Source organism: Anas platyrhynchos, chromosome 32 (assembly GCF_047663525.1).
Source record: "Anas platyrhynchos isolate ZD024472 breed Pekin duck chromosome 32, IASCAAS_PekinDuck_T2T, whole genome shotgun sequence".
Lineage (NCBI taxonomy): Eukaryota > Metazoa > Chordata > Aves > Anseriformes > Anatidae > Anas > Anas platyrhynchos.
This window is the reverse complement of record NC_092619.1, coordinates 4,475,107-4,597,002: the sequence shown is the minus strand read 5'-3', so window position 1 is coordinate 4,597,002 and position 121,896 is coordinate 4,475,107. Positions and strand designations below refer to the sequence as shown.

The window sequence follows — 121,896 nt, the reverse complement described above, 5'->3', positions numbered from 1 at the left end:
TGCACCCAGTGCTCCTGGGTGGGCTGAGAAGAGGCCTCCTGAGCACAACAGCTCCTTGTAACCCTGTGGATGCTGGCTGTGAGGTCACCTGTGTCCCAGCACCTGGCTGGCCAACAGCAGGGAGACAGAGTCTCTGAGGTCATAAAGGCCATTAGAAAGCTGCCCCCAACAGGGTGACACATTTGGGGAGATCAGGGGGAAAGTTGGGAGAATAAAGGTAGGAGATTGTGGAGAGAAGGTGGAAAGAAGATTGGCTTGGCTAAGAGAAAGGAAAGATTTTAAAGAAGTGACAATGGTTCAGGTAAGGCTGATGGTTCTGCAATATTCACTGGGAAAATAAAAAGTACCTGAAGCAGAACACCAAAGCTTACCTCTAAGCCTCTGCACAATCCCTAACTCTGGAAGGCAAGATCTAATCCCTATGACCGAAACTGAACACATAATACTCAAATCCCACATTCCTGCACTCTAGTCACCTAACTGAAGCAGTTTGGCTCCATGAGGCTGGGCAGGGTTTGGGAGATCCTTGAGCAGTCGCTTGGTCTTGGAAGAGGCAGGCGATATGACACGGATCTGGTCAGGCAGTAGGACTCAAGGATGAGATGGGTGGGGATTCTCTGCTGAGGTCATCTGTGCCTCAGGATCTCAGGAGACAGCAGGAGGTCCGTTGTTGCAGGAAGCACGGCCGAAAGCACAACAGACACCAGTAAAGTCAGATCATGCTCCCTTTTATTGCCCCAATAGCCTAACTTTTATAGTGAACTTAACAGGGGCGGACAGTGTTTCACACAAGATTATTAGTCAAAAGCACTCAGACAAACAACTGCAAGAAAACAACCCCTTGTGATTAGCAGTCACATAGACCTTGTCCTTGAAGCCAGCTACTGGTAACAATATTTTTCTGAATTCCTCAATTGGGCGATGTGGGAACACTGTCATGGGAACTTCTCATAGTTGCCCTGGTAGCTTGGTTTGCTCAGCTACAGCAAGCCACGGGATTTTTGCTGTTTCAAGAAATCCCTCAACAATTCCCCCCCTTTTTTTTTTCTTTTTCTTTTTTTTTTTTTTTTGAGTAAACCACGCCCAATATAACATTTTTGCAAGTAACCCTTTAACCACATTTATCACAATACCACATGCAATGATGAGTGACACCACAGCAAACAGAATCCTTAATCCCTCTTTGACTAATCCCAGTAACCATCTATGCATTGTTTCAAACAAATCAGTGAACCATTGATTGAAAGGATTGATACCATATTGAATCTTTCTCATGTGCTCTTTCAGGAAAGTAATGGATTTGTGAATTGACTCATTATGATCAAAAAGGTTTAAACAGTACATTCCCTTAAAGTCCTCACACCCATTCCTTTGAGCCAAAAGCAAGTAGTCAATAGCAGCTTGATCCTGTAAAGCACATGTCGCAGACTATTTTGATCTGGTAACATCTCCTCAAGTATCTCTGTCGTGGCATAGGCTTGCTTCTCGGCCCAGCATACCAATTTTTCTAAGTCGTTACGTGCGGCCGGAGGTGCCACTCCAGGCACTAAAATTGCCAATGCCGCTCTAGCTGCAACCCCACACAATTCAACATTATCATTGCAATCCGGTGCAAGCAATGCCCATTTATGTGTGGTGATCTCACACAACTGTAACAAGCTAGGAGCAAATACAATGAGTTTATCTAAGTAACATGGACATCTGATAGCATTTGCAGGGATACCTTGCCAGGCCCCATCCCCACAAATCAGAAAAACATCAGGAGGTAAGGCCAAAGCTGTACAATTGTTCCAAACACTGTAGTTGTTACCCCTTGTCTCCATGCCATAAGCTCCTAAACCCTGCTTAGCAGTGTCATTGTAATCACGGATGTTATTTGTACTTCTGTACCTGTATGGCCCTTTCCAGGTTCCTGTAGCAGGATTCATCTGATAGCCACGGCTATGTTCACATTTGTAGCCACCTTTCAGGTTGATACAGATTTGATTACAGATACCAGGGTTTTGGCATTCATCAGTACCTCCACAGATTCTCTTTTCTACAAAGTCAAACCCAGCTGGACAGTCACATTCATTTATGTTGCATTCCTTCAGGGGCTCATCACCCCAGTCCTTGCAGTCTCTCTGCTGGTTACACACTTTATTGATATCTATGCATTCTCCACTTCTGCACTTGAATTTGCCAGGTCCAGAGCACTGAATAACATTGTTACAGTTTGCTTCATCAGTGCCATCCAGACAGTCTCTCACACCACTGCACTGCCTACTCCCATGGACACAGTTCCCATCTTCACATCTGAACTGGTCTGGCCTGCAGGTCCGAGTAGGGCAGTTAATTTCATCACTTCCATCCTTGCAATAAGGATCTCTGTCACATCGCCACTTCTTGTAGATACATTCACCTGAGCCGCACTGCACCTCACTCACAGAACACTTCACCGGAGGTGCAGGCTGGCGGCCACACTGCTCCAAAGATTCATCCGAGTGGTTGGAGCAGTCACCTTGACCATTGCAGACAAAGCTTTTGGAAATACATTGCCCACTACTGCATGTGAACTCTGCTGCACTACAAGTCACATTGCCACAATTCTCTTCATCTTCTCCACTGTCACAGTCTTTTTCACCATCACATTTCCAGGACACTGGGATACACTGGGTTGACTGAAGACCACAGCTGATTTCATTTACCTGGCATGTTCTCATATGACACAGCTCAGCACTTTCGTCAGACCCATCTTCACAATCCGGATCCCCATCACACTGCCATCTGTTTGGCACACACTGACCACTGTTGCACACAAAGTCAGATTCAGCACGTCTTCTTCACACAAGCACTCTCATCACTGCCATCTGAGCAGTCTTCACATTTTGCTCTAGCACCGTTGGCAGCAGTGCACAGGCAGGCGAGGGCGAGCAGCAGGCAGAGCGCCCCGCAGCGCAGCAGCACCTGCCACCGCCCCACACCTGTGTCACTTATACTACTCCTATTACCCGTGCTGTTAGTGTCAGTGGCATCCTCCTGGTACCGTTTCTGTCTTTGTTGCCCCTTATTCTCCCTCTTTTCTTTTTGCCACTGACCATTCACCACAAATGGATGAGACACATGATTACTAATTAGGAAAGAGAGTGTAACGTCTGCTATACGGCTGCAGGCAGTGCCAGCTGCAACCTTAGGTTTGTGAACGAGCCTGCCGGTGGTCATTTGGCAGTGTAATCTGCGTCTCTGCACTCCTGCCCCGCAATAAAAGTAAATCATCAGTAGTAATCCATAGAATGTGGCAACCCCACGGAATCTTATCCAGAAACATAGTTATAACACCGATCTGGGGACGAATAGTCTTTTTTGCATTGCAAGATAAACCTTTTATAAAAAGAATGCTAGAGTGAAGCAGCACAGCCGCTGCTGCCGCTGCCTCCATGGTTCCGTCACACAGGCTGCAGGGTCCTGATGTCTGCCCCTCTGCTCTGTGCCGACTCGCCACACGGTGAGGGTCAGCTACCGGTGTCCACTGACGCCTCTGGTCTCCCGTAGCAACTCGATCTCGGATGTCCCGCGTCACACTGCAATTACTTCAATTTCCCGCGTCCCTCCGCGGCTCCTTTGTTCAGGTCGGTGTGTAGAGTGTTTCAACGTCTCTCAGGTGTTCTGGCGTCCGCCAGGTCTGTCCTTGTCTCTCGTAGTTGGCCGTAGACCTGCAGCGTCAGTCAGTGCTCTCTCCGTGCGGTGGTAGGCTTGCCGTGTGCCTCGGGTCTCCCGGCGCCGCTCCGATGTCCCGGCGCCACTCCGATCCCTCTGCCTGTGTGGGTCTCAGCCTGTTCGGGTCTCAGACTGTTCGGGCACCATATGTTGCAGGAAGCACGGCCGAAAGCACGACAGACACCAGTAGAGTCAGATCATGCTCCCTTTTATTGCCCCAATAGCCTAACTTTTATAGTGAACTTAACAGGGGTGATTGTGTCTCACACAAGATTATTGGTCAAAAGCACTCAGACAAACAACTACAAGAAAACAACCCCACTCGCAAGAAAACAACCCCTTTTGATTAGCAGTCACATAGACCTTGTCCTTGAAGCCAGCTACTGGTAACAATATTTTTCTGAATTCCTCAATTGGACGATGTGGGAATACTGTCATGGGAACTTCTCATAGTTGCCCTGGTAGCTTGGTTTGCTCAGCTACAGCAAGCCACGGGATTTTTGCTGTTTCAAGAAATCCCTCAACAGTCCGTCGCTGTGCAGGTGGGTGTCAGGGCCTGATAGGCTACCTTCAGGCACATGGCTGGTGCTTGTGTGTGTATTTCAGCTGTGCAGAAGAAACTAATAAACTACTGACATGCAGGTGGCTTGAAAATTAATTACAAGATGACTCCTGCCCTACTACCTAACAGAGCTGTACATAGCTATCTCCTGCCCATTGACAAGCTTAAGGGCCAGGAGCAGATGCATGGCCTTGGATGATGACTATGACCTTGCTTTCATGTGTTTTTTTTGTTAGTCCACAAAGAGGGTGCCAGGTGGGCATATTCTTATGAGATGCCAATGGTGCCTTAGAAACTCCAAATCCAGTAGTAAGTAAATGGCTTTGCTGAGGACTGTGATGTCACTTCTGGCTCTGGAGCTGAGAGGCCAGCAGCAGGAGCATGGCTAGGCAAAGGACTGGGAGGTCCCATCTTTGTGAAGTAACTGCCAGGTCAACCTTTGCCTCTTGGCTGGTAGATAGGCTTTTAGGTTCACATCTCCCGGTGTCTTTCACAGGCCTGCAGAAGACACCTGGCTGGCAAGGTGCTTTTGTGATGCCCTCTGCCCGAGTACCTGATAGGCTCATGCAGAAGCAGCCTTGGCTGTGGATTGTCAAGTCTCTTTTGCCTCTGTACAGGAGTGGAAAGCAGCAGGAATGTGGCTTGGTCATGTCTATCTGAGGACCTGAAAGGCCAGCAGGAAGGCCACATGGCTTGGAAGATCATGGTGAGGTTCCTTCTGTCTAGTCAGATGACAGGCAACAAAAGGCTGATGGGTTAAGATGCCTGTGTAATGGGTAGTTTCCAAGATGATGGAGCTTTTTTTAGTAGTTGGAAAAAGCATGCAAGAGAAAAACTGGAGAGGGTAGAGACATCAGTGGAGGCACAGAAATACCAAAGACAGAGCAAGGTGGAAAAGCAAAGATGGGTGTTTGCAGCCAAGGGGGAAATGGGGCCAGCTGTGAGACAGCACAGGTCAGCTGTTGGTGGAGGTGGACAAGGGCACTGGCAAGGCAAGACTTAGCCAAGAAAACAAAGGTCTTGTCCCCTTGGCTATGTCAGTTTTCTCTGCCACCAAGTCCTAGGAGGAGACATTGCTCTCTTAGCATTGGGACCTCATCTCCTCTTTGCACCCCCTGAGGGAGGCCAAGAAGTGTCACACCACTGTCTTTCACTTGGTACTGTATACCCCACTGCCCAAAGAAGAGCCTAGAACCCCACATGAGGACAGGAGCTCTCTGCTCAAGGCTGGCAGTAGGGCTGCTCAGGGCTGGCAGCAGTTTCATCAGCCTTTCTGCCTGATGAAACAAAGCCAGGATTTTCTCAGAGTCAGAGTCATTACAGGTAGGCCAAGGCACTGGGCAGGTGCCTTGGCCTACCTGTAATCATGGTCTCCAATTACCTGCTCTAAGGAGTCCATGGGGCCTTGTCAATATTCTGGGTCTGGCTGGGATGGAGTTAACTTTCACTGCAGCAATCCATACTATGCTGGGCTCTACACTTGTAGCTAAAACAGCACTGGTATCACACCAGCATTTTGTCTACATCTGTTCAATACTGGCACAACACCAGGACACCCTCTAAACCCACAGGAGCCAGCAGGCTGGGGATGGATAAGAAGTGGGGAGGGGACGTCACCAAGGCAGTATTTTATTTTATTTTATTTTATTTTATTTTATTTTATTTTATTTTATTTTATTTTATTTTATTTTATTTTATTTTATTTTATTTTATTTTATTTTATTTATTTTTTTCCCCAGCATACTTTCTTCTCCCCCTTTCCCTTTGAGGAGGAGTGAGAAAGCAGTTGTGATAGAACTTGGCTGCCCACCTGTGTAAAGCCAACACATCAAATCATCAGGAACTTCTCCTGACTGCCATGAGTTTTCAAATATTATGGAAAGTGGCATGGCAACTACATCAGCAATCAGATTGAGGCCCTGCTTCAGGAACGTGGTTAAGCATCACTCCTTGGTGGGAAGTAGAGAGTAATTTCATTCCTCTTTCTCTGTGCTTACACACAGACTTTGCTTGTGTGTTTTTGTTGTTGTTGTTGGTTTTTTTTTTTTTTTTTTTTTCTTCCCCCCTTCCTTTTCCCTTTAGTTAAATTATTTTATTTTCCCCTAATAATATTTTTCCCTTAATAATTATTTTTCCTTTAATTAAACTATCATTGCATCTATCCTAAGGGAGGTGATTGTCCCGCTCTACTCTGCGCTGCTGCGGCCTCATCTCTAGTACTGCGTGCAGTTCTGGGCACCACAGTATAAAAAGGACATGAAACTGTTGGAGAGTGTCCAGAGGAGGGCTACGAAGATGGTGAAAGGCCTGGAGGGGAAGACGTACGAGGAACGGCTGAGGGCACTGGGCCTGTTCAGCCTGGAGAAGAGGAGGCTGAGGGGAGACCTCATCACAGTCTACAACTTCCTCGTAAGGGGGTGTCGAGAGGCAGGAGACCTTTTCTCCATTAACACCAGTGACAGGACCCGCGGGAACGGGGTTAAGCTGAGGCAGGGGAAATTTAGGCTTGACATCAGGAGGGGGTTCTTCACAGAGAGGGTGGTTGCACACTGGAACAGGCTCCCCAGGGAAGTGGTCACTGCACCGAGCCTGTCTGAATTTAAGAAGAGATTGGACTGTGCACTTAGTCACATGGTCTGAACTTTTGGGTAGACCTGTGCGGTGTCAAGAGTTGGACTTGATGCTCCTTAAGGGTCCCTTCCAACTCAGGATATTCTATGATTCTATGATCCTTGTGGATGTGATGGAGTTCAGCTGCCTAGCAAGGAAAAACCGTTACAGTCAGTAATGGTTCTCAACTGGACCAATCATTGCTTTGAAGAACTTCAGGGTTTGACTTCTGACTTTGCTTTTCAGAGGGATATCATCTGTTTCCTCTCAGGAGCTGAAGTTTGTTGGACTTTGCAGAAAGTGCACCTTGGGGCTTATTAAGACACAGAAATCCTTGAGTGTCTTTTAAGGAGGTCTGGATAGGTAGGAGAAATCTGATCCTGTATAGACTACCTTGCTTCTCACCTCCCAGCCACACCATTTCTCTCATTGGCCCCTTTAGGACTTGAATCACTTCTGGCATCAGACCTCTCCACTGATATCTGCAGTTGCACCTCATAGCTCTTTTGCCCCAACTCCCTCCTACTTTCCTTAGAGAACAGGCTGCACACAGGTAGAGAAGGATGATTCTTAGTTGCAAGCAAACTAAAGTATGATGAAGCTTAATAATAACCAAACACACTGCTCAAGTGTATGCTAGGTCCAGGCTGTACCCCGTGAAGTTCATCTCCCTCAAGGGATAGTCTTATGAGCATTTGATTTCAGCCAGTAGACATAAAAGGTTACATAAATACACAATTTGGGAGTTGCCTAAAGGCACCATTAGAATACATAAAGCAAGGAGAAGTTTTGAACTCTGTGAAGTTTAAAGCAGCAAAATGATCATAGAATCATAGAGTCATAGACTTATTGAATCAAAGACTCTAAGATCATCTAGTCCAATCCCCCTGCCATGGGCAGGGGCATCTCTAACCACATCAGGTTGCTGAAAGCCCTTTCCAACCTGACTTTGAACACTTTCAATGGCAGGGCATCCATAACTTCTCTGGGAAACCTGTTACAGCGGTGCACTACTCTCATCCTGCAAACTTTCTTCCTTATATCCAATCTAAATCTCAGCACTTTCATTTCAAAAGCATGACCCCTTGTCCTGTCACTACAGACCCTGATATTTCATTTCTGTGCTTTAGTTTGATTAAGAGGTCCTGTCTCAGCAATGCTGGTCTCCTATCTCCCTTGCCTGGTTTCTCCAATGCCTCAGGAAACATGGGCAGTGCACTCAGGATACCCCTTTTGTTCCAGAGATGCTGGCGGGGAGGCCAGATCTTGTACAACATTCAAAGCATTTGTGAAAGGTTCAGACATGTTTAGCTAAAGCCTCAAGTGTAAATCTAAAGAATAACCTGTTGGTACCATTATCTACAGGAAAAGAGAAACTCTGGGAATTGTGCAGAGAAGCGGAAGCAGGTTCTTGTTGATGGTACAAGGTTCCCTGTAGTCAATTTCTCAGTGCCTCCTGGAACTCACAGCTTACTGAGTTCAGAAGTGCCAGCACCTGATGTGATGACAGAAAGCAGATGGAGAAGGCCTTCAGGGAGGCAAAAATGAGGTGCTGACAAACAGGCAGTCTATGGACAAGTGAGGGAGGAATAGGGAAAATATTTTGTGTTGACTACCAGCCTCTGCACTGAAGAAATCCTTTCTTAATGAAAAGAAGAAACAGGAGGCCACCTGCCATGCGATGATAGGCCCATTTACAGAAGGCCTCTGAGTCAGTCTGACTGCAGGGACAAGTCTATTCCCTGCAGAAATGGAATGAATGCAAGCACCTGTGTACAGCCATGATTATCAATGACAGAATGCCCCAAAGCACATTTGTCTGAGATCAATCAGAGATCACTTGTGGAGAGAGACAGGCACTTTATTTCATCTTAATTACCACCAGTAGGATCAGTTTCTTCAGTGCCCCTTTGAGCTCCTGGTTCCTCATACTGTAGATGACAGGGTTCACTGCTGGAGACACCACTGAGTACAGAACTGTCATCACCAGATCCAAGGATGGGAAGGAGATGGAGGGAGGCTTAAGATAAGAAAACATGACAGTGCTGAGAAACAGGGAGACCACGGCCAGGTGAGGGAGGCATGTGGAAAAGGCTTTGTGCCGTCCCTGATCTGAGGGGATCCTCAGCACAGCCCTGAAGATCTGTACATAGGACAGCAAAAGGAAAACAAAACATACAAAGAGTAAACATGCAGAAACTACAATAAGCACAACTTCTGTGAGATAGGCATCTGAACAGGAGAGCTTGAGAATCTGGGGAATTTCACAGAAGAACTGGTTCAGGGCATTGCCATGGCAGAGTGGGAGAGAAAATGTATTGGCAGTGTGCACCATGGCATTGAGAAAGCCACTGCCCCAGGCAGCTGCTGCCATTTTGACACAAGTCCTACCACCTATGAGGGTACCATAATGTAGGGGTTTGCAGATGGCAACGTAGCGATCATAGGCCATGACAGTGAGAAGAAAATACTCTCCTGAAATCAAAAAAACAAGCAGAAAGACCTGGGCTGCACAACCTGAGTAGGAGATAGTCCTGGTGTCCCACAAAGTATTGGCCATGGCTTTCGGGAGAGTGGTGGAGATGGAGCCCAAGTCAAAGAGGGAGAGGTTGAGGAGGAAGAAGTACATGGGAGTATGGAGGCGGTGGTCACAGGCTACGGCTGTAATAATGAGGCCATTGCCCAGGAGGGCAGTCAGGTAGATGACCAGGAAGAGTGCGAAGTGCAAGAGCTGCAGATCCTGCATGTCTGCAAATGCCAGGAGGAGGAACTCAGTGATGGAGCTGCTGTTGGACATTTTCTTCCTGTGGGCCCAGGCAACTGTCCCAAAACGAAAAGACAGGAAAGGGTTAGGACAGACTTCTCTGCAAAAAACAAAGCCATTTCTCATAGACTGTCTCCCCCAACACACTCATCCTTCGTCCTTTTTTGCAAGACCACTGTGCAGTTCCCTACTGGAACTCTACTTTTGGCTGACTGAGAGTGTCATGAAGAGCTCGGCCTCTGCCTGTAGACTCCCAAGGTGTTGGTTTTGTAATTCTGTAGTATCTGAAAACAAGGGGATGGAGGGGCCAGATCTGATATTCAGGATCTCCCAGGTGGAATCCCTCTGAACACAGAAGGGCTTGTCAGCATCTGCACCCCAAATTCTAAGACGCTTGCAGAAATAAGCTTCAGACCTTTGTTTGTTTGTATTTTGGACAGCCCTTTGAGCCCCACCTTGTCCCACCTCCATCACCTCCTCTGGGGAGTTTTCTTTGAAGGCAGAGCTCCTGAGCATCTGTGGGGCACTCAGGCACAACATCTGTGAGTCCTGACAGGCAAAAGATTTGCAATGGTTTTGTGCAGGGTGAGGCAAGCTGGTGTGTCCATTGGTGTTGTTCCCAGCTGCCCCATGCTTGCTCCTTGCTATGGAGAGGTATTACGGTCCTGTGTCCCCCTGAGAAGAAACCAAACACCTCTGAGAGCACAGGCATCAACTGCAGAGTGCCTCACCCTACCTCCAGGTACCTGAGCAAGTTGTCAGCACCCCACTGCTAGCCAAGGAGTTCCTTTCACCATCCCAACAGCCTTTTCCTGCCCATAACATTTCTGTACTTCTCCATCAGATAAAGCAGAGCTGCTATGGGAGGAATTGCAGCCTGGAAGGAGCTCACAGCTTGGAAGGACATCTCAAGGACTTCATCAAATGTCCTAATGAGGGCATATCTGGTGAAGGGAGGGTCAGATCTTTTCCCACCCCCACTAACTGCATTGCCAGAGTCCCACAGTGTAAAGGAAGCCTGGGACACCACTGCACGACATATCAAGAGGTGCCCTTGTTGCCCTGACACAGGATTTTGGTTAAATATTTTGTCTTAGTGCCTGCCCTTCTCTGCTGCCTCGAGCTCTCTCTGCTGGGAGCTGCTTCTCTGTCCCCATGTATGTGCCCTGCCATGGCTCACAGACCCCATGCCCTGTGTTGTGTGCTCAGCTCTGCCCTGCAGACACCTCCAGGGGCAGGGAACAGCCCAGGGGCATTGCCACCTGTTGTGGTTTAGCCCTTCAGGCAACTCAGCACCATACAGCCATTTGCTTACTTCCCCACAGTAAGACAGGAGACAAAATCAGAAAAATAAATCCTAAAACTTGTGGGTCAAGATCAGGGCAGTGTAAGAGGGGAATAAGAATATATATATATTCTTATATATATATATATATATATATATATATATATATATTCTTATATATAAAAGAATATATCTTTTTTATATATATAAAAAGGAAAAAGAACATGTAGAACAAGTGATACACAATGGCACATCACCAACTGATGCCCAGCCAGCTTTGCGTAAGCACTGCTCAGCACAATGTGTTATCAGCCTTCTTCTCATCCTAAATACAAAGCACAGCACCATAACAGCTACTAGGAAGGAAACTAACACTACCCTAGCCAAGACCTGGACGCTATGTTTGCATGCAGCTCACACAATCCCTGATGAAACAGGGAAGGTGACAGTCTTATCTGCAGGCTGTTGGTTGCTGACGTTCCTCACAAACCTCAGGGTGATGCCTTAAGAATCTGAGCCCTTCCTCTAAACCTGACATCTCTCATGTTCCTATCAGCATGAACAAGCAAAATGCTGAAAAGATAGCTGCTGAAAGGCACAGACTTGAGCAGGACATATCTGCCTTGATCATATTCATGAACAGTCCCTTCCAGAGATGTTTGGGCTGTGCTATGGAGCTGTGAGCAGCCTACCCCAGGCAGCAACCTCTGGGCACCAGCAGGACCCTGTCCTGCCTTGCACGGGGAACTCCTTCTACCCACAGCTTCTCCCCTCAGTGCCCTGGGCAGCTCCCTGGGCAGGCTAAGGGCTGAGCCTGACAGGCAGCAGAGGCCCTGTCCCGGGACACAGCCCCTGGGGCACAGCAGGGACCCTGCTCTGCACCACAGCCCTGGCCACCCTTGCCTGCACCCTGCCTGCACAGCCTTCCAGGAGGTACCCTCGTGTCCTGTCCTTTTGACAACTTTGGCAGGTAATCATTGATCCAGGGAACCATCCCTGTCCCCTGCATCAGAGAACTCAGGACAGACACTGTGGCATGTCCTATCAACCGTGGGAAGTGGCAGCTGTAGAAGAACCCTCTAGGATACTGCATCTGCCTTCCCCTCACACAGACACTTACCATGTTAAAGCTGTGAAGATTTCTCCTACAGTGAACTCTCTGCATGCCCACCCCCCCCGCCCTCCACACTGCCTTTAACATCTCCCTTCCTTCTCTCAGCCACCCTTGTCCCCTGCAGACAGTGCCCCCAGCCCTGCTGTGCTGTGCAGAGGAGCTGCTCCTGGGCAGAGCTGTCTCTCTGCAGCACTTGCCAGGAGCTCCCATTGGGCCCAAGATCCCAGCCCAGCTCATCAGCACAGCTCCAGCCCAAATGCTTGCTGTTTCTCCCCCCTCAGGCTCCCTTGAGATGTCCCTGGGCCTCCAGGGGAACTGACTTTGAAACTGAAGCGATTGCTGATGTTCCTTCCCTCCACTAGGGAAGGAAACTCTTTTCCAGCACTGTCATTCCTTGTATCCAAAAAAGTATGAAGTTCAAGAATCACCTTTCTGTGTCACAGTTTTAGGCTGGGACATGCATGCAAGGACAGGAAGGGATCTTGTCTTGCCCAGCTGACAGAAAGGTTTCAGCTGAATCAGCCAAGGCATCTCTTTCTTTGTTTGCAGTCCAGAGTCCAGAAGGGGGCTCAGCTCCCTCCCATGCCTCGCACAAGACATCTGCATGTCAGCTGCTTGTCTCAGCTTCCAGCACATTGAATGGAGATGGAGGCTGGGAGGGAGATGTTCAGATGCAGACATGGCTTTGAACACCTCTGAGGATGGCACTCCAGAAACCTCCTAGACTGCTTCCTCAGGGCTATATTGTATTTCCAGCATATGTGCAGGAAGTTAAAGTTCCCCATGAAAACAAGCGCTGGCGGTTGCATGACTTCTGCCAGATGCTATGGCACAAAGCTGCACCAGAGGAGTTTCAGACTGGACATTAGGAAAAATTCAAACACTGGAACAGGCTTCCTAGTGACCTGGATGATGCCCCAGGCCTGTCAGTGTCCAAGAAGCATTTGGACAATACCCTCATACATAGTCTCTAACTTTTGGTTAGCCCAAAAGAGGTCAGGCAGTTGAACTGGATGACCTCTGAAGGTCCCTTCCAACTGAACTATTCTGTTCTGTTCTGTTCTGTTCTATTCTATTCTATTCTATTCTATTCTATTCTATTCTATTCTATTCTATTCTATTCTACTCTACTCTACTCTACTCTACTCTACTCTACTCTACTCTGTTCTGCTCTGTTCTGCTCTGTTCTGCTCTGTTCTATCCTATCCTATCCTATCCTATCCTATCCTATCCTATCCTATCCTATCCTATCCTATCCTATCCCATCCCTTGCTGAGGGTGCACTCAATCTCATCATCTATGTCATTGAAGAAGACATTGAAAAGCACTGGTCCCAAGACAGTGGGACATAGAACTATATCTGGACATAGAACTATTGACCACCACTCTCTGGGTGTGGCCATCAAGCCAATTCCTTATCCACCAGATGGTCCACCCTTCAAATCCATATCTTTCCAATTACGAGATTAGGATGTCATGTGGGTCTATGTCAAAGGCCGTACAGAAGTCCAAGTAGATGACATTGGTCAGTCTTCTTTTGTCAGCTGATGCAGTTACTCCATCACAGAAGACCACCAGACCAGTCAGGTACTATTTGCCCTTGGTGAAGCCATACTATCTGTCCTGGATCACCTTCTTGTCCTGCATGTGCCTTAACATAGCCCCCAGGAGGATTTGTTTCACGATCTTGCCAGGCACAGAGGTGAAGCTCACTGCTCTGTAGTTCCCCGGGTCTTCCTTTCTACCCTTTTTAAAAATGGGAGTGATGTTGCCTTCAGGGGGCAGTGGCGACCTGGTTCAGGAACGGCACGGCGGCCAACCCCAGGCCGCTCGGTCCATCAGCTCACAGACACCAATGTGGTGGATGGCAAATGGCGTTTATTGTCGAGTCACATGGGCTTATATACCCGAGGCCCATAGCGTCACTTCCGCTTGCTTACATCACAGGCCACACGCTACTGTCCATCAAGGGAGGGGCTCCACCTTTCCGTACAGCACGACATCTTCCGGCTGCCAGACCCTAACTACCCACAGAGTGATGTTTCCCTTTTTCCAATGTACTGGGTCTGGCTGAGGTGGAGTTAACATTCCCTGCAGGAGCCCATACAGGGCTGTGCTCTGCACTTGTAGCTAAAACAGCACTGGTAGCACACCAGTGTTGTGTCTACTGCTGAGCAGTGTTGGCACAACACCAGGACTCCCTCCAACCCCCCCAAAAGCTAGCAGGCTGGGGGTGGGTAAGAGGTGGGGAGGGAACATCACCAGGGCAGCTGACCTAAACTGACCAAGGGGTATTCCATACCACATGATGTCACACTCAGAAATAAAAAGTGGAAAAGAGGATGGAGAGGGGAGGGGCGGGCTCTCATTATGAAAATGTCTTTCCTCCCAAGGGGAAGCTATGCATCTATGCATCAATGCATCACTTGTTGATAGGCAGTACAGAGTAATTTATTTTCTCTCTCAGTGGTTCCATGTGGCATTTTATTTTATTTTATTTTTATTTTTTCAGCCTATGTACTTTATTCCCTTTCTCTTTGAGAAGGAGGAGCGAAAGAGTGGTTGTGGTAGAGCTTGGCTGCTCACCTGAGTAAAACCAACACATCAAGTCACTGGGGACTTCGCTTGACTGCCATGAGTTTTCAAATATGATGGAGAGTGGCTTGGCAACTACATCAGCCAATTCCCTCAGGATGTCAGGATGCATAATATCAGTAAAAATTTATTTTTGCACAGAAGGAAAGTGTTGGTACATCTTGCTGGCACGTGTCTATGAACTATGAAAAAAAAAATCAGGAAAATTTGTAGGTCTTCAAAAATTCTGAAAATGAAAACTTCTTACACAACTATCACAACACTTTTTTTTTTTTTCCCATTCACTTCGACTTTTGCCTAGCGTCTTTATATATGGCTTGATTCAGTTGCTCACACAGAGTAGCCACTGCTTCCAAGATATGCTGTTACTAAACAGCCATCTTTTTGGCATATGTTTCAACCTTTGCTCAACATCTTCAGTCAGGGCTTTATTCAGTTACCCATCCAGAGTGACAGTGCTCTTTTGGGCAGCTAAAGCCCCCCCAGTGGGGTTGGGGAACTTGACCTGGCATGTACAGGCACCTTTCTGCTGGAGCAGGAGGTGGTGCAGAAGCAGGGTATGCCAAGACATCTCAGTTGAGACAACTGATTTCTCTCCTTTGACTAGAAAGAGAAGTCTGAACAACTGAATGAAAGGTGTGGTCTGTTAGAGGAGATCACGCTCATCCCTGCTGGTATTGGAGTCACGTATTAAGTGCCGTGCAGAAAATGAAAAATGAGTAGGTCTAGGTGCTTCAGTCTTCCTGAACACTTTCCTGTAACCCATGTATGCTGGGATTAGTGCAGACTTGGCTATACAAAATCAGGCATCTGATTTGACGCGCTGGGTGGACGAGGGAAAGGCTGTGGATGTGGTCTACCTTGACTTCAGCAAGGCTTTTGACACCGTCTCCCACAGCATTCTCCTCAAGAAACTGGCTGCTCTTGGCTTGGACTGGCGCACGCTTCGTTGGGTTAGAAACTGGCTGGATAGCCGGGCCCAAAGAGTTGTGGTGAATGGAGCCAAGTCCAGTTGGAGGCCAGTCACTAGTGCCGTTCCCCAGGGCTCGGTGCTGGGGCCGGTCCTCTTTAACATCTTCATCAATGATCTGGATGACGGCATTGAGTGCACCCTCAGTAAGTTTGCAGATGACACCAAGCTAGGTGCGTGTGTCGATCTGCTCGAGGGTAGGAAGGCTCTGCAGGAGGATCTGGATAGGCTGCACCGATGGGCTGAGGTCAACTGTATGAAGTTCAACAAGGCCAAGTGCCGGGTCCTGCACCTGGGGCGCAATAACCCCAAGCAGAACTACAGGCTGGGAGAGGAATGGTTGGAGAGCTGCCAGGCAGAGAAGGACCTGGGAGTGATGGTGGACAGTCGGCTGAATATGAGCCAGCAGTGTGCTCAGGTGGCCAAGAAGGCCAACGGCATCCTGGCTTGTATCAGAAACACTGTGACCAGCAGGGCTAGGGAGGTGATCGTCCCCCTGTACTCGGCTCTGGTGAGGCCGCACCTCGAGTACTGTGTTCAGTTTTGGGCCCCTCGCTACAAGAAGGACATCGAGGTGCTGGAGCGGGTCCAAAGAAGGGCGACGAAGCTGGTGAGGGGCCTGGAGAGCAAGTCCTATGAGGAGCGGCTGAAGGAGCTGGGCTTGTTCAGCCTAGAGAAGAGGAGGCTCAGGGGTGACCTTATTGCTCTGTATAAGTACATTAAAGGAGGCTGTAGCGAGGTGGGGGTTGGCCTGTTCTCCCATGTGCCTGGTGACAGGACGAGGGGGAATGGGCTAAAGTTACGCCAGGGGAGTTTTAGGTTAGATGTTAGGAAGAATTTCTTTACTGAAAGGGTTGTGAGGCATTGGAACGGGCTGCCCAGGGAGGTGGTGGAGTCACCATCCCTGGAAGTCTTCAAAAGACGTTTAGATGTAGAGCTTAGGGATATGGTTTAGTGGGGTCTGTTAGTGTTAGGTCAGAGGTTGGACTCGATGATCTTGAGGTCTCTTCCAACCTAGAAAATTCTGTAAATTCTGTGAAATTCAGTTTCTCTCTTTCCTTCCCTGAATCAAGGTAGCTCATGCCTTCAGCATGTGACTTGCTGCATGCCAAGAGTGAATATCCACATAGAGTCCAGGGCAGGGGGTGTTTTAGGTGTCTTGGGATCTGTGCTTGAAATAAACAGATGTTTTCCAATTGTCAGATGTTTTCTAATTTGGAAAGTGGAATTCAGAGGAGGTAGTTTGACTTTCATCTTCTGCAGAGGAATGACTTGTATGCTTTTATTGAACTAGGCCTTTGTTTTTGATTGTTGTTGTCTGGGTTTTGGCTGGGATAGAGTTAATTTACTTTACAGAGGTTCCTGTGATGCAGTGTTTTGGGCTTGTGATGGAAATAGTGGTGATAACATGTCAATGTTTTGTTTGTTGTTGAGCAGTGCTTATACTTAGTAAACGCCTTGATTACTGTGTGCAGTTTTTGGCCCCACAGTAAAAGACTTAAAGTTGTTAGAGAGTGTCCAAAGAAAGGCAACAAAAATGGTAAAGGGTCTAGAGAGGAAGATGTATAAGGAGTAGCTGAAATCACTTGGATTGTTCAGCCTGGAGGAGACTGAGGGGAGACCTCATTGCGGTATACAGCTTCCTCATGAGGAGGAGTGGAGAGGCAGGCACAGATCTTTACTCTCTGGTGACCAGCAATAGGACCTGAGGGAATGGATTGACGCTGTGACAGGGATGGTTCAGGCTGGATATCAGGAAAAGGTTCTTCATCGAGAAGGTGGTCAGCACTGGAAAAGGCTTGCCAGGGAAGTGGTCATCGAGCCTTCCAAAGTTCAAGAAGTGTTTGGACAGTGCTCTTAGACACATGGTCTGATTTTTTGGGTGGTTCTTCGGGGACCCAGGAGCTGGACTCGATGATCCTTAGGGGTCCCTCACGACTTGGATATTCTATGATTCTATGTTAAAAGAAAATCATGCATGGAGACGGCACGTTTTAGGGAGTTTTGCACGTTGAAGAAGCCCTCTGGTGTCAAGTTCCTGAACTGCAGCTACTGAAAGCCCAAACAAGCCTCTGAAGAAGTAAAAGACAGGAGCAAACCTCCAAATTGCTGAGGCAGATGGAAGGCCACACTGAGAACCATGACTGAAGAGACCATAAGAAGAATGACCAGACAAGGCGTTGGGGGCACTGCATATCTCAGCACTGAAATGCACATCCTCCTTCTGCTGCTGCCTCAACATCACACCTCCACCTACTTCACTTCAGCATGAACTCCTGCTCTCCCCAGTATCTCAGCTCTTCTTCCTGCTTTTAACACACTCACTACTATGCAATCACTCTGCTCTCCCTGCACTCCCCTGAGGCTCACAAACCCTGCCCTCTTCCCCTGCAGTAAGAGGTCAGAACTTCAGGAAGTTCATGCATCCTCCAGGCTCATAGACATTTCCTGGGGTCCATCCAAGGGTGAGGTGTTAATGGAGGGGAAGAGAGGAAGGTCAGCTCATGGGGCATGGCTGAGCACAACCAGGCACAGCAGTGGGCATTCCTCTTCTCCTAAGTTGAAGCACACACACAAGATGGAAACACCTCTGTCATCCCTGACTTGTGCTGGAGGGGTCTTCCTTCCTGTCACATTCCCAGGAAAAACATTACCCTCCATCCACAGACACCAACTGCTTTCCATGTCTGAGCTCACACATGCTTGTAAGGACTTCCCAAGCCATCAGCTATGACCTTGTTTCTCACTGCTGTTCCTGGTCCTGTGGCTTTAGAGCAAGGAGTCTCTCCTGAGAAGTGGATCCATCCCCTGCCATTCACTGCAGAGGGAAATCAACAGAGTCTGTGCCACCTGAAGAGATGAAGGGCGACCTCTGCAAAAGCACCCTTCATCAGAGCCTGGTAGATACGTACTTAGAGATAGGGCTTCATGTCTCACATTGCAACCACTCATTTAATTGGCATTGCTCTGAGTGGATACCACAGAGGTAGTCTGCTTCATTGCAGGTGTTTAAATGTAGGTAGATTCATGCTTTTATTCTGTAGGTATTGAGACTTTTAGGGAAATCAGAAAGACACATGAAGGATGATTGAAGGATTCTTGACAGAAGCCTCACCAGGTTTACATCTCAAGAAATGGGATGCCTGAGGGCAAGAGAAGGAAGCTTTGGGCACTGTCGTGGGATTTGGGAAGCTGAAGCATGTTCCCCTCTCCCCAGTACCCTTCCCTCCTCAGTGAGCTGTGTGAGAAACTCTGCCAACAAGTTCTGGACTCACAGGTGTGTCAGGGAGCTTGTGTCACACGGTGCTGTCCTGCCAGCTCAGGGTTGGAGACTCCACTCAAGTCCAAACCATTTCAATTCCCTCTACCCCCAGCTTCCCTCAGACACTGGCTAGTGTGTGACTCGACTGTCCTGGCTCTCCAGGCAGCATGGGCAACACTTTGATGCTTGCACTGGATCTGTTCTCCTTGTTGGGAATGAGAATGCAGCAAGCTCAAGCCAGGAGGTTCAAAAAAAAAACAGCTTCCCATGTGGCCACTTAACAAATACATCCCATAGGTTGTGGGACTTTCTCTTTACTAACAGAGAAGTTGTGAATCCAGATAGCAGAGCTTTCCTTATTTTTCTCCCTCTCTTTTTACCTAGATTCTCAGCATTTATGTACTTCATCTGCTTTGACACTTTGAAATTGTCTTTCAAAAACTGTGCCAGTATGTTTCTTTTTTCTTTCTTTTTTCTTTATTTTTTAACCAAATGATTATTCAGAATCAAAGTGTGTTGTAAATCTTTGGTGAACCTTGCATTTCTCAAACCTTTAACTAACTCACTATTTCTATTGTAAAATTATATTGAAATCATTCTGTTACATTGGCTGATGATTAAATGTTATTTCAGTGCAGTTAAAAATCCTACAGTCTAACCTTGTTATTTACTCTAAATGCATAAAATATGTCTTAAATGTCTGTTGCATTCAAGTTGTGTAAAACTGAATTCCGTGACACCTGCCTAGGAGCTAGACACCCCATTGGGCACAAGCCTGTGGTGCTCCTTTTCCCGACTTTCTCCATCTCTGGAGGTTGAGCAGAGGATGTCACCTAAGCAGTTGCCTTCGGAAGGCCTTGTGGTCCTCTCCTGCTCAGTTAACCCTTCCAATGGGTTAGCGGCTGGCCCCAAGACATCAGGAAACAGCCTTTCCTGCCTCGGTCCTTTACAAAGCGAGCTTCCCCAGCAATGGTGATGGCCTCTGCTCTCACAGGAGGGGCAGCTTGTGACTGTTGCACATGGAAGGCTGCTCCGTTTCAGTGCAACTTTCCACTCCAGAGACCTCAGAGCATCAGACTTTCCTGAAGCCTCATGCTGTGGACCCAGCTGAGCCATAGGTGCTTGGAAAAGACATCATGAGAAAAAACAGGCCAGCCCCTTTGCAGACTGCACCCCGGCACCCAGTGTCCAAGATGGCATCAGGCTCATCTTCTTGGCAGCTTCCCACTGTCACCATTGCACCAACACCCTCTGGATCACTCCAGAACCTGTGGGGAATGCATACTCTTTCCTGGTGGTGGCTGTGGCTCTTCTCAGCTCACCAAGAGCTTGTGTCCATTCCCCAGAGGCTGAAGCAGGCTTTCAGTCCTGGTGGGATCCCTGCTGGGAGCTGCAGCTGTAGCAGAAAACCTCCTGCAGGCTGCTCCAGGCTCCAGTCCTCCTTCCTTGGCCCCCCCCGTCCCTTCCCTGGGATCCTCAAAAACTTGATGTCAGATGTCCTTGTGGCTGTCCCCAAGCCAGCCTTGTCCCCAGGGCCACATCTGGCAGGCTGGCAGGGGACACTTCAGCCGGCCCCCTTCACCCTGCCCCAGGCCATTGGGACTGGGCCTTGCTGGTTGGCAGCACTATGACACACAGGTGCCATGGCCCTGCTGCAGCCCCATCTACCTCTTCTGGGCTCAACGTGGTCCTGAGGAGGAGGAAGGCCCTGGGGGTTGCTGGCCATGGAGAGCAGCTCCATGAAAAGGCATGTTGATCTTTTGGTCTGGCACAAGTTGAATCTGAGTCAAGCATGTGCCCTGAGAGCTGAAGGGGCCACATGTACCCTGGCTACGTTAAGCACAGCAGAGCTAGCTGGTCAAGGAGAGGGCTTGTCCCACTGTCCTGTCTGCTGGTGTGACCCTTACCTTGAGTCATGTGTGCAGCTTGGGGCACCACTAGAGAAGAAGGACATCAAACTTGTCTTGTGGCATTTTTTTTTTTTTTGATTTGGTTGAAACAGAAGTGCTGAGGTAATAACAGGCCAGCTCCTGTTCTGAACACTGTCATCAGAGTTGTTCCAAAAAAAGAAAAAGGAACAGGTTCAGAGGAGGGCCACGAAGATGATCAGAGGGCTGGAGCACCTCTCCTATGAAGAAAGGTTGAGGGAACTGGGCTTGTTTACCTTGGAGAAGAGAAGGCTTTGGGGAGACCTCATTGTGGCCTTTCAGTACTTGAATGGAGCGTATAAACAGGAGGGGGAATGCCTGTTTATCTGTGTTGGTAGTGATAGGACAAAGGGGAATGGTTTTAAACTAAGACGGGAGATTTAGGTTAGATATTAGGAGAAAGTTTTTCACTCAGAGGGTGGTGAGGCACTGTAACAGGTTGCCCAGAGAGGTTGTGGATGTCCCATCCCTGAAGGCATTCAAGGTCAGGCTGGATGTGGCTTTGGGCAGCCTGCTCTAGTGGCTGGCAACCCTGCCCAGAGGAGGAGTGTTGAAACTACATGGTCCTTTTCAACCCAGGTCATTCTATGATTCTATGATTCTACGATTCTATGATTCTATATTAATGACATTGAGAGGGTCTGTTCTCTGCCCTTGTTCTCTGGACACCCTTGGAGATGCTGCATGGAGCAATGGTCACAGAGCAGCCCCTTGCAACCACTGTTCCCAGCATTGGGTTCTCGCCCCAGCTGAAACAAGTGGTTTCTTCTTCTGCAGAGAATGCAGACTACATCCAAAGACTCTGTTTGCCATGTTCACATGAGATTGCACATAGTATCAGTGTCGTGAAATGAGCCCAAGTGCCATAAGCTATTCCCTAGGGGTATCATCAAGTCCTGTGGGACAGAGTGTCTCAAGGTCACTTCACTTTGAGGGTAATATCCACTGAGAAACAGCCTGAATGAATCACAGAAACACAGAATTGTCTAGGTTGGAAGAGACCTCAAGATCATCGAGTCCAACCTCTGACCTTACACTAACAGTCCCCACTAAACCATATCACTATGTTCAACATCTAAATGTCTTTTAAAGACCTCCAGAGATGATGACTCCACCACTTCCCTGGGCAGCCTGTTCCAGTGTCTAGCAACCCTTTCGGTAAAGAAGTTCTTCCTAACATCCACCCTAAAACTCCCCTGGCACAACTTAAGCCCATCAGGCACACGGGAGAATAGACCAACCCCCACCTCACTACAGCCTCCTTTAATATACTTACAAAGAGCGGTAAAATCGCCCCTGAGCCTCCTTTTCTCCAGGCTGAACAAACCTAGCTCCCTCAGCCGCTCCTCGTAGGACTTGTTCTCCAGACCCCTCACAGGCTTTGTCACCCTTCTCTGGACTCTTTCGAGCACCTCGATGTCCTTCTTGTAGTGAGGGGCCCAAAACTGAACACAGTACTCGAGGTGCGGCCTCACCAGAGCCAAGTACAGGGGGACAATCACTTCCCTAGACCTTCTGGCCTCACTGCTTCTTATACAAGCCAGGATGCCGTTGGCCTTCTTGGCCACCTGAGCACACTGCCGGCTCATATGAAACAACGCTAGACGTGATTTCAGCTACTACATAGGCCTTGTGCAAAACATTTGACATTGTCCCACATGACATCTTTGTCTTCAAATTGGAGAGACAGGGGTTTGATGGATAGGCTGCTTGGTGGATAAGAAATTGAATGGATGGTCACACTCAAAGAGTTGTGGTCAGCGGCTCAATTTCCAAGTGGAGAGTACTGATAAATGGTGTTCCTCAGGGTATTGGGACTGGTATTATTTAACATCTTTGTTGGTTAAATGGACAATGGGATTGCGTGTATCCTCAGCAAGTCTGTTGACATCAAGCTGTGTGGTGCTGTTGACTCACTAGAGGGAAGTAATGTCATCTAGAGTGACCTTGACAGGCTTGAGTGGTAGGCCCATACAAACCTCATGAAGTTCAACAAGGCAAAGTGCAAGGTCCGGCATCTGGCTCAGGGCAATCCCAAATATTAGTACTGAGTGGGCAATGAGAGGATTGAGAGCAAACCTCTGGAGGAGAGGATTTGAGGGTACTGCTGGATGAAAAGCTTGACATGAGCCATCAGTGCGCACTTTTATATTCTAGAAAGCAAACCACATCCTGGGCTGCAGAGATGTGCATTCTCTCACTGTTAGGAACACATTCATACAGCCTAAACACGAGACAGAGCAGGTTCGTTCATCTGTAGCAGAGGGTGGAGTCCTCATATTTATGTGTAGATGCAAGAAACACAAGCAGTCAAAATGACACTAAGAAAATATTAATATTAATAATAGCAAAAACAAAGGAAACCCAAGGCTGGAATGGGATGGACTGGGGTTCATTTGTAGACAGGGCAAGGAACTTTATGAGTACTGAAAAACATTGATACCATCAGTTTTCTAAGTGCATCCTTGAGCTCCTTGTTCCTCATACTGTAGATGAGGGGGTTCACTATAGGAGGTACCACTGAGTACAGAACTTCCAGCAAAAGGTTCAGAAATGAGGAAGAGATTGAGGAGGGCATCACGTAGGCAAACATGATGGTGCCACTGAACAGGGAGACAACGGCAAGGTGAGGGAGGCACGTGGAAAAGGCTTTGTGCCGTCCCTGCTCCGAGGGAATCCTCAGCACAACCCTGAAGATCTGCACATAGGACAGAACAATGAAAGCAATACATGCTGTACCTGAACAAAAGCAAAAGATGATGAACTGGACTTCTCTGAGGTAGGCATCTGAGCAGGAGAGCTTGAGGATTTGGGGAATTTCACAGAAGAACTGGTCCAGGGCATTGCCTTGGCAGAGGGGGAGGGAAAAGGTATTGGCAGTGTGCAGAACAGTACTGAGAACACCAGCACCCCAGGCAACTGCTGCCATGGTTACACAAGTTCTGCTAGCCATTACTGTCCCGTAGTGCAGGGGTCTGCAGATGGCAACATAGCGGTCATAGGCCATGAAGGTGAGAAGATAAAACTCTGCTGTGATAAAGGCAACAAACATAAAGACCTGAGTAGCACAACCTGCATAGGAAATGGTCCTGGTGTCCCACAGGGAATTGGCCATGGCTTTGGGGACAGTGGTGGAGATGGAGCCCAGGTCGAGGAAGGCGAGGTTGAGGAGGAAGAAGTACATGGGAGTGTGGAGGTGGTGGCTGCAGGCTATCGTTGTAATGATGAGGCCGTTGCCCAGGAGGGCAGCCAGGTAGATGCCCAGGAAGAGCCCAAAGTGCAGGAGCTGCAGCTCGCGTGTGTCTGCGAATGGCAGGAGGAGGAACTCATTGGGGAAGCTCCTGTTGGACATTTGCTGCATCTGGACATGGTTGGCTATCCATGTAAGAGAAGACAGTGACAAGTTAGGCAGATTTCCCTGAAGAAAACACTCCTCTCACAGAACTCACTGTTCCCTGAGCTGAATGAGTGATGAGTCAGCTCATTCTCTAACCCTCCCGACTGGATAAGAGTGTGCCTGACAGTTTAAAATGGAGCTTGGGCACCTTGTTTCCATGAAGACACCCTCAGGGCAGGGTACCAGCCATCCGTGTCAGAACAGAAGCTGCACCCACCTGAAGAACACCAACCTGCACCCCAGACAAAGAGAGTAGGAAAGCCACACACAGGTGGAGAAATAAGAATACCACAATGCTCCAAACAGCTGACACAGAGAAAGGCAGATGGACATGCAGGGAAGCCTTCACCTTACCAAACTTGCATGCCACCTTTGGAAGTGACACTGCAGGGCAGGTACTCTTAGCCTCATCATTTTGTCACCTTGCAGGACACAGGCTCCTCTCCTCTTCTGGAGGTCCCGCTGAGGAGGATGTGGCTCATACCCTAAAGCCCCTGAGGCAGAGGCTGTGCTGGGTAGCAGAGGAGAGCAGGGGGTTGCTGCAGAGAAAGTGCCTGCACTGCAGGCCTGGCAGGGAGTGCCTGAATACCCCCTCCCTTGGTGTTTCAGGCATCAGCTCCCTCTCCCTCCCTCCCCAGGTCTCTGCTGCCTGGAGCTGTCCCTGCTGGCAGCTGCTTCCCTTCAGGTAGCCTCTGCCTTGGTCTTCCCTGTCAAGGACCTACCCCAGAGATGTCCTGGGAGTGCTGTGGAGCTGTGAGCAGCCTGACCCAGGCATCAGCCTTTGGGAAACAGCAGGACCCTGCCCTGTCTTGCTGGGGGGTTTCCTTCCACCCACAGCTTCTCCCCACAGCACCCTGGGCAGCTCCCTGCTCAGGCTGAGTGCTGAGCCTGGCAGGCAACAGAGGCCCTGCCCCAGCACACAGCCCCTGGGGCACAGCAGGGACCCTGCTTTTCACCACAGCCCTGGACACCCCTGCCTGCATCTTGGCTGCACAGTCTGCATCTGGCCCCATGGGAAGGAACCCTCAAGTCCTGTCCTTTTGACAGCTTTGGCAGGTAATCATTTGTCTAAGGAATACCAACATACTCCACACTAGAGAAGCCAGGACAGACACTGTGACATGTCCAATCATTCGTGGGATATGGCAGGTTTAGAAGACTCCTGGGGGACACTCATCTACTGTACCTTTCTGCCAGATACTTACTCTGTGAAGTGTTGTGAAGAGTTCTCCTGCAGTGAGCTCTCAGCATCCCCCCTACACACTGCCTTTAACACCTCCCTCTCTTCTCTCAGCTGTCCTTGTCCCCTACAGGCAGTGCAGAGGAGCTGGTCCTGGGCAAAGCTGTTTCTCTGCAGTGCTGCCCGCTTGCCAGGAGCTCCCCTTGGGCCCAGGAGCCCAGACGAGCTCATCAGCACAGGGAACTCTTGACAAGTCCCTGGGTCTCCGGAGGAATCAACTTTGAAACACACTGAAGTAAACATTTATGTTGGTTCCCTCCACTGGACAGGGAGCACTGTCTTTCTTCATTTCAGAAGAGGTATGATGTCCAAGAATCACTTTTCCATATCCTGTTTTTAGGCAGGGCACCCAGGCAAGGGCAGGGAGGGATCTCCCTTCCCTCTGCTGAGGGAAGGGTTTCTGCTGAGTCAGCCAAGGCATCTCTTTCACTGTTAGCAATCCAGAGGCTATAAGGGGGCTCAGGTCCCTCCCACGCCCCACACAAACCCTCAGGAGTTGGGAGTACAGAATCACAGAGTCACAGAATTTTAGAGGTTGGAAGGCACCTCAAGAAATCATCAGGTACAGCCCCACTGACAAAGCAGGTTCCCTAGAGCAGGTTGTCCAGGTAGGTGTGTAGACGGGCCTTGAGTATGTCCAAAGAAGGAGACTGAACAACCTCCCTGGGCATTCTGTTCCAGTGCTCTGTCACCCTCACCATGAAGAGCTCTTTCACTTCTTGGTGCGGAACTTCCTATGATCAATTTTTTGACCATTGCACCTTGTCCTAACCCCACAAACCACTGAGAAGAGGTTGTCCAAATCCCACTGTCTCCCACGATTAAGGTATTTGTAAATATTGATAAGATCCCCTCCCAGTCTTCTCCTCTCAAGGCTGAACAGACCCAGGTCTCAATCTTTACTCACAAGGAAGATGCTCCAGGCCCCATATTGTCTTTGCTGCCCTCCACTGGACTCTTTCCAGAAGATTCCCATCTTGTACTGGGGAGCCCAGAACTGTACTCCAGGTGAGGCCTGACCAGGGCAGAATAAAGGGGGAGGATCACCTCCCTTGACCTACTGGTCACACTCGTTTTAATGTATGCCAGGATCCCATTAGCCCACTTGGCCACGAGGGCACAGTGCTGGCTCATGGTCAACCTGTCGTCCACCAGGACCTTCAGGTCCTTCTCCTCAGAGCTGCTCTCCAGCATGTCCCCCCCCAGCCTGCACTGAAACATGTGTTTGTCCCTTCCCAGGTGCAAGACTCAACACTTGCTCTTGTTAAACCTCATTTGGTTTCTTCCTGCCCATCTCTCCAGCCTGTCCAGGTCTTCCTGAATGGCAGCACAGCCTTCTGGCATGTTGGCCACTCCTCTCAGCTTTGTATCATCAGCATACTTGCTGAGGGTGGCACTATTCCCTCATCATGATCATTGATGCGTTCCTCTTGCCTTGGTTCAGGTGGGCACAAACCTGGAAGCAGGATGTCAGCTGCTTATGTCATCTCCCAGCACATTGAATGGAGACAAAAGCCAGGAGGGAGCTATTCAGAAACAGACTCATGGTGACATTGGAGATGCCAGACTGACATTTGATTGACAATCAAGGTGCCAAATTTTTCTGGGTCATAAACAGGTATGATCTCAGGAAACTGCTAAGCAACTGTAGTCATTGCTTAATAACAAAGAAAAAAAAAAAGCTGGATATATCTAACCTCTCAAGACTTTATTTCTCCCAGATCCATTTAGATATGGGATGCCATGTGAAAGAAAGGTGAGGAATCGCTTCCAGGTGCTCTTCTCTCTCTCTGCACTAATGGTACGGGAGTAAGTTAAATTGCTCAACCTGAAGGATATGACTTTCAGACAGCTGAAATATAAACCTGCATGGTAGTACTTTGATTTTTCTAAGCACTTCCTCTTTGTACAACAAGGACTGTCCTGAAGCTTTTGAAGATGACAAGATTTTTCCACGTCTCATAAAAGTAAGGCATTTAGATAAGGACATTTGATAGCAAGAGGAAAGAGCAACTGTTTGGAAACAACTGCATTTCAGTGTAGAATGAGGTCAGATGTGACTGTGTGACAGATCTGTTTCCAATGACCTCGTGGGACCATAATTAATTTTGCCCTTAATTTAGAGTACTAAAGAAGGCAAGCTACACTTGGGCCCCATTTTCCCTCTTTCCTAAAGATACAACGGAAGGTGATAAGGAAGAAACCAGGGCATTACAAAAGCAATACTTGACATTTGCCTGTTTGAAATCAGCTTTGGATTCCCCAGCTGTCGCTAGTCCAAAAAGGGAAGTACTGAAGAGGAGACAGTATAACTTTCAACGTACATATTTGAATCAATGGTTTATCTATGTAATAGAAATTATTTGTGCAGGAAATGAGATTTCCTTTTGAAACACTGGTATGGTGGATGCTTTCAGTTCTTCTGAGTGAATGTGGACTTTCTCAGGAATGGGGTGCAATCACTAACAACCCCTTGTTAGCCCTGTGCTCTTGAGAAAGAATCGTTTGTGGCCGATGGACAAAGTTGGAAAGAAGACAAGAGATTCTCTGAGGACCTTTCCTGATATGTGACATAGAAAAGTCATGGTGTGAGGAAGGTCCAAAGGAATCTCTCTCTCTCTCTCTCTGTTTTATAGGAAGCTTGCAAGCAAGGAAAGAGAGAAGGAAGGACATAGCCATCTGTCCAGACCATGAAATTATTCTACTTGTTTTTGTTGTGTTCATGCTTCAGCGGGATGAATGGGAACTGTGCATGGGAGCAGGCAATGGAACTGTCATTTCTGAATTCATTCTTGTGGGCTTTTCGGGGCTCGACCAAAGGCTACAGCTATTTCTCTTCTTGGTCCTTCTACTCATGTACCTGACTACAGTGATGGGGAATGCAGCCATCATTTTCCTGGTGTGTGTAGATAACCGCCTGCAAACCCCCATGTACTTTTTCATTGGCAATCTGGCATTCCTGGAAACCTGGTTTACGTCCTCCACAAGCACCAAACTATTGGTGATTCTGAGCTCTGGCAGGAGAACAATCTCAGTAGGTGGCTGCTTTGCCCATCCTTTTTTTCTATTTTGCCCTGGGTGCTGCAGAGTTTGTTCTCCTTGTTGTCATGTCCTTTGACCATTACGTTGCCATCTGCCAGCCTCTGTGCTATGCTGCCGTCATGAAGCACTGGATCTGCATCCACCTGGTTGCTGCTGTTTGGGTCATGGGCTTCACGCTCCCAAGTTACCACCTGGTGCTGCTCTCAAAGCTCACGTTCTCACTTTCTGTGGTTCAGAAAGATACAGGTATTTTATTTTTATTTTTTTAATTATTTTATTTTATTTTATTTTATTTTATTTTATTTTATTTTATTTTATTTTATTTTATTTTATTTTATTTTATTTTATTTTATTTTATTTTATTTTATTTTATTTTATTTTATTTTTATTTTTTTTGTGACAACTCTCCCTTATTCTGACTGTCCTGCCCTGATGCCAGCCTTTGGAAAATAGACCTGGTTTTCTTATTGTTTATCATGCTGTCTTCCTTGTCTTTAACTCTGGCATCTTACATGTGTGTCTTCTGTATTCTACAAATACCAGCAGCCTCTGAGAGGAAAAAGCTTTTTCTACATGTTCTTCCCATCTCACCACCTTGTCCACTGCCTATGGAAGCTGCATTGCTCTCTACATACCCTCCTCAGAACATGTTTCTTTGGAGACCAACAGAATTATAGCTTCACTGAACACTGTCCTGTACTCATTCTTAAACCCATTCATCTACAGTCTTAGAAAAAAGGCTGTGATGCTGTCCCTGAAGGAAGCCATGGCCTGTGCAACAGCATAGTTAATCATGATGCATTTCTCAAGAGCAATTTGAGTTCTCTGCTGTTGTATTTTATGTAATACCACCTCCATATTATATGACCTCCACATGCAGATGCCTCCAGAGATTTATGTTCTTGATGGATTGGGTTAGGCTGTGTAATAAGAAGTACATCTGAACACAAAATGAAGGCCCAGGCAAGTGATGGCAGGACAAGTGACTCAGTTCATGCCCTGCTTTGGTTGCTCCCAGGCCCATCACAGGGGAGCCCCCAGCTCATCAATGGCCCATCTCCACTAGCCCAGAAGAGCATAAAGCACAATTGCAGGTGGGAACCCAAATCACAGGCTCCTGCAGAAGCAAGATCTTGTTCTTGCTCCTTCCAGGACTGCTTTGCCCTGGACCATCACCCCAGCGTCCAGGCAGGAAACCCATCAAGATGAGTCAATGTGAGCAGCTCTCTGCATCATCATTTGGACTGAGGGGATTGCTGCCAAGGGCTGTAGGACACATGGTAGTTGTACATGGTGGTGAGTGCAGCAACTACACTAGAACCAGGGGGTCAGAGGGCCCATGTGTCATTGGTGTCAGCAACAGGAGAGAGACAGGAGTGTGTGAACTTAGTAGACTTAAGTGTGTGTGTGTGTGTGTGTGTGTGTGTGTATGTGTGTGTAAGAGTGCAGTGGTCTGTGCCAGCAGCTGGACTGGTGCTGCAGCCATGGTGGCTCATGTTTATGTGCCCTCAGGTGAGGAGAATGGGAGCCAGGGACTTGTCCTGGGCAGGCTGAGTGTATGAGCCCAGCTGCTGGAGGGATCCACCTGGCACACACACACAAAACCACTCCAAAAGTATAATAAGCTGGATCTCCTGTACAGGTCCTTTGACCTTTTTGTTTTGTTTTATTTTATTTTACTTTTTATTTTATTTTATTTTATTTTATTTTATTTTATTTTATTATTTTATTTTATTTTATTTTATTTTATTTTATTTTATTTTATTTTATTTTATTTTATTTTATTATTTTATTTTTTTTTTTAATAGCAAAACTGTTTTCAGAAGGGTTTGGATCATTTTTTTAAAATACTTCTGCTTTGACACCCCACAGAATAATGTCACCAGCGTATTGCAGGTGTTCAGGAGCTTCCCCCTTTTCAGTGCAGTCAGGATCAGTCTGTGACAAATGTTATGACTTTGTTTCCACACCTGGGCAGCTTGAATACTGACCAGCTGTCTTGGAAAGCCCTTCTGTCCAGGGCACTAACCTATGGAATTCTTCCAAGTAGATCCCTGAAGAGGCCAAAGTTTGCTCTCCTGATGTCCAGGGTCACAAACCCAGTTTTTGCCCTGCTTCTTCCTCACAAGATCCTGAGCTCTACCACATTATGGTCACTGCAGCCAGGGCTGCCCCCGACCCTCACATCTTCAACTAGTTCTTCCTCATTTGTTACTACAAGGTCCAGTAGCACACATCTTCTTGTTGGCTTCTCCACCACCTGTGTCATAAAGTTGTCATTAATGCACTGCAGGAACCTCCTGGACTGTTCGTGCCTAGCTGTGTGGTCTTCCCAGCAGATATCAGGGTGGTTGAAATCCCCCATGAGAACCAGGGCTTGTGACTCAGAGGCCACTTTCAGCTGTCTGAAGAAGGCTTCATTTACCTCCTCTTTCTGAATAGGTGGCCTATAACAAACACCCACACCACTGTCAGCCATGGTAGCCTACCCTTTAATCTTTACCCATAAGCTCTCAACTCACTCTTCATCCACCCCTGGGCAGAGCTCCATGCATTCCTGTTGCTCTCTCACATAAAGAGCTACTCTACCACTTCCTGGCTGGTCTTTTCTAAGAAGCACGTAGCCTTCCATGACAGCATTGCAGTCATGCGAGCTATCCCACCATGTCTCTGTGACTGCAATGAAATCATAGCCTTGCGACCACATGCAGATCTCCAGTTCTTCCTGTTTGCTTCCCATAGTATGCTCATTAGTATAAAAGCATTTCAGGGAGCTGAAATGTTTCTCTCTCATGTTGTGTGTGTATGTATGGAAACACTTGAGATATCTTTCATTCAGCTCAGCCCCTTGTGGGGCAGACTGAAGGGCCTCCACAGCATACAGTTTCTCAAAATTGGCATGCAGTCCTATATCTTATCTCTGGTATGCCTGTTTCTGTCCTTTTCTCCCTTCAAATCTAGCAGAAAATGCAAGCCCTGCTGACAGCTCTTGCCAGAGAGCTCGTGTCCCTAACAGGCAGTCCTGGGCTCTTCCTCAGGCAGTGGGATGTGGGGTATGCAGCGCCAAGTGAAAGACAGTGGTGTTACATCTCCTGGCCTTCCTCAGAAAGTGTAAAGAGGGTATAAAACCCCAGTGCTAAAAGGACAACATGTCTACTGATAGGGCTTGGTGGCAGAGAGACCTGCCATAGCCAAAGGGACAAGCCCTTGGTTATCTTGGCGAAATCTAGCCTTGCCAGTGCCCTTGTCCATCTCCAACACCAGCTGTCCTATGCTGTTCACAGACTGTTTCCCTGCAGCCTGCAAAGAGCCATCTTGTTTACCCACCCTACTCTCACCTTGTCATTTCCATACCTTCACTGATACCTGTACCCTTTCCAGCTCTGCCCTGAAACACAAGCTTATGGACTGATAATAGATTCTTTCCAGATGACATCTGACACTACAGCACTACACTATGGTTTAGTGAAGGACTGGTTAGTGTTAGGTCAGAGGTCTCTTCCAATGTAGATGATTCTGTGATTCTGTGATACACTTTCAGTGACATCCTACCACTTATGCCCTGTTTCCAGCACCCAAGCCCCAATTTGAAGCAGGTTTTCGCTTGCATTTTCTTTTCCATGTCAAAGAAAAGTTCCATCATCTCTGAAACCGCCTCTGACAAAAGCATCCACACACATTAGCCTTCCTGTGGTCTGTCAGTTGACCAGGCAGAAAGAATCTCACCACTATCTTACAAGCCATGTGGCCTTCCTGCTGGCCTTTCAGCTCTTCAGATAGACAAAACCAAGTCACATTCCTGCTGTTCTACAGTCATGTACTCAGGCACAACATCATTTCTTTGAAGTGGACTGGCCTAGAAGGGAATTATTTTCTTAACTGTGTGGTTGAGAATGGAACAATAAACCCTAGTAAAGGTAATGTTACCAAACCTCTCACCCCATAGAGCTACGAAATTCCATGTCCATAGGAAGAGCCCCAGTATGGAAAATGGGAATATATAGGTGAAGTAAAATGGTATATAGAAATGACTGGGCAAGAGGGAGAATCCAATGGCAACTACTGGACCAATAATATTATGAAGACTTGGATTCTCTCTCCACGTGGTTCACCTCGCTTTTGCAAGGCACAGTTATAATCTAATAATATAATAATTACAAACAGTGTAATTATTGTAGTTTGTTGCTTTTTAGGATGCCGTAAAAGTACAATTGTCAGTCTAATAATGCAAATATGGGTGAGTCTGCCTGACTAACAAATATCAAGGTTATGAAATGTTGCAAAGAAATTCAGCAAGGAAGAAGGTACGTGTACAATTATTAATAGTAGTTAATGTTCTTATATACATCAGGATTAATGAATTAAAGAAAATTGACACATAATGATTAACCAAATTATAGCATTGCATTTAGTAATCCAGTATGGTATCTCTTGGGGTTTCAAAGAAATGTGGAAAAAGTTAACTTCCCAGCTCCCAAACTTTGCTTGGCTAAGACAACTGTTTACAGCATTTATAACACTGGGACTGTTGATATTGCTTACTTGTTCATTGTTACAATGTAGTTTGTGGTGTAGTTTAGTGGATAACCCTGAACAAGGAAGAATGGAAAAGAAATAGGATTAGACATTAAGTAGAAACTGGCAGATATTTTACTAAATCTCTTGATAGAAATGGTATAATTTAAATGAGGATAGAGAACTTATAGAAAAGTTCTGATCTAGGTGCAAAAGAATTTGCACAGGGTATAGAAAAGGGGGGACTGAAACAAAAAGTATAATCCAAGAAATATGTAACATAGTAAACTGAAGGGTTTGCTGAAATTGCTGAATTGTTGTATCAGACCTTGCAGGGTAAGTCTTGGCTGTAGCCACAAAATTGAGGCTGAAGAAGGAACACAGTTCCCAAAGATGAGCTTAAACAATTAAATTAGCTGAGTTTGTAAAAAAGCAAAACTGCAGAAATGGTAAACAATGACAGAGAATGCACGAAAATGAAAAGGAGAAAAATCCAAGGTGAAGAATACTACAAGCCTTCATCAGAAAGACCCAAAAGTGCGACCACCAGAGGGTACTGTGCATGTGGGACAGTAGGAGGGACAGTATGATAATTATTTCTGAGAAACCATTAACATAAATCCTGACCTTTCTTGAAAATTGCATCAATATATATATCACCATACCACAAATATGCACTCATTGTCTTGCTTAGATGTACATGTTTGGTGGAATTATCCGCCACATACCTAGTACTGTTAATAAAGAATACCTGCTTTCTAATTCTCCAAAACAATTATTTTCACCCTTTCCCTTTGAGGTAGGGGAGTGAGACAGTGGTTGTGGCAGGGCTCAGCTGCCCACTTGAGTAAAATCATCACAGGGCACTGTGACAACCCTTCCAGAAAGGCACGGTACTGCTGCTACCGAGAGGCTGCTGCCTGGGCCAGGCTGCTCACAGCTCCACAGCTCCCCCAGGGCATCTCTGGATGAGATTCTTGAAAGGGAAGACCAAGGCAGTGGTTACATGAAGGGAAGGCACTCTCTATAGTCTTCACGTTCTCTTTCCTATCATGAAGGGCAGTTAGGGGGATGACAATGGAGTTGTCAGACTTGTAGAAGGGACTCACAGGCATTACACTGAAAGGTATCTGTAAGTCTGTGAGGAACCTCTTAATTTCCCTTCACAGCCCTCAGCCTAGAGACAGCACCAACACCACCTTCATTGTTTCTTGTGGGATTGTTGGGCATCCTGCTCAGAACCTGCAAACAGGGAGATGCCTCTGGCCACTGGGCTACTGAGATGCATTCCCAGTGCTCTTCACCAGATACTGTAAGGCAGTACTGACTCCTGCTGAGCTACAGAGGTTCTGCCTAGTTCCTGCATGTTGTTCTGACGCAAAACTGATAGCTCGAGGCAGGAGCATGTCTTATAGGAAGAGCTGTGATTCTTGTTGAGGAGGATTCAGTGAAACATGGTAGAGGTTTTGTTCAGAGAATTATCTCTAGCTTGTCTTTGTCTTTTCCTCCATGGACAGGTAAACACGCCCTGAGGCAGCAAATGTCTAACAGCAGCTTTCCCACAGAGTTCCTCCTGCTGCCATTTGCAGACACACGTGAGCTGCAGCTCCTGCACTTTGGGCTCTTCCTGGGCATCTACCTGGCTGCCCTCCTGGGCAACGGCCTCATCCTCACTGCTGTAGCCTGTGACCACTGTCTCCACACCCCCATGTACTTCTTCCTCCTCAACCTTGCCCTCCTTGACCTGGGCACTATTACCACCACTGTTCCCAAAGCCATGGCCAATTCCCTCTGGAACACCACGGCGATTTCCTACAAAGGTTGTGTTACCCAGTTTTTTTCTTTGCTGTCTTTGTCACAGCAGAGTTTTCTATTCTCACCATCATAGCTTATGACAGGTACATTGCCATCTGCAAACCCCTACACTAGGGGACAATAATGGCCAACAGAATTTGTTTCAACATGGTAGCAGCTGCCTGGGGCAGTGGCTTTCTCAGTGCCATGCTGCACACTGCCAATACCTTTTCCCTCCCCCCCTGCCAAGGCAATGCGCTGGACCAGTTCTTCTGTGAAGTTCCCCAGATCCTCAAGCTCTCCTGCTCAGATGCCTACCTGAGAGAAGTTGGGTTTATTGTGGTTACAGCATATTTACTTCTTGCATGTTTTGTTTTCCTTGTGCTGTCCTATGTGCAGATCTTCAGGGCCATGCTGAGGATCCCCTCCCATCAAGGGCAGCACAAAGTCTTTTCCACGTGCCTCCCTCACCTGGCTGTGGTATCCCTGTTCAGCAGCACTTCCTTTTTTGCCTATCTGAAGCCCCCTTTAATGTCCGTTTCATCCCTGAATCATTTGCTGGCAATGCTGTACTCAGTGGTGCCTCCAGCAGTGAACCCTTTCATCTACAGCATGAGGAACCAGGAACTGAAAGGTGCAGTGTGGAACCTCATGACTGAATGCATTTCAGAAGCAATAAACTGCCTCTCTTCTCCTGCATATCACTCATAATGTAACCATAATAGACCCAGATATTGATTTGTGTGGTTGTTAGTTTGTAAATATTTTTAGTGTTTCTTTGCGCTACTTGTGAAATTATTGTCCAAAAAGAAATACCATATTTTATCCTCCTCTATTTCAGTATCAACATCTTGCATGTGACTTGGTGTAAACAAGGACCCAGGCTCTCTCTGTATTTAAATAAAAAAGGACCCTGAAGGGACATTGTTGCCTGAGATCCTTCCTCGGAGACATGTGGTGGAGCTGCAGGAGCACTTGGCTGTGTGCAGAGGTGGAGAGGAGAAGAGTCCTGGCACAGCAGCACTGCCAGTGAGCCCCAGGGCTTGATCTTGCCAAAGCTGCTCTCCCTTTAACCTCCCACACTCTCCTTCAGAGCCCTTGTGTTGCTGTGAGGAGTGGATAGGCTGGATAGAGTGAATCACCACAGAATGTCCAACAACATTGGAAATGTCCCAAAGATCCTTGTGCATCATTTCCACTTAGGGCTATTCCATGAGTCTCTGACTCTGAAGAAGGCCAGCTATCTGTGTGCACCCTCCATGGCCAAAGAATCACTTGTGTGGGAGGCAGTCAGTGGCAGTGCCCCTCCCGAGCTGGGTCTGCCTTCCCAGCCTGACCAGCACGGCCCTGCAGTGCCCCCATGGCCCCATGCACCACAGCCCCTTCTCTCTGCAGACGGGGCTCTTGCTCCCTATGAGCAAGAAGGGGGCAGGAGACCTGCATGGATGAGCAGGGAGCCAAGGCCCATTTGGAATTATATCTGACAAGGAAAGTCAAGGTCAACAAGAAGGGCTTCTTCAAATACATTAGTAGAAAAGGGAAGACTGGAGAAAATGTTGGCTCACTGCTGAATAGGGCAGTTGTCCTGGTGACAAAGGATATGGAGAAGGCAGAGTTGCTGAGTGCCTTTTTTGCTTCAGTATTTACTGTTAAATAAGTCCTCAAGAATCTCAGACCCTGGAGACAACAGAGGAAGTCCAGAGAAAGGAGTACTTTCCCTTGGTCAAAGAGGATTGGGTTAGAGATTAACTAAGCAAACTTGACATCCTGTCATGAGTTTACATGGCAAGGTTTTAGTAGCAGGGGGCCATAGGGGTGGCTTCTGTGAGAAGAATCGAGAAGCTGCCCCATGTTAGGTAAGGGCCCTGCTATAGACTGACCACAACCTCCATTTTCTGTCCTAATAAACTGTCTTTATCTTAACCCACAGGATTCATTTCTTCTGATTCTCTCCCCCATCCCAAAGAAGGAGAGGGGAGGGTGAGCAAATGGCTGTGTGGTGTTTAGATGCCAGATGCCAACACCACCAATGCACACAACATGGGCAACAAACAGGAGGAGACAGAAGCCATTGTGTGGCAGGCAAACCATGACTATCATTGAAATGTGGTGTGACCACTCCCATGACTGGAGTGCTGCAACGGATGGCTACAAGCTCTTCAGAAGGAACAGACAACTAAGGAGGGAGGTAGCATAGCTCTTAGAGAGTGTTTCAGTGCTGTGGAACTCAGGGTTGGGAATGACAAGGTAGAATGGGAAAATCCCAACACAGGACAAAAAACTCAGCTTACTTGGACTGTGTTACCACAGGGATTCAAGAACAATCCAACCATATTCAGGAACCAGCTAGCCCATGATTTTGAAGCTTGGAAAACGTCTTCAGGAAAAGGTACACTGTTGCAATACATAGACAACTAGATAGCTATTGAAGAAGAAAAAAATGTGTAGAATGGACAACTAGTTTATCAAATTTTCTTGGATTAATTGGATATCAAGTTTCTCAACAGAAAGCCCAGCTGATACAGCAATGAGTCACCTATCTAGGCTACGAATTATCTGGTGGACAGTGAGAACTTGGACCTGAGCAGAAGGAGGCAATTTGCTGAACTCCATTACCCACAATGGTAAAAGAACTTGGGGGAATGACAGGTTGCTGTCAATTTTGGATTTATAACTATGATAGCTAAACCATAAGTAAGCCATTATACGAGTAGATAAAAGAAAGTTCTGTCCAGCTAGTTTGGGTCCCTGAAACCTGTAAGGCCTTTGAGGACCTGTCATGGTTCCGCTCGAGTGGGCAGCCGAGCTCCACCACAGCCGCTCTCTCACTCCCCCTCCTCAAAGAGGAATGGGAAGAAAATATGTGAAAAGGGCTCAAGGATTGAGATAAGGATGAGAAAATCACGCAATAATTATTGTAACGGGCAAAACAGACTCAGCATAAGAAGACAGATAGTAAGATTTATTGCTCATTACTAACAAGCTAGAGAAGTGAGAAACAAAGGAAAGAAACCAAAAGCACCTCCACCCCCATCCACCCTCTTCCACCTCCTCCCCCCAAGCAGCGCAGGGGAACGGGGAAATGGGGGTTATGGTCAGTCTACAGCACTTCTTCTCTGCCGCTCCTTCTCGGTCACTCTCGTCCCCTGTGCTGTGGGGTCCCACCCATGGGATACAGTCCTTGATGAACTGATCCGGCGTGGGCTTTCTACAGGCAGCAGCTCTTCCAGAACTGCTCCAGATATGGGTCCGTACCACGGGGTCTATCCCTCAGGAGAAAACTGCTCCAACCTGGCCCCCCCACAGGCAGCAGCTCCTGCCATGTCACCTACTCCTGCGTGGTCTCCTCTCCATGGGCTACAGGTCCGGCCCGGAATCTGCTCCGGCAGGGGTCTTCCACAGGTGGCAGCCTCCATCGGTGTAGGGCCACCTGCTCCACCGTGGTCTCCTCCACGGGCTGCAGCGTGGAACCCTGCTCCACCGTGGCACTCCATGGGCTGCAGGGGGACATCCTGCTTCACCATGGTCCTCACCACAGGCCGCAGGGGACTTCTGCTCCGGCGCCTGGAGCACCTCTCCCCCTCCTTCTACACTGACCATGGCACCTGCAAGGCTGTTCCTCACTCCCTTCACTCTCCCAGCTGCTGTGTGGCGCAGCGTTTTTTTCCCTGTCTTAAATATGCTCTCACAGAGGCGCAAAACAACATCGCTTATTGGCTCAGATCTGGAAAACAATGGGGCCCTTCCCAAACATGGGGCGGCTTCTAGATCTTTCTCACAGAAACCACCCCTATGGCTCCCTGCTACCAAAACCTTGCCACGTAAACCCACTACAGGACCAAAAAAAGGAACTGATTTGTGCACCAGCACTGGGGATGCTGGATGTGTCTAAACATTTTTGGTTGCTCTCACATGAAAACCAGGGAATGGCACTGAGGGTTCTTACCCAATGTTTATGTCCCTACAAAATAACAGTAATGTATTTCTCCAAACAGCTGAACGAGGTAAGCAAAGGGTTGCCAGGATGTTTGTAGGCAGTGGCCGCAGTTATCCTAAATATTCAAGAAGCCCAAAAGTTCACTTTGGGCAAGAAGATGACTGTTTTAGTATCACACACTGTGTCAACAGTACTAGAACAAAAGGGAAACCATTGGCTTTCCCCTTTGAGACTTATGAAATACCAGTCCATCCTAACATCCCGATGATGTAAAGATCGTATTCACTAATATTGTGAATCCAGCCTCTTTCCTCAGTAACAGAGTCTCCAAATCACCCATTCATGATTGCATCAAGACCGTGACTCCAGCTGACTAGACTTAAAGGATACACCCCTAGAAGATGTGCTGTAAAGGACATCAAACACAGGATACTAACATTGAAAGAGGAAGTAGATTGGCTGATGCAGAGGCCAAAGCGGCAGCAGATCTGAGAGTCAAATTTTGGCACTAGTACCGGGAACAAAACCTGGCATTAACAAAAACATTAGAGAATGAAATAGAACATTATAAGGCCAACAAGTAATTAATTGAAGATGTAAATGGAACAATATTACTTACAGGTTTAGCACAAATGAAGGCTGGGAGAACTGTGATATCCTCCAACCTATTATATTAGATGGTAATTGAAGAACATAACAAAACACATTGGGGAGCTGAAGCATTATATCGGTTTCTAAGTAGAAAATGGGTAGGAGGTAATTTGTATACCATTGTCTGACAGATATAAAAACAGTGTGTCACATGCCTTAAAAATAACCCACAGATGGGAATCAAACCCCAAGCGGGAACAATAGGGAAGATAAATGTTCTTGGGGAACAGTGGCAAATTTATTTTCTGAACTCCCAATAAAAGATGGATTTAGATACCTATTGGTCCTAACACTTTTTCCGGATGGCCAGGCGCATTTCCATGTAGAACTAGCAAAGCTAGAGAAATGTCCAAAGTATTGCTGAATAAAATTATACCAAAATTTTGTGTACCATCAGTAATGTCATCTGACAGGGGACCACACTTCACTGCAGAACTAACCCAACAAGTTGACAAAGTGCTGGGGATTGACTGGCAACTACACACTCTGCATAGGCCACAGGTGAGTGGCCAAGTGGAAAAAATGAACCATTTGATAAAATAATAGATTGGTAAAATCTGTCAAGAAACCAATTATGTATTGGTATCAGGAACTACCCTTGGAACTTAGAACTAGAATTAGGCCTAGGACCAAGGAAAAAATAAGCCCCTTTGAAATATTGTATGGTAGGCCTTACCAAATGCCATACAAAGGAGAAGGTCTAACACAAGTAGGAAACCAATATTTACGACAGCATATTATAGTTTCAAGCAAGCAACTGGAATAAATTAATAAGAACGTTTTAGGCACTAGAGCAAGGGGATTAGATCACCCCATTCACCCTTCTAAACCTGGAGACTAGATTTATGTAAAGAATTTTTCAGGTGAGCCACTTGAAGAAAAGTGGGATGGACCATTCCAGATACTCCTCACCACCTTCGTTGCAATCAAGATTGGAAAGCGACCTGCCTGGATTTATTACAGATGGGTGAAAAGGGCTCCTGATGGACAGTAGACCTCAGAAGAGACTTGACCTCTGAAACTACAATTACACAGATGCTGAAATGTTTCAAGTAATAACTATTAGTGTTATAAATATTGGAGCTACATGGAATCTTAATATATAGTATATGTTAACATGGAATATCTCCCTGATTTTAAACAAGACCAATTGTTGGATATGTACAAAAATACCTGAACATAGAGGGAAGGCAATTTATTTGATTGGAATACCAATACCTAAAGAGGAATTTACACCAGTTGTGAATGGGCCTGGCTAGGAGATACAGATAGGAATCAAAAACTGGAAATTACTAGTCCTGAAATTGGCACTCTCTATTGTACATGTGTTCAAAGATGTAATCCCCCAAAGGGTACAGGAAAGGTAGACTGTGATAGGAATACATATGTAGGGAGCCACACTACTTGTAATCAGACTTTAGGTATCGGAACCTCTTTAAACCCTAATGTTACTACTGCCTGGCTGGTACCAGAAGGGCATGGGTAGTACTGGTTGAGTAATGACATAACCTATGAAATGGTACCTGAAAACTGGAGAGGAACCTACACCTTAGGCACAGTAGTCCGCAATATGTCAATACATACCTCCCTCCACTCTCAAGGAAGATGGCTTAGATTGCCCCTCATACACATTCAAAGGATGAACCCTTTAATAGAGAGACAACATGCTTTTCATAGCTTTGTCAGGTGGTTTCTTCCTTGGTTAGGGGTGAGCAAATTAGAACAAATAATAGTAAACATTTTGGCTGTAATACAAGGCATTGAAAACAAAGCTTTAGATGCCATCCAGGCAATCCAAATAGAAGTGTCCAGTTTCTCAGAAGTAGTATTGCAAAACAGAATGGCACTAGACCTTTTATTAGTCTCCCAAGGAGGTGTATGTACAGTAATAAATACTAGCTGCTATGCATATCAAAGTGGAAGAGCTGCCACAGATTTACAGGAGATTTGGGAACAAGCCAAAATATTGCATAAAGTCACTAAAGATGATACCTCATGGGATTTCCAAGAATTATCAAGCAAACTGACCTCTTGGTTACTCAACTTCTTTTGGCTTAAGAAATTGTTTGTAGGAATACTGATCTTGCTTTTACTAGTATTCTTAACTAGTGTTTTAGCACACTCTGCCTTTTGGTGCTGTAAGAAAGGACTAGATTATTATAAAACCTGGAAGTGTAACTGAATCAAGCACCAAGTAGAAATGTGTAAGTATTTTATGAAAACTTTGAATCAACTAGGAATGTTATAAGCTAAAGAATTTGAAGCAGACTCAGCCAGGTCTGGATCACTGGGCTGGACCAGGCAGACGTACTTCACGAAGGGGGAAATGAATCACTCTCCAGCTTCCTTTCTGCATGCTGGGTGTCCACTCTCTTCTCTGAGACTACGGAGTCACAGCTTCCCTGTGAACACCTGGCTTTAGTTCTTTCCCTGTGGCTGAGCCCACAGTGGGAGATCTCTCACTTTTGGAGGGGCTCCAGTCAATGCCAATGCCAGGTTCTGCTGTCCTTGGAGGTACCCTGGTCTCTGCAGGCAGCTCCAGACTCCCCTCCTGAAGGATATCATGTATGGGTCAGATGTGGGAAGAGCCCTACCTATGTAATGCAGTGACCATTCTCTACCTCCACTGTCAGCAGACATCTATGGGTGAGTCTTAAATCTAGCCCTAGGTCTCTGACAGGTCACAATGCAACAATGAGCCATTCCCTTCTGAACCCAAGGAGAAACAGATCCTTCTGGGGAACAATTCTTTGGGCCTATTCTTGGCACTGGTTTGGGAAGGAAATCCCAGGCTTTGATGATGATCCCATTTTATCACAGAGATCTGCAATGACTCACTGTACAGCCTCCATATGAGACAGAGCAGTTTCATTCATTCATACCAGTGGAAGGAATACAAATTTTTATGTAAGAATGCAAGAAAAAAAGCAGTCAAAATAAAACCAAGAATTAAAAAATCAATAAAAACAATGGTAAGAAACAATCAAGAACCCAGAATGGGATGCACTGGCATTCATTTGTGGAGAGTGAAGGGTAACTTACGAGCAGTGAAAATCATCTCTAAAACCAGTTTCCTAACAACATCCTTGAGCTCCTTGTTCTTCATACTGTAGATGAGGGGGTTCACTGCTGGAGGCACTACTGAGTATAGAACTGCCAGCAAAAGGTCAATGGATGGAGAAGAGACAGAGGAGGGCTTCAGGTAAGTAAACATGACAGTACTAAGAAACAGGGAAACAACGGCCAAGTGAGGAAGGCATGTGGAAAAAGTTTTGTGCCGGCCCTGCTTTGAGGGGATCCTCAGCACAGCCCTGAAGATCTGCACATAGGACAGAACAATGAAAATAAAATACCCAATACCTGAACAAAAGCAAAATATGATGAACCCAAGTTCCCTGAGATAGGCATCTGAGCAGGAGAGCTTGAGGATCTGGGGAAGTTCACAGAAGAACTGGTCCAGTGCATTACCTTGGCAGAGGGGGAGGGAAAAGGTATTGGCAGTGTGCAGCACAGCACTGAGAACACCAGCACCCCAGGCAACTGCTGCCATGGTAATGCAAGTTCTGTTGGCCATTATGGTCCCGTAGTGCAGGGGTTTGCAGATGGCAACATAGCGGTCATAGGCCATGACAGTGAGAAGATAAAACTCTGCTGTTACAAAGGCAACAAACATAAAGACCTGAGTAGCACAACCTGCATAAGAAATGGCCCTGGTGTCGCAAAGGGAGTTGGCCATGGCTTTGGGAACAGTGGTGGTAATAGTGCCCAGGTCAAGGAGGGAGAGGTTGAGGAGGAAGAAGTACATGGGGGTGTGGAGACAGTGGTCACAGGCTACAGCAGTGAGGATGAGGCCGTTGCCCAGGAGGGCAGCCAGGTAGATGCCCAGGAAGAGCCCAAAGTGCAGGAGCTGCAGCTCACGTGTGTCTGCGAATGGCAGGAGGAGGAACTCAGTGGGGAAGCTGCTGTTGGACATTTGCTGCCTCAGGGCATGTAGATCTGCTCTAGGAGAAGAAAAAATGACAAGTTAGGCAGACTTCTCTGAGCAAAACCAACTCCTCCCTCACAGAAATTACAAATCCCTGTGCTGAATGAAGAATGAGTCATCTAATTCAACAACCCTCCCAACTGAATGACAGTGTGCACGACAGTTTAAAATGGCATTTGGGCATTTTTTCACCAGCAGTCCAGTTCAAAACAGAAACTTACACTGATCTGCACCCTAGACAAAGAGAGGAGAACCACACATGGGTGGAGAAATAAGAAAGAACACCACAATGTTCCAACCAATGCTTTCAGAGGGAAAGGCAGATGAGCATGCAGGGAAGCCTTTACTTTATGAAGCTTGCATGCCACCTACAGAAGTGACACCGCAGGGTGCTCTTAGCCTCTTTGTTGTGTATCCTATTTCAGGACACAGGCTCCTCTTCTATTCTGGAGGTTCCAGCTGAGGAGGAGGTGGCTTATGCCCTAAAGCCCCTGAGGTCAGAGGCTGCACAACAGCTGCACTGCCCTGCAGCCAAAGACTTACCCTGTTCCAGGCTGTGAATATTTCTCCCTCTGTGAGCTCTCAGCATCCCCCCCTTCACACTGCCTTTAACATCTCCCTCCCTTCTCTCAGCCACCCTTGTCCCCTGCAGGCAGTGCCCCCAGACCTGATGCGTTGTGCAGAGGAGCTGCTCCTGGGCAGAGCTGTCTCTCTGCAGTGCTGCCCGCTTGCCAGGAGCTCCTGTTGGGCCCAGGAGCCCAGCCCAGCTCAGCAGCACAGGGACCTCTTGACAAGTCCCTGGACCTCCAGGGGATTTGTCTTTGAAACAGACTGAAGCAGTCACTGATTTTTCTTTCCTCAACTAGGGAGACACCGCTCTGCCAGTGGTGTCTTTTTCCTTCATTCAAAAGAAGAGTTTGGCATGGCAATCATCTATTCTTGTCCCGTTATGAGACTGGACACCCACAAAGTGACAGGCAGGGTGCAACTCCTCTTTTCCAAGCACTTGTTTATATGCACGGGAAGGAAATGTTTTCACAGGAAATGAAACCCTCTGCCGACACCAGTGGCACAACCAGTTGGTGGCCTGCAGAATCTGTCCTCCTCTTTTCTCTCCTTCACCTTCCCCAGCAGGACCTAGGAAGACACCACCTGCTCCTCCACACTCTTGGTTTTGGTGCCCAGAGGCAGGTGGCCATGCTGGTTGATTTCTATGTTGCCTGGCAATATCCATGGCCCTTTTGAAGCAGGACACCCAGAGAGGAGCAGGCAGGGATCACACCTATGCGGGCTGAGGGAAGTGATTCTTCTGAGTCAATTGAGGCATCTGTTTCTGAGCTTGCAGGGCTGGGCTGATAGGGGGCCAATCTCCTTCCATGCCTGACACAAACTCATGGGAGTTGGCAGTCCTCTTGCCTCGGTGGAGATGATGCTACCCAGGGCATCTCAGACGGTTATGATGCCTTTGTGCCAGTGACTGAATCCCACCAGTGCGGTGACCTAAGGTCTAGCCTTTCTCTAGCCAGTAGATGAACAAATATCAAGTGCATCACACAGGGGTCTCCACTCATGTACCTTCTTTCTCCAGCCCTGCTACTTCTTTTCTCCCCCATTATACGTCCATCCATATCATCATGGATCTAGCCAATGATGTTCACAGCTTGCCAGTATCACAAGCAGCCTACAAGCAAGGACTTTTTCAACACTACCTCTTCCTTCCTCAGATTGGCTTCACCACCATGGGCTGTGAGTAGCTGCAGAGACACCAAACACGGCAAAGCCCCCTCCTGCTCAGACTGCGCAACCCAGTCCTGTTTCTCTGGCCTTAGGGAGAGCAGGACTTGCTCTTTTCATGGGCACCTCTTTACATTGCCAACTGCCATCCACTCCAGCATGTCTCTGCTCTGAAGCAGTCTTTGTACACCTGACCTCTTGGTCACTTGCTTACAGGTTTTCCTCCTGCAAGTCTGCTCTCAGCCTGGTGCCACAGCTGAGCTGCTGCAACCCCAATATGCACTGATGTCCTCAGTCTGGTGCAGAAAGCAGATGGAACCTCATGTGCCATCACTTCATGTAACTGAAGGGAACAGCACAGCTGAGGCATGTTGGACAGCTCATGTGGCTGGGATTCAGTGATGGGTGGATACCAGATCATCAACAGACACAGAGCAGAAAGGTCATGATGGGAATGTCCTTACTGATGGGGCCAGGGACCCAAACCTAGTGAGCTGTGTGGAGAGGCTGAGGAAACTGGGCCTCTTTAGTGTGCTGCAGGGAAGCCACTGGGCAGGATAAAAACAGGCTGCCCCCAAGTGGAAAGCTGGTGAGACCCAAATCTTCTTCAAGGGCAAATGGTCTGGCAGAGGCAACATCTGCAAACCATCTCCTGGGAACTTCACTCTGGTGTCCTGGCTTTGGCTGGGATAGAGTTAATTATTTTATTATTATTATTATTTTATTTTTTTGGTAGGAGGTCAAGTAATTCCTTGTCTTGGATTTTTGATGAAAATAGTGGTGATAATGCACAAGTGCTTTGGTTGAAGAAGAGCAGTGCTTACACAGAGTCAAAGACTTTTCTGCTTCTCTGGTTGCCCTGACAGCAAGGAGGTTGGGGATACACAAGATTTTGGGAGTGAGCAGAACAAGGACAGCTGACTCATGGACGGTCTGGAGATGAGACAGACATCAAAGCCACCATTACACAAGTGGAGACAAGGCATTTGATGACTTCCATGAACACAGCAGTCAGGATGCCATACCGCTTGAGATTGCAAGGAGGACCTAAACTTTATGTTCAGAGGAGTGTGATTCTTCTGTAGGTGTCCTTACCTTGTCTCCTGATCCATGTAGATCTTTGGGCTGTGAAGAGAATCTAAACACCCTTTGGGGCTTGGTTAGTCTCATGTTACATTTTGAAATGTAAGGCAGATGAAGGAGCTCTGAGCTTCAAGGCTCTCTGATGCAGTTAGGTGTTCAAGTATTGGGAACGTGGACATTGGTGTTGTGTCCCTGTACACCACATAAAAGTGTTGCCTTCCTTTGTGGTTTTGTGCAAATCTGGGATCTGTCCGGGTCCTTTGGCTAAATAATAAACAACCTTCCTGTTACACCTGCACCTCTTCCCCACAAAATGGAAAATAATATGTGGATCAGGAAGAATTTAGGAGTAACACTTTCTAGAAGTGTAACCTTTACAGGTCAACAAAGAATTGGCAGTAAGAGAAAAAGAGTCTAAATACAGCCAGTTGCTAAATAAGGAGAACCTATAGGTAGTTTATCAGTTAGGAATCACTGTTGGGAAGGAAATTAAAGAGCTTTACTTCACCATCATCAAGAAGAAGGAGTAATTCCTTTATAACCTAGTATATTTCCTGTTATTAGCAACTCTGCCTCTAATTCCAAAAACATTCTGGAGAACTTCCTTTTTTTGCCTTGACTCCAAAGCTTAACAAGCTCAAATCTTGAAAGGACGACCACAAACCTCTGCAAGTCAAATCTCTCCAAACTTCTCATTCGTGCTCTTTTAGCCCATGATAGCTTTTACTATCATTTCACCATGCTGCCCAATCTTGTGTACTTCACCTATAAAAAGTCAGCCTAATGACTTGAAAAGCCTTACCTACAGAAGTCTTCTCTATGTGCAGATTCCACTTGTATCACCTCATGTTATGTACAGCTCCATCCTCCTTCTGGAGAGATCAGTTTTCACGGGCAGTTTTCCTGGTTTTGTTTTCCTTTCCTGCCTATTCACCTTCAAAACCTTTTGGGATGTACCCATGACAAATATTGTCTGAAGCAACACTGTTATCTCCCATGATTTCAGCTGCTTCCAAATGCGGTTTTAGATATTTCCCTCTTAGAGAAGACATTGTACAAAACTGCTCCATATCACAGAATTTCTAGGTTGGAAGAGACCTCAAGATCATCGAGTCCAACCTCTAACCTAACACTAACAGTCCCCACTAAACCATATCCCTAAGCTCTACATCTAAACGTCTTTTGAAGACTTCCAGGGATGGTGACTCCACCACCTCCCTGGGCAGCCCGTTCCAATGCCTCACAACCCTTTCAGTAAAGAAGCTCTTCCTAACATCTAACCTAAAACTCCCCTGGCACAACTTTAGCCCATTCCCCCTCGTCCTGTCACCAGGCACGTGGGAGAACAGGCCAACCCCCACCTCTCTACAGCCTCCTTTAAGGTATCTGTAGAGAGCGATAAGGTCGCCCCTGAGCCTCCTCTTCTCCAGGCTGAACAAGCCCAGCTCCCTCAGCCGCTCCTCGTAGGACTTGTTCTCCAGGCCCCTCACCAGCTTCGTCGCCCTTCTTTGGACCCGCTCAAGCACCTCGATGTCCTTCTTGTAGCGAGGGGCCCAAAACTGAACACAGTACTCGAGGTGCGGCCTCACCAGAGCCGAGTACAGGGGGACGATCACCTCCCTAGCCCTGCTGGTCACAGTGTTTCTGATACAAGCCAGGATGCCGTTGGCCTTCTTGGCCACCTGAGCACACTGCTGGCTCATATTCAGCCGACTGTCCACCATCACTCCCAGGTCCTTCTCTGCCTGGCAGCTCTCCAACCACTCATCTCCCAGCCTGTAGCTCTGCTTGGGGTTATTGCGCCCCAGGTGCAGGACCCGGCACTTGGCCTTGTTAAACTTCATGCAGTTGACCTCAGCCCATCGGTGCAGCCTATCCAGATCCTCCTGCAGAGCCTTCCTACCCTTGAGCAGATCGACACACGCACCTAACTTGGTGTCATCTGCAAACTTACTGAGGGTGCACTCAATGCCCTCGTCCAGATCATTGATGAAGATGTTGAAGAGGACCGGCCCCAGCACCGAGCCCTGGGGGACGCCACTAGTGACTGGCCTCCAACTGGACTTGACTCCATTTACCACGACTCTTTGGGCCCGGCTATCCAGCCAGTTTCTAACCCAACGAAGCGTGCGCCAGTCCAAGCCAAGAGCAGCCAGTTTCTTGAGGAGAATGCTGTGGGAGACGGTGTCAAAAGCCTTGCTGAAGTCAAGGTAGACCACATCCACAGCCTTTCCCTCATCCACCCAGCGCGTCACTTTGTCATAGAAGAAGATCAGGTTCGTCAAGCAGGACCTGCCTTCCATAAACCCATGCTGACTGGGCCTGATCGCCTGCTTGCCCTTCAAGTGCTGCGTGATGACTCCCAAGAGGATCTGCTCCATGAGCTTCACTGGCACTGAGGTCAAACTGACAGGCCTGTAGTTCCCCGGGTCAGCCCTCCGGCCCTTCTTGTAGATGGGCGTCACATTCGCTAGCCGCCAGTCAGCTGGGACCTCCCCCGATAGCCAGGACTGCTGATAAATGATGGATAGTGGTTTGGCCAGCACCTCTGCCAGTTCTCTCAGTACCCTTGGGTGGATCCCATCTGGCCCCATCGACTTGTGCACATCCAAGTGCCATAGCAGGTCACCAACCAGTTCTTCATGGATGGTGAGGGCCACATCCTGCTCCCCATCCCCTTCCACCAGCTCAGGGTACTGGGTATCCAGAGAACAACCGGTATTGCCGCTAAAGACTGAGGCAAAGAAGGCATTGAGTACCTCCACCTTTTCCTCATCTCTTGTAACTAAGTTTCCCCCCGCATCCAGTAAAGGATGGAGATTCTCCTTAGTCCTCCTTTTTGTGTTGATGTATTTATAAAAGCGTTTTTTGTTATCTTTAACGGAAGTAGCCAGATTGAGCTCCAGATGAGCTTTGGCCTTCCTAATTTTGTCCCTGCACAGCCTCGCTACATCCTTATAGTCCTCCCTAGTGGCCTGTCCACTTTTCCAAAGATTATAAACCCTCTTTTTTCTCCTAAGCTCAAGCCACCGTTCTCTGTTGAGCCAGGCTGGTCTTCTTCCCCGCTGGCTCATCTTTGGGCACATGGGAACAGACCGCTCCTGCGCCATTAGGATTTCCCTCTTGAAGAGCGCCCAGCCTTCCTGGACCCCTCTGCCCTTCAGAACCGCCTCCCAAGGGATTCCACCAACTAGTGTCCTGAGCAGCCCAAAGTCAGCTCTCCGAAATTCCAATACAGTGGTTTTACTGGTTCCCTTCCTGGCCTCGCCAAGAATAGTGAACTCTACCATTTCGTGGTCACTCTGCCCAAGACAGCTCCCGACAATCACATCCTCCACCAGTCCTTCTCTGTTTGTGAAGAGAAGGTCTAGCGGGGCACCATATGTAGAAACACACTTCAATTCTGAATATTTTTGAGGTTAAGAAGGAAATCATAAACCCTCTGAGATAGTTTTCCAAATACCATTTAAAAACGTCAAAGCAGATTAAGTACATAAATACTGAGAGCCTAGGTATAAAAAGAGGGTGAACAACAGGTGAGGCTGTATTGTCTTGATTCACAACTGCTCTGTTAGTCAAAGAAAGTCCCACAGCCTCTGGGACATATTTGTTAAGTGGCCACATGCGAAGCTGGTTTTTCTGGACCTCCTGGTTTGAGCATGTTGCATTCACATTCCCTGCAAGGAGAAAAGTTCCAGTTCAAGCATCAAAGTGTTGCCCATGCTGCCTGGAGAGCCAGGACAGTCGAGTCACACACTAGCCAGTGTCTGAGGGAAGCTGGGGGTAGAGGGAATTGAAATGGTTTGGACTTGAGTGGAGGCTCCAACCCTGAGCTGGCAGGACAGCACCGTGTGACACAAGCTCCCTGACACACCTGTGAGTCCAGAACTTGTTGGCAGAGTTTCTCACACAGCTCACTGAGGAGGGAAGGGTACTGGGGAGAGGGGAACATGCTTCAGCTTCCCAAATCCCACGACAGTGCCCAAAGCTTCCTTCTCTTGCCCTCAGGCATCCCATTTCTTGAGATGTAAACCTGGTGAGGCTTCTGTCAAGAATCCTTCAATCATCCTTCATGTGTCTTTCTGATTTCCCTAAAAGTCTCAATACCTACAGAATAAAAGCATGAATCTACCTACATTTAAACACCTGCAATGAAGCAGACTACCTCTGTGGTATCCACTCAGAGCAATGCCAATTAAATGAGTGGTTGCAATGTGAGACATGAAGCCCTGTCTCTAAGTACGTATCTACCAGGCTCTGATGAAGGGTGCTTTTGCAGAGGTCGCCCTTCATCTCTTCAGGTGGCACAAACTCTGTTGATTTCCCTCTGCAGTGAATGGCAGGGGATGGATCCACTTCTCAGGAGAGACTCCTTGCTCTATAGCCACAGGCCTATGGTAAGGTCATAAAGGTCTTACTGGCACTTGTCTCAGCATCTGTTGTGATCTCTTGTGTGTTTTTCTGTTACCACCTTCTCTGTGATCAGATAAACCCACCAAAATGTCACAAAAACTTGTCAGAAAGGCCATGGTGTAGAAAAGCAATCTCACCAGGACCTCTCGTGGGAACCAGGAAGATTGTAATGAGCACCAGGAAGAGATGGGAAGCTAAAAGTCTCTTGTGCAGAGGTCCCTGAGAGGGTGTGATTTGCAGTGTGTAGAGCTGGGATACAGGGTCAGGGGATAGCAGTGAGAAACATGAAGATGCGTGACAGTCTGGGAAGTCCTTACAAGCATGTATGGGCTCTGGCATGGAAAGCAGTTGGTGTCTGTGGATGGAGGGTAATGTTTTTCCTGTGAATGTGGGAGAAAGGAAGACCCCTGCAACACAAGTTAAGGATTACAGAGATGTTTCTATCTTGTGTGTGTGCTTCAGCCTAGGAGAAGAGGAATGCCCATTGCTGTGTCTAGCTGTGCTCAGCCATGCCCCATGAGCTGGCCTGGCTCTCTTCCCCTCCATTAACACTCCACACTTGGATGGACCCTAGGAAATGTCCATGAGCCTGGAGGATGCATGAACTTCCTGAAATCCTGGCCTGTTACTGCAGGGGAAGAGGGCAGGGTTTGTGAGCCTCAGGGGAGTGCAGGGAGAGCAGAGTGATTGTGTAGCAGTGAGTGTTTTAAAAACAAGTAGAGCTGAGATACTGGGGAGAGCAGGGGTTCATGCTGAAGTGAAATAGGTGGAGGTGTGATGTTGAGGCAGCAGCAGAAGGAGGATGTGCATTTCAGTGCTGAGATGTGCAGTGACCCCAAGGAGAGGCACCTTGTCTAGTCATTCTTCTTATTCTTCAGTCATGGTTCTCAGTGTGGTCTACCAACAGCCTCAGAAACTTGAAGGTTTGCTCCTGTCTTTTACTTCTTTGGAGGCTTGTTTGGTCTTTCAGTAGCTACATTTCAGGAACTTGACACCAGAGGGCTTCTTCAACGTGCAAAACTCCCTAAAACGTGCCAAGTCTCCATGCATGATTCCCTTTATCTTCAATTATTTGATTAGAGAGATTTCAGGTATGTAGTCAAAGGGAGAAGATTTCAATAAGAATGAAAAATAAGAAGGGATTTCTTGTGTTCCAAATTTTATTTTATTTTCTGCTCACAGATTTAAGTGGTATCAACAATCTCCAATCCATGTTGACATGGGCATCTCTGAGTGGAGTCTGAATACATATGGATATCCAGACCCCTGAAGTCAAACACTCTGTGGGCAGTCTTCATCACTGTCCTCCATCTTGGGGTCCCTCAAGGCTCCATTTTAGGGCCGGTACTTTTCAATATTTTTATAAACGATCTGGATGCAGGAATAGAAGGCATTTTGAGCAAGTTTGCTGATGACACCAAACTTGGAGGAATTGTGGACTCTGTTGAGGGTGGAAAGGCCTTGCAGAGGGATCTGGATAGGTTGGAGAGCTGGGCGATCACCAACCACATGAAGTTCAATAAGAGCAAGTGCTGGGTCCTGCACCTGGGACGGGGAAACCCTGGCTGCACGTACAGACTGGGCGATGAGACGCTGGAGAGCAGCCTAGAAGAGAGGGATCTGGGGGTCGTGGTAGACAGCAAGTTGAATATGAGCCGGCAGTGTGCCCTGGCAGCCAGGAGGGCCAACCGTGTCCTGGGGTGCATCAAGCACGGCATCGCTAGTAGGTCAAGGGAGGTGATTGTCCCGCTCTACTCTGCGCTGGTGCGGCCCCACCTCGAGTACTGTGTGCAGTTCTGGGCACCACAGTATAAAAAGGACATGAAACTGTTGGAGAGTGTCCAGAGGAGGGCTACGAAGATGGTGAAAGGCCTGGAGGGGAAGACGTACGAGGAACGGCTGAGGGCACTGGGCCTGTTCAGCCTGGAGAAGAGGAGGCTGAGGGGAGACCTCATCGCAGTCTACAACTTCCTTGTAAGGGGGTGTCGAGAGGCAGGAGACCTTTTCTCCATTAACACCAGTGACAGGACCCGCGGGAACGAGGTTAAGCTGAGGCAGGGGAAATTTAGGCTTGACATCAGGAGGGGGTTCTTCACAGAGAGGGTGGTTGCACACTGGAACAGGCTCCCCAGGGAAGTGGTCACTGCACCGAGCCTGTCTGAATTTAAGAAGAGATTGGACTGTGCACTTAGTCACATGGTCTGAACTTTTGGGTAGACCTGTGCGGTGTCAAGAGTTGGACTTGATGATCCTTAATGGTCCCTTCCAACTCAGGATATTCTATGATTCTATGATTCTATGATCTCTCCCATTTCTCTCTTCACCTACCTATACTTTCAGCCACCAGGTAGAACTCAGAGTTTTCTCCACTGAATTCTGTAGCTGGACAGTTCAGCCCTGTTTGCCTCAGTTCACACTTGCTTTACATAGAGAACACGAAGGCAGTTTCTTAACTCGCAGCTCACTCTGGTGTCCTTGTTGGGGCTGGATAGTGCAAATTGTCTTCATAGAAGCTGGTATGGTGCTGTGTTTTGGATTTAGGATTAGATTAGATTAGATTTAGCATTATTGCTGATAACACACTGATGTCTTAGTTGTTGCTGATGGGTACTTCCACTGAGTCAAGGACTTTTCTGCTTTTTCTGCTGTTCTTTCCAGTGAGAAGGCTGTGGTTGGAGGCTGGGCAGCTGGAGAGGAGGACATTCTGCTAAGGTGTGATCTTTGCCAAGGATGACATTCCTCCTGCATTATTTTTAAGGTTACGCTACATACTCCAAACCTAGATGATTCATATTTCTGTGGATGTCATTGTTGCCTTGAGATACCACAACTGTGAGCTGCAACTGTCTTGGGCAGAAAGTGTCTTGTGCACAGAGAGATCATCACTTGTACAACTTGTACTGCCCAGGGTGTCATTGGTCTGCTTTGCTGATGGCTTCTGTTTTGTCCAATGTAAGCTAAAGACCACTTGGGATTTTTCTGCAGTTACAATCCTGCTGAAACAGTTTTAGTCATCATCTGTGTCGTGGTTTGACCCGGCCGGCAGCTAAACACCACGCAGCCGTTCGCTCACCCTCCCCCCTCCCTCTCTGGGACGGGGGAGAGAAATGGAAAGTGAAGCCCGTGAGTTGAGATAAAGACAGTTTAATAAGACAGGGAAATAATAATAACAAAATAATAATAACAATAATAACAATAATGATACAATGGTGATAATACGAAAGTAATAATAGTATGTGCAAACAAGTGATGCACAATGCAATTGCTCACCACCCGCTGACCGATGCCCAGCCTAACCCCGAGCAGTCCGGCCCCCTCCCCCCGGCTAGCCACCCCTATATATTGTTTAGCATGACGTCAGATGGTATGGAATACCCCTTTGGCTAGTTTGGGTCACCTGTCCTGGGTCTGTCCCCTCCCAGCTCTTACTGCACCCCCAGCCTGCCCGTTGGCAGGACAGAGCAAAAGGCTGAGATGTCCTTGGCTTAGTATAAGCACTGCTCTGCAACAATTAAAGCATCGGGGTGTTATCAGCACTCTTCTCATCCTAAGCCAAAACACAGCATTCCGCCAGCTACTAGGAAGAAAATTAATTCTGTGCTAACTGAAACCAGGACATCTATCCACCCCTTATTCCATACCATTTATGTCATGCTCAGGTTACACTCTTTTCCATACATTCTAATTAGTCACCTATAGTAATCATGGTAGTGATAACATACAGTATAATATACTATTTAACATGGTACAATTCAGTTCATGGGCTATTCTCACCCAGTATTAAATCTCCTTGAGGTACACACCGGACCTCTCCGTTCTTTTGCATCACCCACCAAGTGTATCCAGGTCCCTGAGCGAAAACAATTCCACGAATAGGTTTGCCTTTTCCTGAGGCAGGAGTAGCCCAGACTGTTTTACCCAGCATATTTTTTACATGCACTACAGGAACTTTATCCCCATCTACAGTACGTAACAGGTTTGATTGGGCAGGTCCAGCTCGGTTGGTAGATCCCCTAGTATTGACTAACCAGGTGGCCTTTGCCAAATGCATATCCCAGTTTTTGAACGTCCCAGCACCCATTGCTTTCAAGGTAGTCTTTAACAGGCCATTGTATCGTTCAACTTTCCCGGAGGCTGGTGCATGATAGGGGATGTGATACACCCATTCAATACCATGTTCTTTGGCCCAAGTGTCTATAAGGTTGTTTCGGAAGTGAGTCCCATTGTCTGATTCTATTCTTTCTGGGGTGCCATGTCGCCATAGGACTTGCTTTTCAAGGCCCAGGATGGTGTTCCGGGCGGTAGCATGAGGCACAGGATATGTTTCCAGCCATCCGGTAGTTGCTTCCACCATTGTAAGTACGTGGCGCTTGCCATTGCGAGTTTGAGGGAGTGTGATGTAATCAATCTGCCAGGCCTCTCCATATTTATATTTCAGCCATCGTCCTCCATACCAAAGAGGCTTTGACCGTTTGGCTTGCTTGATTGCAGCACATGTTTCACAGTCATGAATAACCTGTGCTATAGCGTCCATGGTCAAGTCCACCCCTCGATCACGAGCCCATCTGTATGTTGCGTCTCTACCTTGATGGCCTGAGGTGTCATGGGCCCATCGGGCTATAAATAATTCACCTTTATGCTGCCAATCCAGGTCCACCTGAGCTACTTCAATCTTAGCAGCCTGATCCACCTGCTGGTTGTTTTGATGTTCTTCAGTAGCCCGATTCTTGGGCACATGAGCATCTACGTGGCGTACTTTCACAGCCAGGTTCTCTACCCGAGCAGCAATATCTTGCCACAATGCAGCAGCCCAGATGGGTTTGCCCCTGCGCTGCCAGTTGTTTTGCTTCCATTGCTGTAACCATCCCCACAGGGCATTTGCTACCATCCATGAATCGGTGTAGAGATAGAGAACTGGCCATTTTTCTCGTTCAGCAATGTCTAAAGCCAGCTGAATGGCTTTCACTTCTGCAAACTGACTCGATTCACCTTCTCCCTCAGCAGCTTCTGCAACTCGTCGCGTAGGACTCCAGACAGCAGCCTTCCATCTCCGATGCTTCCCCACAATACGACAGGACCCATCAGTGAACAGGGCATATTTCTTTTCATTCTCTGGCAACTGGTTGTACAGTGGGGCTTCTTCAGCACGACCCACCTCCTCCTCTGATGATATCCCAAAGTATTTGCCTTCTGGCCAGTCCATGATCACTTCCAATATTCCTGGGTGACTGGGGTTTCCTATTCGAGCCCGCTGAGTAATCAGTGCAACCCACTTGCTCCATGTAGCATCAGTTGCATGATGCGTAGAGGGGACCCTTCCCTTGAACATCCAGCCTAGTACCGGCAATCAGGGTGCTAGGAGGAGCTGCGCTTCAGTACCGATCACCTCCGAAGCAGATCGAACTCCTTCATATGCTGCCAATATCTCCTTTTCAGTTGGAGTATAGCGGGCCTCAGATCCTCTGTATCCCCGACTCCAAAACCCCAGAGGCCGACCTCGAATTTCCCCAGGTTCTTTCTGCCAGAGACTCCAGGTGGGGCCGTTCTCCCCGGCTGCAGTGTAGAGCACATTCTTTACATCTGGTCCTGTTCGAACTGGACCAAGGGCTACTGCATGGACTATTTCCTGCTTGATTTGTTCAAAGGCTTGTCGTTGTTCAGGGCCCCATTCAAACTCATTCTTCTTAGGGGTTACTTGGTAGAGTGGGTTTACAATCAGACTGTAATTTGGGATGTGCATTCTCCAAAACCCCACAACACCTAGGAAAGTCTGTGTTTCTTTTTTGTTAGTTGGTGGAGACATAGCTGTTATTTTGTTGATCACATCCATTGGGATTTGACGACGTCCATCTTGCCATTTTATTCCTAAAAACTGGATCTCTCGTGCAGGTCCTTTGACTTTATTTTGTTTTATGGCAAAACCGGCTTTCAGAAGGATTTGGACTATTTTCTTCCCTTTCTCGAAAACTTCCTCTGCTGTGTCACCCCACACAATAATGTCATCGATGTACTGCAGGTGTTCGGGAGCTTCCCCCTGCTCTAGCGCAGACTGGATCAGCCCATGGCAAATGGTAGGGCTATGTTTCCACCCCTGGGGCAGCCTATTCCAAGTATATTGGACTCCCCTCCAAGTGAAGGCAAATTGTGGCCTGCACTCTGCTGCTAGAGGGATGGAGAAAAATGCATTAGCGATATCAATTGTGGCGTACCACTTGGCTGCCTTCGATTCAAGTTCATACTGAAGTTCCAGCATGTCCGGCACTGCAGCACTCAGTGGTGGCGTGACTTCGTTCAGGCCGCGATAGTCCACTGTTAGTCTCCACTCGCCATTAGACTTTCGCACTGGCCATATGGGACTATTGAAAGGTGAATGAGTCTTGCTGATCACTCCTTGGCTCTCCAATTGACGAATTAGCTTATGGATGGGAATCAGGGAGTCTCGGTTGGTGCGATATTGCCGCCGGTGCACAGTTGTGGTAGCGATTGGCACTTGCTGTTCTTCGACCCTCAGCAACCCCACAACAGAGGGGTCCTCTGAGAGACCAGGCAAGGCAGATAATTGTTTAATGCCCTCTGTCTCTAAGGCAGCTATACCAAAAGCCCACCGGAACCCTTTTGGGTCCTTGCAATATCCTCTTCTAAGATAGTCTATGCCAAGGATACATGGAGCATCCGGGCCAGTCACAATGCGGTGCTTTTCCCACTCATTCCCAGTCAGACTCACTTCAGCCTCCAATACAGTCAACTGCTGAGATCCCCCTGTCACTCCACAAATATAGATGGGCTCTGGTCCTTTATAGCTCGATGGCATTATAGTACATTGTGCACCGGTGTCTACTAAAGCCTTATACTTCTGTGCGCGTGATGTGCCAGGCCATCGAATCCACACAGTCCAATAAACTCGATTGTCCCTTTCCTCCCCCTGGCTGGAGGCAGGGCCCCCCTAATCCTGGTCAGAATCTTCCTCGTTTCTGTGTTTGAAGGACTGTCTGCTGGAAGTTGGAGCAGCAAACTTTTCGGAGAATCCCTTTTTCCTGATTGTTTTCTTTTGCAACTCACGTACCCGTGCCTCTAGGGTCGCGGTAGATTTTCCATCCCATTTTCTCATGTCCTCTCCATGGTCTCGTAAGTAAAACCACAGGGTGGCACGGGGTGAGTACCCACCATATCGTCTTCCTTGTGTTGGTGAACACCTACCCCTGACAGCTGAGACACTGCTTTGTACAGGTACAGAGGAGAATAATCTCTCTTCAAGTTGGTGAAACTTTTCAGAAAGTGTTTTCTCCCAGGTGTTCTCTTTCGGTCGTTGGACACTGGTTGGGTCAGGTGGGGAGGAAGATAGATTCTCTTTAAGTTGGTGGACCTCTTCAGAAAGTTTCTCCACAGCTGAGACGCAGGCCTGTAAGGAAGAGGAGAGACTTTCTTCGTACTGCCGGAGTTGTTTAGCCGCTTCATCCACTGTGGGTTCCTCATCCTCTTTCCAGGCCATTATTGCCAATGAGCTGGCATATGATGATGGTGCACTCCGTACAAACTTCCGCCACATGGGTCGTGTACACTTGACTTCATCTGGATCTTTGGATGTTTGTCTCTGGTCTGGATCCTCATAAATCACTTCCCGTATGGCTAATTCCCTCAGGTACTGGATTCCCTTCTCCATAGTGGTCCACTTGCCTGGTACACATAAAAGTTCTTCCTTGAAGGGATACCTTTCCCTCACAGCTGAGAGGAGACGCCTCCAGAGGCTGGTGGATTGTGCTCCATCTGCAATTGCTTTGTCAATGCCGGCGTCTCGAGCAAGGGATCCCAGCCGCTTGGCTTCCCTGCCGTCTAATTCCACACAATTGGCTCCAGAGTCCCAGCACCGGAGCAGCCAGGTGACAAGCTGCTCACCTATACAGCGACCAAAATCTTTTCGCACATCTCGTAGCTCACGTTCGTTTAGGCTTCGGGTAGTTACTGTTGCTTTTTCGGCATCCTCATCTTCCTCCTCCTGAATCCTTGATGGCCCAGCATCGTCGTCATCTTCGTCATCTCTATACCTAGTTTTGGCAGAAGCCTTGCCTGGATTGGCAGAAGACTCTCTGCGTTCTAAACGACCTGAATCTCTATACCATTTTTTCACCTTCTCTACAGGGGCAGCTTGCACTGCTACTGCTCGTTTCTCTGACTTTGTTACAGGGTCTGCCACAGGGGTTGGAATACCCTCTGCAGGGGCAGCTTGCACTGCTACAGCTCGTTTCTCTGACCCCATTACAGGGGTTGGAATACCCTCTGCAGGGGCAGCTTGCACTGCTACAGCTCGTTTCTCTGACCCCATTACAGGGGTTGGAATACCCTCTGCAAGGTCAACTTGCACTGCTACAGCTCGTTTCTCTGACCCCGTTACAGGGGTTGGAATACCCTCTGCAGGGTCAACTTGCACTGCTACAGATTGTTTCTCTGACACGGCCACAGGAGCTGGAGCGGCTGCAGAAGCTGGAGCGGTTGCAGGAACTGGAGCTGTAGCGGCTACAGGAGCTGGAGCTGGAGCTGGAGCAGTTGCAGGAGCTGGGACTGGAGCAGCAGTAGGAGCTGGAGCTGGAGCGGCTTCAGGAGCTGGAGCTGGAGTGGCTGCAGGAGCTGGAGCTGGGGTGGCTGCAGGAGCTGGGACTGGAGCGGCTGCAGGAGCTGGAGCTGGAGCGGCTGCAGGAGCTGGGACTGGAGCGGCTGCAGGAGCTGGAGCTGGAGCGGCTGCAGGAGCTGGGACTGGAGCGGCTGCAGGAGCTGGGACTGGAGCGGCTGCAGGAACCGGATCTGGAGTGGCTGCAGGAGCTGGGACTGGAGCAGCTGCAGGAACCGGATCTGGAGCGGCTGCAGAGTCCACCGTAGGGGTCACAGTGGCCGTTGGATCTGTCACAGGGCTTGGAGTGGCCGCAGGGTCTGTCACTAAGTTGATAGCAGTATCAATGGCAGCTCGATAGGCATGAGCCAGGCCCCAGCACGTTACAATGATTTGTGTTACTTTGGAACTGCCAGAATCATGACACCTTTTTTTCAAGCATTCTGCCAGTTTTTGAGGATTTTGCCATTGTTCAGGGGTGAATTTCCAACACACTGGGGGTGCCAACTGCTCTAGATGCCTGCCCATATCCACCCATACTCCCTGCCACTCACAACTATCCTGCCTCCGGGCAAATCTCCGGATGAGCTTCCCAAGTAGTTGTTTAACTATAAGCAGAATCTGAAGTGCATTCATGAGGCAGAACAACAAGACTATGGTATTCTGAGTATCCCAATAATATTCAATATCTTGGAGAGCTATTTTGACAAGCTCAGGGGATAAGAGGGTGGTGAAGGAAGAAGGCAGAGTGATCCAGGAGGATACAGGGGTGGTGAAGGAGAAAGGGAGAGTAATCAAGTAAGGAAAAATATCTTCCCCTTTCCCCTCCACAGATTGACTCTCTAACGGAGAAAAACAATAGGTATAATTGCTAATAGTTCCCAAGATACTGTTTCCAAAGTACAGAGTCCACGATGTTACTGAGTATAAATACCAAGTTAGAGTCATGACCAGATATCTTATCGTCTCATAAGCCATTGCTATAACACTCAGTACCATAATGATCTGAAACCAGGGCCCGGAGAGGATAAACAACACGACAGAGAGCAAATACGGAAAATAATGTACTATAATACTCAATTTGGAAAACAGGCGCAGCAGAGTTGAGATTAAAGCAATCAGCATCATGACAAGTGACTATTAAGCAGGTCTAATCCTTACACCAATTTTAGTTTAACACACTCTGATCAGATCTGTCGTTATCTCAACCTTTCGTGCCCCACGTTGGGCGCCAAAAAGGACTGTCGTGGTTTGACCCGGCCGGCAGCTAAACACCACGCAGCCGTTCGCTCACCCTCCCCCCTCCCTCTCTGGGACGGGGGAGAGAAATGGAAAGTGAAGCCCGTGAGTTGAGATAAAGACAGTTTAATAAGACAGGGAAATAATAATAACAAAATAATAATAACAATAATAACAATAATGATACAATGGTGATAATACGAAAGTAATAATAGTATGTGCAAACAAGTGATGCACAATGCAATTGCTCACCACTCGCTGACCGATGCCCAGCCTAACCCCGAGCAGTCCGGCCCCCTCCCCCCGGCTAGCCACCCCTATATATTGTTTAGCATGACGTCAGATGGTATGGAATACCCCTTTGGCTAGTTTGGGTCACCTGTCCTGGGTCTGTCCCCTCCCAGCTCTTACTGCACCCCCAGCCTGCCCGTTGGCAGGACAGAGCAAAAGGCTGAGATGTCCTTGGCTTAGTATAAGCACTGCTCTGCAACAATTAAAGCATCGGGGTGTTATCAGCACTCTTCTCATCCTAAGCCAAAACACAGCATTCCGCCAGCTACTAGGAAGAAAATTAATTCTGTGCTAACTGAAACCAGGACAATCTGGATGCAAGAGTGGAATGCATCCTTAGCAAGTTTGAAGATGGCACTGAACTGGGAGGTTCTGCTAACTTCCTGAAGGGATGAGAGGACTTGCAGATTGATCAAGATAGAGCGGAGCATTGGGTGATCGGCAATGGCATGAAGTTCAACCAAAGACAATGACAAAGACAACCAGAGAGACAATGTCAGATTCTGCACCTAGAATGAAGTAATGATGGACACAGGTCCAGCACAGTCTGGGAGACAGGTGACTAGAGAACAGCTCAGCAGAAAGGGATCTGGGGGCACTGGATGATAGCAGGCTCATTATCAGCCAGCAGGGTGCCTTGGTAGCAGAGAAGGCAAACCACATCTTGGGATGCATTAAACACAGCACAGTCAAATGGTCAAAAGAGGTGAATCTTCTTCTATATTTAGCATTGGTCTGGCCTCCCCTTGTTTACTGTATACAGTTCTGGGCTCCACAACAGAAAAATGATGTGGACTTGAAAGCACTGGTGTCCTACGGGAGTTCGCTCCACCTTCATGACCTTTCAAAGATAGTGAAGCTTATTGCCCTCTCCGAATGCTTGGATGCAGACCCTCCGGCAATGAGCTTTTCTGCCTTCCAGGGCTACTATGAGATCGCCTCTAACAGCCCCCTGAAAAGGCATGAATATGTCCCTCTGAGGTCTGCCATCTGCTGTCTTCTGTCTGTTTCCTTACTCCTTTTGGTACCTACAAATCCAGCCTTTCAGGATCGTGACTGCCAAGGCTGAAACTGATCTTCACCTCCCTTCCCTTTGAGGGTAATATCCCCTAGGAAATGAACTGCATAAAACAATGCCATGTCATGACACCACAGAGAGATCTTCTATTTAGAATTCTCAAAATTCTTCTAAAATATACATTAAGGTCTTGTTAATGACCACATAGAGGTGGCCATTTCCTACAGGATTCTCTGGAGGAGGTCAAGATTCCACAGGGAAATGTGAGTCCAGACATGTGGGAGGCCTTCTAAAGCTTGAGCTAGTTAGGGAGAGTACGTGAGGGATGGTGCAGGGCATCCCCTGCACCCAGTGCTCCTGAGGATACTGAGAAGAGGCCTCCAGAGGCCTCCACCTGGCTGGCATGGTACTTGTGTGATGCCCTCTTCTCAAGTACCTGATAGGCCCATAGAGAGGTGGGCTTGGCTTCCCATAGAAAGGCGGCAGGGAGATCTCTGATGGCATTGCATGGGTGTCCTCCCTGAAATGAGGACACAGAAGGTGATTCTTGGACCTCATACTTTTTCTGATATGAGGAACAACTGTGCTAGAAATGAGTTTTCTTACTGAGTAGAGGGTGGGAGCAAGAGTGGCTGATTCAGCCTGTTTCAAAGTTGATTCCTCTGGATGCCCAGGGGAAGATCTCCCTGTGCTGATGAGTTGGGCCGGGCTCCTGGGCCCAATGGGAGCTCCTGGCAAGCGGGCAGCACTGCAGAGAGACAGCTCTGCCCAGGAGCAGCTCCTCTGCACAACGCATCAGGTCTGGGGGCACTGCCTGCAGGGGACAAGGGTGGCTGAGAGAAGGGAGGGAGATGTTAAAGGCAGCATGGAGGGGGGATGCTGAGAGCTCATAGTGGGAGAAATCTTCAGAGCCCTGAACAGGGTAAGTCTGTGGCTGCAGGGCAACACAGCTGTTGTTCCTGTTGCCATCTCCAGATTTGCTGGCAAATCCCACAGCCTATGGGATCTTTCAGGAAGACTCTCAGAGTTTCTTTGGATAAGAGGAGAATGACAAACTCCAGGGCAGGGATTACCTGCCAAAGCTGTCAGAGGGAAAGGAGATGAAGGTTCCTTCTCACAGGGCTGGCTGCAGGCTTTGCAGGCAGGGTGCAGGCAGGGGTGGCCAGGGCTGTGGTGCAGAGCAGGGTCCCTGCTGTGCCCCAGGGGCTGTGTGCTGGGACAGGGCCTCTGCTACCTGCCAGGCTCAGCACTCAGCCTGCACAGGGAGCTGCCCAGGGTGCTGCGGGGAGAAGCTGCAGGTTGAGAGAACCCCCCCAGCAGAGCAGGGCAGAGCAGGGCAGGGCAGGGTCCTGCTGCCCAGAGGCTGCTGCCTGGGACAGGGTGCTCAGAGCTTCACAGCGCACCAAAGAAAAGTCAGCAGGAAGTTTTCATGAGTAAGGTGAGAGTAAAAGATCCTTGAAGAGAATTGTTCATTGTTTTGAGTTTTCTTATGCAAATATGCCTGAAAACTGCCCTGGGACAGGAGGTGTATGCAGGGCAAAGATGAGCACAGAGCAAGTGGGATGTGGTCTGTGAGCAATGGCAGGAAGGAGTTGTGGTGACAGGGAAGCAGCTGCCAGCAGGGATGGCTCCACGCAGCAGAGACCTTGGCAGGGAGGCAGAGACTCCTTTGCCTGAAACGCCAATGGAGGGGGATTCAGGCACTCCCTGCCAGGCCTGCAGTGCAGGCACCTTCTCTGCAGCAACCTCCTGCTCTCCTCTGCCACCCACCACAGACTCTGTCCTAAGGGGCTTTAGGGCATGAGGCACCTCTTCCTCAGCTGGTTCTCCAGAATTGGAGAGGAGCCTGTGTCCTACAAGTTGACAGAAACGTGAGGCTAAAAGTACCTGCCCTGCAATGACACTTCCATAGGTGGCATGTAAGCTCGATAAGGTAAAGGCTTCCCTGCATGCCCATCTGCCTTTCTCTCTGTCAGCTAGTTAGAGCATTGTGGTATTCTTTCTTATTTCTCCACCTGTGTGTGGTTTTCCTACTTTCTTTGTCTGGGGTGCAGGTGCGCGTAAGCTTCTGTTCTCACGCAGACTGCTGGTGCCCTGCCCTGAGGGTGTCTTCTTGGGAACAAGGTGCCCAAGCTCCATTTGAAAAAGTCAGACACTGTCATTTGGTTGGGACGGTTGGAGAATGAGCTCATTACTCCTTCATGTCAGGGAATGGTGAGTTCTGTGAGAGAAAGAGTTCATTTTTCTCAGGGAAATCTGCCTAACTTGTCATTGTCTTTTCCTCCATGGAGAGCCAAGCATGCCCTGAGGCAGCAAATGTACAACAGGAGCTTCCCGACAGAGTTCCTCCTCCTGCCATTCGCAGACACACGCGAGCTGCAGCTCCTGCACTTCGGGCTCTTCCTGGGCATCTACCTGGCTGCCCTCCTGGGCAACGGCCTCATCCTCACAGCCGTAGCCTGCAACCACCACCTCCACACCCCCATGTACTTCTTCCTCCTCAACCTTGCCCTCCTTGACCTGGGCACTATTACCACCACTGTTCCCAAAGCCATGGCCAATTCCCTGTGGGACACCAGGGCCATTTCTTACTTGGAATGTACTGCTCAGGTCTTTTTCTTTTTCTTTTTCATCTCAGCAGAGTTTTATCTTCTCACCATCATGGCTTATGACCGCTACATTGCCATCTGCAAACCCTTGCACTACAGGACAATAATGACCAACAGAACTTGTGTAAACATGGCAGTGGTTACATGGGGCAGCACTTTTCTCTATGCAGTACTGCACACTGCCAATACCTTTTCCCTTCCCCTCTGCCAAGGCAATGCCCTGGACCAGTTCTTCTGTGAAATTCCCCAGATCCTCAAGCTCTCCTGCTCAGATGTCTACCTCAGAGAAGTTGGGCTTCTTGTATTTAGTATCTGTTTAGCATTTGGGTGTTTTGTTTTCCTTGTGCTGTCCTATGTGCAGATCTTCAGAGTTGTGTTGAGGATACCTTCTGAGCAGGGCCGGCACAAAGCCTTTTCCATGTGCCTCCCTCACCTGTCTGTTGTTTCCCTGTTCATAAGTACTGGCACATTTTCTTATATGAAACCCCCCTCCATGTCCTCTTCATCCCTGAATCATTTGCTGGCAGTTCTGTACTCTGTGTTGCCTCCAGCAGTGAACCCCCTCATCTACAGCATGAGGAACCAGGAGCTGAAGGATGCAGTGTGGAAAGTAATGACTGGAGCTTTTCCAGAAAGAATAAACTGCTTATCTTGCTAATGTATTTCAGAACAGACACTTTTTTTTTTTTTCTTTTTAAAGTATTGTTATTATTTCTTTGATTTACTTCTCATAGCTTTTTCCACAGAAAAAAAAAATAAGTCATTGTACTTCTCCTTCCTTCTTTGTATGTACCTGTCTCGTGTGACTCCAGTCTTTGTATGGGAAAGGCTTTCTGTGTATTTAAATAAAAAAGGATCCTGCAATGTCTTGCTTGTCTGAGATACTTTCTCTGAGACCTATGGTGGAGCTGCAGGGACACTTGGCTGTGTGCAGAGGTGTTGGGGGAAAGAATCCTGGCACAGCAGCACTACCAGTGAGCCCCAGGGCTTGGTCTTCCTTATCTACTCTCTTTCACCTCCCATGCTCTCCTTCAGAGCTCTTGTGTTGCTGTGACATCTGATTGTTCTTGTCCCTTGCTCACCGTGCTGCTGTGGGGCAGTCCTGTGTCCACAGGTAGGGACAGGCCAGGGGCACTTCTGTAACAGAGCTGGCTCCACACCAGCATCTCCAGCTTAAAAGGGGATCTGCTGAGGGCTCAGCTCTTCTCCCAAAGTTGCTGTCATGGATATTGCAAAGGAATAGTCTCAAATGAGGCTCCTTGCTTTGCTTGTTTCTTTGTGGACTCAGGCAAATGAGATCAGAGTCCCAGGATAAACTTTTAGGTGGAGAGAGTTGATTCTAGTGTTGCCTGTTGGTGCCCAGCACCCATAAAGATGGTGACTTCACTGGCCTGTATCCACAGCATGTATCAGGGCTGATAGCAGGCAACCATCTTTCTGGAGGGTAGCAGGAGTTGTCAGGAGAGACCAGGGGATGGTCTCTGGGTAGTGTGTGCCAGGGAGTCAATAGAGTTAGGAGCCCGCAGAGCCTGAGTGTGTCCAAGGTTATAAAGTGACCCAGAAATAAAGTGGAAACAGGGAAAGGACAGCTCTGCAACTCCAGGTAACATAGCAGGTATAGGAAAATCTGTCTGTTGAATTAGTTGTTATACCTCTGGTGAAATTTTATACACTGAATACAGTGAACCACCCCATCTCTCAACATTGGAAATTGGTATGACTCAATGATCCTTGTGGGTCCCTTCCATCTCAGGCTATTCCATGAGCCTCTGACTCTGAAGGAGGCCGGCTATCTCTGTGTACCCTCCATGGCCAAAGAACCACTTGTGTGGGAGGCAGTCAGTGGCAGTGCCCCCCACCAGATGACTCTGCCTTCCCAGCCTGACCAGCATGGACCTGCTGAGTGCCCCCATGGCTCTGCACAGCACAACCCCCTCACTGGGCTGGGAAGAGGCCTCATGAGCACAACAGCTCCTTGTAGCCCTGTGGATGCTGGCTGTGAGGTCACTTCCGTCTCAGCCCCTGGCTGGCCAACAGCAGGGAAGCAGAGCTTCTGAGGTCATAAAGGCCATCAGAAAGCTGCCCCAGACAGGCTGACACATTTCGGAAGGACAGTGGAAAGCTAGGTGAATAGAGGTGGGAGATTTGGTGGAGATTAAAGGGGTCTGGCTAACAGAAAGGGAAGGTTCTGAAGAGGAGAGGGGTATACCTCCCAAGGGGGACCAGGAGATGTCACACCATTGTCTTTCACTTGGCACTGCATAACCCACATCCCACTGCCTATAGAAGAGCCTGGAGCCCCACATGAGGGACAGGAGCTATCTGTCCAGAGCTGACAGCAGGGCTTGTATTTTCTGCTTGATGAAACAAACACAAGATTTTCTCAACCTCAGAGCCACCTTTACCTTGGCTTACCTGTAATCATAGCCTCCAATTACCTGTTCTAAGGAGTCCTTGGGGCTTGGTCAGTAATGGACGTCAGTGGGACCAATCAGTGCTTTGAAGCACTGAAGTCTTTAGGGTTTGGCTTCTAACTTTGTCTTTCTGAGAGATTTCATCAGTCTTCTCTCAGGAGATTAAGTTGATGAACTTGGCACCTTGGGGCTTATTAGGACACAGAAAGCCATGAGTGTCTCTTAAGGAGGTCTGGACAGGCAGGAGAAGCCTGACCCTCTATGGACATCTTTGCTTCTCACCTCCCAGGTTCACACCATTTCTATCATTGGCCCCTTAGGACTTGCGTCACTGCTCCTGACATCAGACTTCTCCACTGAAGTCTGCAGTTGCACCCTGTAGTTCCTTTGTCCCAACTCCCTCCTGCTTTCCTTAGAGAACAGGCTGCACACAGGTAGAGAAGGATAATTCTTAATTGCAAGCAAACTAAAAGTATGATAAAGCTCAATAATCAATAAAGCTTGTTCCTTAAGTGTATGTTAGGTCCAGGCTTTATCCAAAGCTCACAGTCCACAAGGGAGAGTCTTACATCACTTTTTTCAGTCAGTAGACATGACAGTTTATCTAAACACTCAGTTAAAAAGCTCCATAAAGACAGTATTGGAATACATAAAGCAACATGAATCTTTGAACTCCCTGAAGCTTAAAACAGCAACTTGATCATAGCATGATAGTCAGAGAATCTTGCAATCAAATATTGATACAATCTAGAAATTATTTGGTCTGGAACAGGGCTCTAGGATCATCTCATCCAATCCCTCTGCCACGTGCAGGGACATCTCTCACTACATCAGGTTGATGAAAGGTCTTTCCAACCTGACTTCTAATACTTCCAACAATTGGGCATCCACAACTTCTCTGGGAACCTCTTCCAGTGTCACAATACTCTCATCCTAAAATCTTTCTTTTTCATGTCCAGTCTAAATCTACACCCTATCAGTTCAAAAGCATGACCCCTTTTCCTGTTACTACAGGCCCTGATTAAAAATCAAATCAAATCAAATCAAATCAAATCAAATCAAATCAAATCTCATTCTTTTAAGCCCCCTTGAAGTATTGAAAGGTAGCAATAAGGTCTCTCTGGAGCCTTCTCTTCTCCAGGTTGATCAACCCCACCACTTTCAGCCTTTCTTTGTAGCAGAGCTCTGATCACTGCCCTCCACTGTAGCCACTCGAATAGGTCTATGTCTCTCTTGCACTGGGTGCCCCAGAACTGGATGCAGTACTGTAGGTGGGATCCCGGAAGAGTAGAGTAGAGGGAGCAATCACCTCCCTTGACCTGCTGTTCTCTCTTTTTTCCATGAAGCCCAGGATATTATTGGCTTTCTCAGTTACAAGCGCACCCTGCCAGCTCAAATCCAGTTCTTCAAACACCAGTAATCCCAAGCTGTTCTCTGTAAGGCTGCTTTCAATCCATTCATCCCCAAATCTATATTGATATTTAGATTTTCATTGATCCGGGGGCAGCACCTTACACTTCTTCTTGTTGAACCTCAAGAAGTTTGACTTTGTTATACCTCTCAAGTCTGCCCAGGCCTTTTTGGATGACATCTCCTCCCACTAGCATACCAAGTTTACCACTCAGCTTGGTGTCATCAGCAAACTACCTTAGGGTGTACTCAATATCACTCTCCATTTTGTTAATGAAGATATTAACAGTGTAGGTCCCAGCACAGACTTCTGAGGGATATCACTCCTTACACATTCCCTGTTTGTCATTAGTTCATTGGATGTAACTCTTCGGACATGGCCATCTAGACAATTATTTTCTCCACCTACCAGTCATTCCAGCAAACCCATATTCCTCTAGTTTAGTTACTGAAATGTTGCAGGAGACCATACCAAAGCCCTACAGAAGTCCAGGTAGATGACATTGGTAGCTCTTCCCTTGTCTGATGAGGAATATCAACGAATAGAACATAATCTAGTAGATCCTTTTTATGTATAAATATATATATGCTTCCTTGCAAAGAACCTGGGTTGATCAGTGGCAGCTGGCAGCATCCTTTCTCAACACAGAGGACAATTCAAACACAGGGCTGCTTTAGCCCACCAGATATCACAAGTTTAGGACTGTCTGCTTCTCAAGTTTCAACAAACACAGCCCATGCAGATCTTTGCTGGATGAACACCGATGGGGATATTTCTCTGAAGGTTTCTGGAGAGATAAAAAATTTCTGAGGCCTGTAGCTCACCAGCTGATATTTTCTCCAGAGGATACATCCAGGTGGGAGGCACGAAGAAAAAAAGGAACTTCTCTCCATCCCCACCTTGGTAAATGGTCCAGGTGTAACATGTACAAACAAGTTTGCAAAGTACTGAGCTGATGCAACCCATGGTGGGGGTCCAGCTCTGGAGGAGAGATACCATGCAGATGAGAGTCTGTGAATAAAAATAGATGGTATAGCCTGGACTTTATTTCCTGTGTCCATTTATGATGTCTTGGGTTATCTGAAGCCTTTTCATGGATCAGAAAAGCATGGCATAGGCCTTCAGGGTGACTGCCGCCTTCAGGAAATGGCAGCAGGAGGTAGAAAAGACACGGACTGTGACAGCTGATGTTCACTTCCTTACTAGCTACTGACTAAAGAGCAGCCTCTGCCTTGAATGTCAACACCAAATTGAGAAGTTCACCTATCAGGTTTGGATATGGACCTACATTTCAGTGTGACATGGTGTGGTGTAATTGCCTGAAGTAACTAGGAAAATAAAACTAACATTTGCATTTTTAAGGAAAAGGTACAGCATTGAAGAGGCTTTCAGGGTAGGGCATAACTGCATTATCTGAGCATTCCCTAGGCTCCCAACCTTAGATGCTATCGCTCTGGGGAAACTTGGTGTGCTAGCTCTAAGGAACAGCACGGAGCGTAGAGTGGAGTGGAGACACCACGGCTAGGCTCTGTAATCAGGTGGGGCCTCAATTGTTCTTGTGCACAAAGCTGCACTTTTTGCCACCCTGAGCCAAAGACGTGTCATGTTTTGACAAATGCTGTACCCTAGTGTACTTTTTCCTCATTATAATACCAAAACACACCTCCATCCCAAAAGCTACCCGCCTCCAAGGTGTGACCACCCCTCACTGAGCATGCGCTCTGAATTTCTCGGAGCCTATTACTTTAAACAGAGACGGGAAAACTTTACACCAATCCTAACTAAGATATGCTTGACTAGAGCCACTCAAGCTCCACCTAAAAGATAGAAAATAATATAAATTGGCCCAAGAGAGAGGGGATGTTAGGGAAGATACCACCGTCAGGGGAGATACCATCCCGAGGACATACAACATCCTTAGGACCTCCTGACTCCTGGGATCAGTCGACGGGCTGAGCCTCTCTTCCCCCCCCATTGGGACGCCTTTGGGTGAGATCTGAATACTTGCTTATAAATCTCTATAGAGTCTTTGATCCTTTTAACACGTTTATTTCTAGGCTGCGCACCTGTAACACCTGTAACACCTGTAACACATCTGTAACACCTATAACACTTATAACACCTGTGTATTTCATGCATACTAGCTTGCTTTTGCAGACAGTCCCTGTCACCGGCAATCCAAAAGAACCTGATTATCTGTTGCTGTAATAAACCATACTTGATTACATTGTGATAGCTCTCATTAATTCAACTAGGGTGAGGGTGGTTATCCGTGATAGTTCAGTGTTCTGAATCTAACCAGACCCCCAGACGGTTAATGCATTTTTGGTGAATGTCTGAATGAACCCCCAGACGGTTAATGCATTTTTGGTGAATGTCTGAACGGACCCCCAGATGGTTAATACGTTTTTGGTGAATGTCTGAACAGTCCCCCAGACTGTTAATGTGTTGATCGTGAATGTCTGACGGGACCCCTAGACGGTTAACGTGTTTTTGGTGAATGTCCGACTGGTTCAGTACTCTGAATCCAACCGGGCCCGTAACGGTTAATCAGCTACACCCCCTAACGCGACACATGGACCCCGTTCATCTGCTTTTCAATGTGAGGCTCCCAAGATAGATTGGGATGCATATCTCTTGTCCTTAGCAGCAGCAGCAAGAAAAAAAAAAAGTCCACTGTGCCTCTCTGTCTTGCCTTTCCAGCTAGGGCAGAGGCAGAGAAATGCTTCTCCTGCAATAGAAGTTGAACAGTGCTGGGAGGAGTCATGGACACTTGCTGCCCTTGGCTAACAGAAGAGGCCCCCCTGTGCACCTCCCATGCTGGAAAGAGGAATCCTGCTTGGAAGGACGTGTGAATTTCTCTGCTCCCTTCAGACTCTAACAAGACAGACCCCGCTGTCTCAGAAGAGCTGAGGCTTTTTACTCCCCATCTCCAGTTGTGCTCCTCTGGGTGCATCTCAAGTCTTCTCTCCTTGCCTTACATGTTCTTGGACTGAGATAGGGACACCCACTGCCTTGCTCCAGACCCATCATCCCTGAAGGATCGGGCTGTCTATCTCAACCATCCTTTCCAACTACAAAGGTTTTGTCCAGTATACTGGGCCTGGCTGATTTCAGTTCATTTGGAGTTCATTTGGATGGAATTCATTTACTCTGAACTATCCAGTGCCAGGAAAGCTGGCTATTCTTCAAAGTTCATAGAATCAGAGACTCACACAATGTTAGGGATTGGAAGGGACCTTGAAAAATCATCTAGTGAAGTCCCCTCCACCAAGTCTGATCACCTCCTCCAAGCTCAGGAGCGATGCGTCCAAGCAAAGAGGAAGTCAGGCGAAAAGGCCAGAAAGCCTGCATGGCTGAACAAGGAGATGCTGGTCAAACTCAAACACAAAAAGGAAGCCAAAAGGAGCCTACAGAGAGTGGAAGCAAGGGCAAGTAACCTGGGAGGAATACAGAGACATTGAAGCATGCATCCGCATGCCTCATTAGAATGGTGAACCACCAACTGTAGATCAGGTTCAAGAGCATCTAAGGAATCTGAAGGGGCACAAATCCATAGAATCAGGTGAGATGAATCTCAGAGTCCTGTGGGAACCGGCAGATTAATTTGCAAAGCCATTATTCATCATAGTTGATAAGTCATAAATGGCTGGTGAAGTTGCTACTGACTGGAAAAGGTAAAACATAACCCCCACTTTTAAAAAGGGAAAAAAATGCATGCCCAAGGAACTACAGGCCAGCCAGTCCCACCTCAGTGCCTAGCAAGATCATGGAACAGATCCTCCTGGAAACTCTCCTAAGGTGCATGAAAAACAAAGAGGTGAATAGCAACAGCCAACATGGCTTCATTAAGGACAGATAGTTCCTGACATATCTGGTGGCCTTCTGGATTGGGATTACAGTGCTTGTGTGTAAAGAAAGAGCAATGTACTTCATATGTTGGAATTATGCAAAGCATTTGACACATCCCACGTGACATCCTTGTCTCTAAATTGGAGAGACAAGGATCTGACAGATGGACCACTCTGTGGATATGAGGAATTGTCTGGAACCTCAAAGAGTTGTGGTCAGTGGCTCAGTGTCCAAGTGGAGATCAGTAGTGAGTGGTGTTCTTCAGGGGCTAGTATTGGGACCAATACTGTTTAACATCTTTGTTGGTGACATTGACAGTGGGATCAAATGTAGCCTCAGCAAGTTTGCCAATGACGCCAAGATGTGTGTTGAGGTTGACACACTGGAGGGAAGGGATGTCTCCAGAGGGGCACTGACAAGCTGGAGAGCTGGGCCTGTGAGAACCTCATGAAGTTCAACAAGACCGAGTGCATAGTCCCACACATGGGCTGTAACAATGGTGTGCATAAATACAACCTGGATGGAGAATAGACTGAGAGCAGCTGTGTGGAGAGGGTCCTGGGGGTGTTGGTAGTTGAAAAAGGTCAACATGAGATGGCAATATGCACTTGCAGCCCTGAATGCAAAATTCCAGGCTGCATCAAGAGAACTACAAATAATGGGTCAGAGGAGGTGATTCTCACTCTTTGTTCTGCTCCTGTGAGACCCCACTTAATGTACTGTGTTCAGCTCTGGGGCTTCAGAAGAAGAACATGGACCTGTTGGAGCAAATCCAGAGGAGGGCCACAAAAATGGTCAGAGGAGCACCCATCCTATGAAAAGAGGCTGGGGAGAATTGGAAAATTGAGAAGAGAAGGCTCTGGCAGATCTTAAAGCAACCTTCCAGTAGCTAAAAGGGGCCTACAAAAAAGCTGGAGAGAAATTTATCAGGGAATATTGTGACAGAACAAAGAGTAATGGCTTTTAACTGAAAAAGGATAGATTTAGGTTAGGTATTCAAAAGAAATTCTTTACTCTGAGGGTGGTGAGTCACTGGAACAGGTTGTCCAGAGAAGTTATGGGATGGTGCCCCATCGCTGGAAGTGTTCAAAGCCAGGTGGGACGGGGCTTTGAGCAACCTGATTTAGAGGAAGGTGTCCCTGACATAGCCAGGACAGCTCACCGAAACGGATCAAACAGATGTTCCAGACCATCCAGCACTCCCTGCAGCCTACCACCCCACTATCAAAAGCAACTCCCAGGCTGCAGCAGAGGAGGCTGCTGGGGAAAAGCTGGAGGGTAGTGGGAACCCAATAGCAGAAGCAGGAAGAGCAGTTTGAACACCATGTCCTGCCCAAAGGTCCAAGCCTTCTCCCCACTCAGCTCCTGCAGGAGAGGTTTCTGTGCCCATGGGTGCTGAGCAGGCATCCTTGGGCTCAATGGGGCTCAATGGGGGCCCAAGGCAGCAGAAGGTGCCCCCCATTATGGGGTTTCACACAGAGCCACTTTGGTTGGAAACTGCCTGTGGCTGTCAGGATGGAAATGTCTCTGTCAGAAGGAATAGTGTCCAGGGACAAGGGGTTCTGGCAACCCCATAGCCAGACCCTGATCCTGCTGGCCCCAAGATGTGCCCCTTCCCCACCAGTGCATCTCCACCAGCTTCAGGGAGACACCCCAACACTAGAAGCAAAGGTTCTAGGGAAAACCCCCAGAGGGTTTTAATATGAAGAAATGACTCACAGCATAAAAAGAGGGGAATACCAAGAGAGGGAATACCCATGTGTGTCTGCTGACTGATGGAAAAGGAAGACCATTCCCTGGCACTCACGGCTCTCCCAGTGGCACTGAGCTCTCCTCTCTCCGAGTTGCACCCAGCTGCTCGGCAGGGATGGGCTTTGCTAGTCTGGGGCTCTGGGTCACTTGTGCACTGGGCTCTGGTGACACATCCTGGATGTCCTCATGAAAACATGCCAGAGACACCTCTTCAGCATCGTCATAGCCCATGGTCCCCAGGTAAGGAGATGAGATATATCCCTCAGCTCCAGGGTCCCCAGCACTTCTCCAGGAGTGCAGGCTTCCCCCTGTAAGCATCAAGGCAGACTGTTGTGGTTGGGCCTGTGGGGTGCCCCTCAGGGCTGTACATCACCTTCCTCCTCCTTGCCAGCCCTGAGACATTTGGCCCATTCTCCCAGCTCCCAGGAAACCTCCCAGGGAAGGTTCTCCATGTTGAGAGGTCAGGCTCTCATTATGCCATGGACTCATCTGGCCCCGGAATTGGCACCTAGGAAGCACCTGCTCTACATTGCCCTCTCACCTGCGGCTGCATCCCCAGGCCCATCTCCTTCCACTGGTGCCCCAGGAACTTCCCAATCCCCCTGCCCAGGGACAGGATCCTCCCCAGGGTCAGAAACCTCCCCAGCATCATCATAGACATCTGCTGGATCGCTTTCGGTCAGGACAGGGACATCTGAAAGGAGAGGAGAGGTGGTGGCAGTGAGAAGAGATGTCCTGCAGAGCAGAGGATGGGAGGGTGTGTGGGGACCCAGGGCTGACATGCTGCTGGTGTCAGGGCCAAAGCACAGCCTTCATCCTTGCAGCTCTGATGAATGTATCACTTGGTGACACTGCTGTCTGTCTGCAGGGAGGAGAGATGGAGTGCTTCCTCCTCCTCCCCCTCCAGTTCCTGGGGCTGACCCTCATCTTTCTCATGTTGACTGGGGTGGAGCTGCAGCTGGGTCAGGGACCCTTCTGAAAATGAGCCTGCAGAGAGCTGCAGTGAGTGGTATGGGGTGAACCCTGCTGCCCCGGATAGTGGTCAGCACTGCTGGGGATTGGCACCCACAGAGCTAGGGCTGTGTGGGGAGGAGAACCTATTTTTCCCTGGGACCAGCCCCTTCTCAGAGGGGTTCCCAGAGCTGCCCTGGGACAGACCCTTTGCTCAGACCTTGGCTGTCCCAGTGGTGCAGGGCTAGTCAGAGAGGGGCTGTCCCCTCTGGGATGGGCAGAGCTGGTGGGGAGGAAGCTCCTCTGTGGGGGCCAGCACCTGGATGCTCTCCCACAGTCCCCATGGCCCAAACATTTCAGGGACCATGGGTAGGAGCTGTAGGGGACAGTCGTGGTCTGAGGCAGTGAGAAGGGGCCCTGCAGATGTGCCCCTTTGGGGACCCACACCCACCTGAGAGACTGAACCTCGCCTGCTTCTCCCACGCCAGGCTGTAAGCGATCTCCTCGTACACGGCCTCAGGGAAGGGCTCCCCAGCTCTTTTGGAGCCTAGGAACAGAGGCAGGGCTGGTCTGGGCATGGGCAGAGAGGACCCCACGGGGCTTCCCCTGACTCATTCCCTGGGCCAGCACAGGGCTGTCCCCACAGCACAGCCCCACTGTGTTGTGTTGACACTGTGGCCACATCCCCAGGGAGGGCAGAATCCCCATGGGATGGTCTGGAGCAGTGTCAGCCTCACACCATCCCTTTGGAGACAGCCCTTGTTTCCCTTTGGTCCCTGGGTCACGTCCCAGTGCAGACCCTGCACCAGTTCCCTAATTTCTCCTCCCCATGGAGCTGATCCATCTCTGCCCCACACATCAATAGCACAGCCTATGTCCTCTGGGAGGTGGCTGACACCACGGTGATGGACCCCGCTGCCCCATGCTCCTCCTGGCAGAGCCACCCAGAGCACTGCCAGCAGTGCATCCTCCCCTTCTCACCCAGCCCAGCTCTCACATTTCTCTTCTCATCCCAGAACTGATGCCTCAGGGTCTGGGCTCTCTCCACCCCTTGATGTTGGTGCCCCATGGTCTGTCAGTCAGTGGGGCAGCACATGGGGCAGGAGGCAGCACATGGCTCTGTTTCTGTGCCCCAGGACACCAACATCCCCAGCACCCCCAGCCCTGCCAGGAGGCATCTCCCCCCCAGGACCACTGGGGAAGGACCCACCTCTACGCTGAGCCCTGGCACTTTGCAACTGCCCAGCCAGGAGGGCCAGGAGCAGGCAGAGGAGGGCCCCCAGGATGATGCAGATGACAACAGGCACAGAGAGGCTCTCACTGCTGGTGGTCAGATGGCCCCGTGGGGGATCTGCATGGGCAGGAACATGGCAGGGGCAGCATCAGACAAGGGGGAGGTTGGGGGTGGGACACAGCACTCCTGACCACACAAGGCAGCAGGGGCTGGGAGGGACAGGGCTGGGTGATAGAGCAGCTCCCACACTGCTGGGTACATCACAGACTTCTCCCAGCTCCCTCAATTTCCTGGGAGTCTCACAGCCCAGCAAGGAGCCCCTTCCTCTGTCTGTGGGTCACAGCGTGGACATGGACAGACCCAGCCCCAGGAGAAGGACAGCTTACCTGCTTGTGGGGGGAGTATTGCTGTCCTGGGTGCAGCTGCAGGGGAGCAGAAGGAGAGCTGGGCTGAGAGGCTGGGGGTGTGGCACCAGGCAGCCTCTCTGGCAAATGACCCCAGCATGTGCCACCTGAATTGTCCCTCCTGTGGGGCTGGGCAGGGTGGAAGGGACAGGGCCCAGCACCACTGCTCTGGGCTGCTCACAGGACAGTGCAGGCAGCCCAGGGGATGTGCTGGCACATCCAGCCCCACAGAGGCTGCTCCCCACCCACCACCAGCCTCCCACTCTGCAGGGACAACCTTGCTTGGGCCAGCACTGGGGCCATGCCAGGATCCAGCAGGGCAGATGCCCAAGCCAGCTCCTTGCCAAGCCCACAGCCATGTCTCCCAGCCCCACTGCTCACCTGAGCAATGCACAGCCGCATCTGTCTTATGCTGGCAGGCACCGCTGTCCCCTGGCTGGGCCCAGCAGTCCTGCAGAGACAGCTCCGTCCCCCTGCACTCCATCAGCCACATGGGGCCCGTCCCCTCTCCAGCAGCAGCCTGGCCCAGGGCATAGACTGCGGGGCCACAGCCCAGCTGCCTGCACGCCACCTCGGCATCCCGCATGTCCCAGGCATTGTCACACAGTGTCCCCCAGGTGCCGCGGTGCCAGATCTCCACTCTGCCCGAGCAGCCGTCCTTGCCTCCCACGGCGCGGATCTTCTCCCTGTCTGGGGAGGCAACAATGTCCCATGGCACCAGGACAGCTGGGACAACCCTGCCAGGTGAGGGGGGCACGTGCAGGGGCAGCTCCCTACCTGTGCAGCTGGTGGAGTTGGGGCATGCAGCCACCTGTGGCCTTTCTGTCCATGTCCCAAAGGAAAGAGAAAGTGAGCTGAAAAGGGCTGCTCTGGGGGTCGTGCAAGAGAGAGAGCAGAGCTGACCTCTGTGCATTCCCATGCTCCCTGGGTCAGGGCAGCAGCAGGTCCCCATACATTCCTCCCACATGGCACTGCAGGAGGGACCCAAGTGCTCGGCCCTACAGGGTCCCTGGTTCACAGAGCAGCAGGAGACTGTCCCTGGAGGGGGGACTCCTGAAAGCCCTGCATGGTCTCCCCTGAGACCTTGCCTGGAGTTGCCTCTTCATCCCCCAGAGGCAGATGGCAGCCCAGCTGTTGAGTGCTGCTGGTGGACATGGGTGGCTCTGAGAACTGAAGTCACCTTTGTGCCACCAGCAGCAACAGGGTCTAATGCAGGAAAGTCAAAGCCCCTCCTGGTTCCTTCTCTGCATTTGACCACACCCAGTGGGGAGCTCATCTGCCTTGATGGCTCAGATTTACCATTGCAGGTTATGTGGGCCTCTTCTCGGCGGTCATCACACGACTGCAGATGCCAGGGAGCAGAGGGACACTGCCAGAAGGAGCTGTTGCTCTTCCCACACTCCACGTGATCCAGCCACGAGGTTCTAGTCAGCTTGGCATACCTTGAGGTTGTTTTCAGGTACCCTCTGTCCCCTCAGCTGAGTTGCTTGCACACCAGTGACGCAGTCTCATCAGTCATCGAGTTGGAGCAAACACTGCCCCATATTCCGTTGTAGAAAACCTGCAGGCGCCCGGAGCAGCCATCACTGTTCTCCAGCCTCAGGGCCATGAACTCTGAAAGGAGAAATGGCCCCAGGAGGAGCAGGCTGGTCCGGGGCTGGGGGAACAGAGGCTTGTCTGCACCCTGGGCCCTCAGGTAGGTGGAGGCACAGCCAGCAAATCCCTGTTGCACCCGGGAACAGAGAGGTCTCTGAGGTGCACCCTGCCCTCCCTGCTCACCGTCAGGGTGGATGTGCTCCCCGGAACCCCAGGGTCTGGGTGCAGGTGTCCCCAGAATGAGCTCAGGTGGCAGGGCCTCCAATGCAGCCAGGGACAGCTTCGGCCATGCCCAGCTCTACCCTCACCCTGGCCTCCCCATCCCTGCTCCCAGCCCCACTCCCAGCACAGACCTGAACAGATGACTCCTGCGTCCTCCTTGTGCCTGCAGTCGTGCTGCCCCCAGGCCTCGGCAGGGCAGTCCCAGAGAGCAGCTTCGGACCCAGAGCAGTTGACACCATCCAGCCAGATCTGCCCGGAGCCCTCCCCAAACCGAGCAGAGCCAGCTGCCTCCAGGGCCCCTCCGCAGCCCAGCTGGCGGCAAACGACGACAGCGTCGGCCAGGTCCCAGGTGTCGTCGCAGACGGTGCCCCAGCGCCCCTGGTAGTAGATCTCCACTCTCCCGGCACAGCGCCCGGCTCCATCCGCCAGCTGGACCCGCCGGCTTCCTGCAGCGGGGAGAACCCCGATGCTCAGGGGCTGGCTGCCCTCCCAGCCCCACACCTGGGGGATGTGCAGCACCACTCACCCTGGCACACAACCCCCACGTCCTCCATGATCCCTTCTGTTGGCATGCTCTGAGGCAGGGAGGTGTTGCAGAGGCTCAGGTCAGCCTCGTGCCCTGCACACCGCACCCCACGCAGCCCCACAGGTCCTTGTCCTCGCTCGGCCCTCACGGGGGTGTAGGCTGCCTCTGCCTCTCCGCACTGCAGCTGCCGGCACACCACGCTGGCCTCCTGCATGTCCCACTGCTCATCCAGGACTCTGCCCCACGTCCCGTGCTGGAAGACCTCCACGCGCCCGTCGCACCGGCTCCCTCCGCCCACCAACCGTACAGACATGTGGTGAGCTGGGCCTGGTGAGAGCAGAAATTCAGCCCGGTGCTGCCTTGATGTCCCCAAATTTGTGTGGCCATGTCACACACCAGGGGCAAATGGACTTTGCAGCACGGCCCAGCACTCACCTGAGCAAATGACAGCAGCAGCATTCTCCTGGGAGCACGGCGAGGCCCCCAGGGCAGTCACCGGGCACTGCCCCAGGTGGGCTTCAGTCCCGTCACAGTGGAACGAGTCTCTCCAGACGGGGCCGGTTCCTCTCCCAAAATGCCCTCCTCCAGGAATGGACTCAGCAAAGCCACAGCCGAGGTGCCGACACAGAACGTGGGCGTCTGAGAAGTCCCAGCGGGAGGCACAGAGGGTCCCCCACGTCCCCAGCACCTCCACCTCCACCCTGACCTCACACGCTGTGCTGCCATTCACCAGCCTGAACCCTGTGTACTCAAGGAGAAAGGAGGGTGAGAGAGGCCACATTTGTGCTCTTGCTCCCACAGGAGCTGCAGGAGAGGCCAAAGGGACAGCGTGCCTTTCTCCTCCTGCAGCACTCTATTTTTAGGGCCGCAGACCACCACCTCACCCCACCTGTCCCCCACCCAGCACAGCCCAGTGCCCACCCTGCTCTCATGCCCCCACCACAGCCCCCGTGGGCACCATCCCACCCCAAGTCCTTACGCGTGCAGGTGACATGAGTGCCATTGCTGTGGGTGCAGGCCTTGTCCTTGGGAGTCTCCGTGGGACAGAAGGAGAGGACGGATTCATTCCCCACACACTGCAGCTCTCTGTCCCAGACAGGACCGGCCCCTTCTCCCAGCTGAGCTGCTCCATGGACAGACAGGGCTGTGCCACACTGCAGCTCCCTGCACACCACCTCGGCAGCTTTGGCACCAAAGTGGGAGTGACAGACAGCTTTCCACTGGTCCCTGTCGTAGACCTCCACACTTCCTGAGCAGGGGCTGTCCCCTCCGACCAGCCGCACAAATCCTGGAGCAACCAAGGAGACCTGTGAGTTCCCAGAGCCCTCTGGCACTTCCGTGCCCACCTCTCACCTCATCCCTAAGGCAGCCACATGCAGAGCCCCACGGCCAGCCCAGCAGCTCTCAGTGGGTACTGATGGCACAAAGAGGTGAGGGCCCCTCTGCTGCTCCTCAGAAATCACCCCAGCCCCCATGGGCTGCCCTCTCTCCCAGCCCCCAGCCATAGGCACCACTCAGACAAACTTCTGCTGCCCCTGGGCTGCCCGACCCTGGCCCCAGTACTGCAGCACCTTGAGGACATGGGCCCAGGAAAAAAGACCCAGGCCTGGGGCTGCTGCAGCCTGCTCTGGGCTCAGTCTAGGCTGAGGAACCCCTTGGATCTGACAGAAAAAAACGTGTTCCGAGGGGGTCCTGGCTTCAACTGAGGGACTCATGTTTGCTAGGTCATGTCCCAAAGGTCCCCAGCGCTCTCACAGCCATCCTTGAAGCTGTGGGTGGCCATGGCCATGTGAGTCACACTCATATGGCTCTGCTGTCGGGACCTGGTCTTGGTCCCTGCCAGACAGGTCCTGGGTGAGCAGGAGAAAGGTGTGAACTAGCAGCCACTCCAGTACAGGGTGAGGGGATTCATCTCCCAGCTCCAGGCACAGGCCCAAGCTGTGCTTACCCACCTTGGGGGCCATTCAGTTTGCAGGTACTCAACGTGGGCTTCCACTGGGATTTCCTACTAATAGGGGACAGCAGCAATCACAGTCCCTGCTTGACAGCAGAACTAGCAATGCTGACCTGTGCTCTGGTGTCCACCTGTTGCTTTCTTAGGGCACAGACTGGTCCCTTACAACTGTCCTGGACCCAGAGGTAAGGGAAGGGGGGTCAACCCTTACCTGAACACATCACTCCAGCGTTCTCACTGGGTAAGCAGTAAACTTCTTCTGGCCCTTCATGTGTGCAGTCTGACAGGGCAAACTCGGTGCCATTACAGTCAACAACATCCATCCAAATAGGGCCAGACCCTGGCCCAAAGTATCCATACTGAGGAGCTTCAAGAGCAACTCCACAGCCCAGCTGTCTACAAACCACTGCAGCATCAGCCATGTCCCAGGAGTAACTACACACAGTCCCCCACTGGTCCTGCAGTTTCACCTCCACTCTCCCAGCACAGCGCCTGCCGCCATCTGCCAGCCTCACCTCTGCAGCCCCTTCAAACACACACAGGGAAGGGTCAGGAGAGCTTCGAGCCCCACACTGTGGGTCTGTGAGTACCCCCTGCCCAGGCAGAGTAACAAGGGTGGGAGTCTTGTCCCCATGGATTGTCCCAGGGGTAGTGGAGTGTCCCTCCTCTCCCCATGGGCTATGCTGGGATGACGATACACAGCTCCAGGACTCCTGGGACATTTTCTGCCCCACAGCCCTCAGCACCTACTCCTACCCCTGTGGGCCCCTGCCCCTGCCCACCCGTACACCACCCCCTGCCCTTCACAGGGCTCCTTCTCCTCCCCAGCCCAGAACCTCCTGAACAGTCCCATCTCCCTAGGCCCTCACCTCCCTCTGTCTATCACCTGCCCCAGACACCTCCCAGACCAGGGAGTCCTGAGGTCCCTTTCAACCCCTACAATTCTATGAGACCCACCACCAGCCCCAGGACTTCCTGTGTGCACAGGGGATGCTGAGCTCACCACAAAGATCCCTCCCATGGCCCTTCCTCATCCTTGCTGTCAGCTTAGCCCATGTGCTAGTCCAGAGCCCCCAGGAAGGAAACCTGTCTGTCACCTCTGTGTGCAGATGCCTCAGTCCCCTTCTCTCTATGTGGAACAACCTGCTCTCTTGTGAATCCACAGATTCCAGGGGAAGGAGCAGCACACAACCCCTCCAGGACACCCCAGGCATTAGCTGTGCCATGGAGATTACTGAGCTTCCACTGTCACTGTCTGGGCCTCCTCCAGATCCAGTGACACAACACTGGGGAACAAGGGGCCCCAAAAGAGTACCCAAGGACAAGATGGTTAAAATTGTAGCCAGACATGGGCTGCAATAATCACAAGAGTTTTGCAAATGGATTATCTTCTCCCACTCAGACAGGTACAGGTTAAAGCACATGGCTGAGATACCAAGAACCTTCTGCTTCTCATTTCACTAGCACCTGGAAAGCAACCCCACTCCCAAAGGGATCTCAATGACTCCACTGCTGCCCATTGGTCCCAGGCTGTGGGACAAGGGAGCTGGCACTTACCTCTGCACAGCTGCACCCAGAGGAACAGCCACAGCACCCAAGGGGACAGGAGTCCCTCTGTCCCCATCCTGAGGCTCCTGCCCTGACAACACGGCCCTGCTGCTGGAGTTCCTAGGGACCCATGAGGCAATGGAGATGATGGGAGGGCACTATATCTGTGCAGATGCAGTCCCAGCTGCAAGAGGAGCCAATCAAAGCAGTAGGCACCTTTTTAGACGTTATCAACACTTATCTCCTCTCCGACACAGCCCAGCTCTCCAATGAACTTCTCCAGTGCTCTTCATGACCATATATGAGGGACGGCTTCGCTGCGTGTCTCACGTCACTGCAGTGGGAGATCATTGTGGGGTAGGGCTGGGTGTGGGGGGAGGTGGATCTGACACCCCTTGCAGCACACTGTGAGGATCACGAGCACGGAGCATCTCCTAAGCTGGGTGCATCCAAGTGCCCAAGGTGCAATATCCTGGCCATCTTTGCACAATGGTATACATGGGTCTGGTCCTGCAGCAGGGTTGTATCAGTCTGGGAAGGGACCAGCTCCTGCCCCTGCTACAGCCCCTGCTGTGCTGGCAGCAGCAGCTGGGAAAGGCCCTTAGGCAGGGCCAGAGCCCCATGCCGGGAGTGTTGGCTGTTATCTCCTTCCCCAGGGAGCCTCCTGTGGGGTCCCGGCAGCAGCCAGAGCTGGTCCAGGGCCTGCCCTGGCAGCAGAGCTGCAGCCCAGAGCCTCAGGCGTCTCCCTGGCTCTCAGCGTGTCACACAGACGCCGTTATTCCCCACGGCCTCTGGTGAGCTGGAGCCTGCCTGCCACTGCAGGTGCACAAACCGCAGCCCACGTGACATGGCGCCCGGGCAGGAAGACGGTGGTTTCCTCCTGGCCCTGTGCCCAGGCATGGCCCTGCAGTGCCTCCCAGACTCCTGCACCCTGATTGTGCCAGGCAGGGCTGCAGGGGCTGCTCCTTCAGCCTCACAGTCACAGGCTAGGCTCCTATCCCCCTGACGCGCCTCTGACTGCACGTCTGCTCTGCACGGAGCCGCATGACCACAGGGGGCCATTGTTGACGTGACCTACACACCCTGCACCCAGTGCTCCTGGGTGGGCTGGGAAGAGGCCTCCTGAGTGCACCACCTCCTTGTGGCTCTGTGGATGCTGGCTGTGAGGTCACTTCTGTCCCACCAGCTGGCTGGCCAACAGCAGGGAGGCTAAGGCTCTGAGGTCCTAAAGGCCTTCAGAAGCTGCCTCCAACAGGGTGACAGATATAGGGAGGTCAGGGGAAAGCTGGGTGAATAAAGGTGGGAGATTTGGGGGAGAACAGAGGGGCTTGGCTAACAAAAGGGAAAGATTCTGAAGTGAGAGGTTCAAGTTATGAGGACATACGGCTCAAGGAGGAGATAGGTGGGGATGCTCTGCTGAGGTCAGCTGTGCCTCAGGATCTCAGGAGGCAACAGGAGGCCCATGGCTGTGCAGGTGGGTGTCGGGGAACTTCTGCCTGAGGGCCTGACAGGCCATCTTCAGGCACATGGCTGCTGTATGTATTTGTCGTTTTAGCTGGGCAGAAGGAACTGATAATGCACTGACATGAAGATAGCGTGATTATTTATTTTGAGGTTATTCCTGCTCTAGTAGCAAATGGAAGTTGCAGAACACTCTTTTAGAATCATAGAATCATAGAATATCCCGAGTTGGAAGGGACCCACAAGGATCATTGAGTCCAATTCCTGGCACCACATAGGTCAACCCAAAAATTCAGACCATGTGACTAGGTGCACAGTCCAAATGCTTCTTAAACTCTGACAGAGAAGCTGAAACGCCATAGTCTTGTAGCATGAAAACAACTTTACTTTTATCTGGTGCAGGCTGGGAGCCAAGGAGGGTACCATGTTTGTATGTTCTTATAAGGTGTTTATTGTGCTTAAGAAACTCTGAATCCAGTAAGAAGCAATTGGCTTTGGTGGGGACTGTGAGCTCACTTCTGGCTCTGGAGCTGAGAGGGCAGCAGCAGGAGTATGGCTGGGCAAGGGACTGGGAGGTCCCATCTTTCTGGAGTAGCTGCCAGGTCAACCCTTGCCTCCTGGCTGCCAGATGGGCTTTTAGGCTCACATCTCCTCCCAGTGTCTGTCACAGGCCAGCAGAAGGCACCTGGCTGGCATGGTGTTTGCGTTATGCCCTCTGCCCAAGTACCTGAAAGGCCCATGCAGAATTGGGCTTGGCTGTGGATTGTTAAGTCTCTTCTGCCTGAGTACATGGCTGCAAAAGAGAGCAGCAAGCACGTGTCTTGGTTGTGTCTGTCTGAAGAGTTGAAAGGCCAGCAGCGGACACATGGCTTGGAAGATCAAGGTGAAGTTCCTTCCCTTTAGTCAAATGACAGGAAACAAGAAGGATAATTTAGCATGCCTTTATGAAGGGTCGTTTAAAAGATGATGGAGCTTTTCTTGATAGTTGGAAACAACATGTGAGAGAAAAACTAGGGAGGGTAGAGATATCAATGAATCTATGGAAATGCCAAGCTTAGTGTAAGGTAGGAAAGCAGATAGGTGCTTGCATCCTGAAGGGAAAAGGGAACAGGTGTGGGACATCATAGGACAGCCAGAGGTGGAGATGGCCAAAGGCACTGGAAAAGCTACATTTATCCATGAAAACCAAGGCCTTTGTTCCCTTGGCTCTTTCAGGTCTCCCTGCCACCAATACCTAGGAGGAGACATTTTGTCCTCTTAGCAATGGGACCTTACCTCCCCTTTGCACCTCTTGATGGAGGTCAGGAGGTGTCACACCAGTGTCTTTCACTTCGCACTGCATATCCCACATCCCACTGCCTGAGGAAGAGCCTGGAGCCCCATGCGAGGACAGGAGCTCCCTATGTCCAGTGCTGGTGGAAAATCTTGGCCTTTCTGCTTGATGAAAAAAAAAAAAAACAAACAGTATTTTCTCAGCCTCAGAGCCACCTGCACAGGGCCTTGGCCTACCTGTAATCATGGCCTTCAACTACTTGCTCTAAAGAGTCCTTGGGACTTTGTCAGTATTGGCCCTCAGCAGGACCAGTCAGTGCTTTGAAGATCTTTGGGGTTTGGCTTCTGACTTTGGTTTTCTGAGATTTCATCAGTATCCTCTCAGGAGATGAAGTTCACGGACCTGGCAGCACCTACCCCTTGGGACTTACTAGAACACAGAAAGACCTGAGTTTCTCTGAAGGAGGTCTGGATAGGCAAAAGTCTGATCCTGTAGAACAACCTTGCTCTTCACCTTCCCACCTTGCACCATTTCTATCATAGATCCCCTAGGACTTGCATCACTTCTCATGACATCAGACTTCTCCACTGAAGTCTGCAGTTGCACCCTGTAGTTCCTTTGTCCCAACTTCCTCCTGCTTTCCTTAGAGAACAGGCCGCACACAGGTAGAGAAGAATGATTCTCAACTGTGAACAAACTAAAATAAATATGAGAAAGCTTAATAATCAATGAAACACACTGCTCAGTTGTATGCTAGCTCTATTTTTTTTCTAATGAGACTCACCTCCCACAAGGGATATACTTATCAGCATTGTATTTCGGCAGTAGACATGAAAGGTTATGTAAAAACATAGATCAGGAGTTGCCTAGAGTCAGAGTGAGAATACATAAAGCAAATGGAAGCTTTGTTCTCCCTGAGGCTTAAAGCAGCAGCTAGATCATAACATTATAGAGTCATTGAATCATTGAATCAAAGACTGATAGAGTCTTGGATTGATTTGGGTTGGAACAAGACTCTAAATCATGTACTCCAGTCCCCCTGCAATGATCAGGGAAATCTCTCACTACATCAGGTTACTGAATGCCCCTGTTAACCCGATTTTCAACATTTCCGATGATGAAACATTCACAGCTTCTCCTGGAAACCTGTTCCAGACTGCCCTGGTTTCAGTTAGGACGGAGTTAATTTTCTTCCTATTAGCTGGTAGAATGCTATGTTTTGGTTAAGGACTTTAAGGACTGTCCTTAAATTTTTGAAAATGGCAAGATTTTTCCACCTCTCAGAAACGTAAGGCATTTAGGTGAGGATATTTGATAGCAAGAGAGAAGACCAACTGTTTGGAAACAACTGCATTTCAGTGCAGAATAAGGTCAGATGAGATTGTGTGACAGATCCGTTTCCATTGATCTGGTGGGACCATAATGAATTTTAGCCTTAATTTACAGGACTGAAATTATTGTACTTGGTTTTGCAATGTTCCTACCTCAGCAGGATGAATGGAAATTGCGCATGAGAGTAGTCAATGGAACTGTCATTCCTGAATTCATCCTCACAGGCTTCATCCTCATAGGCCGTTGTCTATGGAAGCTGCATTGCTCTCTACGCACCCTCCTCAGGACATGTTTCTTTGGAGACCAACAGCATTGTAGCTTTGCTTAACACTGTCCTGTACCCATTCTTAAACCCATTCATCTACAGTCTTAGAAACAAGGCCATGATGCTGGCCCTAAAGGAAGCCATGGCCCGTGCAACAGCACAGCTTTTTCCCTAATCGTGATGCATTTCTGAAGAGTCATTTGAGTTCTCTGCTGTCATATCTTATGTAATACCACCACCATACATATGTGACCTCCACATGCAGATGCCTCCAGGGGGTTTATGTTCTTGCTTGATTGTGTTAGGATGTGTGAAAAGAAGCACATCTGGACACAAAACGAAGGCCCAAGGAAATGATGGTAGGATGAATAATTGAGTTCATGCCCTGCTTTGGCTGCTTCCAGGCCCATCACAGGAGAGCCCTCAGCTCATCAAGGACCCATCTCCATGAGCCCAGAAGAGCACAAAGCACAATGGCAGGTGGGAACACAAGTCACTAGCTCCTGTGGAACCAAGATCTTGTCCCAGCTCCTTCCACAACTGCCTTGGGAGGGCTGTCACCCCAGTGTCCAGGCGGAAACCCATCCAGATGCATCATTGGCAGCAGCTCTGCATCAGCATTTGGACTAATGGGATTGCTGCCAAGGGCTGTAGGTCATCTAATGATCATACACAGGGGTAAGTGCAGCAGCTGGACTAGAACCAGGACATCAGAGTGCCCATGTGTCATTGTAGTCAGCAACAGGAGAGATGGGAGTGTGTGGACTTATTGTGTGTGTGCCTGTGTCATTGTGAGTGTGTGTTAGATTGGGGCGGTGTGTGCCAGCAGCTACAGTGGGGCTGCGCCCAAAGGGGCTCATATGTCTAACTGTCTTCAACTGGGCAGACTGGGAGCCAGGAACTTTTTCTGGGCAGGCTGAGTATCTGATCCCAGCTGCTGGAGGGATCTACCTTGCACATACGCACATGCACATGCATTTGCGCACAAAAGCACTTTACATTTCCCAATAATGGGCCTCCATCTTGCTCTGCCAGACAGGGGATCAGGATAATGCTGCTTCTGCTGTTTGTGTTTGTGTGAATGCTGAGTGTGCCTGCCTGCATTCACCTGTGTCCTGTGTCATTGTGGACTGCACTCTGCTGCTAAAGGGATTGAGAAAAACACATTCGTGATATCAGTCGTGGCATAACTCTTGTTTGGCTTTGATTCTAGTTCATATTGGAGTTCTACCACGTCCAACGCTGCAGCACTCAGTAGTGGCATGATTTCATTCAGGCCACCATAGTCCACTGTTAGTCTCCACTTTTCGTCAACCATTCACACTGACCATATGGGACCATTAAAGTGTGAGCAAGTCTTGCTGATCCCTTCTTGTCTCTCCAGTCAATAAACCAGTTCATGAATGTGAATCAGGGAGTCTCAGTTAGTGTAATATTGCTCCCTGTGCACCACTGGGGTAGTGATCAATATCTGCTGCTCTTTGACCCTCAGCAACCCCACAACAGAAGGGTCCTCCAAGAGACCGGGAAAGGTAAACAGCTGTTTAATGTCATCATCTTAATGTAGCTCTGCTTCAGACTCCAATACAGTTAACTGTCAGGATTCGCCTGTCACTCCAGAGATAAAAATTAGTTCTGCTCCTTTATAGCTGGATGTCATTACAGTACACTGTGCGCTGGTGTGCGCAAGAGCCTTATACTTCTGTGGGTCTGATGTGTTAGGCCATCGAACTCACACAATCCAATAAACTCAGTTGTTCCTCCACGTGATTGGAGGCAGAGCACCTCTAGTTCTGGTCAGAGTATTCATGGAAATTGGAGCAGCAATTTTCCTGGAAGGATCCCCCTCCCCTACCCTCCCCTTTTACAATTGTTTTTTCTTGTAACTTACATACCCATGCCTCTAGTGTTGAAGTAGATTTCCCATCACATTTTCTCATGTCCCCTCCATGGTCACATGGGTAAAACCACAGAGTGGTATGTTGTGTGGACCCACCATATCCCCTTTCTTGTGCAGAGGCATGCTTACTCCTAACAGCTGAGGTACTGGTTCATACACATAGAGGGAGGAAGGTATATGCTCTTTGAGTTGGTGGACCATAGTGCAGAAGACACAGGCCCATAGTGCAGAAGAAATGCCTGCCATGACCATGCTGCATCTAAGGGCATCTACTTTCCATTAGGGCTATCTGCAAAAAAGTCTTAGAAAAACAGACCATAGAAATGAAGGGATGAAAGATAAGGACTCCTGATGACTCTTGAACGGGAGACATTTGTTGCCATTTTTTCACTACTACATATACTTTTCCTGTAGCCCCATGCGCTGTCCACATGCCCCAATTTGTCATACAATTGGTTAGAGACCCTCAGCCACGTGCCTTGAGCCAGCCAGCAATTGGCCACTGCCAAGCTCTTCTATAACACTGTAGCCAAATTACTTTATCTCGACCTTGCTCAAGTTTTTTTTCTACTGCTTGTTTCCTCATTATCTCTAATTCAGGGATGTGTGAAACAGCACAAAGCCACCTGCAAATTCTTTTCCCACATAGAAAGATAAATACTGTAAGGGAGTTCATGAGAGTTCTGGGAGATGGGGCAAGTTTCTATCTCCCTGAAGCTCATACAGCAACTGGGCAGAATAGAATCAAAGAATCATTAGAGTGGGAGAGACCTCCAAGGTCATCTGGTCCAACCATGCCCCTACTACCAATGTCACCCACTAAATCATGTCCCTAAGCGCCAGGTCCAAACTCTCCTTAAAAATCCCCAGGGACAGTGACAACACCTCTTCCATGGGCAACCCATTCCAATGCCTGACTACTCTTGCTGAGAAGAAATGTCTTCTAATTTCCAAACTAAACCTCCCTGGAGCAACATGAGGCCATTCCCTCTAATCCTATCAGTAGCTATCTGTGAGAAGAGGCTGACCCCCAGCTCCCCACAACTTCCTTTTGGTAGCTGGAGAGAGCTCAGGTCTCCCATGAGCCTCCTCTTCTGAGCCTCCTCTCCTCATTAGAATTGTGTTGCAGACCATTCACCAGCTTCGTAGCCCTTCTCTGGATATGTTTCAGGGCCTCAATGTCCTTGTAGTGAGGGGCCCAAAACGGAACACAGTACTCAAGGTGCAGCCTCATCAGAGCTGAGTACAAGGGGATGATCACCTCCATGGTCCTGCTGGCTGCACTATTCCTGATACAAGGCAGGATGCCATTGGCCTTCTTGGCCACCTGGGCAGACTGCTGGCTCATGGTCAGGTGAGCACCAATCAGCACTCCCAGATCTTTTTCCTCTGCACAGCTTTCCAGACACTCTGCCACAAGCCTGTAGCGTTGTATGAGGATGCACTTAGCCAAGTTGAACCTCATCCCATTGGCCTCTGCCCATTGATCCATCCTGTCCAGGTCACTCTGAGGGGCCTTCATAACCTCTGGCAGATTAACACTTCTCTCCAGCTTGGTGTTGTCTACAAACTTACTGAGGGTGCACTCAATTCCCTCATCCAAATCATCAGTAAAGATATCAAATAGGATGGGCCCCAACACCAACCCCTGGGGAATACCACCGGTGACGGGTCACCAGCTGGATTTCACTCTGTTCACCACCACCCTCTGGGCCCAGCCGTCCAGCCAGTTTTTAACCCTGCAAAAAGTGTACCTGTCCAAGCTAGGGGGCTGCCAGCTTCTCCAGGAGAATGCTGTGGGAGACTGTGTTAAAGGCCTTACTGAAGTGTAGGTAAACTATGTCAACAGCCTATCCCTCATCCACCAGGTGGGTCACTCGTTCATAGAAGGAAATGAGGTTGGGTCAGGCAGGTTCATGCCTTTCATGAGCCCATGTTGGCTGGACCTGATTCCCTGGTTGTCCTGCACATGCTGTGTGATTGCCTTCAAGATGGCCTCTTCCCTCACCTTTCCTGGCACCGAAGTCAGGCTGGCAGGCCTGGAGTACCCCAGGTGTCTGTGATCCTGTAGCTGAAGACAATTGTCTCCTACAGAGAACACCAGTTCTGGGAGAAAGAAACAAATGAACAAACAAAATGCCAATAAACACAGACTCTCCTCAATGACTACTGTATTAAACCAAAAGAAAACAACCCCCCAAAAAATTGTAGAAGCTGAAAAGTGTGTGGACATATTTTCTTAGATTTTAATTTTTCATTCTCTTGTTTCATTTTAATTGATACTAATTGACATCAATTGACACCTACGGGCCTAGAGCTTGAAAAAAAAAGATGGATAGAAGTCTTGCAAAAGGCCTGGTACCACCACAACTTTTCCTGCTCAGGACTACCCGTGACACCCCTCAGTCTCTGCACAGAGCAAGTCACACTGAGGTCTTGACCTCTCTTCATTGGTTTGGATTGTTAGGGGATCCCGTTGTTTCCCCTAGCAAGAATGGGTCTTCCCAGGCATCCAAAATTCATTCAGAGTTGACTTTTATTTAACACAGCAAGAATTTAATGGTAGCCATATATCAGCTTGAGTTGGGTGCTTCCAAGGAGGGACTGTGCTCAAAGCTTTCCCTGGGTTCTCCTACCCACAAAAGCTTAATTTCCTCTGCTAGAGTCCAATCAGTTAACACATACATGTTATGTTCCTTCAGATTGGTCGTTCTCTGTTGCAGGGTAGGATGTGTCTTGGTTTCAGTTAGAACAGAATTAATTTTCTTCCTAGTAGCTGGTGGAATTCTGTGTTTTGGCTTAGGATGAGAAGAGTGCTGATAACACCCCGATGTTTTAATTGTTGCAGAGCAATGCTTATACCAAGCCAAGGACATCTCAGCCTTTTGCTCTGTCCTGCCAACAGGCAGAGCTGGGAGGGGACAGACCAAGGACAGGTGACCCAAGCTAGCCAAAGGGGTATTCCATACCATCTGACATCATGCTAAACAATATATAGGGGTGGCTAGCCGGGGGAGGGGGCGGGACTGCTCGGGGTTAGGCTGGGCATCGGTCAGCGGGTGGTGAGCAATTGCATTGTGCATCACTTGTTTGTACATACTATTATTACTTACCTATTATCACCATTGTATTATTATTATTATTATTATTATTATTAATATTAATATTAATATTATTATTATTATTTTCCTGTCTTATTAAACTGTCTTTATCTCAACTCATGGGCTTCACTTTCCATTTCTCTCCCCCGTCCCAGAGAGGGAGGGGGGAGGATGAGCGAACGGCTGCGTGGTGTTTAGCTGCCGGCCGGGTTAAACCACGACAGATGGCTGACGTTATGTCCCAGGGCAGGCTCCCATCTGGCACCTCCATGGTCAGCACATCCCCCGTCCCCCATCGGTGCCACCCAGAGCCCCACACAATGCTGCTCAGTCACCACTACATGCCACATGCCATGTTCAGGTGAGGCAGAGCTCCTGCTATGGCCTGAGGCTTCACTACATTTCCTCCACTAATGTCAGATAATAGGTAGCCCAGTCTCTTACACTTCAGTGGCTTCTCTCCCTTTCAGTGAGCTTTTGGGATTTAAAATCTGGATGCAGTATTCTGGATTATGCCCTGCCTCCATCTCATGGCCAGAGACCTGCTCACACAACCCAGGATGCTGCTGGCCTCCCTTGCAGCCAGGGCACAGTGCAGCCCCCTGCACAGCCCCCTGCCCACCAAGACCTTTCCCATTGGGCTGCTTCCCACCAGGCAGCCCCCAGCCTGTGTCTTTGCTGAGGCTAGTCCCCTGCAGGGGCAGAAACTGGCATTTGTCCTGTGTGATTTCATGAAATTCCTGTCCATTCCTGCTCTTCTCTTCCTTGATCCCTCTTCTGAAGCACAGAGGATTGAAGACCTGTGGAGTGAGAAGTGAAAACTAAGGCAAAGAAGGCACTGAGTGCCTCCAGCCCCATCAGGGTCTGCTGTTCTGCAGTCACACTCCTCCTTTCAGCAGCAGCCCTGCTTTTGTCTTGTCCAGCCTTGAGCTCTAATGCCGTCACTAAAGCTTGGATTTTTACTCTTGACTTTTCTTGCAGCTACAAGTTCCAGGTGAGCACTGCCTTTCCCCCAGTCATAACAGCATAACAAAGGAATCATCCATTAATTCATTCTTTATGTCCTTCCTTGCAGTCACCTCCTGAAACAGAGGCTTCATGGTCCCTGTCTGGGCTCTGTCCCTACACCAGCCTGTCCCTTCTACCCCACACATGGTCCCGTTGTTCAGGCACAACACGGGGAAGAGTATGTTCAGGGTGGGCAGTGGTCCCCCAGTATGATCCCCAGAGCAGCCCTTGGCTTTCCCCTTCCCCATGCGCCTGGTGCCTGCCATGCCTGCCATGACCATGTCCCACAGGGGGTTCCACAGACATCCCTGAGGTCTGAAGGGGTCTGGACCAGGGAAGAGGTTGGAGAGAGCTTGTCATTTCCCCAACACAGGCAGGGAGCTTAAGGTGAGGATGGGGGTGGGCTGGCAGCAAACCTCAGCCATAAATCAGAGTGAGCAGCCAGTACTAGGAACAGCCATCCTCAGAGTCTGGGGATAATGAGTGTCCTGGGCCATCTTCACATGCTAATCATTCCACCAATGGCCCAGACTGGCTGCCTGCCTCCTGTACTTGCATGTTACTCCTGTCCACGAGCCCTGGCTCTGCACCACAAATCCGCTGCTGTGAGTCCTCACCTGGCATGGCCACACAACTCAGACAACATCCGAGTTTTCCTCTGCCAGGCAACTTCCAGCCCAGCCCAGCCCCTCCCCAGCTTTTCCAAACCCTGTCCAGCCCCCCCCTGTCTCCAACCAGACCAGCAGCACACTCTGGGCTGGCTCCACCGAAGTGCCCACCGTGGGGTGCTGCAGAGCTCTGAGTGCTCAAGCGCAGCCACAGACCCTCTGAAGGGCACAGCAGCTCTAAGCTCAAGTGCTCGGAGATCCTTATCAAGAGATCCTTATCCCTGACTGTCTGAATCCCTTCTGTGCCAGCCCCTCTCCCCAGCACAGGACTCCTGCACCTGGAGCTCTTTGGGCTGCTGCTGTCCCAGTGACAGAGCAGCCTGCCTTGAGCTGATGCATGCAGAAGAAATGTTTCCTTGCTCGTTTATTGCTCCCTGTAGCATGTCCTTGCCTTCAAAAAGGCTTTCCCTAGGGGATTGTGTTCATGCTGGCCTCACCTGCCACTCCTGTCCCCTCCCTGTGCTCCCTGCAGGGCCCAGAGCTGGTGATGCTCTGCAGAGTGAGGGGCCTGGTTTAAAATTGTTTCTGTTATAAATCGCTCAGTCCCAAAATAGGATTATAATCAAAGTTTGCAATTTATTAAAAGAATAGAGGTAAGCAAACAGCACTGGGTGCGTCAGGAGTCTCTGCTCCACCTAGACGCACACCAGTTACATCAAGTAGCTGATTTTTATGCTCCTAGGATGATACATATTCATTACTACTTCTAAAAAAAAAAAACGGGTTATTATAATTAGCTTCCAGGATCCAGTCCCTCCTACTGGAGCATGCGCATCAGTCTCCGCTGGTCCCCCGGGGGTCTCTGGGGGTCTTTCATGCTGAAGGCTCGTAGCCTTCTGCTCAGTTTTTGTTTTCTTGTCCTTCCCCTTTGTGCTCCTTGGCAGCATGTCAAAAGCTTACACAGCATTCCCTGCAAGTTTTGTCTTCTAGCCATCCTTCAGCTTCTTTCTTCTCCTTAATCTCCTGGCCAGATACCAGGGGCTTGCACAGTGTCCCATTCAGAAGCCATAACAGTTACTAGTTGTTAGCAGTTGTTCTGAAACCCCCAGACATCAGAGACTTCAAAGAAAGAACATACAAATACAAATAGCTCTCTATTGACACTTCACGAATTGTTAAAACATTCCTCACAGGCCATTCACAGAGACACTCCAGTCACATCTATAGCAATGCTAAATCAACCACAAAGAAGGCAAGAAGGCTGTAACTGTTAGGAATAAGAGTTCAGAATCAGTAACAAAAGCAAATAGGCTCATGGATTTGAGGAATATTTCTGAAGATTTGATAAATTGACTATAATGAGGAGGAGACTGGGACACGGGGAGGAAAGGGAAGAAATTACATCTGTGGAAGAATTAAATTGCCAGTGCAGGACCCAGAGACAGACAGAACTGCTCTCTATTGACATGAATTGGATGAACATATCTCACAGTTTCCTTTTGTTTTATCATTAATGGCCCGAGCAAAAAGTTGTTTTCCATTTTTTATTTTTTATTTTTTTAATTTTTTAATAAGCCCCTGTTTAAGCACTGAAAAGCTTCAATGAGGTCACTCCAGACCCTTCTATTCTTCAGGCTGAACAGCCCCAGCTCTCTCAGCCTTTCTTCACAGGAGATGTGCTGCAGCCCTCTGATCAATTTTGTGGACCTCTGGACACACTCTAATAGATAAACATCCTTCTTGTGCTGGGGACCCTGCACTCCAAATGAGGCCTTACAAGGGCAACCAGAGGGGCACAATCACCTCCCTTGACCTGCAGGCTACCCCTCTGCTGATGCAGCCCAGGGTGCAGTTGGCCTTCCGGGCTGCAAGTGCACACTGCTGGCTTATGTCATACCTTCTGTCCACCAGAACCCCCAAGTCCTTCCCTGCAGGGCTTCTCTCAATGAGTTCTCCCCGTCTGTACTCATGTCTGGGATTGCCCTGACCCAGGTGCAGCACCTTGCACTTGGACTTGTTGAACCTCATTATGTTAACATTGGGCCCACTTCCCAAGCTTGTCTAGGTCCTTTTGGATGGCATCCCTTCCTTCTGTTGTATCAACTGCAACACTCAGCTTGGTGTCATCTGCAAACTTGCTGAGAGCGCACTTGATCCCACTATCTATGTCACTGATAAAAATACTAAACTGTACTGGTTCCAAGACAGACCCCTGAGGGGCACCACTTGTCACTGGCCTACTCATGGACGTAGAGCCATTGAGAGCAATTCCACAGAGCAATGTTCTCCACCTGAATATAATGCAGTTTCCTCCAGATAAAATAATTTCTTCAGCCTGTTCCTGACCTCAGCTGTAGAAGAAGAGACCAACCTCCAGGCCCCAGCACTGAGGAAATCTTCCTTTATTACGGAGATTCGACAGAGCTTTACCATAGGACCAGATATATGTACATGGGCCTCTGGGTACGACAGAGTGTGTTCAGACCTCTGCAGAAGTAGAGTGCATGCAGAAATCCTGGACAAACAAGATCATCACAGCCAAAATATCAAAGACCAGGAGTTTCCTGAGATCAATTGGAAATCCCTTGTGAAGGACTTTGGCAGATTATGGCTTCTGAAGTACTGCTTACTGAGTCAGCTTCTTCAGTGCATCCTTGAGATCCTGGTTCCTCATGCTGTAGATGAGGGGGTTCACTGCTGGAGGCACCACCGAGTACAGAACTGTCACGACTACGTCCAGGGATGGGGAGGAGATGGAGGGGGGCTTCAGGTAGGTAAACATGCCAGTGCTGGAAAAGATGGAGACAACAGCCAGGTGAGGGAGGCATGTGGAAAAGGCTTTGTGCCGGCCCTGCTGTGAGGGGATCCTGAGCACTGCTCTGATTATCTGTGTGTATGAGAAAAGAATGAAAACAAAACAGCTGAGTACTAAACAGACACTAACCACAAGAAGCCCAGCTTCTCTGAGGTAGGCATCTGAGCAGGAGAGCTTGAGGATCTGGGAAATTTCACAGAAGAACTGGCCCAGGGCATTGCTTTGGCAGAGGGGGAGGGAAAAGGTATTGGCAGTATGCAGGACAGTGTTGAGAAAACCACTGCCCCAAGCAGCTGCTGCCATCTGGGCACAAGCTCTGCTGTCCATGAATGTCCAATAGTGCAGAGGTTTACAGATGGCAATGTAGCGGTCATAAGCCATGATAGTGAGAAGGGAATATTCTGCTCCAAGCATGAAGAAGAGAAAAAAGACCTGGGTAGCACATCCCGATGAGGAGATGATCTTGGTGTCCCAGAGGGAATTGGCCATGGCTTTGGGGACAGTGGTGGTAATAGTGCCCAGGTCGAGGAGGGCGAGGTTGAGGAGGAAGAAGTACATGGGGGTGTGGAGGCGGTGGTCGCAGGCTATGGCTGTGAGGATGAGACCGTTGCCCAGGAGGGCAGCCAGGTAGATGCCCAGGAAGAGCCCGAAGTGCAGGAGCTGCAGCTCGCGTGTGTCTGCAAATGGCAGGAGGAGGAACTCTGTGGGGAAGCTGCTGTTGGACATTTTCTTCCTGTGGTTGTCTGTCCATGGAGGAAAACACACAAACCGTCAGGACAGGGTCTCTGAGCAGAATCAACTCTTTTTCTCACAGATTCCTTACACACTCAGTTCCATTTTCCCCTGCTCAGGATGGCATACTTACAGCTCCCTGGCTGGTGCTCTGTTCTGTTTTGTTTGAGTGAACTGTGAGGCTCTCAGCCCTTTGCAGGACAGTGGGACAGGGCACATGGCAGGAGAGGCAGACCTTCCTTCTTCTGGGGCTCTGGCTACCCAGGAGGCAGCTCCTGCCCAGGACCCCCCAGCCCAGAGGGCAGAGGCTCTGCTGGGTGGGAGAGGAGAGCTGAGGGGGGTTGCTCAGGGATGGATCCTGCACTGCAGGGGATGGCAGGAGGTGCCTGTCTATCCTCTGCAGCAGGGTTTCCCTTTGCAGTTCCCTTTCTCCCTGCCCATTTCTGCTGCCTGCAGGAGTCCCTTCCAGGAGCTCCTTTTCTGTCCCCATGTCTGTGCCCTTCCAGTGCTCACACACCCCATCCCATCTGCTGTCTGCTCAGCTCTGTCCTGCATCTTTACAGTGTGTGCAGGTGCTGAAGGGCAGGCCACACAAGCCCTGATGAAACTGGGAAGGTGATGCTGCTGCATTATGAACGACTGAGGATGCTGAAAGCACTTTCTGAGGTTCCTCATAAAAGTTGAGGTGACAGAAACTCCAAATCTTCTGTACTCCGTAAAGCTCTGTTTCCATTCCTATCCTGATGAACCAAAGAAACCTGAAAGCACAGTGTCAGGAAAGCCCAGACCACATCAGGCAACCACAGACTGGACCTTCTGTCTGAAAAGTCCCTCTGATATGGCCTGGGGGTGCTGTGGAGCTGTGAGCATCCTGCCTCAGGCATCAGCAGGACCCTGCCCTGCCCTGCCCTGCCCTGCCAGGAGGCTCCTTCCATCCTGTCCTGGTTTCAGTTAGAACAGAATTAATTTTCTTCCTAGTAGCTGGTGGAATGCTGTGTTTTGGCTTAGGATGAGAAGAGTGCTGATAACACCCTGATGCTTTAATTGTTGCAGAGCAGTGCTTATACTAAGCCAAGGACATCTCAGCCTTTTGCTCTGTCCTGCCAACGGGCAGGCTGGGGGTGCAGTAAGAGCTGGGAGGGGACAGACCCAGGACAGGTGACCCAAACTAGCCAAAGGGGTATTCCATACCATCTGACGTCATGCTAAACAATAGATAGGGGTGGCTAGCCGGGGGGAGGGGGCCGGACTGCTCGGGGTTAGGCTGGGCATCGGTCAGCGAGTGGTGAGCAATTGCATTGTGCATCACTTGTTTGTACATATTATTATTAGTAGTACTATTATCATCATTGTATTATTATTATTATTATTTTATTATTATTGTTATTATTATTTTCCTGTCTTATTAAACTGTCTTTATCTCAACTCACGGGCTTCACTTTCCATTTCTCTCCCCGATCCTAGAGAGGGAGGGGGAGGGTGAGCGAACGGCTGCATGGTGTTTAGCTGCCGGCTGGGTTAAACCACGACACATCCACAGCTTCTCCCCGCAGCACCCTGGGCAGCTCCCCAGGCAGGCTGAGTGCTGAGCCTGGCAGGCAGCAGAGGTTCTGCCCAGGTACACAGCCCCTGGGGCACAGCAGGGACCCTGCTCTGCACCACAGCCCTGGCCACCCCTGCATGCACCCTGCCTGCACAGCCTGCAGCCAGCCTGGTGATTAGGAAGCCTCATGTCCTGTCCTTCTGACAGCTTTGGCAGGTAATCAGTATTCCAGGGAATATCTATCCCTGTTCTCTGTACTAGAGAAGCCAGCACAGCTCCTGTGACATGTCTTATAAGCCATGGGAACTGGCAGCTATAGAAGAACCCAGTAGGTTACTGCATTTCCTGCCCTCACTCAGACACTTACCATGTTACAGCTGTGAAGATTTCTCCCGCAGTGAGCTCTCAGCATCCCCCTTCCACTCTGCCTTTAACATCTCCCTCCCTTCTCTCAGCCACCCTTATCCTCTGCAGGCTGTGCCCCCAGCCCTGCTGCTGTGCTGTGCAGAGGAGCTGCTCCTGGGCAGAGCTGTCTCTCTGCAGTGCTGCCCGCTTGCCAGGAGCTCCCGTTGGGCCCAGGAACCTGGCCCAGCTCAGCAGCACAGCTCCAGCCCAAAGCGTCCTGTGTCTACCCCTTCAGCCTCCCTGGAGATGTCCCTGGACCTCCAGGGGAATTGACTTTGGAAGTGAAGCAATCCCTGATGTTCCTTCCCTCCACTGGACAAGGGAACTCATTTCCAGCACTGTTGTTATGCATTATCAGATGAACAATATGGGGAATGACACAGAATCACCTTTCCATGTCCTGGTTTCAGGCAGGTCATCCATGCAAGGACCCGGAGAGATTTTTCTTTCTTCTGGTGAGGAAAGGGTTTCAGCTTAGTCAACCAAGACATCTCATTCTTTGTAGTCCAGAAGCTAGAAGGGGGTTCAGCTCCCTCCCATGCCTTACACAAGCCCACAGGATTCCTCTTGCCTGGGCACAAACCAGGCATCTGCATGTAATCTGCTTGCCTCAGCTCCCAGCACATTGAATGGAGACAGAGGCCAGGAGGGAGCTGATTTGCCAGAGGTTGTCAGAGACATATGCAAGTATCTATATGGTCTGATGGATTAATTGTGGGAGTCAGGGAGCATCTGGGGGCATCATTTTTAAGTGCAGGGAGATTTTCTTGGGCTAACAGAAATGAGAGCAGATGCCTGCATTTAGCACCACTGAATCTTTTTAGTGTCCATTAGTATTCTCTGAGCAACCTACACTGCTTTCACTTGACGATATGGAGTCATGTAGCACAGGGAGAGCTAACTTTCTGTGTTTACAGTATCTCTATTACTGACCATAATGGCAGTGGCCTCATGTGCATCTCCACATTGCCTAAGCCAATTCAGAGAAGGTTCTTGATTTTGTTATAGCCAAATACTGGGCCTGTAGCGCTACATCAGATGTCAAGACTCTCACACAAAACTACCTGTGGCTGGAAGGGCCAGCACTGGTCCTGGAAAGGAAAGCCATCCCCATCCAGAGCAAATGCATGGCAGAAAACCAAGGCAGCAATTGCAGACAGCTTGCGCCCTCCCTCCACTTTTACTCAGCCTCTTGATGTCATTGAACAAGCCAACAGTTTTCACAGAGTGCCTGTCAGCAGCACCTGGTTGTTCCTGGAGATCAGCTTCTCCTCTGCCAGAGGCCTTCAGGGGCTGCAGAGACACACCTGGCAGCAAATCTGTTTCCTGCCAGGCCTGCCCAGGGCATCCCAGCTCTGATTCTCTCTGTCCTTGGGGACAGCAGGGTTTGCTCTCTCTGTTGGCATCCCATTTCAACCGTACGTTCACATCTGCTGTCCACTCCAGCATATCTCTGGCTTCAAACAAAGTCCTTACACACTTGGAGTTTTGGAAATTTGTTACCAGTCTTCCCAAAGGAGAAGAAACAGGCTTGACATCAGAGCTGAGGGAAATAAGGAAGGAGATAGAGGACTCATGTGCCAGACCTCAAAGCAGCATTTCTGGGCCTGTTCAGGAGGCTGTTAGTGGAGATCTCATTGTCAGTAGCCCTGAAAGGCAGAAAAGCTCATTGCCATAAAACATTCCTCTGCAAAAGTTGCATGCAGGTTTCAAGAAGGTCCACGAGATGAGCTGGGGAGCTAAAGCTTGCTTAGTATTACTTTGGTTGAGGAGTCTTTTCCAGAGCATGTCCTCTTGGATCTCATTGCTTGGAGTATTGATAAGAAGGTGACTGAAAGTGAGGGTAGACCATAACTGACCACCCGCAATATTTCCTAGGATGAAATGACCACATCTCTGTGTGAAAGGAGAGAAGTGGGTCTCTTTTACCTGGATTCAATACAATCCCCCACAGTATTCCCTTTTCCAATAATAACAGTGTTGGAGGGATAGGCCAATTGAAACTCCATGATGTCCAACAAGGACAAAACCCCATTTCTGCTTCTGAGGTGGACAACTGCTCTACCGTGACACAGGCTAGGGACTGTATAGATTTATAGAATAGAATTTAAACAGATCAAAAAAATTTGAACCAAATGGAACAGAATAGTTCAGTTTGAAGGGACCTTCAAAGGGTATCCAGTACAAGTGACCAATCTCTAGAGGGATAAACCGGAAGTCAGAGACTGTATATGAGAGCATTGTCTAAATGCCTCTCTGACACTGACAGGCCTGAGGCATCAACCAGGTCTCTAGGAAGCCTGTTCCTGTGTTTGACCACCCTCACAGAAGTGAAAGGTTTCCCAATCTCCAGTGTGAACCTCTCCTTGTGTAGCTTTGTTGTCATTCCCACACATCCTGTCAGTTACCAGGGAGAAAAAAGATCGTCACCTCCCTCTCCACTTCCCTTCTCAGGAAGTAGTCAGGACCAATGAGGTTGCCCTTCAGCCTTCTTTTCTCCAGACTAGACAACCCAAGTGTCCTCAGGCTGTCCTCACAGGACATGCCTTCCAGCCCACTGACCTGCTTTGTTGTCCTCCTCTGGATGCTTTCAACTCCACATCTTTCTGCCATTGTGCAGACCAGAAATGCATACATGATTTGAGGGGAGGCTGCACCAATGCTCAATATAGCTGAAAACTCACCTCTTTTGACCATCTGTCAGTGCTGTGTTTAATGCATTCCAAGATGGTTTTTGCCTTCTTGTCTGCCAGGGCACCCTGCTGGCTGATGTTGAGCCTGCTGTCAATGAGCACCCCCAGAGCCCTTTCTGCTGAGCTGCTCTCTAGCCACTTGTCTCCCAGTCTGTGCTGGACCTGTGTCCAGCATTACTCTGTAATTCATCTGAGGTGATCAGCTCTAGGCAGTCACTTTCTCCAGAGCAGTGGCAGATCACAGCCTACAAGGGTTTCCTGAGCCAGGACAGTTCCAGGGGAGTGCAGAGACCTGCCTAGAGCTTGCAGCTCTCACCAGAGTGGCTGACAAAGCATGGGCATTGATGGCGACAACCTCCCACCCTCATGAGTGCCAATGACCAGGAGCATGGCCAACAATGTGGGGAAACGGAGCGGGTCTGTCTGGTGCTGTTGTTGGTGCAGCCATTGGCCCAGGAGGTGCAGGGAGGGCACCCAGTGAGGGAGGGCCATCCAGAAAAGGGTGGGAGGCACCAGGTACACCTGCACCCCACACCCAGGCCTGCACAGCCTGAGGGCATGCACCCCACTGATCCTCAAGGCAGAACTGTAGCCACTCATCTCCGGGCAGAGGCTGCAGCTCCAGCTGGGCCACCAGCACCATCTGCCCCAGCGGTGGTTGATGTCTGCATCCAGACAGAGCTGCCGAGGAGTGAGGCTGCCGTGCAGACTTCAGGCTGCTGGAAGTACCCAAGCCTTTCCCCTGGGGCAGGGGCAGGCAGCAGAACTGCCTGACAAAGGTGTGCCCAGAAGGAGGACCTCCTGCAGCAGGGGGCCAAGCTGCAGGAGGCAGGGAGAAGGCTGCATAGCAGCAAGGAGGCTGAGGAGGAGTTGGAAGGCTGGATCCTGCAGTCTGCAGGGCACCCACAGCCCACAGCCAAACAACCCAAAAATCCCTCACTGCACTCACAGAGGGGAGGGGGGCCAGTATCGCCAGAGGATGGAAGGTGGCTCTCCTGGTTTCAGTTAGAACAGAATTAATTTTCTTCCTAGTAGCTGGTGGAATGCTGTGTTTTGGCTTAGGATGAGAAGAGTGCTGATAACACCCCGATGCTTTAATTGTTGCAGAGCAGTGCTTATACTAAGCCAAGGACATCTCAGCCTTTTGCTCTGTCCTGCCAACGGGCAGGCTGGGGGTGCAGTAAGAGCTGGGAGGGGACAGACCCAGGACAGGTGACCCAAACTAGCCAAAGGGGTATTCCATACCATCTGACGTCATGCTAAACAATATATAGGGGTGGCTAGCCGGGGGAAGGGGGCCGGACTGCTCGGGGTTAGGCTGGGCATCGGTCAGCGAGTGGTGAGCAATTGCATTGTGCATCACTTGTTTGTACATACTATTATTACTTTCGTATTATCACCATTGTATCATTATTATTATTATTGTTATTATTATTTTTGTTATTATTATTTTCCTGTCTTATTAAACTGTCTTTATCTCAACTCACAGGCTTCACTTTCCATTTCTCTCCCCCGTCCCAGAGAGGGAGGGGGGAGGGTGAGCGAACGGCTGCGTGGTGTTTAGCTGCCGGCCGGGTTAAACCACAACAGTGGCAATGACAAGGCAAGAAGAGTCTTCCGCCAAAGCCTGAGGTGCCCTTACAGAACGCATCACAACTCTATTGGTGGAAAAGGAAAGACCTGTGGCAGGAGGTTGGAGCTGGGTTAGACACACCAGTCTGTTCCCCACATAATGGTTGGGGCAATCCCAAGCACAAACACAGGCTGGAAAGAATAGATTGAGAGTAGCCCTGATGAAAAGGACCTGAGGGTGCTGGTTGAAGAGAAGCTCAACATGAGTCAGGAATGTCCACTTGCAGCCCCAAAAGCCTACAGTATCCTGGGCTGCATCAAAAGCAGAGTGACCAGCAGGTTGAGGGATGTGATTCTTCCTCTCTTCTCTGCTCTTGTGAGACCCCACCTGGAGTTCTGCATCCAGCTCCAGGGCCCCAGCACAACAAACACATAAGATTTCGGACATAGGCCTCAGAGAGTGGGACCAGAGCAGAGCTACAGCAATAACCAGTGGAGTGGAACATCTTTCCTGTGAAGGCAGGCTGAGCCAGTTGGGTTTGTTGAGACCAGAGAAGAGAAGACACCGAGGGGAACCTTCTTCTTGCCTTCCAGTACTTAAAGGGAACTTACAAGTAACATGGGGAGAGACTTTTTCCAACTCCAACCAATTTGTGATTCAGTCATTCTGGAATGTCTTGCAATGTCTCTGAGAACCTTTCTGTAATATCATTGCACCAGCTGTACTCCAGGTTCCCAAGGGCAGAGACTCATTTTGAGAATGACACCACTCACTGTGTAACCTTGAGGAGCAGGGATTACAATCAGCAGTGAGGCCTCAAAACACAGCATTGTCATGCACTCTAACTCCACAGTCTAGCCCTTTCTTCCCTGAGTCAGAAGGGACCTCTGGAGGTGTTCACTACCATCATCTTCTCTGAGCAGTGATAGCTTTACAGGTAGATCAGGTTAGTCAGTGCGTTCTGCAACTGGGTATTGAAATCTCTGAGCCCATGACCCAGTGCTGATCCACAGTAGCTGTTTCGCCAGTACAGACGCTGATGCCAGCAGGAAGATGGAGCTGGTCAAATTTCAAAGATCAGCTCCCCTTGGGTAGTGCGCAATGGCCATCCCCACACTCCCCACATGTGGTCTCCAAGCTCTTGGCACTGCTGTGCAAAACAAACAGTCTGTGGTTCTGTACCAGACAGAGGTACTTCATGACGGGGGAAATGAATCACTCCCCAGCTTCCCTCTCCTCTGCCTGCTGGGTGCCCACTCTCTTCTCTGAGATTGCGGAGTCACAGGTTCCCTGAAATACCTGGCTTTAGTTCTTTCACTGTGGCTGAGCTCACAGTGGGAGATCTCTCACTTTCAGAGGGGCTGCAGTCACTGCCCACACCAGACTCCCATGTCCCTGGAGGTATCCTGGGCTCTGCAGGCAGCTCCAGATTCCCCTCCTGAAGGACATCATCTATGGGTCACATGTGGGAATGGGCATGGCTATGTAATGCAGTTACCATCCTCTGCCTCTGCTGTCAGCAGACACCGATGGGTGAGTCTTAAATCTAGCCCTTGGTCTCTGACAGGTCACAATGCAAAAATGAGCCATTCCCTCCTGAACTGAAGCAGGAGCAGATCCTTGTGGGGAGCAATTCTTTGGGCCTATTCTTGACAGTTTTTTTTTGTGGAAGGAAGTCCCAGCCTTCAGGCATTCCACTGGGGTAATTCTGTTTTATTACTGAGATGTCATGAGAGAGTCTTCACTGACTCACAGTGTTAAATGCACATCTATATGGCCTGCTAATGGGACAGAACAAGTTTATGCGTTCACAGCAGTAGGGGGAATCCAAATATTTATGTACAAATGCAAGGAACAGAAGCAGTAATAATGACCCACCCCCCCAAAAAAATAATAATTAATAATAATAATAATGAGTATGAAGACAACACAAGCTTGGAAGAGGATGTACTTGTATTCATTATTGGAGAGGAAGAGATCTTTATAAGTACTGTAAAACATTCCCCAAATCTGTCTCCTAACTGCACACTTGAGCTCCTTGTTTTGCATGCTGTAGATGAGGGGGTTCAGAGCTGGGGGCACCATGGAGTACAAAACTGCCAGCAAAAGGTTGAGGAATGGAGAAGAGATGGAGGGGGGCTTCAGGTAGGTAAACATGTCAGTGCTGGAAAAGATGGAGACAACAGCCAGGTGAGGGAGGCATGTGGAAAAGGCTTTGTGCCGGCCCTGCTGCGAGGGGATCCTGAGCACTGCTCTGATATACTGCATGTATGAGAAAAGAATGAAAACAAAACAGCTGAGTACTAAACAGACACTAACCACAAGAAGCCCAGCTTCTCTGAGGTAGGCATCTGAACAGGAGAGCTTGAGGATCTGGGAAATTTCACAGAAGAATTGGCCCAGGGCATTGCCTTGGCAGAGGGGCAGTGAAAATGTACTGGCCGTGTGCAGCACAGCATAGAGAAAAGTACTGCCCCAGGCAGCTGCTATCACATTGACACAAGTTCTGTTGGCCATTATTGTCCCATAGTGCAGGGGTCTGCAGATGGCAATGTAGCGGTCATAGGCCATGATGGTGAGAAGACTTCTCTGCTGTGACAAAGAAAATAAAAAAAAAAGACTTGGGTAGCACAGCCTGCATAGGAAATGGTTGTGGTATCCCACAGGGAATTGGCCATAGCTTTGGGAACAGTGGTGGTAATAGTGCCAAGGTCAAGGAGGGCGAGGTTGAGGAGGAAGAAGTACATGGGGGTGTGGAGTCGGTGGTCACAGGCTATAGCTGTGAGGATGAGGCCGTTGCCCAGGAGGGCAGCCAGGTAGATGCCCAGGAAGAGCCCAAAGTGCAGGAGCTGCAGCTCGTGTGTGTCTGCCAATGGCGGGAGGAGGAACTTGGTGGGGAAGCTCCTGTTGGACATTTGCTGTCTCAGGTCATGGTTGGCTATCCATGGAGGAAAAAGACAGAGGCAAGTTAGAGAGACATTCTGAGCATAATTCACACCCTCTCCCACAGAAATTACCCTTCCATGAGTTGAATGAGGAATGAGTCAACTCATTCTCCAACCCTCCCAACTGGATGACAGCGTGTCTGACAGTTTAAAATGAAGCTTGGGCTCCTTGTTCCCAAAAAGATGTCCTCAGGGCAGGGCCCAGCAATCCATGTCAGAACAGAAGTTTACACCCACCTGCACTCCTGACAAAGAGATTAAGAGACCACCACACAGGAGGACAAATAAGAAACAATACCACAATGCTCCAACCTGCTGACACAGAGAAAGGCAGATGGGCATGTAGGGAAGCCTTCAGTTTACAAAGCTTGCATGCCACATTTGGAAGTGACACTGCAGGGCAGGTACTCTTAGCCTCATCATTGTGTATCACCTTGCAAGACACAGGCTTCTCTCTTCTTCTGGAGGTCCAGCTGAGGAGGAGGGGGCTCATGCCCTAAAGCCCCTGAGGGCAGAGGCTGTGCTGGGTGGCAGAGGAGAGCAGGGGGTTGATGCAGAGAAGGGGCCTGCATTGTAGGCCTGACAGGGAGTATCTGAATCCTCCCTCCCTTGGCATTTCAGGCAGCAGCTCCCTCTCCCTCCCTGCCCACCAGGTCAGGGAGCTGTCTCCTTGAGCTGTCTCTGCTGGCAGCTGCTTCTTTATCCCCACATCTCCTCCCTGCCATTGTTCACAGACCCCATCCCACCTGCTGTGTGCTCAGCTCTGTCTTGCAGACACCACCTGTCCCTGTATATCTCCAATATTCAACAGGAATATCTCCATGTGTTCAGTGGTTATGGAGTAGCTCGTACCTAGCTAGAGCTAAGAAGAACTGTTACAAACATCCATCTTGCTTTCCCACCTTGCTCACCCCTTGACATTTCCATGCTTTCACTGATTTCTGTACCCTCTCCAGCTGTGCCCTGAAACACCATGTCATGAAAGGATAACAGATTCCCTCCAGGTCACCTCTGACAATTTTCCACATCCCTTCCACTATCTTATCTTCTCTTTCAAGCCTTATCTCCAGCACCCAAGCTTTCCTTTGAGGCAGGTTTTCTCTCACATGCTGTTTCCCATGACCAATGAAAGTTCCAACACTTCAAAAACCATTCTTTACACAGGAATCCTCACCCACCGGCTTTTCTGTGGCTTGTCGGCTGACCAGACAAAAGGAACCTCACCATGATCTTCCAGGCCATGTGGCCTTCCTGCTGGCCTTTCAATTCCTCGGAAAGACACAACCAAGCCACATGCCTATCTCTCTTCAGTCATATACTCAGGCACAAGACACTTAAAAACCCAAAACCAAGGCCAGTTCTGCATGGGCCTTTCAGGTACTTGGGCAGAGGGCATAACACAAACACCATGCCAGCCAGATGCCTTCTGCTGGCCTGTGAGAGATGCTGGGAAATGTGAGCCTAAAAGCCCATCTGGCAGCCAGGAGGCAAGGGTTGACCTGGCAGCTACTCCAGAAAGATGGGACCTCCCAGTGCCTTGCCCAGCCATACTCCTGCTGCTGGCCTCTCAGCTCCAGAGGCAGAAGTGAGCTCACAGTCCCCACCAAAGCCAATTGCTTCTGACCGGATTGAGAGTTTCTAAGGCACAATTGACACCCTATAGGAACATCCAAAACTGGCACCCTCCTTGACGCCCAGCACCTAATGCAAGAAAAGTAAGGTCGTTTTCATCCTCCAAGGCCATAAATCTCCTGATAGCCTTTCAGCTTCTCTGACAGACAGCAGACTACTATGTGCAAGCTCTGTTAGGTACTAGGTTAGAAACGACTTTGAAATAAATAGTGACACTAGCTGCATGTCTGCAGCTCCTTAGTTCCTTATGACAACTTAATTGCCACATGCATACACCAGCCATGTGCCTGAAGGTGGCACATCAGGCCCTCAGGCAGAAGTTCCCCGACACCCACCTGCACAGCCATGGGCCTCCTGCTGCCTCCTGAGATCCCGAGGCACAGCTGACCTCAGCAGAGAATCCCCACCAATCTCCTCCTTGAGCCCTATGGCCTGACCAGATCCATGTCACCTCCTCCAAGACCAAGCAATTGCTGCAGGACCTCTCAAGCCCCTCCTAGCCTCATGGGGTGAAACCACTTCAATTTTGTGATAAGAGTGCAAGAACAAGGTATGTGAGGATCAGGTGTTCAGGTTAGGGTTTAGGGATTAGATTTGCCTTCCAGGATAGGGGTTGAGCAGCATTTTAGAGGGATGCTTGTGAGTTCTGCTTTGAGTAGACAGTCAGTGTTTATGGTATGAGTTAGATCTCTGTTAGGGTTTCATTATGTTATTTGTTACGGGACGAGAGTTGGTGCTAAGGATGGCAATTTAATGTTAGTGATTAAGGGGTAGGGATTGGTAAAAGCAATAGGTTAAGATTAATGGTAACAGCTGCCATGTTTGGGGGATTAAGATAAAGGTAGGATTTGAGGTAGGTTATTAGAGCAGTGGATTCCTTCCATGGTGAAGCATAGTAATTAGGGTAGCACAAGGTTTTAACGTTCCTGGTTAGAAATATTGCCAGGACATAACATGAATATTTTCCCAGTGAGTATTGCGGCAGCATCAGCCTTACCAGAACCCCTTTTACCACTTCAAAATCTTTCCTTTATATTAGCCAAGCAAATCTTCTCTCCCCCAAATCTCCCACCTTTATTCTCCCAGATTTCCCCTGGCATCCTGAAATGTTTCACCCCGTTGGGGGTAGCTTTCTGATGGCCTTTTATGACCTCAGAGGCTCTGCCTCCTTGATGTTGGCCAGCCAGTTGGCGGGACACAAGTGACCTCACAGCTAGCATCCACAGGGCTACAAGGAGCTGTTGTGCTCAGAAGGTCTCTTCCCAGCTCACCCAGGAGCAGTGGGTGCAGGGGATGCCCTGCACAATCTCTCAGGTACTCTGCCTGCCAACCAGCTCATGCTTCAGAAGGCCTCCCACACATCAAGACTCACGTTTCCCGATGCTGCCTTTAGCAAGTCCAGGTCATACTGAAAGAAATGACCACCTCGTTAACTGGGAGTGCCACACGGCTGACACGAGCAAGTCCAGGAGGTTCATGAAGAACCTAGACGATAACTTCTTGGTGCAGGTGCTAACGGAGCCAACTAGGAAAGGTGCCCTCCTAAACCTGTTGCTAGAAAACAGAGAGGGTCTGGTGGGAGATGTGGTGATTGGTGGCCGCCTCGGTCATAGCGACCATGAAGTGGTTGCGTTCAAAATTTACGGTGACAGAAGGAAAAGTGCCACCAAAACCTCATCCCTAGATATGGGGAAAGCGGACTTCAGGCTGCTCAGGGAACTAGTCAGCAAGGTCCCCTGGGAAACTGCTCTTGAAGGCCTCGATGTCCACCAGTGCTGGTCATTCTTTAAGCGATGCCTCCTAGAAGCACAAGATCAGGCAATTCCTAAATATTGCAAGTCAGGCAGGCGGGGCAGGAGGCCGGCGTGGCTGACCAGGAACATTCTGATGGAGATTAGGCAGAAACAGAGAGTGTTTCGCTACTGGAAGGAGGGCCGGGTGTCATGGAAAGAATACAGGGATGCTGTTCGTGTTTGTAAGGAGAAAATTCGTGTGGCTAAAGCACACCTAGAGTTGAAGCTGGCTGTGTCTGTGAGAGAAAATAAAAAGTTTTTTTTTAGATATGTGAATGGAAAAAGGAGAACTAAAGAATACATAGGGCCGCTCCTTGATAGGGAAGGTCTCCTCACAGACAATGACATAGGCAAAGCAGAGACGCTTAACGCCTTCTTTGCCTCTGTCTTCAATGCCGATGATGGGCTTCGGGACCCAGGGTGCCCTGAGCTGGAGGACCGGGACGGTGGGGATGACAAACTCCCAACCGACCCTGAACGTGTGCGGGATTTGCTACTCCACCTGGATCCCTACATGTCCATGGGTCCGGATGGGATTCATCCCCGGGTGCTGAAAGAGCTGGCGGACGTCATCGTGGAACCTCTCTCAATTATTTTTCAACGATCCTGGGAATCTGGAGAGGTCCCGGTAGACTGGAAGCTGGCAAATGTTGTGCCGATTTTCAAGAAGGGTCAGAAAGAAGACCCTAGCAATTACAGGCCTGTCAGTCTCACGTCAGTGCCTGGTAAAATCATGGAGAAGATGGTTCTCGAACTTATTGAGGCGCACCTGGGGGACAAAGCAGTCATTGGTCCCAGCCAGCATGGGTTTGTGAAGGGTAGGTCCTGCCTAACTAACCTGATTTCCTTTTATGATAAGATCACCCGTATGGTGGACCAAGGGAAACCAGCTGATGTGATTTTTTTGGACTTCAGCAAGGCTTTTGACACGGTTTCCCATAGGATCCTACTGGACAAAATGTCCACCATACAGCTAAATAAAAACATCATACGATGGGTGAGCAATTGGCTAACGGGCAGGGCCCAAAGGGTTATGGTGAATGGGGCTGCGTCAGGCTGGCAGGCGGTCACCAGTGGGGTCCCTCAAGGCTCCATTTTAGGGCCGGTACTTTTCAATATTTTTATAAATGATCTGGATGTAGGAATAGAAGGTATTTTGAGCAAGTTTGCTGATGACACCAAACTTGGAGGAGTTGTGGACTCTGTTGAGGGTGGAAAGGCCTTGCAGAGGGATCTGGATAGGTTGGAGAGCTGGGCGATCACCAGCCGCATGAAGTTCAGTAAGAGCAAGTGCCGGGTCCTGCACCTGGGACGGGGAAACCCTGGCTGCACGTACAGACTGGGCGATGAGACGCTGGAGAGCAGCCTAGAAGAGAGGGATCTGGGGGTCGTGGTAGACAGCAAGTTGAATATGAGCCGGCAGTGTGCCCTGGCAGCCAGGAGGGCCAACCGTGTCCTGGGGTGCATCAAGCACGGCATCGCTAGTAGGTCAAGGGAGGTGATTGTCCCGCTCTACTCTGCGCTGGTGAGGCCTCACCTCGAGTACTGTGTGCAGTTCTGGGCACCACAGTATAAAAAGGACATGAAACTGTTGGAGAGTGTCCAGAGGAGGGCTACGAAGATGGTGAAAGGCCTGGAGGGGAAGACGTACGAGGAACGGCTGAGGGCACTGGGCCTGTTCAGCCTGGAGAAGAGGAGGCTGAGGGGAGACCTCATCGTAGTCTACAACTTCCTCTTAAGGGGGTGTCGAGAGGCAGGAGACCTTTTCTCCATTAACACCAGCGACAGGACCTGCGGGAACGGGGTTAAGCTGAGGCAGGGGAAATTTAGGCTTGACATCAGGAGGGGGTTCTTCACAGAGAGGGTGGTTGCACACTGGAACAGGCTCCCCAGGGCAGTGGTCACTGCACCGAGCCTGTCTGAATTTAAGAAGAGATTGGACTGTGCACTTAGTCACATGGTCTGAACTTTTGGGTAGACCTGTGCGGTGTCAAGAGTTGGACTTGATGATCCTTAAGGGTCCCTTCCAACTCAGGATATTCTATGATTCTATGATTCTCTTCGTGGAAAAGTGAATCAAGAACTGTATATATAGTTTAGGAAAAAGTCGAGAACTCTTCAGTGAAGGAGTTGGTGTGAAAGTCATAGAATCATAGAATCATAGAATGGCCATGTGTTGAAAAGGACCTTAAAGATCATCTAGTTTCAGCACCCATGCTCTGGGCAGAGTTGCCAGCCACTAGAGCAGCCTGCCCAGAGCCGCATCCAGCCTGGCCTTGAATGCCTCCAGAGATGGGACATCCACAGCCTCCCTGGGCAACCTGTTCCAGTGCCTCACCACCCTCTGAGTGAAAAAATTTTTCTTACTTTCTAACCTAAATCTCCCCTGCCTTAGTTTAAGGCATTCCCCCTTGTCCTATCACTATCAACACATGTAAACAGGCGTTCCCCCTCCTGTTTATATGCACCCTTTATGTACTGGAAGGCTGCAATGAGGTCTCCCCAGAGCTTTCTCTTCTCCAAGCTAAACAAGCCCAGTTTCCTCAACTTTCTGCATCAGAGAGGTACTCCAGCACTCTGATCATCTTTGTGGCCCTCCTCTGGATGCCTTCCAAGAGCTCCACATCCTTCTTGTGCTGGGGGCCCCAGGCCTGCACACAGTATTCCAGGTGGGGTCTGACAAGAGCAGAGTAGAGGGGGACAATCACCTCCCTCTCCCTGCTGGACTCCTCCTTTTTTTTTAATGCAGCCCAGGACATAGTTGGCCTTCTGGGCTGCAAGCATGCACTTCCGGCTCATGTCCATCTTCTCATCCATCAGGACCCCCATGTCCTTCTTCACAGGACTGCACTCAACTTCTTCTTCTCCAAGTCTATATGAATACCTGGGATTGCCCCAGCCCAAGTGCAACACCTTGTACTTGGCCTTTTTGAACCTCATTAGGTTCTCATGGGCCCACTTCTCCAGCCTGTCCAGGTCCCTCTGGATGGCATCCCTTCCTTCCACTGTTTTGACTGCACCACTCAGCTTGGTGTCATCTGCAAACTTGTTGAGGGTGCACTCAATTCCGTCATCTATGTCATTGATAAAGATGTTGAAAAACACTGGGCCCAAGACTGGCTCCTGAAGGACACCACTTGTGACTGCATGTCATGATGACTAGCATTGCTTTATTCAGCTGGTTTTCCAGAGGGCCATACCTCCAATGGGAAGTTATCTTGAGACTCTGTCTGTCCCACTGGACATGATGGCACCCTTAGGTAACAGCTTGTGGCACTTGGGCTCATTCAGGTTCGTCTCACCACACCCACACCATGTGTACTCTCATATGGACAAGGCAAACATGGACTCCTGATGTAGTCATTTGGTGTCCATAGCTGGAGGAAGAAACCATCTGTGTGAGCTGGGGTGAGAGCCCAGTGCTGGCAATGGTGGTTGTGAGGGGCTGCTCTGGGACCATTGTCCTGGGGCAGGATCTGCCAGGGTGTCCAGGGTGTTTCCCAAGGGCGCAGCCCAACCCCTGCTCTGCTGGTCCTCCCTGTCTCTGCCATGAGGACAACACAGCCCAGACCCTCCCTAGCGCTCCAAAATTCCCTGACCTCTTCACAGCCCAGGCTGGGCTCGCCCCACAGCAGCAAATGAAGTAGGGGAGCTGTGGTGCTTGGGGCTGTGGGGGCACTCTGCAGGGCTGTGCTGGTCAGGCTGGGAAGGCAGAGCCAGCTGGTGGGGGGCACTGCCTCTGGCTGCCTCCCACACAAGTGGTTTTTGGCCATAAAAGGTGCGCACAGATAGATGGCCTTCTTCAGAATCAGAGACTTATGGACTGGCCCGATCAGGAAAGGAACTACACGAATCATGAAGTTCACTTTTTTTTTTTTTTCCCAGGAGATGTTTTTGGACTGATTCACGAAATGCAGTCTATGAAATTTCACCAATTGGATAACTAATAATTAACCGACCCCTTTCGTATTGCCTGATGTTGCAGAGCTCTGCTTTGTCTATGGAACTCAATAATCTTCTTTCTTTCTGGACCGCATTATCATCAGTAAAAATAAAAGGAAAAGAAAATGAAAACAATATCTTGGTCTGTAATGAGTTATATTATCAGTGATATGCAGAAGACAAGCACTTTATTGCTTGTGAAAAATGCTCAGACATCACTTTCCACACTGCATCCTTGAGATCCTGGTTCCTCATGCTGTAGATGAGCGGGTTCACTGCTGGAGGCACCACCGAGTACAGAACTGCCAGGAAAAGATTCAGGGATGGGGAAGACATAGAGGGAGGCTTCAGGTAGGTAAATGTGCCAGTGCTGATGAACATGGAGACTACAGCCAGGTGAGGGAGGCACGTGGAAAAGGCTTTGTGTCGGCCCTGCTCTGAGGCAATCCTCAGCACAGCCCTGAAAATCTGCACATAGGAGTAAAGAATGAAAAGGAAACACACAAAAAGTGAACAAGCAGTAAAAACAACAAAACCAGTTTTCCGGATAGAGGCATCTGAGCAGGAGAGCTTGAGGATCTGGGGAATTTCACAGAAGAACTGGTCCACAGCATTGCCTTGGCAGAGGGGGAGGGAAAAGGTATTGGCAGTGTGCAGCACAGCATGGAGAAACCCACTACCCCAGGCAGCTGCTGCCATGTTGACACAAGTTTTGCCACTTATGATGGTCCCATAGTGCAGGGGTTTGCAGATGGCAATGTAGCGGTCATAGGCCATGATGGTGAGAAGATAAAACTCTGCTGGAATAAAGACAGCAAACATAAAGACTTGGACAGCACATCCCGATGAGGAGATGGTCTTGGTGTCCCAGAGGGAATTGGCCATGGCTTTGGGGACAGTCGTAGAGATGCAGCCAAGGTCAAGGAGTGCAAGGTTGAGGAGGAAGAAGTACATGGGAGTATGGAGGTGGTGGTCGTAAGCTACGGCTGTAAGGATGAGGCCATTGCCCAGGAGGGCAGCCAGGTAGATGCCCAGGAAGAGCCCGAAGTGCAGGAGCTGCAGCTTGCGTGTGTCTGCAAATGCCAACAGGAGGAACTCTGTGGGGAAGCTGCTGTTGGACATTTGCTGCCTCAGGGCATGGTTGAGTGTCCATGGAGGAAAAGACAGTGACATGTTAGAGAGACTTTTCTGAGCAAAACCTAAACCATACTTCACAGAAAACATCTTCACTGAGACTACATCTTCACTGTATCTTCATCTGGAGAAGACTTGCTCCTGCCTAGGGCTCTGTATTTCTCTGCCTCAGGGTGCCACAGACACCATTCAGATGCTCTTTGGGCTCAGCAGGAGTCAGTACTGCCCTTCAGTATATGGTAAAGAACAGCAGAGATAGATCTCAGGCTCCCACTGACCAGAGGAATCTTCCTATCTGCAGGTGCTGAGAAGGACATCCAACAATCCCACAAGAAACAATGAAGGTGGTACTGGTGTTTTCTGTCAGCTAAAGGTTGTGGGGTGAAATTGTGATGTTCCTCAAAGACTTAAAAATCCATTTCACTGTAATGCTCTGTGAGGTTCAGTCCCTTCTACAATCCTGACAATACCATTATCATCCCCCTGACTGTCCTCCAAAGCAGGAAGTTGAAAGCAGAGACCTCAGAGACTGCCTTCCCTTCAGGTACAGCAGGTGTTGGTCTTCCCTTTCAAGAATCTCTCCCAAAGATGGCCAGCAGGACCTTACCCTGATGGGGGATCCCTCCTCCCACAGCTTCTCCCCTCAGCACCCTGGGCAGCTCCCTGGGCAGCAGAGGCCGTGCACTGGCACACAGCCCCTGAAGCAAAGCAGGGACCCTGCTCTGCACCACAGCCCTGGCCACCGCTGCCTGCACCCTGCCTGCAAAGCCTGCAGCCAGCCCTGTGAGAAGGAACCCTCATCTCCTTTCCCTCTGACAGCTTTGGCAGGTAATCCCTGCCCTGGAGTTTGTCATTCTCCTCTTATCCAAAGAAACTCTGAGAGTCTTCCTGAAAGATCCCATAGGCTGTGGGATTTGCCAGCAATTCTGGAGATGGCACCAGGAACAACAGCTGCACTACCCTGCAGCCAGAGACTTACCCTGTTCAGGGCTCTGAAGATTTCTCCCACTATGAGCTCTCAGTGTCCCCCCTCCACACTGCCTTTAACATCTCCCTCCCTTCTCTCAGACGCCCTTGTCCCCTGCAGGCAGTGCCCCCAGCCCTGCTGCTGTGCTGTGCAGACGAGCTGCTCCTGGGCAGAGCTGTCTCTCTGCAGTGCTGCCCGCTTGCCAGGAGCTCCCGTTGGGCCCAGGAGCCTAACCCAGCTCATCAGCACAGGGAGATCTTCCCCTGGGCCTCCAGGGGAATCGACTCTGAAACTTACTGATGCAATCACTGATGGTCCTTCTGTCAGCTAGAGAGAGGCACCTACTTACAGTGTTATCTTTTCTCCTAGTTCAAAGGGTGAGGTCTTTATGGTAATCATTGTTTTGAATTTGATTCATGGTAACCCCCACAAATTGCCAGGCATTTGCATCCCATCTCTTCCAAGCATTGGTTGATATGCAAGTGGAAGGAAACGTTTTCACAGCAACTGAAATCATTTTCACAGCAACTGAAATCATCCTGTCTATACCAACTGCATCATTTATTTTCTTTCCCACTTCTTTTCTTAATATATTTTCCTTATCTCAACTCACTAGGCCTAAGACATATATATATGTATTTGCAGTTCTCTCCTTCATCCTCCTCACAGGAGGCGGGGAGGTGAATGAACTCTTGTGGTGCTTATCTGCCTGCCAGGTCCAGACACACCACAGGGAAACTCAACAAGCAGAAAACCCCTTGAATAAGTGTAAGCAGCGTTCAGTAATAACCAAAATGTTGGTGTGTTATCACTTCTCTTTCCATCACAAATCTAAATAATAGCATCATAAGAACATCTGTGAAGTAAATTAACTCTATTCCAGCCAAAACACACACACCAACAACCTAAAACAATGGTAGGCATAATTCAATATAAAATACATGACATTCCTCTGCAGAGCATGATGGTAATTCTGCCTCTACTGATGTCCACTTCAAAGTGGAAAGCTTTCAACCTATGGAAATTACATTTGTTTATCTTTCTTATTCCAAAGCAGATCCCAAGACCCGCAAAATTCCCCCTGATGCCAGAAGGGATGAGCGTGATCTTTTCCACAACTTTCACTCAGTTGCCCAGACTTCTCTTTCTAGTCAAAGGAGAGAAATCAGATGTCCCACCTGAGATGTCTTGGACTACCCCACTTCTGCACTATCTTTGTCATTCAGAAAGGTTCCTGTAGGTGCAAGGTCATATTCGCCAGTCTTATTGAAGGGCTTCAGCTGCCCCAAGAGGGCAGAGTCTCTCTCTGGGTGGGCAACTGAATCAAGTATGCCAAATGTATGCCAAAAAGTTGGCTGTTCAGTAACAGCACATCTGGGAAGCAGTAGCCTTTTCTGTTTAGATAACTGAATCAACCCCTACATGAAGATGTTAGGCAAAAGTGGAACCATATGGAATAACATGGAATAAGAAAGGACATCGTTGTGATTGATGTGTAAGAAGTCTTCATCTTCACGGTTTTGAAGGTTGTCTACAAAATCATTCTCATGACTTCTTTCATAGGCTGTGGAGATGTAGTAGAAGATGATGACACTTTCCCTCTATGCAAAAGTGCATTTCCTCCCAATACTTTGAATGGAGAAACTGTTCCAATAGCATGTTTGTATTGGCATATTTCACACCTACATTTCATATCTAAATGGATCTAGGAGCAATAAAGTCTTGTGAGGTTGTATGGATCCTGCCTTTACTGCTTTGCTCTGAAGCAATGGCTAGCAGTTTCCTCCTATCATCCCTGTTTATGAAACAGACAAATTTTATGGGATATCTAATAGCATAACACCATAGCTTTTCAAAAACCAGACCCCAGATCCTACACAGAGGCCCGGTGCTTCTTGAAGTGGATCACTGCTTGTGTCACTACATCTGTGAGCTGCAACTGCCTCAGGCAGAAAGCGTCCTCTGCAGAGGGAGATCGTCACTTCCACTGCTCATATGGCCCGGAATATCATTGGACTGCTTTGCTGGTGGCTCCTGTTTTGTCCAATGTAAGCTAAGGCTCACCTCGGAGTTTTCTGCAGAGTTACTATCCATCTGCAACATTTTTAGCCATGATTTGAGCACAGGAAATGAAATGAATCTTCAGCAAGTTTGCAGATGCACTGAACTGAGACATGCTACTGACTTCCTGGAGGGATGAGAAGCCTTGAAGAGAGGTCTAGATAGATTGGAGCGTTAGGTGATCAGCAATGACGTGAATCACAGAATGGTTTAGGTTGGAAGGGACCCCTAAAGATAATCCAGTCCAATCCCTCTGCCAAGCAGGATCACCTAGCCAATGTCAGATGCTGCACTTCAGATGAACTAATGCTGGACACAGGTCCTGCACAGACTGGGAGACAAGTGGCTAGAGAGCCATGCCCATTCCCACATGTGACCCATAGATGATGTCCTTCAGGAGGGGAATCTGGAGCTGCCTGCAGAGCCCAGGATACCTCCAGGGACATGGGAGTCTGGTGTGGGCAGTGACTGCAGCCCCTCTGAAAGTGAGAGATCTCCCACTGTGAGCTCAGCCACAGTGAAAGAACTAAAGCCAGGTATTTCAGGGAACCTGTGACTCCGCAATCTCAGAGAAGAGAGTGGGCACCCAGCAGGCAGAGGAGAGGGAAGCTGGGGAGTGATTCATTTCCCCCGTCATGAAGTACCTCTGTCTGGTACAGAACCACAGACTGTTTGTTTTGCACAGCAGTGCCAAGAGCTTGGAGACCACATGTGGGGAGTGTGGGGATGGCCATTGCGCACTACCCAAGGGGAGCTGATCTTTGAAATTTGACCAGCTCCATCTTCCTGCTGGCATCAGCGTCTGTACTGGCGAAACAGCTACTGTGGATCAGCACTGGGTCATGGGCTCAGAGATTTCAATACCCAGTTGCAGAACGCACTGACTAACCTGATCTACCTGTAAAGCTATCACTGCTCAGAGAAGATGATGGTAGTGAACACCTCCAGAGGTCCCTTCTGACTCAGGGAAGAAAGGGCTAGACTGTGGAGTTAGAGTGCATGACAATGCTGTGTTTTGAGGCCTCACTGCTGATTGTAATCCCTGCTCCTCAAGGTTACACAGTGAGTGGTGTCATTCTCAAAATGAGTCTCTGCCCTTGGGAACCTGGAGTACAGCTGGTGCAATGATATTACAGAAAGGTTCTCAGAGACATTGCAAGACATTCCAGAATGACTGAATCACAAATTGGTTGGAGTTGGAAAAAGTCTCTCCCCATGTTACTTGTAAGTTCCCTTTAAGTACTGGAAGGCAAGAAGAAGGTTCCCCTCGGTGTCTTCTCTTCTCTGGTCTCAACAAACCCAACTGGCTCAGCCTGCCTTCACAGGAAAGATGTTCCACTCCACTGGTTATTGCTGTAGCTCTGCTCTGGTCCCACTCTCTGAGGCCTATGTCCGAAATCTTATGTGTTTGTTGTGCTGGGGCCCTGGAGCTGGATGCAGAACTCCAGGTGGGGTCTCACAAGAGCAGAGAAGAGAGGAAGAATCACATCCCTCAACCTGCTGGTCACTCTGCTTTTGATGCAGCCCAGGATACTGTAGGCTTTTGGGGCTGCAAGTGGACATTCCTGACTCATGTTGAGCTTCTCTTCAACCAGCACCCTCAGGTCCTTTTCATCAGGGCTACTCTCAATCTATTCTTTCCAGCCTGTGTTTGTGCTTGGGATTGCCCCAACCATTATGTGGGGAACAGACTGGTGTGTCTAACCCAGCTCCAACCTCCTGCCACAGGTCTTTCCTTTTCCACCAATAGAGTTGTGATGCGTTCTGTAAGGGCACCTCAGGCTTTGGCGGAAGACTCTTCTTGCCTTGTCATTGCCACTGTTGTGGTTTAACCCGGCCGGCAGCTAAACACCACGCAGCCGTTCGCTCACCCTCCCCCCTCCCTCTCTGGGACGGGGGAGAGAAATGGAAAGTGAAGCCTGTGAGTTGAGATAAAGACAGTTTAATAAGACAGGAAAATAATAATAACAAAAATAATAATAACAATAATAATAATAATGATACAATGGTGATAATACGAAAGTAATAATAGTATGTACAAACAAGTGATGCACAATGCAATTGCTCACCACTCGCTGACCGATGCCCAGCCTAACCCCGAGCAGTCCGGCCCCCTTCCCCCGGCTAGCCACCCCTATATATTGTTTAGCATGACGTCAGATGGTATGGAATACCCCTTTGGCTAGTTTGGGTCACCTGTCCTGGGTCTGTCCCCTCCCAGCTCTTACTGCACCCCCAGCCTGCCCGTTGGCAGGACAGAGCAAAAGGCTGAGATGTCCTTGGCTTAGTATAAGCACTGCTCTGCAACAATTAAAGCATCGGGGTGTTATCAGCACTCTTCTCATCCTAAGCCAAAACACAGCATTCCACCAGCTACTAGGAAGAAAATTAATTCTGTTCTAACTGAAACCAGGAGAGCCACCTTCCATCCTCTGGCGATATTGGCCCCCCTCCCCTCTGTGAGTGCAGTGAGGGATTTTTGGGTTGTTTGGCTGTGGGCTGTGGGTGCCCTGCAGACTGCAGGATCCAGCCTTCCAACTCCTCCTCAGCCTCCTTGCTGCTATGCAGCCTTCTCCCTGCCTCCTGCAGCTTGGCCCCCTGCTGCAGGAGGTCCTCCTTCTGGGCACACCTTTGTCAGGCAGTTCTGCTGCCTGCCCCTGCCCCAGGGGAAAGGCTTGGGTACTTCCAGCAGCCTGAAGTCTGCACGGCAGCCTCACTCCTCGGCAGCTCTGTCTGGATGCAGACATCAACCACCGCTGGGGCAGATGGTGCTGGTGGCCCAGCTGGAGCTGCAGCCTCTGCCCGGAGATGAGTGGCTACAGTTCTGCCTTGAGGATCAGTGGGGTGCATGCCCTCAGGCTGTGCAGGCCTGGGTGTGGGGTGCAGGTGTACCTGGTGCCTCCCACCCTTTTCTGGATGGCCCTCCCTCACTGGGTGCCCTCCCTGCACCTCCTGGGCCAATGGCTGCACCAACAACAGCACCAGACAGACCCGCTCCGTTTCCCCACATTGTTGGCCATGCTCCTGGTCATTGGCACTCATGAGGGTGGGAGGTTGTCGCCATCAATGCCCATGCTTTGTCAGCCACTCTGGTGAGAGCTGCAAGCTCTAGGCAGGTCTCTGCACTCCCCTGGAACTGTCCTGGCTCAGGAAACCCTTGTAGGCTGTGATCTGCCACTGCTCTGGAGAAAGTGACTGCCTAGAGCTGATCACCTCAGATGAATTACAGAGTAATGCTGGACACAGGTCCAGCACAGACTGGGAGACAAGTGGCTAGAGAGCAGCTCAGCAGAAAGGGCTCTGGGGGTGCTCATTGACAGCAGGCTCAACATCAGCCAGCAGGGTGCCCTGGCAGACAAGAAGGCAAAAACCATCTTGGAATGCATTAAACACAGCACCGACAGATGGTCAAAAGAGGTGAGTTTTCAGCTATATTGAGCATTGGTGCAGCCTCCCCTCAAATCATGTATGCATTTCTGGTCTGCACAATGGCAGAAAGATGTGGAGTTGAAAGCATCCAGAGGAGGACAACAAAGCAGGTCAGTGGGCTGGAAGGCATGTCCTGTGAGGACAGCCTGAGGACACTTGGGTTGTCTAGTCTGGAGAAAAGAAGGCTGAAGGGCAACCTCATTGGTCCTGACTACTTCCTGAGAAGGGAAGTGGAGAGGGAGGTGATGATCTTTTTTCTCCCTGGTAACTGACAGGATGTGTAGGAATGGCACATAGGGGAGCATCAGACTAGACATTGGGAAAGATTTCGGTATTGTGAGGGTGGTCAGCTACTGGAGGAGGCTTCCTAGAGACCTGGTTGATGCCCCAGGCCTGTCAGTGTTCAACAGGCATTTGGACATTGCCCTCAGACATTGTCTCTAACTTTTGGTTAGCCCTCAGGAGGTCTGGCAGCTGAACTGTATGACTTTTGAAGGTCCCTTCCAACTGAACTATTCTGTTCCATTTGATTGAATTTGTTGCTATCCATTTAGATTCTATTTTATAAAGCTCTACTGTCCCTAACCTGTGTCATGGTACTGCAGTTGTCCACTTCAGAGGCACAACTTGGGATCTGCCCTTGCTGAATATCAGGGAGTTTCAATTGGTCTCTCCTGCCTAAAAGTGGAAGATGACAAGGGGATTATTTGATGAATCTTCTCCCAGTAGGAGAAATGACATTGCTGGAAGTAAGAGTCTCCCCTGAGCTGAGAGAAGGAACATCAGGGATTGCTTCAGCCTGATTCAAAATCAGTTCCCCTGGAGTTCCCTCGTGTCAAGAGCTCCCTGTGCTGATGAGCTGGGCCGTGTTCCTGGGCCCAAGGGGAGCTCCTGGCAAGTGGGCAGCACTGCAGAGAGACAGCTCTGCCCAGGAGCAGATCCTCTACACAGTGCAGCAGGGCTGGGGGCACTGCCTGCAGGGGACAAGGATGGCTGAGAAAAGGGAGGGAGAGGTTAAAAACAGTGTGGAGGGGGGATGCTGAGAGCTCACAGTGGGAGAAATCTTCACAGCTCTAACATGGAG

The 121,896-nt window shown here is 49.4% G+C and overlaps 3 protein-coding genes and 1 pseudogene across 3 annotated transcripts; 2 read left to right on the top strand and 2 right to left on the bottom strand.

Annotated features, from left to right (window-relative positions):
• Window positions 1–8,321: 8,321 nt before the first annotated feature.
• LOC101794371 (olfactory receptor 14C36-like) lies at window positions 8,322–9,687 on the bottom strand. The gene has a single exon (XM_038171576.2). It carries the CDS (start codon window positions 9,663–9,665, stop codon window positions 8,730–8,732), a length of 936 nt encoding a protein of 311 aa, XP_038027504.2. The 5' UTR covers window positions 9,666–9,687; the 3' UTR covers window positions 8,322–8,729.
• A 17,186-nt stretch (window positions 9,688–26,873) lies between these two features.
• Window positions 26,874–86,706, top strand: LOC113841867 (olfactory receptor 6E1-like; annotated as a pseudogene).
• LOC140000420 (olfactory receptor 14A16-like) lies at window positions 64,044–64,994 on the top strand. Its single transcript, XM_072030304.1, has one exon. The coding sequence runs from the start codon at window positions 64,044–64,046 to the stop codon at window positions 64,992–64,994; it is 951 nt and encodes a 316-aa protein (XP_071886405.1).
• A 26,677-nt stretch (window positions 86,707–113,383) lies between the features above and the next one.
• LOC140000505 (olfactory receptor 14A16-like) lies at window positions 113,384–114,343 on the bottom strand. Its single transcript, XM_072030402.1, has one exon. The coding sequence runs from the start codon at window positions 114,341–114,343 to the stop codon at window positions 113,384–113,386; it is 960 nt and encodes a 319-aa protein (XP_071886503.1).
• Window positions 114,344–121,896: the final 7,553 nt, after the last annotated feature.

Bases quoted from the DNA above. Each gene is read 5' to 3' on its own strand.
- LOC140000505 (XM_072030402.1), bottom strand. From the start codon at position 114,343: ATGTCCAACAGCAGCTTCCCCACAGAGTTCCTCCTGTTGGCATTTGCA.
- LOC101794371 (XM_038171576.2), bottom strand. From the start codon at position 9,665: ATGTCCAACAGCAGCTCCATCACTGAGTTCCTCCTCCTGGCATTTGCA.
- LOC140000420 (XM_072030304.1), top strand. From the start codon at position 64,044: ATGTACAACAGGAGCTTCCCGACAGAGTTCCTCCTCCTGCCATTCGCA.